This window comes from Schistocerca piceifrons, chromosome 6 (genome assembly GCF_021461385.2).
Source record: "Schistocerca piceifrons isolate TAMUIC-IGC-003096 chromosome 6, iqSchPice1.1, whole genome shotgun sequence".
In the NCBI taxonomy this organism is placed as follows: domain Eukaryota; kingdom Metazoa; phylum Arthropoda; class Insecta; order Orthoptera; family Acrididae; genus Schistocerca; species Schistocerca piceifrons.
Window position 1 is genome coordinate 116,185,829 of NC_060143.1, and position 144,179 is coordinate 116,330,007.

At 38.6% G+C, this 144,179-nt stretch overlaps 1 protein-coding gene across 1 annotated transcript; it reads right to left on the reverse strand.

Moving 5' to 3' along the window:
• Positions 1-1,488: 1,488 nt before the first annotated feature.
• On the reverse strand, positions 1,489-117,176 carry LOC124802454 (longitudinals lacking protein-like). Its single transcript, XM_047263239.1, has 4 exons — positions 117,055-117,176; positions 116,079-116,912; positions 114,468-114,563; positions 1,489-2,994 (listed from the first exon to the last, which is right to left on the reverse strand). The coding sequence occupies exons 2-4, from the start codon at positions 116,895-116,897 to the stop codon at positions 1,489-1,491; spliced, it is 2,421 nt and encodes an 806-aa protein (XP_047119195.1). The 5' UTR covers positions 116,898-116,912; positions 117,055-117,176.
• Between the last annotated feature and the right edge of the window lie 27,003 nt (positions 117,177-144,179).

Sequence of the window (144,179 nt, forward strand, 5' to 3'; positions counted from 1 at the left end):
AATATGTTTTCCAGCATATGCTAAATAAATAACTTGAACATGAGATATATATCATAAAAACGTCAGCTACAACAGAAAAAATGACTTTTATTACTACATTTTTCCTATTCTTCAATGCATCATTTGTATGAACACATCCTATCATTTATCAAGTATTCAGTGGTGAGACTATAAAGACTGACCTTTGTGAAAAAGGTACACTTGCCATTTTTTCCTCTCTCTCTCTCTCCATCATGCTCCTGATCAGGAGCAAGCAAAGTATTTCCAGATACTGGATTAAAAAAGAGACACAAGGTACACTAGATAATTCAGAACTAACAATGGATTCAATTCTTCATTTCTTCTTCTATTCCCTAAAGAAACTATATTATTAATTGAAAAGTTATAAATTTTGCTCCTTTTTTAAATGTTCATGTTCACTAAATATCACATTTCAATCTAGGCAACCTTATTACATGAATAACATACAGCATGTAGCAAGATTCAGGAAAAGAATGTGGGATAGAAATAATCATTATTTTCATAAGCTGCACATCATTTAGTTTATCACATGGATTTGCATACACTATCTGACCCTGAAGTCACAATTGTGATATATGGAGCAATTTAACCTGGCACACTTGGAAATAAAGAGGATTTTCACTAGAATATAAAGCAGAGACCTTTTTTCTTTTTAATTTAAAGAATGGATAACTGCAATACTGTTTCATGTACAACATCTATTGTTATTGTTAACATCTGTATTGCACCACAAGGACCCATTTAAATGTTTGCACAATAAACACTATGACACCCACTAAGTAGAATTCATTGCAGCATTCAGTGAATTTAATCTTATAGATTTGGTTAACAGCCTCCTGACAAAAAGAGTATATATAACAATAAATCTACACATCTTTTTACATTGTATTAAACACACTAGAGTTAAAATCATTCTGTAGAGAAAATTACATTGACATTATTGGTAAAATTACATCACAGTAACATGTATGACATCAAAACACTTGAGTATTGCTTCTAGAATGGCAGCTGTTGCAGTATACTGCAACAAAATGGCAAAATTTTCCAACATGAAATGATATACTTACTGCAGTAACAAAATAATCAGCCCAGAAAAGTATTTGGGCACATTCTGGAAAAGTATTTTGTTACTTATTATTCCCACAATTTATGATAGTTGTACAATTAAAATGTATTATTATTAATTTTGGCAGTTGAAGTTTTTTATGCTTATGTTATTTAACACACTTCTACGAATATGCTATTTATCTCTAACACTTGCCCCACATTTAACTGTGAATTAAGAAGTATAAAAATAAATTCAAGAGAGATCAAAATAACAGAAATATGCTGAGAAAATTAATACAGTACAATACAGTGAAAAAACTATATGAAGAAATGCATGCATTTCATACAGAACCAGTACATATGTACTTAAAATAAATAAATATTGTAAAACCTGCACAAAACACTTTGAAATACATATATTCATCGCTGGGAGTTATGTATATGTGTGGTCAGATGCTTAGATAAATAGTCAGCTCTCGCAAAACATTTGCCGCACATTTCACAATGGTAGGGGCGTTCACCTGTGTGTATGCGAAGGTGACGAGTTAAATCACTCTTTCCCCCAAATGCCCGTCCACAAAATAGACACACAAATGGCCGCTCTCCAGTATGTTTCCGGACATGCAACTTCAGGTTTTCCTTTGATCGTACACACTTGCCACAAAATGGGCAAGCAAACCTACGTTCTCGTTGTCTTTCAGCAGCATCCATGCGAAGTAAATTGATAAGTGAAGCTTCGTGTGCTGAACGGAAAGTATTACTTCCACTGGATGTCATAGACAGTGCAAATGTCATAGAATCTATCGTTTCATCTTGTTCTGCCTCAGATGTCTTTTCTGTTTTAAACACTTTCTTTTCTTCTACTGAGCTTCCTTCTGTTGTGCTGGCACTACTACCATAATAATAATCACTGAGGGGAAATCTGTACAAGTTTTGACCCCCCAGTTTAGATAATGATCCACTAGGTATGCGCTCATAACTGGGATTCAAGACCGGTTTTTCTTCAGACATGTTTCGAACAACAGCCTCATTTGAGCTTGAAACTTGTTCACTGCTGCTTTCTGGGGTTGGAACAGTTGCAGTAGGTGTTGCAGCAGATTTTTCCATATCTTTATCTGACGATGTCACAGTTGTATTCAAAGTACTGTCACTGTTTGATTCACTTCCTTTATGCATGAATGGAAATATCTTTCCACTGTAATCTGTCGCAGATTCAGGTACACTGCTATTTCGAAGTGCTCGCTCTCCGAGAAGATCCCCAAGCATTCCATTATTTCTGATAGTACGTGTAAATATGTCAAATTCTGATGGAGACTTAGAGTGTAACTTTTCCAGAGCATGATTAAGACGATGCTTCTTGAAAGACTTCAAGTATCGAAACTGCATTCCACAGACATCACAAGTGAAGAGCTTGTCTGCCGGTAAGCGAGCTCTGTGGTTTTGTTCTCTATGCTTCAAATAAGCGGATCGATATCTGTAGCTCTGTCCACACTGATCACATTTGAAAGGTTTCTCTTCACTTTCTGTATCTTCAGCTTGAGATGGTACAGAGTGCTGCAAGTCAGAATGTTGTTCCAGGAGCCAAGATGAAGGGAAGGAAGCCAAACAGACTGAGCATCTGAAAATACCAGAGCCAACTGTTCCAAATGGGGATCGTCCACCATCTTCCGATACTGGTGAAGCCAGCAAGCTCTGTTGGTGGAGGAGATTCAGTATTGAGCAGTTTTGCCGACTTAAAGCATCTATGCCCATATCAGGGAAGCCAGCACCAAAACTACTTGGAAAGCCAGCAGCAAATGGAGAAAATGGGAACTGGAAGGGTGTAGAGGATCTTGTGTGGTTACTTATCTGAATATCAGATCCCAGTTGCCGTGACCCTGTTATCACACAAGGAGATCCATATCTCGCATCTAAGGGAGAAAGATCCTGCAACAGAAAAGATAAGCTTTCTCTATACATATTTCTAGGGTACATCATTGTCACAGAAGCAATGATTGATTGTAAGTTTATCGTTAATGGAAGCAGCTACACAAAATATCTCACACAACAGTTTCTTCAGGTCTTAAAAAGCAGACACAGGTTTAGATTTAACAGAAATGAAAATCTTCAGATATGTGAATTAAATAAAGATATTACACTGTATTTTAAAGTACAGAATTAGACACAATAAATTGTTTCTTTCCAATAGATGTGTTAAAATTAAATATTATCAGTGATTCTCATCTACATGGTACTCTATCAGTGTTTAAATGATTATAAATGAAGAAGTTACTGATACAATGTTAATTTCCAAATTTTGGTTTATAAACTACACAGTATAAGAACAATGATCAAGATAGAATGATCATTGTTGCAGGTTTTGCTAACAACAGGAATTTACAATTGACAAAATGTAGATAATCAGATAATTTATACAATCAGTGACTTATTAGAGACATGTTTCATGTGCTTGATAATTTCCTGGCATTACTAACTATATTTTATTGTGTGTGGTTATGGTTGACTTCTGACTGACTGGTTCATTCATCATGTTCTGTTGACCCCATCAAGAAGCAGATGTGGAACAACCCAAGGTATACATTAACAAAGACAAGGAAATCAGAAACCTAATCTGCATATTACATTAACAATTCACTATCATAATATTACTTAATGATATTCATGTTTAACACCAGATAAATTTAATCAAGCAAATTAGAAAAAAACAGCTGCTGCCTCCTCAGTTATACTATTGCTGTTTTTCTGTACAGTCTCATTTACAGTACATAACTAATTGTAATGCAGCTTCACAACAAACACTGCTACTCACCGTGAAGTTAATGAGATATGTTTGTAATTCTCTTTTGAACTGGATGGGGGGGGGGGGGGGGGGTTACTGAAGGTATGTGGTTACAGTTGCCTGAGACTTCAGTTGTGTGTGAGAGTTGCGTTTGTGTGTGTTTGTGTGTGTGTGTGTGTGTGTGTGCGCTTATGTGTGCCTATTGTGCCTATATGCAACTCAGCATCTCCCCTCATAATACTGTTACATTCCATCCTGGATTTTCTATTGTTTGATCATTTTTCTTTACTGTATTGAGATTGTGTAGACCAGAGATGGCTTGTTCTTATAGCAGATGCTACAGCCTCTGTGCTGCAAAGTGTATCGTTGAGTAATTTTCGTATATCTGTTGTGCCAAATGACGACTTGCATGGGTTAGGGAGGTTGGGGGGGGAGGGGGGGGGGAATAAGAATTGATGTAAAACAGTTGTATGTAAATTCTTCCTGAAAAGAATAACTGACTTTTGGTTCAGAGGAATTGCTGGAAAATAGCCTGGAAACCTAGAGCTCGCACTTTAGATCACAGTTTAGGAAAATTTCCTTCAATTCAAATACAGTATGACAGCTGCAAATCGTTAGCCAACAACAGCACTGTGCATTGCACTTTGTGTGGTCTTTTTTCCAGCTCTGACTACATAATGTCTGTCTATTGAAGAGTGAGCTTAATATTCAGAGAGACTCTTGAGTTTAATTTTTTGGGGGAACTAAATGCAAAAATTTTACATGAGTCATACCCTGAAATAAAACTGACATAATAATATCTATATATATTTGAAAGATTTATTTGCCTGATTCCCAATTCAGAAAGATGCAGTTTTGAGGAATAGCTTTTTGGATATCGTATATATCAAACTGAATTCAGTACTGCAAAAGAAAGTAATTCAACATAAATCCATATTAACCTCTCTAATCGTTTTAACAGCACAGACTAACAATAAAGTGGTTCAGTAATAAGAGTCAGATACATATAATGTATAATACCAAAAATATTACTTTTCAATCTCTTTACAATACACTGCTGCCTGTGACAGGACGTATTGTATTACATTGTTGTATTTCTTATCATTTTATTGTGTTTCTGTTATGTGCTTTGGTGAGTTTTGGGTGGACAAGCATGTGCCACTGAAGCCAAGTCCTGGTCCATCACATATGAATTTCATGTTGTAACACGAAAAAAAGTCAAATTACTTTTGTGCTTATTCAGATACCTAGCCACTTCTCTTGTACCAAACATTCAACTCCAACAGGTTGGAAACGAAGTATTATCATGAAAATATCCAAAAAAGGTGTTACTAACTGCAACAACTGATGGAGCCTTACCCTATTGTCAGTACCAAGTAAGGTACTTTTGAGGATCATTTTAAACTGCATTAAGGGTTCTGTGGAAGCACAACCAAGGAGAGAGCAGGCAAGTTTTAGAAAACATTGAAGCTATGTGGACCTTACCAATACTCTCAGAATTATTCTGGAACAAAGTGTGGAGTGGCAACATACCTTACCTTCATTGATTTTGAAAAGGTTTTTGCCTCTGTCAATCAAAGAGTCATGTGGGATACATTTGCAAAACATGGCATCCCAACGAAGATTACTGACATCATCAAGGAAATGTATGAAGACTATGAATGCCAAGTACTACATAATGGAGACTAACACAGCCTTTCCAAGTTAATTCAGGAGTGTGACAAGGGTGTATTCTTTCACCAACACTATTTCTTTTGGTGTTGGACCATGTGATGAAGAGAGTGATGAGGAGATGGAAGAGAGGTGTGCAATGGGGGACGCAGGATAGGCTCGAAGATCTAGATTTCACAGTCAACATCTGCTTAATGGCACAACGATATCAAAGAGAAACTGGCCAGGTTACAGAGAGTGGCAGAAGTTGCAGGCCTCAAGATAAATGTTTGCAAAACACAGAGAAATATGGATAAATTCAACCATCATGACTAGGCTGCCATTAATGGAGAGGACTTAGAACAGGTCTAATCCTTCCTCTATCTTGGAAGCATAGTCACGGCTACAGGAGCTGTTGTGGAGGACGTCCATAGTCGCATCCGCAAAGCAAATGCTGCGTTTGTACAACTGTGCCCTGTTTGGAGAAATAGGAACATCTCAAAGAAGACCAAACTCCGGCTTTTCAATAGCAATGTGAAGGCTGTCCTGTTGTATGGTTGCAAAACTTGGAAGGTGACTAACCACATCAAAAACCAGCTCCAAGTTTTTAATCAACAACTGTCTCCGGCATATTTTAAATGTGAGATGGCCAGATATAATAAAAAAATTAAGATCTTTGGAGGCAGACAATTCAGCAACCAATCAATATACAAATCAAGGAAAGAAAATGGAACTGGATTGGGCTTACATCAAGGAAACCAGATGGAGCTGTTGAAAGGGTGGTGCTGGACAGGAACCCTCATGGAGATGGAGACCATGGTCATCCCAAACAAACCTGGAAAAGGACGATCGAGAGAGAAGCTGCAGAGGATGGGAAAACCTAGAGCGAAGTGAAGGGACTTGCTAGAAATCATACCAGGTGGAGGAATTTCATCACAGCCCTGTGTTCCAGAGGGAACGAAAGGAACTAAGCCAAGCCAAGTCAAACATTCAACTGTTGCTTGAAGTCCATTGTACTGAATTGTTGATGCAGATCTTCTAGCAATATTTGGAGCCAAAAGTAGGATTTCTGTCTCTTGAAAAGATAGTGGGATGCATTGTTGTAATGGAAGACAATGTTAGTTGTCTACTCTTTGCAAGTGAAAACTGCTTTTCTGTTTCCAGCGTCTATTAGTAAATATTGTGTGTGTGTGTGTGTGTGTGTGTGTGTGTGTGTGTGTGTGTGTGTTTGCTTGCACGTTAGTTGGGAATAAAGGGTTCTTATCAGAGTTAATATTTTTGTTGTCATTTGAACTTACCATCAGTAGAAAATGGGAAAGTAAAATCTAGATAATGTTCAGCCAGCTGAGGAGATAATTGAATCAAGTGTGTCATTGCAACAGATTTAGGATCCTTTGGTCGAGATTTTGCATCAGTTGAAAATTGTAGCCAAAAATCAAGATGAGATGCCAACCAGGCAGGATATGTCTTTGATGCTTACTTAGCTTCTTAGCCACCTAGGTACATCATTAGCAAATGAAATCTCAGAATTGTGAAAGGTACAAGCACAAGAGCTAATTTCTGAGACTATTCAAAATCTAGCCAAAGAAGTAAATGACATTAAAGAGAGTCAGCAATCTTTGACCAAAACAATGAGTAATCTATCCAAACAAGTGATTAATTTGTCACTAGAACAGCACCAAAAGAACCAGCAACAGTTTACTGTGAACAGATTGGCCAGTGCATTAGCAAGCAAGTGCAAGCTGCAGTTTGCAACTTGTCAACTGACAAAGATCCTAATGAGGATATACTTAAATAAGACTTGTTAGAACTAAAATAACAAATGAGGATTGACTTTTCACAGTTAAAAAGTATTGAACAGAAATGGGTGAATTGGTTAATGAAGAGTTAACTGACGTCCAGGTGGGTGGAGGGTGAGGGTGAGGGAGACAGTGCAAGATTGCCAACAAAAAATATATGTTTCAGAGAGAGTTCAGACATTGAGTCTCATCTCAGAATACAATCATCACAATTCATCTGTACCACTTAGGAACATTTTGCCCTATGGTGTAGTACCAGAGACACCAATGTATGCGGTAATGCTTATGGAAGAAAAACAGCTCAAACATAGGAAATTCCAAGCACACTCCCCTGACGAGAACACCATCCACCTAATCATGTTTATTCGCAGATGCAGACTAGTATTGACACACTCATGGACATGGTTCCAGAACATCAGCTATGTAGGTGAATACCCACATTGATGTAATGTAGCCTTATGGGTATGAGATATTTTGGAAAGTATCTTAATAAAACATGTTACTGGGATGATCCAATGTCTCATAAGGACATTCTTATGATTCAGAATGCAAAACTGCTGATAGAAATTACAGAGAAATTAATACATGTTTCTGAAGATAACCTGGAGAACTCCATGGGAGTGTTAAATACCATCAATTTGATCCAAGAATACATAAAGTCAAGACAAGACTTAGTTGGGCCTTGTACAAGCAATGGCTGGGGCTCAGAACAAACCCATGATCAAAATGCTGTGTTTCCTAATCATAACACCCATTAGAATGGATATCAAAATCAGAATAAGAGAAATTATAATGGAAACAACTTCTGCCATAATAGGAACAAGCAAGAAAGATGAGAAAGGTTTAATTCTGGTGACACAAACTAATAATAGTTATTGGCAAAATAACCACCAGTAGCCATAGAAAAATACACATTGGAAATACCACTACTGGTAATTACACACAGTAACTGCCCAACAGAACAAGGGTTGGAAAACAACCTGGCATGTGTACTCCCAGAATGTTGGTAACAAGATGGGATAGTGGTTGTGACAAAGGTATTATGACCCTACCATATAACGATGGAACTGATATAACAGACGAACTTTGCTCAGATGTGATTATGTGCAACAGAGTCCCTCCGATGCCGCAATCAGCAATAAGGGCTAGCATTTAGGATGTTCCTATAACAATTGTTCTGGACACTGGCACCACTATGAATGTGATCTCAAGAAGTTTTTTTTTTTTCTGAAGGTGTCAGAGATACAAGACACTTACATTTCTGGTTCACAATTTCTAAGTTCTGGGGCCACTGTCACTCAATCAAAGAATGTTAGATTATGGGCACATCTGGAGATAAAACCAGAAAATGTAGCAATATTATGCATCTTTCTAGTTATCAAGGGATTAATTTTGGTATCCACACCTGGTGATAAAGACAAGGAGATGAAGGACATGGAATCAGCAATGCTGGCAGCCAGTGAACTGGTCACAGCTGCTGCCTACAGTGTGCACCCATGCTGTTTGTGTTGGAAAGAACCTCTGCCAATGGAGGCATTAAGGTAAGGTCGTCACAGACTCAATTCACTTGTGTGTTCACTAATTTAATAGCCAGACCAACTAAAATCTGCCATACTTGGACAGTTGCTTGTTTACAGTTATCTCTTTCTCTTTCAGTTTGCTCTCTTGACAATTACAGGTGCTGTTGACCTTTCTGGCATGTATACTGTTTCATCGGGTTTAGCTCTTGACATTGCAACACTCGCTGTTGACAGGTTGGTCTGGCCAGGCAGAGTTCAGTGTATTTCCCCAGTTTGCAAGTTTTATTCTTTTAAACCTGTATAGCAGGAGTGAGTTGTAAAATTAATCACTGACTGCATCTTGGTTCTTGATTTTGTATGAAATAAAGACCTGCATATTGACTTTTCTTTGGACAGGGTCTCATTTTTGGTCAATGATGTGAAGGTTCAACTTAAGTTGTTATGGAGAGATGGTAACATTGGGATGTACTGCCAAGGATAATGGTAAGAATTGCTAAGGATAGTAGTAAGACAACAGTGTAGCTGAGGATATCTACACAAGTTCTTGATGTTAAAACAGAAGTATAATTAAAGATAGAAGAGACAGAAAATCTGTCAGGAGCTCAGAAAAAATAATTGTTTGACCTACTGCACGAATATGTCATGTGTTTGAAGAGAACCCAGAGTAATCTGTGGTTAACCTCTCATATTGAGGTAGTTCTGCATAAGACATTTTGCTCTAGTTTTTACCTCAACCTATGGTCACAGAGACAAGCAGTGGGCAAAAATAAGAAAAATGCTTGAGTGGAACCTGATAGAGCCTTCCAATGGTCTACATTGTAGTCCACTCTTGGCAGTTCCAGAATCAGAAGGAAATGTAACGTTGGTTCTGGACATATGGGTCATCAATCAAATAATTGTACCCACACAAACTTATCCCAAGAATGTTGATGAGCTAATACAGAGATTCCATGGTGTAAAATCTCTCACAAGCATAGACCTATGAGCTTCTTAAAAACATGTAAGTTATTACATGTGAGACTGGCTTATTGCTTAATAGATCTTCAAGAATATGATTTCCAGATAGTGCATATAGATGAAAAGGACAACATTTTTGCAGATACACTATCCTACCCTCAGAAATGATTAGAACCAGACATGGAAACAGTACAAAAATGTCATAGTTTTTGGTATTTTTGATGCAGGATGATTTGCATAAAAGATACTATCTGGACCTATGTAGAAATATGTCCACATTGCACGATGCAGATGCTAGATGGAGAACAGTAAAACAACTGCAACAGAATGAATACTATCAAGTAGTTAAAGGTGTGGTGCTTCATCATATAAACCCCGACTCAAGAGTATTGGTGTATTGATGTGTGTGTGTGTGTGTGTGTGTGTGTGTGTGTGTCAGTCAGTCATTCATCGACTATGTTGATGTTCCATAAGAAAGAGAGAAAAATCAGTGGGTCAATGAGATACCGTACATTCCAACAGAAGTACAACAATGAGAGTAGAAGGTAAGAAAGGCTTTGGTCAATGTAAGAGTGACAAAGCCTGTAAATGGAAACTAAATTATGAGAAGTTAGCAAGAAAGTGCTACTGGAAATCATCCTAGCTAGTAACTCCTAAACAACAGAAACAGAAAATGGAAACTTTTGCACACAGGTCCTTTTGTAATTTTAAGTATGCCAAATCCAGATGCATATTTGTTAAGGTATCCTGCAAATAATACAATTAAAGGTCTGTATCTGCATCAGGATCTGAGAAAGTACTTCTCTGAGCAAAATTAGTTGAGCCAACCTTGAGAGGTAAGGACACTTGAACTTGATTCTTGCAGTAAATATTTATTTTGTTGGAATATGTAAAAAGTTTTTCCTTGACTATTCAGCATTATCTGTTGTGTTTAGATATTAAACTACATATGTAATTATTATGTATTTCTGTGTTTTACTGTGATTAATTACGTGTCGTAATGGTTTAGGTTGTGTCCTGTGCAGTAGTTGTAGTTGTGGTCTTCAGTCTGAAGACTGGTTTGATGCAGCTCTCCATGCTACTATATCCTGTGTAAGTCTTCATATCTGAATAACTACTGCAACTTACATCCCTCAGAATCTGCTTACTGTATTCATCTCTTGGTCTCCCTCAATGATTTTTACACCCACACTCTCCTCCAACACTAAACTGGTGGTCCCTTAATATCTCAGAATGTGTCCTATCAACCAATCCCTTCTTCTAGTCTTGTTGTGCCTTGAATTTATTTTCTCACCAGTTCTATTCAATATCTCTTTGTTAGATATGTGCTCTATTCATCTAATGTCCAGACTTCTCCTGTACAACCATATTTCAAAAGCTTTTATTCTTTTCTTGTCTTGTCATCCATGTTTCACTTCCACACATGGCTACACTCCATACAAATACCTTCAGAAAAGACTTCCTAATATTTAAACCTATATTTGATGTTAACAAATTTAAATTCTTCAGAACCGCTTTTTTTGCCATTGACAGTCTACATTTTATGACCCCTCTACTTTGGTCATCATCAGTTACTTTGCTGCCCACACAGCAAAATTCATCTACTAATTTAAGTGTCTCGTTTCCTAATCTAATTCCCTCAGCATCACCTGATTTAGTCTGAGTACATTCCATTATCCTTGTTTCACTTTTGTTGTTGTTCATCTTATATTCCTCTTTCAAGACACTGTCAACTGCCCTTTCAAGTCCTTTGCTGTCTCTGACAGAACTACAGTCATCAGCAAACTTCAAAGTTTTTATTCCTTTTCCCTGAACTTTAATTCCCACTCCAAATTTTTCTTTGGCTTCCTTTACTGCTTTCTCAGTGTACAGACGCAATAACACAGAGGATAGGCTACAACCCTATCTCATTCCCTTCTCAACTACTGCTTCCCTTTTATGCTCCTCAACTTTTATGACTTCTGTATCAGCTGTAGATAGCATTTCACTCCCCGTATGTTACCCCTGCTATCTTCAGTATTTCAGAGAGAGTATTTCAGTCAATACTGTCGAAAGCTTTCTCCAAGATTACAAATAAACGTAGGTTTGTCTTTCCTTAATCTATCTTCCAAGATAAGTTGTAGAGTCAATATTACCTCAAGTGTTGCAACATTCCTCCGGAATCCAAACCAATCTTCCCTGAGGTCAGCTTTCACCAGTCTTTCCATTCTTCTGTACAGAATTCTTGTTAGTATTTTGCAAACAAGGCTTATTAAACTGATATTTCAGTAATATTCCCACTTGTCAGCACCTAATTTCTTTGGAATTGGAATTATTACATTCTTCTTGAAATCTGAGAGTATTTTGCCTGTCTTGTACATCTCTCACACCAGATGGAATAGTTTTTTCATGGTTGGCTCTCCGATGGCTATCAGAATGTCATCTACCCCTGGGGCCTTTTTTCAACTTAAGTCTTTCATTGATCTACCAAATTCTTCTTGCAGTATCATATCTCCAAACTCATCTTCATCTACATCTTCTTCCACTTCTATAATATTGCCTTCAAGTTCATCTATCTTGTATAGGCTCTCTATATACTCCTCCCAACTTTGATCTTTTCCTTCTTTGCTTAGTACTGGTTTTCCATATGTGCTCTTGATAGGCATACAGTTGCTTCTCTTTTCTCCAAAGGCCCTATTAAATTTCCTGTATGCAGTATGTATCTTTCCCCTAGTGATGTATGCTTCTAAATCCTTACATTAACCATTGCTTGGGCATTTTGCATTTCCTGTTAGTCTCATGCTTTTAGACATTCGTATTCCCTTTTGCCAGCTTCATTTGCTACATTTCTGTATTTTCTCCTTCCATAAATTAAACTCAATATCTCCTGTGTTATCCAAGGATTTCTACTAAATTTTGTCTTTTTACCTATTCGATCCTCTGCCACCTTCACTACTTTATCTCTCAGAGCTACCCTCCATCTTCTACTGATGCCTCAGCGACATTTTGAACACTGTTTTAAAGAATTATTGTTTAAACAAATTATTTAATTATCTTCCAATATCGTGGTGTTGGTATCTATTCTCCATCCAATATAAACTGAATGAAATATTTGTGTAATATACACTCCTGGAAATGGAAAAAAGAACACATTGACACCGGTGTGTCAGACCCACCATACTTGCTCCGGACACTGTGAGAGGGCTGTACAAGCAATGATCACACGCACGGCACAGCGGACACACCAGGAACCGCGGTGTTGGCCGTCGAATGGCGCTAGCTGCGCAGCATTTGTGCACCGCCGCCGTCAGTGTCAGCCAGTTTGCCGTGGCATACGGAGCTCCATCGCAGTCTTTAACACTGGTAGCATGCCATGACGGTGTGGACGTGAACCGTATGTGCAGTTGACAGACTTTGAGCGAGGGCGTATAGTGGGCATGCGGGAGGCCGGGTGGACGTACCGCCGAATTGCTCAACACGTGGGGCATGAGGTCTCCACAGTACATCAATGTTGTCGCCAGTGGTCGGCGGAAGGTGCACGTGCCCGTCGACCTGGGACTGGACCGCAGCGACGCACGGATGCACGCCAAGACCGTAGGATCCTACGCAGTGCCATAGGGGACCGCACCGCCACTTCCCAGCAAATTAGGGACACTGTTGCTCCTGGGGTATCGGTGAGGACCATTCGCAACCGTCTCCATGAAGCTGGGCTACGGTCCCGCACACCGTTAGGCCGTCTTCCGCTCACGCCCCAACATCATGCAGCCCGCCTCCAGTGGTGTCGCGACAGGCGTGAATGGAGGGACGAATGGAGACGTGTCGTCTTCAGCGATGAGAGTCGCTTCTGCCTTGGTGCCAATGATGGTCGTATGCGTGTTTGGCGCCGTGCAGGTGAGCGCCACAATCAGGACTGCATACGACCGAGGCACACAGGGCCAACACCCGGCATAATGGTGTGGGGAGCGATCTCCTACACTGGCCGTACACCACTGGTGATCGTCGAGGGGACACTGAATAGTGCACGGTACATCCAAACCGTCATCGAACCCATCGTTCTACCATTCCTAGACCGGCAAGGGAACTTGCTGTTCCAACAGGACAATGCACGTCCGCATGTATCCCGTGCCACCCAACATGCTCTAGAAGGTGTAAGTCAACTACCCTGGCCAGCAAGATCTCCGGATCTGTCCCCCATTGAGGATGTTTGGGACTGGATGAAGCGTCGTCTCACGCGGTCTGCACGTCCAGCACGAACGCTGGTCCAACTGAGGCGCCAGGTGGAAATGGCATGGCAAGCCGTTCCACAGGACTACATCCAGCATCTCTACGATCGTCTCCATGGGAGAATAGCAGCCTGCATTGCTGCGAAAGGTGGATATACACTGTACTAGTGCCGACATTGTGCATGCTCTGTTGCCTGTGTCCATGTGCCTGTGGTTCTGTCAGTGTGATCATGTGATGTATCTGACCCCAGGAATGTGTCAATAAAGTTTCCCCTTCCTGGGACAATGAATTCACGGTGTTCTTATTTCAATTTCCAGGAGTGTAGATAACATTAATATAAACAGCCATTCATAATATGACAAATGAAATTTTTTACATAACATCTCCAGACAATTATACATACAAAATGAACTTGCTGAGATTAGCCCAAATGGGGAAGCTTGAGTTATGTATGACCAATTGTACCACTAGTAGCTAGAGAGACAAAGAAAGTAATAGTTACATATGATAGTCAATCTTGGGAGACTCAAGATAGCGAGCCAATGTCAGCTACCATCACTGGAAGGTGCCATGCTAACAAGCTGCAAATGAAACTTCCTGGCAGATTAAAACTGTGTACTGGACCAAGACTCAAACTCAGGTCATGAGTCATGCTTGGGTAGCTCAGTCAGTAGAGCACTTGCCCGCAAAAGGCAAAGGTCCCGAGATCAAGTCTCGGTCCGGCACACAGTTTTAATCTGCCAGCAAGTTTCATATCAGCGCACACTCCACTGCAGAGTGAAAATCTCATTCTGGAAACATCCCCCAGGCTGTGGCTAAGCCATGTCTCCACAATATCCTTTCTTGCAGAAGTACTAGTTCTGCAAGTTTCGCAGAAGAGCTTCTGTGAGGTTTGGAAGGTAGGAGATGAGGTACTGGCAGAACTGAAGCTGTGGGAATGGGTCGTAAGTCATGCTTGGGTAGCTCAGTCGGTAGAGCACTTGCCCGTGAAAGGCAAAGATCCCGAGTTCAAGTCTTGGTGCGGCACACAGTTTTAATCTGCCAGGAAGTTTCATGTCAGCACACAATCCGCTGCAGAATGAAAATCTCATTCTGGAGGCTACAAATGTAACTCATGAGCAGCAGTCATTATGTAATGAGCTTTAAGAGAAATTCCATGAACAAGCATCGAAGTTCAATTTTAAATGTGGCTCTATACGAAGAAAACGTTTTACGAACTACACAGTTCACATAAACAGTTTTTGTTCAACAATGATTTAATCCAAGTTGTCTTATGAGAAGTTCTTAATTATTGAATGAAAGCCTTTAAAAATACAAAAACACTGAAAACATTTTTTATGTAACACAAACAGCTGAGATGATGTGAACCAAATATTTTTATTTATTTATTTATTTATTTACATTTTCTTTGTGTGGAGCCATCATAATTATGGCTTTTGCAAACATCAGACTTAATACTATGGTTATATTTACACTTATAAAATACACTATATTCTGTAGCTGTTGCTTCTTATGTCTATTTTTTACATTTATCACATTACAATTTCTATCTTAAAATTCGTTGAAAGAATATAAACATTTTTCAATTAGAAAAGATTTTAATTTTGTTTTAAAAACATTTCCCGTGTACATTCTTAGAGTATTTGGTAGCTTGTTATACCAAATCACACCACTGATATATGGACTTCTATAAGTCATTTTTAATGTTCTTCTAATACAGAAATAGTTACAATTTGTTTTAGTGTTGTGATCATGTACATCACTGCCCTTGATAGCTTCTGTTGGTTGACATATAAAAAATACAACTATTTTGAAGATGTACAGAGAATATATTGTCAGATATTTGTGCTGCACAAACATTTCATGACAAGAATCTCTATGTCCCATCCCATGCATATGTCTTATTGCTCTTTTCTGTAGTAGTAGTAGTAGTAGTAGTAGTAGTAGTATTTTTACCCTTACTGAGAAGAATACATAACTTATGGTCCACGAGAATTGTTTGGAAGTGGTTCAGCAACTTAAGAGCCTCCACTTTGGATCCAGATTTGGGGAAAAGTTCTTTGTTCTTTCTATTCAAATTATAATATGCCAGCTGCAGCACATTAGCCAACAACAGTCCTGTGTCTTGCACTATGTGTAGTCTTCTTCCCATGATGTGCTGATTGTGCTGCACTCCAAATTTATATTTTCAAATGTTTTAACAGTATATTAGTTGTGATACTAATTTATTAAAGCACATTTAATGGATTATAAATTAACAAAAAGTTTTTCGTACATGTTATATTCCATGCTGGTCCATTTTGCATTATTATGACCTTACAGTGCTGTTGGAATAGTTGATTGAGCAACCAAATGTAGTGATTCTTAACTTGTGTACCAGGTTTTTTTTTGCAGTTACTCTCAGTTTCACCTTATCTGTGGCTGTTTATGAATGTATATTGACGTTGCTAAAAACAAAAATTTGTACACTTCTATTCTGTGTATGTTATTTTATGTAGTGTGTAAGCCTTACCCAAATAATTAGTGACCCTGACAATGAAGAAACAAGTATAATTCAGACAATTTATTTTGTGAACAGTTAAATACACCATCATGACAATGAAAGATACACACTCGCCAGCAATTGTGTGCCATCAACAATGAGATTTGAGTAATCTGCAGTGAAATAATCCAGGATTTGGAGCCCTCTCTTCCTGCAACGCAAAAAGGTGGACACAGTGCAGTGTGAGGAACCAAACTCAAAAACAGTGCACAACCTCGCATCAGTTCAACAAATGCAAACAAGAATGTCAACTACACACCATTGAGCACTTGATCTTTCAGCTGTGCCAGGAGATGATGTTAAGGCAGATTTGAAGATGATGACAGCTCCTGTGATTTCTTCCACGTTGTGACCACACTCAGGTGCAGTGAATTGTCTGTCTGTCGGTTCAAGCAGTTCTTCTGTACAGTGTTTGCAGCTATGGATTTCATCATTTATTCCCAGCCAACCAGAAATTTGATTCATAGTCGTAGAAAATATTTTTGTGCTCCTAGAAGCTACCAATGACCACGAACAATTTATGTGGTGGTCAGCAATTTAGACCAGCGGGCGACAGCACTGGTATCAGACATTGTTGCGCACCTGCCACACGATCAAGATTATCTTGCTTTAAAAGCTGAAGTACTTGCTTGCTGCACCAAATCTCCATAACAAAGGCTCAGACAAGTGTGTTATAAAGAAAGAAGGCATGACGAAACCTCTCATAACTTTGGAAGAACCTGCGAGGTATGACAGACCCAATTACAGTTTTGGAAAATTTGGCAACAGCAGCTACCATCACAAGTACAAAAAGCATTGGTAGTGCACAGTAATTAATCAAACAAGTTACTAAATGTGGCCAATAGAACAAACACAGCACTGGAGTCGCCAGCACCAGTTGCCATTACATACAAGGAGTGACCATAAAATATGGTGAATTATTTTATTAGAAACAAATCAATAAGCTTACAAGGAATATGATTTAATCTCCTCCAAAGTACTGTCCTTGGCTATAAATGCACTTATCCCAACTTTGAATCAACGACTGGAAACCTTTCTGGAAGACTTCTTTTGGAAGGGCATTTGACAGATCTGTCGTGGCGCTCCCAATGTAAAGAATGGTGTCAAAACGTTTTCCTTTAAGCACAGCTTTAATTTTTTGCAAGAGCCAGAAATTGCATGGTGCTAGATATCGTGAGTAATATGGATGTGGACAGACAGGAAAAGTTTTTTGGCCAAAACCTCATGAATCAAAAGAGAGGTGTGGCACAATGGATCATTTTTCTGGTCTCTTTTTTTATAGCATTTTGCAAACTTTGCAATATGCTCTTGTGAATGCAGTTGTTCCCCTTGGAATGAACTGTGATCGCACTAAGCTTCCTATATGACTGACATGCCTTTTTAGGTGAGGAGATTCACTGGTTTTCCATTTGGAACTCTCAGTTTTCATCTCAGGTTCATACCCATTGTCCCAAGTTTCATCTGCAGTTACAGTTTTGGACATGAAGTCCAGGTATTAATAAAGATGATGCTTCAACTCCATGCAAACTGATGCAGAACTCAATTGTTGCTCATCTTCAATCGACTCATTTCCACTTTTAAATCGCTCATACCATTTGTAAACAGTCTTCAGAGTTACAGCATTATTGTCATAAACCAATTTCAACATTTCATGAGTTTCTTTGCCACTTTTTTGCAGCTTAAAACAGAACTTAACGCCCATACATTGTCTGAAATACATCATGTGCGACTTCCATGGTAAACAGAGTCTTATTCAACATTCTCTCAAAGCTGACTGATGAGTCAGAATGTGTACCAACTTGATGCTGCCCATCCCAACGGACCAGGCTACTGGACAAATTACATCAAATGGTTGTAGCATCAACAGTTGCTGCTATAAAAAATTAATTCACCATTATTTTTTGATCAGCTTGCCAGCCTACTTCACACAGTGGATGCAGAACTCGACCAAAGAGACAACAGTGGACTGCGCCACTATCACATCCCACAGCCATCAAACATTTCTGAAGAGTTCTGGAGTTCACAAGGCACAGCTGGACACTGGCCAGACAGGTTTGAACACAGGAGCAATGGGGAGGACCTAGCGAAAAACTATGATCGTGATACACTACAGCGCCACACAGCCAAAGTTAGTACAAACCTGAGGACAACTTTGTTAGTGTTTGCTCGTACCACAAGAATTTTTGTTGACAAGCATCAAAATGCACTAACCCAAACAATGGTCACAATCTGGTTTAGGCGTGACAAACTGCAGTGTATGTATGCATCAGACAGACATATGGGCATGACCTTTCTGGCTGACATTGGCTCAGATGTTAGCTTGCTTCCAGCCCGCACACACGACAAAAAACCAGATAAGCATTTGCACCAAAAAGTGAGAAACAACTTGAAGATCACCACATCTATATCAGTACTTTGCAAGACAACTGATAGCAGCAAAGAAAATGGCAAATACTAAATTTATCAACAAGCACAGAAATAAATCCAAGCAGTATGGACAGTTGTCAGATCTGAACTTGGAATCAATCATAGTCACCAGGAAATTTCTAAAATAAAGATACAACATAAAATAATTGTAAATCCTGCTCAAATATCAGAAAATTTTAACAAATTTTTTATAAAAGTAGCAAAATCTGATGTTGATGTAGGTGTAGACCCCTATCAAGATAATTTACATTTATTTGGTTAAATTCAGAGAAAGAATCAGAGTCTAATTAAATTTGACAAAGTAACAGTAAAAGATGCAGAAAAAACTATATTAGACCTGAAAAAATTCTGTGGGATGGGATGAAATACCTGCCAAAGTCATCAAAGCAGCCTTGCTGTCTGAAATAACTAATAAATCACTTGAAGAAGGTTACTTTCCAGATGTTCTAAAATATGCAGAAGTGAAACCATTATTTAAAATTAAAGAAGATACAGAAAATTACCATCCAGTTTCCCCTTCTTCCAGTGTTTTCCAAAATATTTGAAATGATTATTCTGAGCCAAATTCAAAATTTTTGTCACAAGTTTAACATAATCTCAAAAAATCAATTTGGCTTCCAAAAAGGTAAAGGTACAATTTATGCAATTAACAAATTCATAAGTAAAGTTAGTTCCACCTTAGATAAATCACAAAAAGCTGCAGGAATCTTCTGTGACTTATCCAAAGCATTCGACTGTGTGAACCACTCACTATTATTATATAAAATGCAAAAATATGGAATTACAGGCAGTGCCTTACAGTGGTGTAAGTCACATCTCACAAAGAGACAGTAAACGGTAGTCGTAACATGAGACAAAGGAAAATACTCCTCAAAATGGGCAACTATCTCAAAGGATCAATTCTAGCCCCTATGCGTTTTTCTTTTTCACATAAATGACTTACTCATAAATATAAATCATCATTCAGTTTTATTCGCTGATGACACATCAGTACTGATAGAAAATGAAAATGCAGAAGAAATTCCCAAAAATGTCATAAAAACTCTAGAAAATCTAGATATGTGGTTCTATTTAAATGGCCTAAAACTAAATATTTCAAAACCATAGCTTATGCAGTTCAAGACAAAACAGTCAAAAAAATGATATTCAAATTATGCAAGGAAGTCTGAAACTAAATGAAACAAAATGTGTTAAATTCTTAGGAATGCAGTTGGACAGAAATCTGTCATGGTCCTCACATATTGACTATTTAAAACATAAACTGAATAGCCTGGTATTTGCTATGTCAATCTTAACCAATATCACTGCCATAGGTGTGAAAAATGTAGCATACCATAGCTAATTTGAGGCAATAGTGACATATGGCATTGTCTTTTGGGGAAATGCTAGCAATTTGACAAAAATATCGACTTTACAGGAAAAAATTATAAGGAACATGTGTTGTGCAAATCAAGAGAATCTTGTCACCCACTTTTAAGAGACCTACACATACGAAATAATTCTTTTCACAAATAATAATCCAGAATTGTTTGCTCAGAATGACTTCCGGCACAGATATGAAACTAGGAACAAAGAAAGTTTCATGCTTCCTACATATAGACTCAACCTTTTTGCACAGACCCCACAATATATGGGAATGAAAATATACAATAAATTTAAAAAAAAATTCAAAAGATTGAAACTCATTCAGTAAAAAGAAAATTATATAGCAATCTGGTACAAAAATGCTATTACTCTACTGATGAATTTTTAAATGATGATCTGACCATTTGAGGAGGATAAAAGTTAATAGTATCTGTATTCAGATATTTTATAGTTCTAGTAAATGTTGTATTCCATGTACAATGTATTATAGTTATAAGCTTTAAGAGTCCCTGCACAATAAATCAATGATTTGACATATATGTTATGAGACAATAAAATTCTGATTCTGATTCTGCAAAAGTAATGTAGTACCCGTTTTCTAGGGGCAGCTCACTCTAGAGCCAGAGGGGCCTGGCCCCACCAAAAATTTTTGTGATATTTTATTTCCTCAGCTTTATATCAAACAGTTCGAGTATGACACGATTGTGGCATAATATGACTGGCAGAAACTCGATGTAATCAGACCCAGTTCTAGCTGTTGCATACATACACAAAGTGCATCACTCTGCAGTGCCAAATCAGTTTTTCTTTCCCCACGCCATCCATCCAAAGTCGAGGGCCAGCAGCAAATGGACTGCAGCTCCTCATTCTCTCCACACTCCTGACCTACAGTCTATAATGGTGTCATCCTCCTCTAACAATACCTTTTTCATATAGAAATAACCGATACCATGTATACTATTGATTTTTGTATAGATGAACATTACATCAGCTGTCTAACTGAATGAACTTCATGTTATTTTGTATACAACATGTTATGTTTTAGCCTAAAATGTGTAAAGAGAAATTAATTTGTTACAATCAATATGTACTAATGGTTAAATTACTCTTCTTTTAAAAACATTTGAAATTACAAAAATATCTGGCATATTTAAAATTCATATTATTAATTGCACAATCAAATGCTAATTATTAAATTTAATTTTGGGCTCATTTATACAATAATGATATAACTTGGTGATAATTCTTTTCCCATCGAGAAAGTTTGTATACATTTTTTCTATGTAAACTCTTTGGAAATTGTGAGTATGGCAGAATGTAGTTGTATTGAGCATGCCTCTGATGGAATCAGGCGTGTTTTTGATTGTGTCACGAATAATGTAATTTGTGGTGTGATAGAAGTGAAAATCGTAAAGTCAGCGTGATTTAGAAGAATGGGATAAAATAAAAAGATTTTCATAGCAACAGGCAAATCTTCATCAGTTATTTCATCTTCAGGAACCCAGAACATTATAAAAGTTACAGCCTCAAGAATGTATCACTAGACACAACAAGAATTAGAGCAACCATCAACAACAACAAGATAATGAAGATAAGTAAAAAGTTTTTCTTTTGTATCTCTTATGCCTCTCGCAGCTTTCAAAATTTGTGCAAGGACAGAGAATTTTAATAGTCACCACTCACTGAATGTAGCTGCAGGCCAGCAAGCATGGCCCGGTGGATGGGCCACTGCATGCACGTATATCTCTCTTTCTCTGCACCCCAACCATACCGTGGGGCCAGCGGCAGATAACCCTTACTCCTCCCACACCTTGACTCCTAAAAATGCAGTCGGAGTGATGTGCTCAAGCTGTTGCCCTTTCTCCACGTCAGCCCTCGCTGCAGCTTAGGGCCAGCTTGAGTGGCCCCAGCGGATGGACCATCTCATGCATACACCCCATTCCCCACACCCCAGTGAACTCCACTGTAACTGCCGTGTTCCCACTCTCCTCCCCTTGGCCACTTGCCCACAAGTCTTCACAGTGTTTGAGGCCAGCCACCTTGGGCCTGCAGCACATAACTGTAGTTGCTGTCACATGCCTTACTGCATTCCTTTCCCTACTGCTAGTCATCAATGGGAAATGTGAAAAACAGTGAATGAGCCCACCTCTCAATAGTGTCCCTTATTCTGGAGCTGTGTGGTTGAAACTCAAATATTTGTACAGTTATTTTATAAAGAATAAAGTAAACTGTTTGACTAAAAGCCCTTTCATTTACTACATATGGAACAGAAGCTGGAAATCAAGCAGTTAGGTGCACATCCTCAAAAAGATTTCTTGATGTCTCAACTTGACAGAAAGAAGAAGAGAACTTTCTGCAACACATGGTTCTGCAAAAAGTCTCGGTTAACAATGAGTGAAGAGAAACAAAAATTAATTTGATTCTGCTATGTATCATTTGGTGGTGAAGGATTTTGGACAACAGTCAGCTGTAAGAATCTAAGGCATTTAAGTGAATGAACTAAGAAACATGAAGAAAATGAACTACATTTAGAAAATGCTTGTAACTATAAAATTTTTGTCACAATTAACATTGCTCCTCACAGTTATTCAGTTTATAAAATGTCAATTCAGAAACATAATGAATTAGTTACAAAGAACAGACATATATTGAACAGAATAGTAGAGTGCTTAACATTTTGTGGAATTCAAGGGTTAGCGGTAAGGGCTCAAAATGAAAAACGGTAGTCGGCAAACTGTGGCAAATTCCTAGATTTGTTATCTCTACTAGAAAATCTTGACAGGTTGTTAGGTGACCACTTACGCAGTCCTAGTACTTCCATACGTAAATATACATCACACAAAATAAAAAATGAACTTTTTGACCATATGTATCAATATCACATTGAAGAAATGATTAATACTGCCACTTTTGTTTCTGTGTTGGCAGATGAAACAACTGACATCATGTCCAGAAGTCAATGTGTCATTATACTGAGGTATATTAAGGTGAAGAAACCTGTTGAAAGAGTCACTTCCTTTGAAAGTGTTAATGATTGGAAAGTATGTGGGCTAAGTGAGGTTCTAAAATGAAGTATGGAATCTTTCAACATTCAAGAGAAACTCACTGCTCAGGCATACAATAGCGTCCCAGTAATGAGCCAGCAGTCGTGATGGTGTACAGACTCTGATGCAAAGTACTTTCCCAAATGCCAAGTATGTTCACCGTCACGCACACCACATGAATTTTGTTATTCAGAATGTGTGTAGTAGAAACATAAAGTCTGTTAGGTTGTTATTCACAAATATTTCTGGATTTACAATGTTTTTCTCTTCAACGCCTAAGTGAAGTGATTTGTTACAGGCACTCTGCAACAAGAGAATTCCTTCAGTCTCTTCAACTAGATGGCACTTCCAGTCTCGCATAATGTCAAGAAGACAGTTACACTTATTGGAATGTTTTGATAAGACTGAGGGAGAAAATTCTTGGGATGATATTACAATAGGATAAGAATTTACATTAACAGATTTACTTCACACTCCAGACTTTTTGTTCCATTTAAATTTTTTCTGTGAGATTATGAAACATGTTGATATTTCCTATAACACAGTTCAGATGCAGAGTGCAGATAGCATTACTATATCCAATAATGCATTGGTCGTTTTGGGTCAGCTGTTTCTGAAATATAAGAGAACATTGAAAGGTATCAAGTTTCTGAAGATGAAAGTTTTGCTCCTTCAAGAAAATGTTCCATATATAGCACTGAACCTAATCTGACATCAGATGCCAAAGAAGTGTGTGACATTGTGGCCAACCAACTGAAAGGAAGATTTCAAAACTCTCACATATTCAGTAACTTCAAAATTATTGATCCAAAACAGTTTGCTTCTTTCAAAGAACATTTCCTGGCTACTTTAGTCAATACTCTTTCATTAAGTTACAGTCCCTTTATTTTCCATGATAAATTGAAAAATGATCAGTGATTTATGGCAATGATATGTTTAAAGGTATTACATCAGTTTGTGAGATGTTCCCCTTTCTTGTGGAGTATTCCTTTGAAGAATCATTGACTGAAGTGCACAAAACATTGCAAATTGCACTAATTACACCTGTTTCAACAGCAGAGACAGAGAACAGTTTCAGAACTTTGAAAAGAATTAAAGCCTTCCTCAGGGACAGTATGAGTCAAGAAAGTCTGAACTCACTGGCTGTTTGATCCATTCATAAAGGGGAAATCAGTAAAATTCCAGACTTCAACAACAGAGCAATTGATATATTTGCTAGTCTGAAGAAGACATGCATAACTACTGTATAAGGAACCTGCCAGGACGCAGACTTCATGAGTTAACATGCTAGTTGGGTAAAACACATGTGAAACCACTCCTAGCCAAGGTTTTTTCCTAAGTTTTTGTCCTTGGCTGTAAGACAAAAGCCAGAAGGTCCCCATATTTGCTCTCTCATGCATTCCCAATGAGGAAGAAGTTACATGCTTCCTCCCACAGTTACACCATTTTTTCTTTTTATATCACAATCAGACTACAGGAACACAAGTAGAATAAGTATGAACATCAGCAGAAAGAGTGCTGGCAAACTTCAGTTTCAACCCATACATCCCCAAAACTCCAAAAGTTAGTCAATAAAATGTTTCACCGCAGAATTACCTCATACACCTACAAAATCACACGGAAAACCAGTGAAGCTGGTGGATCAGACCGACTACAATATATTACACACACACACACACACACACACACACACACACACACACACACACACACACACACACACACGGGGGGGGGGGGGGGGGGGGGGGGGGGAGAGAGAGAGAGAGAGAGAGAGAGAGAGAGAGAGAGAGAGTGTGGGTGTTATTATGTACTTAATATATTTACTGTCTTTACAATATGTTTAAGCAGTATAACATAAGTGAAGGCTATACAATGATCACTTCAGAACAGTTCTGTTATAAAGTCTACTAACTTTTATCTGGGCCCACCAATGAAAGTAGCCTGAGCTGCCACTGCTGCTTTCTCTTTAAAATAAAATGTTGCTCCAGTCATAATAATACAATCTATTGATTTACATTGTCACTGCAACTGTACAAACATACAAATGTAGTGTTTGGTCCACATCCCTCATTGCAATATTTTTACTATTCATTAAAATAGTAGTCACACCTACTCCCATTCAGTCAGTGCATTTGACCTTCTTTGCAGATTCTGCTTTCTCACATGATAAATAAAATATTATGATGTGAGTAAATATGGAAACTGTCATATGGTGTACACGTTAACTTGTCATCTATGCTTTTTTCTGACTGGCCAAGAACTGCAGTCCCCATTGTATTTTAATTTGACAGCTGGGTTATAAGTGCTTGGTGTTGATCTGTTTACAGTATTAGGCAAGCTGCACTGGTTGGGCACATCAGTGTATTTCAAGCAACTCAGTGCATTTCTGGCACGCACTTATTAACCAACACTGTGGAAATTATATACTTGTGGGAATCTTATTTAATGTCAGAGAATGATGTTTCTCTAATTTTCTTGGTCTTGGTTTCTGCATGCAAGTAAAGGAACAGGCAAGCATATGAGTGCAGTTTTGTTGATTTTAAATTGGACAGTAAATTTAATTTCATTATTTAGGCTCAGAACCCTGCACATAGAATTAATCACTGTTAACTAACATTCAGTGTAACATAATGAGATTAGATCACCATCTGATTACACAGTTATATACACTATTTAAATTTAGGTCAGTCATTCCTATTGTACTGTGACAATTTACACCAATGACAAACTGAAAGTTTCCATTTTCCAGAACACTGGTGACAAGTGTTTCCCCTGGCAGTTCAGCAATATAGAGTTTGTCAGCCAGTTTATGACAGATGTGTGCCACATATAAGGAGCAGAAATCATCATGACTGATTACTTTTTGCACATTTGTTGTTTGGCAAGTACCATGGACTACAAAGAACTTGCTACAGGTCAGAAAGCAAATACACAACTACAGCACTCACTGGAACACTAATCTACCAAACTGTAGCCTGCTCAAATCCCACTGCCAAGCAACAAGTTAACACTATGGTGCGACATCTCTCAGCGGAAGCCAAAATCCTATATTTTTCCAAAACTCGGCAAAGCTGCTTTTGACAGTATTCATGATTTTTCACACCCAGGAATAAACACAGCCAACAAGTTACTGATCAATTGTTTTGTGTGGCTATCAATTAAAAGAATGCCCATGCATGGGCATGTTTGTGTTTTCAATGCCAGCAACACGAAGTGGGACAACATGTAAATGTTGACATAAGGCTGTTTCAAGGCTCTCCAGCAAGATTCCCTCACATCCACATCAATCTCATAGGGCCCCTTCCATCTGCAAATGTCTACAGACATCTTTTTGCACTGGTTGACTCGTGTACTCAGTGCCCAGAAGCTACTCCCATTGCACTGGACTCCTCACCACAGAAGCTACTTCTGTTCTGCTGGGACAACAGCAAAGACCTTTGTAGCCAAATGGAGAGCAATATTTTGTGGCACCCTCCCTATCGCTACATACCACTGCCAGCTATTTGAATATATATTTTGTTGCAAGAATTGTCTAACCAGCATCCAGTGTCATCATACAACAAGTTTCCATCCCACCAGAAATGGGATAAGATGATATGAGATCCTAAAGTCAGCTCTCATATGTAGGGAGGTGCTTCCCTTGGTCCTTCTCGGCCTTTGCACAGAATGTGAGCCAGACGTTGGAGCATCATTAGCAGTAATGTTGTACACACAGCCATTACACATTCTGGCTGGCTCTCTCACACCTGCACTGCTGCTATCTGCAGCAAAACTGCCACAATTGGTACAATGGATCTGAGACCACAAAGCCACGATCCACTACCCATTTGCTTTGCACCATAGCAAACACACCACATTTGTGTATAAAGTTGTGAACAACTGTGCTCACATCATGTTCCACAAAGATATCATCAAACTGATGCTCCAGCCACCATAAACCAGTCCCATCCCCACATTGCCACAAGGAGACTGCACCATTCAGATTTTGCACAACATCAAGACTTGAAAGGTTTGTAACAAGTGAGTCAAGCCTTCACCCCTACAAGATGCCATGCCAACAGTGTAAGGCTCACTGTGCCCAGAGAAACCGATGCAGACATCATTTGTGATAACCAAACCCCTCCATCAGCCAATAGCCATACCATCGCCATATCCAGCAGCTGCACTGGCATCTTGGCCAGCAGTTCACATAAGAGCCAACCAGCCAATTAAGTTTAAATTCCCTTATGTTCCAGGCCCTCCACACACTAAGGAGTGGGTGGAACTATGTGGGAATAATTAAATGTACTGTGTGGCACCTCTGGTACAAGAATTATCTTTGAAGCTACTCTCTTTATCTTTGTTTGTTTATGAATGCATATTTGTGTAGCTATAAATAAAAAAAATTCTGTATGCTTCAGTTCTATGTATGCTACATTATATGGCATGTAAGCCTTACTAACAGTTCAATATTGTTGACAGAGATTATTCACATTGCACTATTGCACTCACATGAAAAGTTTTTTTTTTTTTTTTTTTTTTTTTTTACACCAAATGATATAGGTTACTAAGTTAGCTCATTCAGATTAACGTTACTGGTAATGTAGCTCATTCAGTGCTGTTTCTTGTGGTTTTGTTTTATGTTCCTTTCACAAATTTTAAAGCCAACTAGTGAGCTTTTATACTAAGTAAATGTTCTGATGCATTTCTGTAAAGTTTCCCGCATATTTTATTGTTCAGCCTATTTAGATACGGCAGTGTCCCACAAAGTTTTACAGTGTTAGATTTCCAGATTTCACTGCTAAATACACTGTCATTATATTTTCCAAACTGGTGTGCCAAACGTTTTTATGTGTAATGTAGTCTTGCAGAATGTGTAGCAAAATTTTGTTTATTTCAATGTCCAATTTTTTAAGTTCATAATAGAATACATATACTTTTTAACATCAGCTGTATTACTTGATTTCAACAACCAGAAATGCAACAGTGAGAAACTGTTTGTTCTTCTTGCTAGTAATTCAAGTGATGGCAAAAGCCCGTACTAGATGATACCTTACTTTTCCCAGTAAACAAAAACAAAACAACACTGTGGTCACTTAACAGTTTCAGCATATAAATGGTCAAAGTACATAGAGGTCCAAAAATTTTATGTTAGGGATAGTTACTATTATAGACTGAAGGCTTTCAAAACTGGATGTGATAGGTGCTGGACTGTATGGCTGTGGCCAAAGAAATTTTTCAGTTCCTGATGTTTCATCCAGAGCTGCACTGGACATCTCTGGAGGTGTTCCTGGCTTAGCTGAGTCTGGCCGACCGATAGACTCAGCATTGCCAGGAACACCTAAGGAGATATCCAGTGCAGCTCCAGATGAAACATCAGGAACTGAAAAGTTCCTTCAACCACAGCCATACAGCCCGGAAGACTCATCAGCAACTAAGACTTATTATTCATGAAAGGTCCACAAGTGCTCACTGTATATTATTGAAATACTGTTTTATGAAGTGTTGCTTCCACATTTCCTATAGAATTAATTTTATAAAATATTAGTGTCTAATGCAAAGTTCAAGTGCCAAAGTTTACTGCAGGTTCTATCTTAGCTCAAACCTATCCTGATATAGATTACAGTTCAGCTGAAACTAATTTTTATGGTCAACAACAAAAACATTTAAGGAGTATATGTATTGGGAGTGAATGTAAGAAATTCAGGATCTTTAATGGGGCCTCTTTAAGTTGTATCATTATCTAAACTAAACTCTGTCCACAGACTCTGGCAAGCCCATCAGCACCAACCGTCGTGTCATCATCTTCCAATGGCGGTATCAGATGCATTATGGAGGGGCAGGGTATCAGAGCACTACTCACCCGACTGTTGTCAGTTTTTGTGACCTGGAGCTGAAGTTCCACATGAGGCTGAGTGCAGTTATAGAGGCGGAGGCATGGTTATCTACTTCACACAATATACTTACTGTTCAGACAACTTACAGGAATAACAGGCACACTGTTTTTGTTCTGCTGATTTTTGTTTATTTCAACTAGTTTTTGGCTTATTGGGCCACTTTCAGGAACCAAAAACAGTGCTGTTCAATCTTAAATATGGAATTGCTCTACCAAAAAGTGACAGAAGAATCCATAAATAAATAAATAACTTAAAGGAATACAGACAGATGATGTCTCTGAACAATGCTGGTATTATGAGAGCTGAACAGTCCATCCTTTTCAAGTTGCAAATTAAAGTAGAAAGCAATATGTGAGGAAATGTAAACACTCAGTAGGCAGGGCTACAGTGTATTGTGCACATGCAGAGAAAGCCACCATCCAACCATAGAAGACCAACATCAGGAGTTATCGACAGTGACTATTAATTACCAATGGGTGAGCAAGTACTGTTAGTTCTATGACATTACAGGCAGGTGGTTTGGCTGACAGGATGGACTGACAGGTCAGCTGTCAGCCAGTGTGAATGTTTGTTGGGGCAGACAGTTGTCAGACAGCTGTGACAGGCAAGCTGAGCAGAAGTAAAGGTGGCTAGCAAGTCATGAGGCCCACTGGTCATCGGGGTTTTTCCAGGCAGGAAGAGAGACGTTTTCCGGCAACCTGGTTGTGGGATGAGGGATCTATGACTTAAAATGTCATCACTATTATGATTTTAATGTAAATACATTAAAACTCATTACAAGTGTGCTAGAGAAAAACCAACGACAGTTTTGGAACCACTGCAGTGGGATGAGCTAATTGAACACAAATCCAGTCTGAAGCTTTAATGGTTAAAAAGTTATTGATATTATTACCATTATTGTTTATAGTAAATTGTAACAACTGAATGCATTGTGAAAGTCACACTCTTGAAATTCCAGATGAAAGAGGATAATATCTGCACTATACTGGACAGATTTTTTTTCTAATGAAACAACTACAAAAAATGTTATAAACAATTTATTTATGTTAATTGTGCCATTACTGTGGTGTCACCGCCAGACACCACACTTGCTAGGTGGTAACCTTTAAATCAGCCGCGGTTCGTTAGTATACGTCGGACCCGCGTGTCGCCACTATCAGTGATTGCAGACCGAGCGCCGCCACACGGCAGATCTAGTCTAGAGAGACTCCCTAGCACTCGCCACAGTCATACAGCCAACTTTGCTAGTGATGGTTCACTGTCTACATACGTTCTCATTTGCAGAGACGACAGTTTAGCATAGCCTTCAGCTACGTCATTTGCTACGACCTAGCAAGGCGCCATATTCAGTTACTATAAGTACTATCTTCAAGAATGTATTCTGAACAGATAATATTGTGAATCATGTACCGTCAAGAGCGACGTTCATCATTAATGGATAAAGTTAAGTATCAAACTAAGTACGTCCACTTTCTGAATTCTCATTCCATGTCAAGTTCCAGACCTCACGTCAGTATAGTCCTTCCCTCCGCATGCCAGCCTGCATAAGCTAAAACGCGTGCATTTCAGCCTCCACTCATAACATGGTGTTGGCTCTTCTGCTAACACAAAATTGGCGATGAGGAGTATAAACGGTGTTCTTACCTATACTGACATATGTCATTGAGACTGCCCTGGTTTAATTGTGTAATGGCTTCACCACAATCTCCAGATGTACTGTCCAAATTTTATCGCTTACAGAATCAGCAGAAACAGGCATTACTGGATGCCCTTGGACAGCTCGTCCAGGGTCAACGTGCAATGCAAAACGATGCGGCAGCTGCCTCTCCACTGCTAACGCAGCCACAACGCGCAGTTGCACCGAACTTCAGACCTTTTGATGCTGCACTGGAAAGCTGGACGGAGTGGTCACAACAATTTGGATTCCATCTCGCCGCATACAGAATTCAAGGTAATGAGCGGCAGCCTTTTCTTTTGTCGTCTGTCAGTGTGCATACCTACTGTGTGATAGTCAAATTATTTCCCCGACGCGACGTAGCAACTCTGTCCTATGAAGAAATTTTGTCTGCATTAGATGCATATTTCAAACAATCAGTCAAAGTAGTTGCGAAATGGTATACCTTCTTTCGTACAAAACGTACAGCAGGTCAGACTAATCGGGCGTGGGTTGCGATCTTGCAAGGCCTTACTGGGGATTGTGCTTTTGAGTGTCAATGTTGACTCCCATATTCAGATACTATGGTATGTGATGCAATTGCACAGAATGTTTCTGACGTTCGTATAAGGGAACAGATTTTGAAACTAGTCAATCTCTCCCTTCAACAAGTGATGGACATATTGGATCGGCAGGACACACTTGACTTTGCTCAGGAATCATTTGAAACTTCGCCAGTCGTGTGTCAGGTTAACCGGCCCGCCGGGCGATCTGCACGGAGCAGTAAACAGCCCTCGCGCCCAGCCACGCCACTGCCACCAGGCTCGCAACCATGTGTGCTGCGCCGGCAAGCAAATGCACTGCTTAAATCATGCCCGCGGTGCGCTACTAAACATTTGCAATAGAATTGCCCGTCACGCCAAGACATTTGCTTTTACTGTAATAAAAAAGAACATGTTCAGAGTGTTTGCTAGAAAAAGCTCAGATCGGAAACTCCAAACCATTCCAGGCCCTTTGCTTCGTGCCGGAATCGGAATCGAACCAAGGATACTCAGGCTCGCGAAACTTTTCCCATGGAAATTCATGTCGTTCATTCCACTCCGCCCAGTGCCACTCTCTCTAACAGTGGCTGTGTTCATCCCACAAATAGTATGCATCAATATCGCTGGAACTCCCATCAAGTCGCAAGTGATTTTGTACCAGTGTCAGTTCACGTTGCACGAGACAGTCACTCTTGTCATCAGCAGGACAATAAACTTTTTGTAGACTTGGACATTAACGGCAAGTGATACCATTCCAGCTTGATACCAGAACTGCAGTTTCACTGACCAATCAAGACACTTATAAACTGATGGGCACACCTCCATTGTGTGCTGCAAATATGGTGTTAGCTCAACCTTAGCTTTGATGAAAGCTTCCACTATCACAGGCATACGTTCAGTCAGGTGCTGGAAGGTTTCTTGGGGAATGGCAGCCCATTCTTCATGGAGTGCTGCACTGAGGAGAGGTATCGATGTTGGTCAGTGAGGCATGGCATGAAGTCTGCATTCAAAAACATCCCAAAGTGTTCTATAGAATTCAGGTCAGGACTCTGTGCTGGCCAGCCCATTACAGGGATGTTATTGTTTTATTGTTGTATAACCACTCTGCCACAGGCCGTGCATTATGAACATGTGCTCGATTGTGTTGAAAGATTCAATCACCATCTCTGAATTGGTCTTCAACAGTGGGAAGCAATAAGGTGCTTAAAACATCAATTAGGTCTGTGTTGTGATAGTGTGCCACACAAGCAACAAGAGGTGCAAGCCCCCTCCATGAAAAACAGGACCACATCATAACACCAACGCCTCTGAATTTTACTGTTGGCACTACACACGCTGGCAGATGATGTTCACCGGGCATTCGCCATACCCACACCCTGCCGTCGGATCACCACATTATTTACCATGATTTGTCGCTCCACACAATGTTTTCCACTGTTCAATCATCCAATGTTTATGCTCCTTACACCAATCAAGGCATCATTTGGCATTTACCAGTGCAATCTGTGGCTTATGAGCAACTGCTCGACCAACTGCACATACACTACGTGATCAAAAGTATCCGGACATCCCCAAAAAGCATGCATTTTTCGCATTAGGTGCATTGTGCTGCCACCTACTGCCAGGTACTCCATATCAGCGACCTCAGTAGTCATTAGACATCATGAGAGAGCAGAATGGGGCACTCCGGAGAACTCAATGATTTCGAAAATGGTCAGGTGATTGAGTGTCACTTGTGTCATACGATTGTACATGAGATTTCCACACCCCTAAACATCCCTAGGTCCATTGTTTTCGATGTGATAGTGAAGCGGAAATGTGACAGGACACGTACAGCACAAAAGCATACAGGCCAACCTCATCTGTTGACTGACAGAGACCATCGACAGTTGAAGAGGGTATTTTTACATTGCATGCTGGGTTTTCCACTGTTTGTTATTAGCAGTAAATGTATTCTCTAAAGATGTCTCAAATTGTACCCTCTAAAAACAGTCATAACTGAATAAACTTACATAGTGAATGTCAAATTGCCTGAAAAGATCCTATATGACAATGGAGCACAGTTTACTTCCAGAGTGTGGGACAGACTTGTAGAAAGGGCAAGCATTACACAAATAAGGATATCAGTGTACCATCCTGCAAGCAGTGCTGCTGAGAGGTACATGCAGGAACTAGGTAGGTTGTGCTGGACCTACTCCAGCAAAAAACATACTACTTGGGTGGGACATGTGACTGTATTTGAAGATCTTATGATACAGTTAAAAGTAGTGTCACTGTTTCCCTCCATAAGAAGTGATGATAGGAAGAAAACCTGATAATTTGATAACAGAGAACACAGAGTTTTATTAAATTTTAACTGGGAGATAAAATCTTAGAACTAATGAAAAATCCAGTGAAATTGGTGTGGAAACCAAAAAAATATTTGAATTGTATCATGAGCCATTTGAAGTAACAGAGTGTCCACATCTCAATGCCTACAGACTTGTGTGTTGAGTATCAAAGAAACTTCTGGATCTGTGAAATATAACTGAGCTGAGGAGGTATATCAACAAGTCAAGTGTTTATAAAGTGTATATTTATTACCATCTGGTATAGTTGTAAGTAATTTTATGGGTTTCTCGTTGTTAAGTGTTTCTGGATGGTATATATACAATGAAGAGCCAAAGAAACTGGTACACCAGACTAAGATCATATAGGGCCCCCGTGAGCATGCGTAAGTGCTGCAACACAATGTGGCATGGACTTGACTAATGTCTGAAGTAGTGCTGGAGTGAAGTGACATCATGAATCCTGCAGAGCTGTCCATAAATCCATAAGAGTACAAAGAGGGTGGATATCTCTTCTAAACAGCACATTGCAAGGCATCCCACATATGCTCAATAATGTTCATGTCTGGGCAGTTTGGTGGGCAACAGACGTGTTTAAACGCACAAGAGTGTTCCTGGAGCCACTCTGGAGCAATTCAGGATGTGTGGGCTGTCAAAGTATCCTGCTGGAATTAGCCAAGTGTGAGAGAATGCACGATGTACATGAATGGATGCAGGTAATCAGAGAGGATGCTTACATATGTGTCACCTGTCACAATCATATCTAGTCGTATCAGGGATCCCATATCACTCCAACTGCACACACCCCACACCATTACAGAATTTCCACCAGCTTGAACAGTCCCCTGCTGACATGTAGGGTCCTCCATAGATTAATGAGGTTGTCTCCATACCCCCCCACATCCATCCACTCAGTACAATTTGAAATGAGACTTGTCCAACCAGGCAACCAAGCAACATGTTTCCAGTCATCAACAATCCAGTGTCAGAGTTGACTGGCATAGGCGAGGCATAAAGCTTTGTGTTGTGCAGTCATCAAAGGTACACAAGATGGCCTTTGGCTCCAAAAGCCCATTTTAATGATGTTTTGTTGAATGGTTACCATGCTGACACTTGTTGATGGCCCAGCACTGAAATCTGCAGCAATTTTTGGAAGGGTTGCAATTCTGTCACATTGAACGATTCTCTTCAGTCATTGTTGGTCCTGTTCTTGCAAGATCTTTTTCCGACCACAGCAATGTCAGAGATTTGATGTTTTATCAGATTCCTGATATTCACAGTACACTTGTGAAATGGTAGTAAAGAAAAATACCCACCTCATCACTACCTCGGAGATGCTGTGTCCCATCACTTATGTGCTGACTATAACACCACATTCAAACTCACTTAAATCTTGAAAACATGCCACTGTGGCAGCAGTAACTGATCTAACAACAGTGTCAGACACTTTTTGTCGTATATAGGCATTGCTAACCGCAGCACCGTATTCTGCCTGTTTACATAGCTCTGTATATGAATGCGCATGCCTACACCAGTTTCTTTGGTGCTTCAGTGTATGTTGTGTAATATGATTTGCACACCTGATACTGGTTTAATTGGTGTCAAAAGTTTCATTTAAACGAGGATTATTGGAATTTAACTGTTCATAGAAGATATTAAAAAATTAACTGATTTGTTATTGGTATATGTTTGGACATACAGGGAACCATGGACCTTGCTGTTGGTGGGAAGGCTTGCGTGCCTCAGTGATACAGAAAGCCGTACCTTGGGTGCAAACACAATGCAGGGCTATCTGTTGAGAATTCAACAAACTTATGGTTCCCACAGCAGTCTTTTCAGTAGTTTCAGGGGCAACAGTCTGGATGATTGACTGATCTGGCCTTGTAACATCAACCAAATTGGCCTTGCTGTGCTGGTAATGTGAACGGATGAAAGCAAAGTAAACTACAGACATAATTTTTCCCAAGGACATGCAGCTCTACTATATGGTTAAATGATGATGGCATTCTCTTAGGTAAAACATTTTGGAGGTAAAATAGCCCCCCCCCCCCCTCCCCCCACGTGGGGACAACTCAGGATGATGTATTATCAGGAGAAACAAAATTACCATTCTACGGATTGGAGTGTGGAATGTTAGATCTGTTAATCAGGCAGGTAGGTTAGAAAATTTAAAAAAGGAAAATGGATAGGTTAAAGTTAGATATAGCGGGAATCACAGAACTTTGGTGGCAGGGGGAACAGGACTCCTGTGAATACGGGGTTCCAAGCACAAAATCAAACAGGGGTAATACAGGAGTAGGTTTCATAATAAATAAAAAATAGAAACACAGATAAGCTACTATGAACAGTATAGTGAACACATTATTGCAGCCAAGATAAACATGAAAAGCCCACAGGCACCACAGTAGTACAAGTTTATATGCCAACTAATTCTGCAGCTGATTAAGAGAGTGAAGAAATGTACAACAATATAAAATAAATTATTCAGATAGTTAATGGAGACAAAAGTTTAAAAATCATGGAGGACTTGAGTTCGATACTAGAAAAAGGAAGAGAAGGAAAAATAGTAGGTGAATGTGGACTGGGGGAAAGGAATGAAAGAGGAAGCTGCCTGGTATAATTTTGCACAAAGCATAATATAATCGCAGCTACCAGTCAGTTTAGAATCATGAAAGAAAGTTTTTATATGTGGAATAGACCTGGAGACACCGGAATGTTTCAGGTTGATTATATAATGGTTAGACAGAGATTTTGGAACCAGATTTTAAATTTTAAGACATTTCCAGGGGCAGATGTGGACTCTGACCACAATTTATTGGTTATGAAATGTAGATTAAAACTGAAGAAACTGCAAAAATGTAGGAACTGAAGGAGATGGTAACTGGATAGACGGAAAGAATCAGAGGTTGCAGAGAGTTTCAGAGGGAGCATTCAGGAATGTTTGAAAAGAACAAGGAAAAGGAGTACAGTAGAAGAAGAAGAAGAAGAAGAAGAAGAATGGATAGCTTTGGGAGATGATGATGATGATTATATGATGAGGACAACACAAACACCCAGTCCCCAGGCAGAGAAAATCCCCAACCCGGCCAGCAATCGAACCAAGGACCCAGTGATCCAGAGACTGCATCACTGGTCACTAGACCACGGGCTGCGGACACTTTGAGAGATGAAATAGTGAATGCAGCAGAGGGTCAAGTAGGTAAAAAGATGATGGCTAGGAGAAATCCTTGGGTAATACAAGAGATATTGAATTTAACTGATGAAAGGAGAAAATATAAAAATGCATGAAATGAAATATGTGAAAGGAAATACAAATGTCTAAAAAGTAAGATTGACAGGAATTGCAAAATGGCTAAGCAGGAATGGATACAGGACAAATGTAAGGATTTAGAAGTGTATATCACAAGGGAAAAGATATATACTGCCTAAAGAAGCTGTTGGAGGAAAGAGAACCACCACCTGCCTGAATATCAAGAGCTCAGATGTAAAAATAGTCCTAAGCAAAGAAGGGAAAGCATAAAGGTGGAAGGAGTGTATAGAGGGTCTACATAAGGGAGATGTACTTGAGGGCAATATTATGGAAATGTAAAAGGATGACAATGAGATGGGAGGTATGATACCACGTGAAGAATTTGACAGCTTACTGAAAGACCTAAGTTGAAACAAGGATCCAGGAGTAGATAACATTTTGTTAGAACTACTGATAGAGTAGGGAGAGACAGCCAAGATAAAACTCTTCCATCTGGGGAGCAAGATGTATGAGATGGACAAAATACCTGCACACTTCAAGAAGAATGTAGTAACTCCAATTACAAAGAAAGCAGTTGCTCAAAGATGTGAAAATTACTGAACTATCAGTTTAATAAGCCATGGTTGAAAAATGCTAAGATGAATTCGTTTCATAAAAATGGAAAGACTGGTGGAAGCCGACCTCAGGGAAGATCAGTTTGGATTCTGGACAAATGTAGGAAAGGCAAAGCAATACTGACCCTATGACTTATCTTACAAGACAGGTAAAAGAAAGACAAACCTATGTTTATAGCATTCGTAGACTTTGAGAAAGCTTTTAACAATGTTGACTAGAATACTGTCTTTGAAATTTTGAAGGTAGGAATAGTAAAATACAGGGAGCAAAAGGCTATTTGCAACTTGTAAAGAAACCAGACTGCAGTTATAAGAGTCAAGAGGCATGAAAAGGAAGCAGTGGTTGAGAATGGAGTGAGGCAGGGCTGCAGTCCATCCTCAATGTTATTCAATCTGTGCACTGAACAAGCAGTAAAAGAGAAATCAAAGAAAAATTTGGAGCAGCAATTAAAGCTCATGGAGAAGTAATAAATACTTAATGGTTTGCTGATTACATTGTAATTTTGTCAGATACAGAAAAGGATTGGACGAGCAGTTGAACAGATTGCACAGTGTCTTGAAAGGAAAATATGAGATGAACACCAACAAAGACAAAACAAGGATAATGGAATGTAGTTTGAATTACATCAGGTGATGCTGAGGTAATTAGATTAGGAAATGAGACACTTAAAGTAGCAGATGAATTCTGCTATTTGGGTAGCAAAATAACTGATGATGGTCAAAGTAGACAGGATATAAAATGTAGACTGGCAATGGTAAGAAAAGTGTTTCTGAAGAAGAGAAATTTGTTCACATCGAGTATAGGTTTAATTGTCAGGAAGTCTTTTCTGAAAGTATGAGTATGGAGTGTAGCCATGTATGGAAATGAAACACAGATGTGAAACAGTGTAGACAAGAAGATAAAAATCATAGATGGTGACCAAGAGATGAATACAGTAAGCAGATTCAAAAGGATGTAGATTGCAGTAGTTAATCAGAGATGAGGTGGCTTGCACAGGACAGAGTAGCATGGAGAGCTGCATCAAACCAACCTTCAGACTGAAGACCACAAAAATGACAAACATAATGATATGGTTGTGAGACGTAAAGGAAGAGTTATGAGGGATATATATATGGCATGGGAAATAACTCATGTGGGTTAACTTTGGTGCATTGCGGTGAGGTGATTAAAGGATTGTTCTGTCTCGTGTCAGTATGTAAATATAATGTTCAGATTTAGAGTCATAGAAATCAATGGATTTGTGTTTCGGTTAATCTAGTTCCATGATTATTTGTACAGATGGGGAAGCCAGAATTAACATCATGAGCAACTTGCGAGATGCAAAGGGATTTTCTAAAACTTTAAAATGCTTTATTTATTATCAATTATTATATGGGAATATCTGGCTGTTTTAATAAATATTTAAGCATTTGTATTGTTGCCTTGATAAGTCTCACTTGAGATCTAAACACAGTGGACACATGGTGAACCAGCAAAGCATTTCTACAGCCTGATCACTGGAGAGTCATGGGTACAAAATATTGAGCATTCACTCATTGGGACTTTTGTCTGAATATTTTGATAGGATATGGCTTGGCTGGAAGAATGGATAGCTTTGAGAGATTATGATGATGATGGTGATGATGAGGAGGATGAGGGATGATGAAATGATGAGGACAACACAAATTCCCAGTTCCCAAGCAGAGAAATCCCCCAACCCGACCGGGAATCGAACCCAGCAGTCCGTGATCCAGAGGCAGCAATGCTAGCCACTAGACCATGAGCTGCAGATGTGTATCCTAGAGATAATGCTCATGCTAATTGATTCGTCACTCACAAAATTATTACATGAGTTTTGACATTGTTAAACCTCTGAAAAAATTGTTATTGTGTAACATTATGTGAATGGTGAGGTATGGTGCTATTTCATATACCACTCAGCCAGTGAGTGATATATGAAGCAGGGGTGTGTGACATTACAAGCAGCTAGTTGACTGCCTCAGGACAGACCAAATCTGACAAGTTAGCTGTGGGCCTGCTGTCAGATTGCTGTGACAGGCAAGCTGAGCAGAAGGAAAGGCAGCTAGCAAGCTATGAGGCCCACCAGTTATTGGGGTTTTGCCAGGCATGGAGTGAGGTGTGTTCCAGCAACACGGTCACGGGACAAGCTAACATGGAGGGACCAGTGACTTAAAATGTCATCACTAATATAATTTTAAAGTAAATATGTTAAAACTCGTTACAAGCATGCTAGAGAAAAACCAATGACAATTTTGGAACCATAACAGTGGGGCGAGCTCACTAAACATAAATCCTTGCCTGAAACTTTGATGGTTAAAAAGTTATTGACATTTTTACCATTATTGTTTACAGTAAATTGTCACAACTGAATCCATCATGAAAGTCATATTTTTGAAACTCCAGATGAAAGAGGACAATGTCTGCAATATACTGAACAGATTATTTTTCTAATTAAACAACTATAAAAGATGCTATAAACAAAAATTGCAAACGGTGGTCAGATGAAAGTATCTGTACTGAATCAAGGAGTGGCCATGTGGCTGAACTTTTAAATATGTGTGCGTGACAGAGATCGAGGACTTTTGCCTGCAGTCTTGTATCTGGAGTGTTGGTGAAGTATTTAGTATGGAGTCAGTAATACTACTGGTAGTGTGTATGTTGTGAATGCTATTTTTATGTACTGGGACATGTATGTTGCAATTTAGTGCATTCTGCTGGATATAATGCTATGTCTGCACAAAGCAATACCAAAATTTGCACTGTTCAGTTGTTGAATGAGTAATTTGTTTGTGGCCATGTTTTGGATATGTTGTGCTTCTGAAAAAATAATTAAAAGGGATTTATATGAAACTTAAAATCGATCTGTTTTGTGCAGTGTTGTTATCCTTCAGGATTTCGACCAACTGATCCAACCACAGTATATCTTTTATTAAATTATTCACTAATGCACTAATGTTTCACTGCTAATATAATGCTTTGGTGTTAACATTATTATATTGTGCTGTTGGCTTAATGACTGATCGTGTATGGCCACCCCCTACTGATGTTAGCAAGCCACACTCAGAGTTAGTGGCCGAACATTGCCTACACCATGGGGAGTAGGTGAAACATTGTAGCTCTCTCCTCCTATTGTTTCACCAGAGAGAGAGTAGGATTTCCAGCAGACTTTAAGTCAAACACTCCCTCTATTTATGACGTCACTTGATGATTTAATTTGGCTGCTTCCTTAATAACACTATCTCGTTAGATGGAAGTGCATGCCATAGTCCCTGTACTGTTATACTGCAGCATATTAGCAGTATCAAGGCAATGTCCTACAGTGGTAGATTTACTCAGCTGTTGCATGCATGTGTGATGCTTATGTACACCAGTTACCTGCTGACCTGCGGCCTGACCAATGCATGATATGCCACAACTGCATGGTAAAGATCCATCTTACACAAACCAATATCATTCTTTACAGACCTTAAAAGAGTTCCAATCTTAGAAAATGATCAAAAAACACTCTTCACACCAGGTTTCCACAGAATACAACCAATCTGCTGCAAATTTATCTGGATAAGGTAGGCTGGACTTAGGTGCCACTTGTTATTTATCGTGATTCACCTGATTGACTGTTGGTTGATAGCACAATAAGCATCTGATCTTTCTTTCATTTCAAGTTTTCTCATGAAAGGTGGCTTCAAGGTGGTGAAACTCAGCTGACAAACTTTCAGGGTCTGAGACAATTTGCGTCTTGTGAACCAAAGTATGAAGTACTCCTTTACCCTCAGCAAAATGTTGACAACTATCAGCATTAACAGTGTGAGCTGACTTCCTATAAATGGCATGTCCCAATCATCAGCTTTTCTCCCAATCAGCACATCAAGAAAGGGAAGGTAGCCAACTTTTTAATCTCCATACTGAAGTGAATATTCAAGTAGGCTGAATTCAGATAGTTTAAAAAGCTGTGCAATTTCTCATTGCCATGAGGCCAAACAACAAAGCTATAATTTACAAATATAAAAACAGACTGCAGGTTCAATGCTGCCAACTCCAGGGCATATTGCTCAAAATCTTCCATATGCAGATTTGTAGTAACAGGTGACAAAATGATCCCCATTGTAACTTTGCATAGACCTGGTCACTGAATGAAGTGTAAATGGAAGTAAATGCATATTGAAATAGTTTAGTTAATTCAACACAAAACCTAACCTCAATTAACTATAACAAATCAGAGGAAAACAAACAAACAGAGAGACCACATAAAAACTTATGAAGATACCAGAGTCAGTTAAATCCCCGTAATCAATGTAACTAATCTTCTGAGTTCCTAATGTGATGCATATACCATCTTAAGCAACAGGCTTGTCTAGCTCTTAATTGTGAAAATATCAGTTATGTTAACGACCAACTGGACTGTATTTCTAAGGAATTACTTTGGCTTTATTTGTGAGTGCTTCCACAATTTTGGCACTTTCTTGGGACTGGCTGGGAGTGATTCTTCATCAGTCTCATGGAGAAATCTTTGGAAGCAGCAGATTAATCTCTGCTGTTGAAAGGTCTGAACTTTGTGCTGATGCACAAGTATTTGCTAGTTTTTGATTTTATAACTTCTGTCAAACAGGCTCTTTTTAAACTTCCTCCATACACTGTAGAGGAGTTTAGGAGAGAAACACGTCACATGCTGATGGGACACATTTGCCTCAGAGTGTTTCTTTGCCTTCATTCAAGGTGGATTTTGATATTGCTATCTTATTCCACACAAGTACAATGCTGTGGCTGTTTTAGATAAGATGGATTACATTCAAAAGATGTAGTATTTACTGTCTGATCCAGCATACTGCAGACTTCATCCCTCGTTGATTATGTGGCCATCCAAGATCCACAAGGAAGGGGCTCCTCTGAGACATAGAGTCAGTAACATTGGTGCTCCAACATACTGTGTAGCAGAACATTTTGTTCGTCTCTTGTAATAGGTCAGTGTTTACATGAGATTAAGAACTTGGTGGGTTTCTCACATCAGTAAGAAGGATTGCATCTGAATCTCTGATATTTTAATAAGATTTGCTGTGGTCTCTCTCTTCACTCTCAGGCATTGAAATCATCATTGCCTTCCCTTTCTTGATGTGTCGACATGACAAAGTTTGACGGCATGTGGAGACATGCCATTTATAAACAGCCAACTCACATTCATTTGTATCTTCAGACTGACAATTGTCGACATGCAGCTCAGTGTGAAGGGGTACTTTGTACCTTGGTTCTAAGGGCCTTTGTCATCCTACACCCTGAAAGTTTATTAGCTGAGATAGCCCAACTTGAAGTCATCTTTCAGTAGAATGGTTACAGTGAAAGACAGATCAGACATGCATTGAGCTATCAACCAACCGGGAATCGCAGGAGTGATGAAAATAACGAGGCAGCACCACAGCCTATAGTCTTTTTCTTTCATGCAGGTACCATTTTCAATTGAACTGGTTATATCCTGCAGAAACATCATGTGAAATGTGCTTTTTGACTATCATCTAAGATTAGGGCCCTTTTAGGTTACATAAAGGATGATCTTGGTTTGTGTGACACAGTTATATACCTTATCCCATGCAGCTGATGCATGTCATACATTGGTCAGACCATAAAGATGATGGAGGATCAGTGTGTAGAGTGTAAGTATCACATATGCTTACAATAGCCAAGCATAACCTCTGTTGCATAATATTGACTTGGTATCAATCATACTATGGGATATAACAACACAGGGATTTTGGCATGAATTTCCAGCTACTGGAAAAGTATTTCTGAGGGAGCAGTTGGAGTTTAATTAGTAAGCAACCTCATAAATAGAGATGGAGCATTTTGCTTATATTCTGCTTGGAGTTCAGCTCTTTCTCCTGGTCAAACAACAGAGGAAGAGCTAATGTTAACTGCTAATCCACTGATAGTTAATATTTACTATCCAAAGCATCTAAAATTGGTGCTCTTTATTGTGTGGTGACACTAGTTGCTCACTGTGTGTGTGTGTGTGTGTGTGTGTGTGTGTGTGTGTGTGTGTGAGTGAGTGAGTGAGAGATTCTTCCCGCATATCCCATATTATTAATTGCTGGTCAGTGGAGCTCTGCCTACTAAGCATTCAAATTTCCTTGCACAGCACATTCTGGTACACTTATGTCATCAGGAAACATTGCAGTTCTTAACTACCCTTTAAAGTCACTGGAAGATCATTTCTGTAGGTTTACAAAAGGAATGAGCCAAGTACTGATCCTTCTGGGACTCCACATGCTATGTCATCCATTCTGTAGTTAGTTTCATGCCTGTAATACAGTCTATCAATAATAATGTCTACTTGCTCTTAAGAAAGTAAGATTCCATCCCTGCAAGAGAAATGCAATTAATGGTGTAATACACTTAGTTTCATAAGTAGAATTCTGTGTGCCACACAATGAATGGTTGTGGCAAGGACACAAAATTTTACAACAGGATAACATTTATTGTTTAACTTTTCCACATCATCATTTGTTATGTCTCTTATTGCTTTCTCCATGGGGAAAACTTTACAAAAGCAAAAATAAGAAGCAGTTACCAAGTTATGCTAAGATATATGAGTCACTATTCTTTCATAGGTTCAAAAAATGGCTCTGAGCACTATGTGACTTAACTTCTGAGGTCATCAGTTGCCTAGAACTTAGAACTAATTAAACCTAACTAACCTAAGGACATCACACACATCCATGCCCGAGGCAGGATTCGAACCTGCGACCGTAGCGGTCGCTCAGTTCCAGACTGTAGTGCCTAGAACCGCACAGCCACTCCGGCCGGCTCTGTCATAGGCCACTTTTTCAGACTGGAAGGAGTAAAACAGGTCTCTAATTATAGGTGGTTTGATTGTCTCAAGTTATACAGTGGTGTGTTACTACAGCATGTTTAAGTCAGTCAGAAAATATGCCACGATTCATTGATTACAAAGAGAACTTAATGCTAATCCTATCAAGAAAGTACAAGATTTTAATATACAGCTCAAAGCACCTTCATAACCACCAAAATTACTATATTTTAAAGAATTGATGAACTGATGAATTTTATGATTTCTTTCTTGTATTTTTGAAACTATTGAACTGTTGGTAGTGCATGCAGTGACTGAACAGGTAAATCAGTCCATCTGCATTTGGTTTTTTATTAATGACTGCAATTTTTGCTGCCACTGTGAAGAAATAATCATTGAATTTGGTGCCAATGATCTGAAAGTTCTGCCAGAAGTATTTTTTGGGGAGGCAATTTTATCTGCATTACAAATTTTATTTCTTTCTCATTAAATAATGTATCAAGTCGTTTCTACCTTATTTTTGGAGCTCTTTACTTTTTTTTTAGGCAACAGTCTTGCCGCAGTGGATACACCAGTTCCCGTGAGATCACCAAAGTTAAGCACTGTCGGGCGTGGCCGGCACTTGGATGGGTGACCATAAATCCGCCATGTGCTGTTGCCATTTTTCGGGGTGCCCTCAGCCACATGATGCCAATTGAGGTGCTACTCGACCGAATAGTAGCGGCTCCGGTCAAAGAAAACCATCATAACAACCGGGAGAGCGGTGTGATGACCACACGCCCCCCCCTCCCACCCCGCCCGCCGCCCCCCCCCCCCCCCCCCCATGCGAATCCTCACCTGAGGATACCACGGCGGTCGGATGGTCCCGATGGGCCACTTGTGGTCTGATGACGGAGTGCTTTTTACTTTTTTTTAAGCATGGCTCACATGTTTTTCTTTTTAATAACAGACTGGAGGATCACCACTCTTTGGCGAGTACACGCTTGGCTACTACAGGACCTCAACCATTGCAGCATTGCTTCCTCTTTCTGTGCTACAAACCTACACTTTGACCTCCTCTGACCTTCCACTGAATGATCCTTTTGGTGCAGATGCTGCTTGGACTTGGTTCATGATTTCGGTCTTGATTTCTAGTTTCACTCCTGGTGCTGTCTTCACCATCCATCAACGATTATATGGCCCCATTATTGGGTTTGACCTGCCAACTTTCCAAATTTTACATAAGTGCATATCGTGCAAGGAAGGTTGCCCTTCTACCCTGGCACACTCCCTTCCTGTTGTTGTTGTATACCTGAAACTCAACAAGGAAGCCATCCTATTGTGGGGGTGGTCATCAGGTACCTGCATGATGGTAGCCCCCTGTCCATGCAGGGATCGCACTGTCGGTGCCTACACTGCACACTCCCCATGTATGCCATGGAGTATGTGCCCATCACAACTGGGGCACGGGGACTGCCTGCCATGGATTATGCACCAGGCAGCCATTATTCTGTCTGGATAGCACCCATGGGAAGAGAACCCATTCAGAATGGGTATCACCACGAGTATAGTTCACATATGAAGTGTAAAACTTTCTTCCGCTGGTAGACACATGGCTCCAGCAATCTCTTCCAATGGAAAGGCCTCATACAATGCAACAAAATATGATCCCAATGTGTTCCCTTCCCTTCCCACACCACGGGGGGAATACAGAACTGGATGACAAGGAGCAAAATCCTCTCACAATTACCTGGTCTGTACCAAGACTGATGGAGACACGTTTTTGGCCGCAAAGCCTTTATTTTTTTGTAGAAAATGTCGAGGACAAATACAGGTAAGTTGCAGCCATCTCTAAGATGAAGAGTGGTTCCCTCCTCTCCTGCCCAGTCTCAGGTGCTCCTCTCTTGTGAGAAGTATGTTGACATTCCCGTGACTGTCAGTCCCCACAAGTGTCTGAATATGGTCCAGGAGATCATTTTTCACTTTAATCTTCTTCTGCAATCTGACAGTGAGCTGCAGGCCAATTTAGACCAATGGGTTGTGCACTTCATCCGTCTTGTCCATAAGGGACCATTCATCTTGGCTTTTGAAGATGATATGTTGCCTGAGAAGGTTGAGGTGATGGTCTACCGGTGTGATGTGAAATCCTACATTCCTCCTCATATGAAATGCTTCAGATACATGAAGTTCCTTCATATGTCTTCCCATTGCACTGTTACCTTGGTCTCTTGGTCTGCAGGGATTCTGGACATCTGCTGCACAGGGAGGATCCTTGTCCCCCCCCCCATCTGTGTAAACTGTGGTGAGCTTCACTCTACCTGCTCACCAGATTGCTCTGTTTTTAAGCATGAGAAGAAAATCCAGGAGTATAATACCCTGGACAAGCTCACATATCAAGGGGCCAGAAAAAAGTATGAGCATCTTAATCACAGACAAACAACAGAATGTCATGCCACAGCTGCAACATCTTCACCTTCTTTGTCAATGTTGCATTCCCCTGTTGTGCCTCTTACATTGGGCCCTCAGACCCATCCATCGATACCTGCCCCCTAGGCAGTTGGGGACCCTTCTGGTGCTTTCAGCACACCCACTTCAGGAGCATTGGCTCCCCACCTGCCGCCGACACCAGTCCCCATCCCCCAGCCGGAGGCACTTCATCATCCTCTGGCTTCTCTAGTTAGGAAGAGGTCCCTTGGGACTCTTCTTCCCATGATTCTCGCAGGTCCACAGCCAGATGCCAGCCAGTGGCTGAAGGAACCACAGGCTGCTGGCCGTCACACATCTCGTTCTTCCTCTGTCCCTGAAACCAATTCAGGGAAACCTTCTCAGTCCTCATCTTGTAAGGAGGAAATGGACAAGAAGGACAAAAAGAAGATGACGGAAACTCCGGTGGCCCCCTCGCTGCCAGACTCTGCGTGTACTCCTTCTGTGTCCAATGTGGAGGTCTGAGCTTTTAAGTAGGTAGCCTGCTTTCTATATTGCCATCCAAGAGGCATGATTTACAGCAACTTGGACCCCTGCCCTTCTTGGCTACCGAGATTATTTTAATAATCGTACAGACTATGAGAGGGTATTGCGTGGAGCTTGTACATATGTGCTGGACTCTATGTACAGTGATCATGTGCCTCTTGATACACCGTTGGAGGCTGTGGTTGTTCGGACACCAGCAAATCAGGATTTTACCATCTGTAATGTTTATCTCCCTCCCAATGATGTCATGTTCCACGATGTACTGTCTCCATTACTCTCTCAGCTGCCCCCGCCTTTCGTAGTCATCAGTGACTTCAGCACTGATAACCCTTTGTGGGATGAAACAATGGTCACTGGCCATAGTAAAGACACCAAAACTTCACTGGCAGTGCTCAATCTTTCCTCTGGAACACTGGTGTCCCACACACTTATCTCTCCTTTTGCAGTCCTGGTCTTCTGCCATCTATCCACTGCAGTGTCCACGATGATCTGTGTGATAGTGACCACATCCAATCTTCCTGTACCTCCGTCAGCACTGCTCCCTTAGACACCTGCCCAGATGGTTCTCCATAATGCTGACTGGGATGGGTTCACCTCTGCTGTCATCCTTAGCTCCCCATTGTGAGGTAGTATTGCTGTGGCTGTTCAGCATGCAACAGGAGTTTTGGCAGCCAGCCAAGCGGTCCCCTCTTCCTGCAGTTGCCCCCATCAAAAGAAGGTAGGGCACCCTCCACTGGAGCACCTCATTGCCATTAAATGGCTCCATTACCCATGTCCATTACCTCATAAAACTATAAAAGCAAGAATCATGAGAATGGTACATTTCCACAATTGGATTACATACCTCTCCATCACAGGCATGGGCAAAGATCAGATGACCCTAAGGCTTCCAGTCCCCTGCAAGTGTACCAAGTATTTCCTTAGATGATGCCATTTATACTGATCGAGACACTGTCGGCAAACATTTTACTGAGCATTATGCTTGTGCATCTGCGTCTGCAAACTAGCACACTGCCTTTCAGCTCATAAAATATTGGGTGGAGCGAATTTGCTTATCTTTTACTACCCGCCACCTGAAGCCATATAATGCTTCATTCAGTGAATGGGAACTCTCCCATACCCTAGACCCTTACCCTGATATGGCCCCAGGGCCAGACTGCATCCACAACCAAATGCTGAAACCTCTCTCAATGGATTATCAGCATCACATCCTTGTCATCTTTAATCAGATCTGGAATGAAGGTGAGTTCCCATCCCATTGGTGAGAAAGCATGATAATTCCAGTACTGAGACTCCTGTGTAAGATGCTCAAATGCATGGTGAGCAGTGGCTGCGCTGGTTCCTTGGGTCTCAGGGCCTTTTGGCTGCATCTCAAGGTGTTTTCACAATGTCTGCTCCACTGCTGATAATTTGGTTCACCTGGAGTCCACTGTCCAGATGGCCTCTGCACATTGTCAGCAGCTCATGACTGCCTTTTTCGGCTTACAGAAGGCTTATGACATGACAAGGCCTCACCACATCTTACTACGTTACAAGAGTGAGGTCTCCAGGGTCCACTCTTGATTTTTGTCAAGAACTTTCTGTCGCACCGTACATTCTGGGTCCAAGTGGGTGAATCACACAGTACCTCTGATAACCAAGAGAACAGGGCCCCACAGGGCTCTGTACTGTGTGTTCTCCTCTTTCTGGTGGCCATAAATGATCTAGTGAAGGCCGAGGGGTCTTCGGTATTGCCCTCCTTATATGCCAATGATTTTTGCTCTTATTGTTGCTCCTCTCATATGGTTGTTGCTGAGTGTCACCTACAGGTTGCCATACAAAAGGCTCAGTCTTGGGCTCTCACCTCTGGCTTTCGGTTTTCAGCCACCAAGACTCATGTCATGTACTTCTTTCGTCACTGTACTGCCCACTTGCACCTAGAGCTTTACCTAGATGATCAGTTACTTCTTGTAGTTGAGACGCACCACTTTCTAACACATTTCCCAGCTGATGTGGCTTACCCAACTTTGCCAACTTAAGCAAAAGCGCTGGCAACACCTCAGAACACTTTGCTGCCTCAGTAACACTAGCTGGGGTGCATATTGCTTTACCCTTTTGCTGCTCGATACAGCACTGATTCAATCACATCTGTTCATCACTGTGGGATCTGACTTGCAACGGAAGCCTTCTGAACCACCCCTGTGAACAGCCTACTAGTCGAGGCTGGAGTCCCTCCATTATCTGTCAGGTGCCACCAACATCTGCTGATTATGCTATTCATGTTTGTAGTTTCCCTGAACATCCCAACTATCATGTCCTTTTCCCTGGAAGGGAGCTTCACCTACCACAGCACCGACCCAGAACTGTGTTTACAATTGCTACATGCCTCCAGTGTCTCTGTGTAGAACTGCAACTTCCTCCACTGTTGCCTCTGGTCAGGTAGACATTGCATCTGCCCCCATAGCTTGTGTACCCAAACGTTGGATTTGCCTCAAAGTCTCCTTTGGTCCAAATGATTCTGTTGACCCCCAAGTTTTTGCCATCTGTTCCTGTCTGTCCTTGAGTAGTAATTGGATTCAGAAGTCATATTCACTGATGGTTCAACAGTCAGTGGACGAACAGGCTTTGCATATGCACAAGCACAGTACAGTGAACTTCACTCTGTCACATGGGTGCAGTGTCTTCACTGCTGAATTGATGGCCTTTAAATTATTCCTTAGCCATGTTTATTCTTGCACTGGCAAGAGTATCCTAATCTTTAGTGACTCCCTTAGCAGCCTTCAGGGTATAGATCAGTGCACCCCTCCTCAACCACTGGTTATGGCTATCCAGGATCTTGTCTCTGACCTCTATCAAACTGGACAGCCAGCCATTCTTTTTTTTTTTTGGATCCCTGGTGATGTTGGTATTTTGGAAAATGAACAAAATGAGCTGACCAGTTGAACAAGCTGGCCATCAATTAGGGTGCCGGTTCTGGAAATGAGGGTCCCAGAACCAGACATTCGGTCACTTATATGCAACAGACTGCTGGAAATCTGGAACTCAGATTGGTATGCCCTGATTTCTCCAAACAAACTGAGGGTGATTAAGGAGACCATGACCACATGGCAGACTTCGCCGCATGCTTCTTGCAGGGAATCCACCGTTCTCTGTAGACTCTGCATTGGCAACACTTGGCTGACCCATAGCCACATTCTCAAATGTGAGGACCCTCTCAGTGCCAATGCGGAGCCCACCTAATGGTGGCCCATTTACTCACAGATGCCTTATTTGGCTGCTTTAAGGTGACATCTCAATCTTCCTGACATGCTACCTCTAGAGCTAGCAATACCAATATATGTGCGGATGGATATGTGTGTGTGTGTGTGTGTGTGTGTGTGTGTGTGTGTGTGTGTGTGTGTGTGTGTGTGTGTACCTGTCCCTTTTTCCCACTAAGGTAAGTCTTTCCACTCCCAGGATTGGAATGACTCCTTACCATCTCCCTTAAAACCCACATCCTTTCGTCTTTCCCTCTCCTTCCCTCTTTCCTGATGAAGCAACTGTGGGTTGCGAAAGCTTGAATTTTATGTGTGTGTGTGTTTGTTAGTGTCTCTATCAACATACCAACGCTTTCGTTTGGTAAGTTACATCATCTTTGTTTTTAGATATATTTTTCCCATGTGGAATGTTTCCCTCTATTATATTCATATCATTAATTTTTTTTATTGTCACATAGGCTTTCCAGTATTTGCCTTTTGCCGCCTCCTTTTGACGGCTATTCCTGGTTTGCCACTTAACGGATGATGGGACTGATGACCTTGCAGTTTAGTTCCTTTCACTCCAAACCAACCAACCATCAGGAGTTATCAATCCCTTATCTTTGCTTCTGTTTGATTTTACCCTTATTTCTTTTAGGATAAAGCAAGACTCAACCAGAAAATCTAGATAATTCTGAAACCTACATGCAAAAAAGTCTAGGTGGAATTTTTTGTGTCTTCTGTTATGGTTAATTATACCATAGCGAATTTTTTTTCCCACCAACGATGTTTTTGGGCATACTTAAGGGGTAAAAATATGAGATTCTGAAGTATTAAAAAACTTTTTTTAAAGTGTTACCATTCGCTTTACATGTATAGAACAAAATGGCTAAAACTATTCCATCATTTGAGACATTTTTGCATTTTGTGGAAAATGTTACTATCTACTAAGCAAACCTTGTGGTTTGCCTTGCAAATTCAGTCTGTCAATATCTCTACGAAAATTAACAACTTTCTCAGAAGTTCTCCTGTATACCTTGCTTCCCTAGTAATTCTGGGAGGTAAGCACGAGTGTGGGTTTACATCTTTGTCTAACGTACAATTTTATTCATTCAGGAAGCTTCGTAACAGTGTATACTCGACTGCAGAGTGAAAGATTCATTCTACTGTATGCTTATACATTCATCACTGAATGCAGATTCCATCTTAGTAATTCTGACAGTAGCCGATATACGGATGTAGCAGATCATGTACATGAAAGGATGGTGGTGGTGGTTGTTGTTGTTGTTGGTGATGGTCCAACCCCTTCACACACACACACACACACACACACACACACACACACACACACACACTCTCTCTCTCTCTCTCTCTCTCTCTCTCTCTCTCTCTCTCTCTCTCTCTCTCTCTCTCTGACCAATTACCTTCATAAAACTTAAGAAGAAAGTGTTGTATCAAGTGACTAAAATATGACAGCATGTATGTGTGGGAGGCCGATCACTGAACTAAATACAAATTTTCCAGTCACTCTTCAATGGACTAAAATCTCCAGACTAAAAGTTCAGACTTGAGCCCAAAAATTGCACAGAATGATGAAATGTATCCCATATTAGTACCTCTAACAGCTGAAATGCTGCTCTCATCCACAGATAAAACACACACTGTTAAAAATGTGACTTGGTGATGTGCATATGCCACAGGCATCACACAGACAAATGGTCTCTTTCTGTAGAAGAAATTCACAAGACAGAGGATAATATCCCAGATGGAAAAGGCTCATGCCACTTTATTTTGTGTTTCTTGCTGGAGAGATGACTGCCATTGCCACATTCATTAACATGTGACATCACTTCTGAGCATGAGATATTGAAGCAATTCATTATTCATTCCTCTCTGAACAATTATGATCCAAGTATTGTGGTACTCACAATACACTAAGAAACAGACAATGTTGTACCCTTGGTACAAACAAGGATGCAGGGAGACCAACAGATAAAAAATTTTTTGCGGTTTAAACATTTTAAAGATGCGAAATGCATACCATGGTTTTGACAGACAGGTGTTAGCAAAACATCTTTCAAGAAGACAGAATGAAGACTGGCGTTAGCATTCTCCCACTAATGGGTGAGCATGAACTTGGGTTGGACAGGGATGGGGCTGGATGTCACCATGTCAAAGTCTGTGTAGTGCTGTGTAAATAATACAACTGAAAAACAATGACTATGTTTTCTGAAGTGACTTGTGCACTAGGATTAATCCCATGGATGAAAATAACTCTACACAACAACCCTCAATATGTTACAAACAATCACTAAAGGATGTATACCTCTGATGATCATTCGCTACGTGTCTTGAAATTGGTAATAATACAAAACTAATACCGTCACAAAAGGTGACTGGCTGCAATCATCTCTGAAAACCCGATTCTGCTGTGACAGTTCTAGTCAATGGTCAGATCATGCATTGCTAGTTGGAGTTGACTTTAACCTATCAAGTATGGACTGGTATGTCTATGGATTCACTGCAGGGTGTGCAGACAGACAGTCATGCAAAGTACTTTTGAACATGTTTCCTGGAAACTATCTTGGGCAGCTAGTTGGGCAGCCCACATACAATGAAAATATCTTACATCTTGTAGCTAGAAATAGGATGGACCTTATCGACAACATCAGTATAGAAACGGGATTAGCAATCATGATCTCATTATAGTAACTACGGTTACAAAAGTTAATAAATAAGTTATAGAACCTAGTATATGTCGTCAATAGTGAGTGTTCATACGAGACAAGAGTAACTTCAGGAGTGCTCCAGTGAAGTGTGATAGGACTGCTATTGTTCTCCATATACATAAATGATTTTGAAGTTGAGTGACTGTAGGAGGATGACTCAAACAAAATTTCTAATTGGTGTGATGAATGGTAGCTAGTTCTAAATATAGAAAAATTTAAGTTAATGTGGATGAGTAGGAAAAACAAACCTGTAATGTTCAGATATAGCATTAGCAGTGTCCTGCTTGACACAGTCATGTTATTTAAATACCTGGGCATAACGTTGGAAAGCAATATGAAACAGAATGAGCATGTGAGGATTGAGGCAGGGAAGATGAATGTTTGACTTCGGTTTATTGGGAGAATTGTAGGAAAGCGTGGTTCATCTGTAAAGAAGATCGCATATAGGACACTAGTGCAACCTATTCTTGAGTACTACTCGAGGGTTTGGGATCCGTACCAGATCAAATTAAAGGATGACATCAAAACAATTCAGAGGCAGGCTGCTAGGATTTTTACTGGCAGGTTTGAGCAACACACAAGTATTATGAGAATGCTTGAAGAACACAAATGGGAATCCCTGGATGGAAGACAATGTTCCTTTTGAGCAACACTACTGAGGAAATTTAGAGAACCAGCATTTGAAGCTGACTGCAGAACGATTCTGTTATCTCCAACATATATTGCACATAAGAACCACAAAGATAAGATATGAGTCTCATACAGAGCCATATAGACACTTATTCTATTTGCGAATGGAACAGGAATGGAAATGACTAGTAGTGGTACAAGGTACCCTCCGCCACATACTGTAAGGTGGATTGCGGAGTATCGGTATAGATATAGAGCCTTTTCTCATCACATTCAGAGTGTTCCACATCCATAATGAGTAAAGATTTTAATGTGAATACTGTTGGCTGATAGTACTTGGGAATACTCTTCTTCAAAATCCGAGAAGATTTTTCAGCATATCCAACAAACTCTGGTCAGATGGATATGTAATTATATGGTGAGATGATTCTGCTCAGTCAGTTCTCCATGAGTAAGGAGGTTGCCAGAACAGGAGAAAAGAAACATACAATATTAATTGCAGAAATATTCTGGCATGCTATTACTATTTGACTATCACACAAACTTAGTAATGGGTGACAGGGAAATAAGCACCACTGCTATTGAGAGGCAAGTGAAATTGTCACAATTGGATAAAGTATTAGGCTTTAATGGAACCTGTAAGTGATTTTAATCATGCATATTGTGTGATTAACCTCTTTATCATGAATATCCCACTCAGGAAGCAGTTACAAGCGGTCAGAAGCAAAATGTGGGTTACTCCTATTTAGAAGAACAGCAAAATGAAGAATGTACAGATTTATAGACAAACATCTCTAACAATTGGTAGTCTCAACAGAATTGCTGCCAGATCATGAAATCAGGATGACTTGTTATCTGGGTGATCCATTTGTCCACCATCTTCAAGACAGCTGAGCCCACATCAGTCCTTGTTTAAACAATGTTCCTCTAGCATCAATTTTTTAGGCTGTTGTGGACTCGTGTGGTGGTGATGTTCCATGTATCTGTCCTGAAATGTGCAGATCAAATGGCTATAATGGATTTTTTGTATATTCCAGGCTTCCTAAACCCCAAAATGTCTATGACAGGGCTGAGTAGTGCCCTAATCTCACAAGGTGGACGAAACATGCACTTAGTTGAAAACTCCTTAAAATTCTTCCAGTTTTAAAAGATATGCCCCCAGCATAAAAAATAAAGACCACAGATTTAAGCTCCATTTCACACAACTCCAAGGATGGTCTGAACCTCATAGCCTGAGGAATACATTTCTCAGAATACCCGTTTTCTTTAAACACAGACATCAAATGTGCAAGTATTTGAGTTAAATTGTCCACATCAAAAATGATGCAATGGCATCCTTAGGGCCTTGGTACACAGAGCTTATGCTATTTCTGATGCAGTCAGTTTAACCCAGGAACTTTCACATTTCATGTCTGTGTTTATGGAAAATGTATAATCTGAGCACATTTTTCGGGCTATGGAGTTTGAACTATCTACGGATGTGGATGAATAGGAGCATAGATATTAGGCCTTTTTTCCTTATGCTGGGGACATATCTTTTAAGACTGGAAGAAATTTAAGAAAATTTAACATTAAGAATGTGTTCTGTCTAACTTCCAAGATTTGGCCTCTACTCGGCTCTGTCAAAGATGATTTGGAACTTTGGAAGCCTGGCATGTACAAAATTCCATGTCAGTGTGGGAAGGCTTACATCAACCATCTGTTCTGCCATCATACAAGGCTACAATAACCTGGAAAACCAGTGGTACTGGAACATCATTTATACAAGGAACATAAGATGAAATTTGATGAGACTCTGATAGTTGCCTGCACTTCCCGGTTTTGGAACAGCAGTCATAAAGAGGTGACTGAGATTACGTTGGCAGATGATACAATTGATAAAGACGCGGATTTTCCACTAAGCATGATGTGGAAGTGTGTACTAACTTGCATCAAAACACAGTGTTCTTTGGTGCAGTCAGGCCAAGTGTTTGGAGATAGATCCTGAGTATGATGTATCGTTGGCACTGGTGTTCTTCTAAAGGCACCTCCACCAGCCCAGTCTTGGAGGCAGCAACTGTGGTGGGCAGTGAATGCACCATACATGGTATGGTGGCTTTTATAGGATGACAATTTGCAGCCTCTGTATTAGTTTTCATCGGGACACAGCAGTAGCAGTGTTGTCCTGAAATTTGAGGACAGAACGAGTCATGTTGATTTCAGGATCCAGTAGCAAACCCCAGATGTTTACCAGAAATTATTATGCTGGGAAAGCCTGCAAAGTCATACCTCTAACAACTGTCTGCTGCAGAACACTTCAGTATAACAATACTAGTGACCCATCCTGGCTTCACAAGTGTAGCACTAAGTATCTACAGCTGGCTGACATGTCTGCTGCAATGGTACTTCTATTTAGGGCTGCACTAGATTACTGAATACAATTTAAGCAGCACACAACAGGAAAGTTGCCAGGAGGCACAGATGTTATCTGTTCCATAGTTAATTTGCATCTGCAGTGAAATTTCACAGCAGTAATGTGAACTGCCATGAAATTTCACAGCAGTGATATGAACTGTGAGCAAATGTGCTGCCCAGCCCGCCCAACTTCAGCACCAGGCTGGTGAGCCACATTTTCTGTCTAGTATAGGGTCCACTCAGCCTTGTGAAGCCAAATGAGGAGCTGTTTGAATAAAGAAGTATCAGGATTCACCTAACTAGCAGTAATAGCTGGAGGGATTGCCAACATGCTGAGCAAATGTCTCACAATCATAGGTCACTCCTGGTACTGCCTTGTAGGTAGCAGTCAACCACTTGGAGCAGGCCTATCCATGAGTGGTGTTTTTACTTTACATTTCAAAATCTAGGAAGATGGAATCTACCTGTTCACCCTGCATCCTCTTCACAGGATACTGTGCACAAAAAAAAAGAAGGATGCAAGTGTTTTTTTTAATCCACACAGAGTCTTTGAGGAAGCTCCTTTTCCCCTACGAATGTCATACCAGTAATGTTTGAGTTTGGAGCATGCTACAGGATCTTCCAGCATATGGGTGTCAGCTATATTGGTCTGTAATTCTGTGTATTCATTCTTTTACTCTTTTTACATTTTAAGCTATGTCAACACTCATTTTATTATCATCTGAGTACTAGCTCAGTTGTACATAATGAGGAAGGGTTAAGCCCCGTTGTTATTGATGGACCTAGCCTGCAATTCATACTAAGGTATTTAAGAAAAGTGTGGTGTAATGGTACAGATAAAGTCATGGCTGGAGGTCAGACGATGTTGGATGATACATGCCCATGTGCCATGAGAAGTTAAGTAAATCCACTAAATGTTGCAGTGTTCGTGAACAAGATTGAGAACTCACTAATATTATAAGCAAGTCATTAGCAAAGATAGGTGGAAGCAATGGTTATCCCAGAAAGGTACAAAACAAGCTGATATAGGAGTGAACGTCATTACGTGTGCTTACAAATATTAGGAACATGTACCATGGCTTGCACTATAGACAATAAACCTTTCAGTTCTATGAAGTCAGTGTCTCCTTTCAATTCTTTTCATTTCTATTATAATTAAATTAAATGTGAAGAAGTTTAATGGCAAGTGTGGTGATTTTGATAGGGCATTTACCAATAGGCATACAGTCCCATTTTTAGTCTTCAGGTGCATGTTCCTTGGGAGCAAGATGCACGCTCTAAGCAGTGCAGTATACACATTGGACTGATTGTCATAGTTACATCAGGGAGAAACTTGGCCATGATAGATACAAATAAGTGAGTAGGCATCTTACAGTGGTAAACCTAAATCATAATAAAAGGCCCTTGTTCTTTTGCTGAGAGAACACTGTTTACATAGAAATATCAGTAATGAGTAGCAACAATTCAGAACAACCATGACAAAATTTTGACTTGATTTAATTAATTGCAGCTTGCCATAATTGTGAATTAATGTAAGATAACAGAAAAGAACATGTGAAAAAAGTCTAATAGCATTTGCAAAAATTAGCTTTATGCCATTGAACTAAGTGTTATTAACTGGAACTAATATAGGAATTTAGTTAAAGGGAAAGGAGATGGAGGACTCTGCTTTATTGGGTGACTTCTGATAAGCAATAAGGCATCTGTGAAGAAGAACTCATACAAGGTTTTTATGGAATTTACTAAGCAATAATGCTTTGGTATTTGAAGGAATTTGCCAGTGTAATGAACATCCAGTTTAGTCAGCATCAGTCAAAGAAAGAAGATAAACTTCTAATAAAAGGCACATTTAGATATTCAGTATATAGTACTGACTGTAAAATAATTGTAAGGTCCCATTGTAAAGACTGTGACAAAAACAAAATGTATACGTATTTTGAACTGTCATGTAAAATTTGTTTTCTTACTCACAAGGATAAATTTTTGAAAAAGAGTAATTTTGTGTTTTCTCAACAGATGGTAGCTGAACTGTCAAACCAGCTGCAAAACCCAGTCAATGATATGAGGATAAAGTCAAACTGGCAGAGACACATTTGAGTGCTGAAGGGCAGAAGCTGTCATCAAGTTCTAGTGGAAGTTTCAGAACATTACTGCAGTTTAGTGACAGTGAGACCTGGGTATGGGGCTGATCCACTATCAAAATTAACAATTACATCTGCATCTATATCTCAAAATGTAACAGACTGAAGCCCAAATATTGAAATATATGATGCATCTCATAACTAATCAATACAATATACAGCTTTAATGTATTGTGTGACATGTGGTTCTCAGTATTGTAATATCTTGTAACCACATTTTACATTTATTATTTGTTATTTAATATTGTATGGAGGTATTGTAAACTATGGATTTTGACAATAAATACATAGTGTCACTAACCAAAGCACTAATTGCAATGCTTTGTGATTATATTTACAAGTTAATAATTGACTAAAAGTTGTCAGTTTTTAAAGAATATTATCTCCATCCTATAGTGCAACTATTTTAATGAAAACTTATTGCTTTGAAAGTTGTAGCCAAACAACAAAGCACATATTAGATTTGTTTAGTAGTATATACCATAACATACTACAAAACCAAATGAATAAAATGTACAACTCCTGAGCGAGATGCTGTGTAAATGTCAGTAACTGAAATAATTATGTAATAAATTGTAAAAAGGAATCTGAAGTTTTTTTTTAGAACTAATTGTTTATGGGTCATATTTTACAAAGGTTTTGCATAGTTAATCAACTCTTACTAAAATGTAGTTTATGTCAATCATATTATTCCTTTTGTAAAGTACAGTGTACTGTAACACTTAAATATTTGTGAACACACAATTTTTCAATAAAAGTTAACTAAAATAAATGTTTTAGTAATACACTTGTAATCTTTTACTGTTACATCTTTATATATATACAGTGGCACCTTTGGTCACAGTTGGCTGTTAGTGGTTGTTGAAGATATAATGTGGTGGTAGTTCTATGAGGTACAAGTTATGAGTTGTTGATTTGTAATATCCAGATCTGAAATTAGTTTCACAGAAAAATGAAACTGAAGTTTCTTAAAATTTGCGAATTTATCTGTTGCACCTGACGAAAATAAATGGGAAGCCATACACAAAAGTTGTCGGCTATTATTTACATGGAAGAAATCGAATCTCTTTATTCAGCATCAAAGTTAAGTATTGACATTATTTTACTCAAGCTACTGTCCTACCAAATACTGACTCTTTGTGATACATACTGGGTTAACAGTCCAACTAAATCATCTGAAAAGTAAAAAAAAAGCATTATGCAAAAATCAAACAATAATTTTTTAAGTTTGGATAACTGGAGAGTAACATTAGGATTTTATACATATTGCACCTGCTGTATGGTGCATGGCAAAGAGTACCTTGTACTAGTGCTGGTCATTCCCTTTCCTGTTACACGTACAAATGAAGCGAGGTCAAATGACTGTCTATATGCTTCTGTACAAGCCCCGATTTTTGTTATCATTTCTTCATGGGCCATACATATGATGTGGCACTAAGAGTGTTCCACAAAATGTCATAAATGAAAAATTCTTCACTCCAGGAATCTCCATTTGAATTCATGGAGCATTTCCATGACACACATTGATCAAAGATAATGGTAACAAATCTAACAATACATCTGTGAATTTCTTTGATATTTTCATTTAATCTGAGCTGGTGGGTCCCTTAATACTCAAGCACTTCTCAAAAATGTGTCACACAAGTGTTCAGTATGCAATCTCCTTTATAGATGAGCCATTCTTCCCTAGAATTCTCCCAATAAACCAAAATCAGCCACCTGCATTTCCTAAAACTGATTTTATGTGCTTGGTCCATTTCATGTCAGTTTGCAAATTCATGCCTAGGTATTTAATCTATGTGACTGTGTCAAGCAGGACACCACTAATCAGTAGTTTGACATTACAGGATTGTGTTTTGTATTCATCTGCATTAATTTTTATTTTTCTTCACTTACTGCAAGTTGCCACTCATCACACCAACTAGAAATCCTCTCCAAGTGATTCTTTACCCACCTACAGCCACTCAATAATGACTCTTTCTGATACACTACAGCACCATCAGCAAATAGCTGCAGATGGCGGCTCACCCTATATCATATCATTTATGTATATAGAGAATAAGAACAGTTTTATCGTACTTCTCTGGGGCACTCCTGACAATACCTTTTTCTCTCTGTCCAGGACAACATACAGTGTCCTTGTTAACTGAGTCTTCTGTCACTTCTTGGAAGAAGAACATAATAATAAATGAAAAGCACTATACTGCATTTCTTCTACAGGTGTACTTAAAAAGTCTTGCTGCTCACAAGTTCCAGAACCTATTCGGTATGCTTTGACCTTTGATGACAGTCTGCAGTGTGGCTCTGTGTCAAACATTATCTAGGAATATGGAATTTGCCTGTTGACATTCATTGATGGTTCACAGGATTTGATGTTGGAAAAATTTGTAAGCTGTGTTTCGTGCAAACAATTCTTTCAAAATCTACATTGTGTATAGAAGATTTTCTCTCTGAAGGGAATTCATTGTATTCAAACTTAGATTATTCTCAAGACGTTTGCAGCACACCAGCATTAATGATATTGATCTGTAATTTTGCAAGGCCATTGTTTGTGTGTGTGTGTGTGTGTGTGTGTGTGTGTGTGTGTGAGAGAGAGAGAGAGAGAGAGAGAGAGAATTCTTAAGGGACTAAACTGCTGAGGTCATCGGTCCTTAGACTTACACCCTACTTAAACTAATTTATGTTAAGAACAACACACACACCCATGCCTGAGGGAAGACTAGAACCTCCGGCGGGAGAGGGTGCGCAATCCATGACATGGTGCCTCGAACAGCACAGCTACACTGCACAGTGCAGGGCCATTCTTTTACCCTTCTTATATCTGGGAGACCCTATAGTTTTTTCCAACCACTTTGGATTTTCTGCTTGGCGAGAGATTCACAATAAATTAAAGCTAAGTAAGGGGCCACTGTCAAACAGTTCCCTCTATTAAACTGAATTGGGTTTCTATTTAATCTGGTGACATGTTTGTTTTCAACTCTTTCAGCAGGTTTTCAATGCCAGGGATGTCTATTTCTATGTTCTCTATGGAAGTTTGTGCGGTGGTCAAATGACGATATGTCTGTACGATCATTAACAATATTTGTAATGGAAAATTTAAAATTTCAGCTTTCCTTTTTGTCTTCTATTGCCACACCAGACTGGTCAATGAGTGAGTGTACAGAACTTTTTGATTCGCTTAGCAGTTTTACACATGGCCAGAATTTTCTAGTATTCTTGGCAAGATATTTCATTAACATATGGTGGGAAAATTTGTATGCTTTCTACATTGATCTTCCTATAGATGCAAGAATTTCTATCAACTTTTCCCTGTCATAATTTCTACATTATTTTTTAACTAGGAGTGCAACAATATATGTTCATTTCCTGAATTTTGTTATTAAACCATACTCCATCTGAACAGATCTCAGAAGGACCAATGATACTGACTGACTGCCACGTCATACTCAGCGAACAGGCATCACTGGATGCATGTGGTCAGCACACTGCTCTCCCCGCCGCTGTCAATTTTCGTGACCGGAGCTGCCACTTTTCACTCAAGTAGCTCCTCAGTTGGCCTCACAAAGGCTGAGTGCACCCCTCTTGCCAAAAGCACTAGGCAGAGCCAGACAGTCACCCATCCTAGTCCTAGCCAAGCTCGACACCACTTAACTTTGGTGATCTGATAGGAACCAGTGTTACCATTACAGCAATGCTGCTGGCTAAAAACACAGGACAGATAGTTCTCCAGAGTGTGATTTACAATCAGTTTAAACTATACTGATAATTCTTCTGTATCCATCTTGTTGCTGTTGTTGTGGTCTTCAGTCCAGAGACTGGTCTGATGCAGCTTTCCATGCTACTCTATCCTGTGCAAGCATCTTCATCTCTCTTTCAAAAAAGACTTCCTGACACTTAAATCTACACTCGATGTTCCCAAATTTCTCTTCTTCAGAAACACTTTCCTTGCCATAGCCAGTCTACATTTTATATCCTCTCTACTTTGACCTCACCAGTTATTTTGCTCCACAAATAGCAAAATCATTTACTATTTTAAGTGTCATTTCCTAATCTATACCCTCAGCATCACCCGATTTCATTCGACTACACTCCATTATCGTCATTTTGCTTTTGTTGATGTTGATCTTATATCCTTCCTTCAAGACACCATCCATTCCATTAAGCTGCTCTCCCAGGTCCTTTGCTGTCTCTGACAGAATTACAATTTCATTGGCAAACCAAAAACTTTTTATTTCTTCCCCATGGATTTTAATTCCTACTCCACATTTTTCTTTTGTTTCTTTTACTGCTTGCTCAATATACAGATTGAATAACATTGTAGATAGGCTACAATCTTGTCTCACTCTCTTCTCAACCACTGCTTCTGTTTCATGCCCCTCGACTTTTATAACTGCCATCTGGTTTCAGTACAAATTGTAAATTGCCTTTTGCTCCCTGTATTTTACACCGGCCACCTTCTGAATTTGAAAGAGAGTACTCTGGCCAACATTGCCAAAAGCTTTTTCTAAGTCTACAAATGCTAGAAATGTAGGTTTGCCATTCCTTAAACTATCTTCTAAGATAAGTCATCGGGTCAGTATTGCCTTGTGTGATTCAACATTTCTGTGGAATCCAAACTGACCTTCCTTGAGGTCAGCTTCTACCAGTTTTTCCATTCATTCGTAAGGAATTCGTGTTAGTATTTTGCAACCATGACTTATTAAACTGATAGTTTGGTAATTTTCACGCCAATCAGCATCTGCTTTCTTTGGCATTGGGATTATTATATTCTTCTTGAAGTCTGAAGGTATTTCACCTGTCTCATACATCTTACTCACCAGATGGAAGAGTTTTGTCATGATTGGCTCTCCCAAGGCTATCAGACGTTCTAATGGAATGTTGTCTACTCCTGGGTCCTTGTTTCAACTTAGGTCTTTCAGTGTTGTGTCAAATTCTTCACACAGTATATCTCCCATTTCACCCTCATCTACATCCTCTTCCATTTCCATAATATTGCCCTCAAGTACATTGCCATTGTAATAGACTCTCTAGATACTGCTTCCACCATTGAGCTTTCCCTTCTTCGCTTAGGACTGGTTTTCTATCCGAGTTCTTGATATCATACAGGTGGTTCTCTTTTCTTCAAAGGTATCTTTAATTTTCCTGTAGGCAGTATCTGTCTTACCCCTAGTGATACATGCTTCTATATCCTTACATTTGTCCTCTAGCTATCCCTGCTTCGCCATGTAGCAGTTCCTGTCGATCTCATTTTTAAGACTTTTGTATTCATTTTTGCCTGCTTCTTTTACTGAATTTTTATGTTTTCTTCTTTCATCAATTAAATTCAATATCTTTTCTGTTACCCAAAGATTTCTGCTAGCCCTCATCAGTTTACCTACTTTATCCTCTGCTGCCTTCACTATTTCATCTCTTAAAGCTACCCATTCTTCTTCTACTGTATTTCTTTCCTCTGTTCTTGTCAACCATTTCCTAATGCTCTCTCTGAAACTCACTACATACAGCCTGTGGTTGTTTCAGTTTATCCAGGTCCCATCACCTTAAATTCCTACCTTTTTGCAGTTTCTTCAGTTTTAAACTACAGTTCATAACCAATAAATTGTGGCCAGAGTCCACATTACATGTCTTACAATTTTAAACCTGGTTCCTAAATCTCTGTCTAACCATTATATAATCTATCTGAAACCTTCCAGTGTCTCCAGGCCTCTTCCACGTATACAACCTTCTTTCAAGATTCTTAAGCCAATTGTTAGCTATGATTAAGTTATGCCCTGTGCGCCATTCTATCAGGCGGCTTCCTCTTTCATTCCTTACCCCCAGTCCATATTCACCCATTACTTTTCCTTCTTTTCCTTTTCCTACTATCAAATTCCAGCCCCATGACTATTAAATTTTTGCTTCACTTAACTACTGTATCTGAATAATTCCTTTTATCGCATCATACATTTCTGTGGAGCTAGTTGGCATATAAACTTGTGCTATTGTGGTAGGTGTGGGTTTCATTTCTATCTTGGCTACAATAATGCGATCACTATGCTATTCATAATAGTTTATCTGCATCCCTATTTTTTTCATTCATTATTAAACCTGCTCCTGCATACCATTGTTTGATTTTGTATTTATAGCCCTGTATTCACCTGACCAGAAGGCTTGTTCTTTCTGCCACCAAACTTCACTAATTCCCACTACATCTAACTTTAACCTATCAATTTCCCTTTTTAAATTTTCTAACCTACCTGTCCGATTAAGGGATCTGACATTCCACACTTCGATCCGTAAAACGCCAGTTTTGTTTCTCCTGATAACAATGTTCTCCTGAGTAGCCCCCACCCAGAGATCCAAATGGGGGACTATTTTACCTCTGGCATATTTTACCCAAGAGGATGCCTCATCATTTCACCATACAGTAAAACTGTATGCCCTTGGGAAAAATTATGGCTGTAGTTTCCCCTTGCTTTCAGCCGTTTGCAGTACCAGCACAGCAAGGCTGTTTTGGTTGACATTATAAGGCCAGATCAGTCAATTATCCAGACTGTTGCCCCTGCAGCTACTGAGAAGGCTGCTGCCCCTCTTCAGGAGCCACATGTTTGTCTGGCCTCCCAAAAGATAACCCTCCATTATGGTTGCACCTACGGTACACGGCTGTCTGTATCGCTGAGGCATGCAAGCTTCCCAAAATTCCATCATACTGGAACCAAATTGCCTGTGTATGACGCTAACAACTGCTTATTTGTTCTTTCCAGCATAAAAACTCTCCTATAGGTTACAGGACAAATTTGAGATCCATGGATCAGTATGTGATGCATAGAAAGGTCAACCAGGGTGATCTAACATGGCTACAAGTGATGAATCCTTAAGGAATGGTGCTGAAACTGTTTAGCATTAACCGCAAAAAAACTCAAGAAAACTGCTGGTGCAAGTGCTAATAGAGAGCAGCATATTACAAAGAGAAGCAGATTGTGTAAATGTGGTGTCACCGCCAGACACCACACTTGCTAGGTGGTAGCCTTTAAATCGGCCGCGGTCCATTAGTATACGTCGGACCCGCGTGTCGCCACTGTCAGGATTGCAGACCGAGCGCCACCACACGACAGGTCTAGCGAGACTCACTAGCGCTCGCCCCAGTTGTACAGACGACTTTGCCAGAAGGGGATCACTGACAATTACGCTCTCATTAGCTGAGACGATTGTTAGCATAGCCTTCAGCTACGTCATTTGCTACGACCTAGCAAGGCGCCATTATCCTTTGTTATTATTGCTATTATACTTCTGTATCATCAAGAGCGATGTTCTACAAATGTGGATTAAAGTTAAGTATTACAAGATTTTCGTACTTTATTGCAATTCTCAAGACATTGTCCTGTTCCAGACCTCACACCAGTCTGTGTGTATTTAAACGCGTGCATTTCGGCCTCCTCTAGAAATACAGCAGTAATTTCATTCCAAGATTGGTGCAACTACTAAGGGATGAGGACCCATATATCAGGGTATAATTTTGTAAATGGCCTCAGGGGATGTTTACACATGAACTAGTACTTATAGGTTGTATAGATTGGTCATACCTGGAGAAAAGTACATTACACCACTTGCTGAGTACATTTTCCCTCCCATTCTTGCTATGTATGATGGTGACACGTATTACTGATAACAGGACAGAGCCTGATTGCACTATCACAGAGATGTGTGAACATGCATGGAACAAATCATACCAGACCAGTTGTTGTAACACTAGTGTGTACAGGTCACCAGTTGTTTGGGAGAATTATGGGAGTACTTTATTGCTAATGTCTTGGAAATTAAAATTTTCTTCTTTTCTTTCATGTTTGGGAACAGAAGTACTGTATATTCATATGTCATGTGGTTCCCGAGGTTGCGGTCAGAGTGCAGATTCCAGACTTGGCTCACTCTTTGCTATCAGCCTCTGGCCCAATGACATGCACTCACTTCCTTTATCCCTCTATCCCACTTTCTGCATTTAGGTCCATTTTATTTAAGCCAAAATGGCCTCTCCAGGTAGTTGGTGGCATGTTCGCTGTCCCTAGTTTTGTCTCGTGTATGGTGATGTGTTTGCTGTCCTTAGCTATGTCCTGTGCATCCTGAATCACAAATATACTTTTCATGTTTATTTCTCAAACCTCCTGTTCTCATTATACCCCCTATCAGATGCCCACTCCCTCTCCCAACCTGGCACCTATACACTGAGCACCCATCAATTTTTAATTATGGGGCATAGTAAAAGAGGAAGTGTACCATTTTAAATCACATCACCAGGATACACTTTGGGACCTTCGGAGCATGCTGTGAAATCTGTCATGAAGCATATTCAAAAATATACTGGTGCTGAAGGTCAATAACTTGAACATTTCCTTTAGCAACCATCTGGAACATATAGTTTAACTATGCAGTACAGTTGCAGATGTAAAAGTAAGTGTTCTATGACAGATGAAAGTGTGTTTAATGTTTTGACACTCCTTGCATATTATCCATAAGTACTGAAAGAACAAAATTAAAAAAGAATAGGGCATTTACAATTGCACAGAGTGTCAGTTTTGTAATACTGCATTTCATAAAAGGAGTAAGAAGGGGACTGGCTAGCAACAGTATGTAGTTTCATCATTAATGGAATGTGCAGCAGGATTCCTGAGTAAGTACCTGAGTATACAGGATGTAAACAATAATAGTATACAACATTTCACAGTGGTGTACAGGAAGTAGAGACAATTAATTTTGTACAGTACACTAGTGGTATTTCAAGTTGCAAAAGTATCTCAAATTGACCTACAAAAACCAGCTTACCTACATTGCATACATGCCACGTGAGATTTTCATATTCTCTTATCCTCCAGGCAGTCATAGAGAAAAAATAAACATGACCTTTTCCATATGAAATATAATGAATTTTAATTGTGTGTCGGGATACATTTTTGCTAGAAGCGACAGTTTTCAAGTTATTAATGAAGAATGTACAGAGTGACCTTCAGACACACCCTCTCCCCCACTGGTCAGGATTTTGAATATGATGTTCATGGCATTCCCTCCTATCACTATACAAAAATTTCTGATTACCCAAATTGTTTCTCATATTTGACCTTCTTTGGTCTTCATTTTCTTGGTAATTATTATGCCATCAGCTTAGTCACACACATACAAATTGTAATGTTGATGTTTGTTTAAATTTTACCTTTGTGAATTTTAGCAGCATAAAATTAACAGTTAAATCATTTTGTTTGTCTGGTCTTCTGACTGCTAAACTACTGTGTTTGTAAGGGTTAAATTTGGTTTGAATTTCCAATGTATTTAGTTTTTACATAATGCTTACAAAAGTCATTTTTGTTTCATTACCCTCAAGGGTATGTTTAAATTAGTAACAATAATGGAATACTGGATGAAACTTGGCATAAGAGACCACTCAATGAAGACGAGAAAAGGTTGAACATGGAAAGTAATGCATGTAGTTACAAATTTTTGTACTGTGGTAGAAGGGAGTGCCATAAACAAAATACTAACAGTTCTGACCAGTGGGTGGTGGGAGTGTGCCTGAAGGTCATTTCTGCACATTTTTCTTGAATTACTTGAAAACGGTGGCCCCCAGTGGAAGCATATTCCACTTATACTTTTATAAACTAAACTACATTAAATTCCCTACATAAAAGCCTATTCATTTCTTCTCTGGTACTAAAAGTTTGCTTGTAGAGAATGACAGAACATGAAAAATCTCGTGCAATGTGCACACACTGTAACTTAAGTGGTTTTTGTAGGCCGATTTCTGGTACTTTTTTGACTTGATAGACCACAGGTTTCCCTGATCATACTGTTCGGCTTGTCCTCCTCTACTCCATTGTGGTACATTGTAAATAATCATCATTTACAACCTATATGTGAATGTGAATAATGAGGTAATGAGGTTTCGAATCACTTAAACTATTTTCAGTAGTTCTAGAGGAAGTTTTCATATCTACAAACTGCAAAAATAATGTGTGCTAATTGAAAATATCTGGTCTTGCTTCATTTTGTCGATGAGGTTGTACTGTTTATCTCTAGTGCAGATAAGTTTCAACATCAAATTGGAGAACTCAACACAGCAAGTGTGAAAGTAGCCCTCAAAGTCAGTTATTAATAAGACTATAATAATGTTCAAGAAATGAAGTGAAAAGGAAGCAGTATAAGATCACTATGAAGTTATAGATTAGTTAATAAGAGTCTGTGTTTGAGACAGTTGAAGACAGTGACTGGATGATAGCAAGAGAAATAAACAAAAGAATAAAAATGACATGAAGTCTGTTTGGTAGACTAAGTAGGGCTTTCAAAACAAATCTTCTGATATGACATTTATTCATTCAATGACTTACACATCATGTAGTGTGACTCTTACAAGGAAGGGCTCAATAAGGAACTGGAACAAGTCAAGCTATGGACTAACAGGCAGAGGCAGCCACTGCAGGCTACTTCTGTAAACTATACTAATAAAAAAATTATTATAATTATAGTCTATGCACACAGATTACCAGAGGACTTATTTTTAGTTTATTATACATACCATGGGTAGTCATATAATTTTAATTACCATCTCAAAAAAAAAAAAATAAATAAAGTTAAGTAACTGATCTTTTGTTTGAATCCAGATACAAGTCCACAGTACCTGTGCACATTGAATTCTCCACAACACAGAATCACACTGTGTCACTAGAGGAACTAAACCAAAATAGTGCTTAAACTTACCCATTATGTATTTTTTAGAACCTGTGATTATTTAATGTAAATACATAAAACTGCAACCAGTCACTTGTTTCGAAATATTATTTATTACTCCATGAGCCAGTTTTCAAACCTTTTCAGGCTCATCTTCAGACAGTTTTCCATTCTTTAATGCATCACCATCACCACTTTGGATCCAAATAGACAGAAAAACAACACTCATGGCAATGCATGTTCCATCATCATCTCACAGAGCCAGCACACAGCATTATGCTTGAAATAGCTACATAACTTCCAGAAAACCATCAGAAGATGAATCTGAAAAGGTTCAATAACTGGTTCATGGAGTAATAAATAACCATTTCTTTAAAAAAGTGACTTGTTGTAGCTTTATTTATTTACAAAATAGTGGTGTTCATTGATAAAATGGAATATCATGAAGTAACAATATTAGAGAAGGAAAGTTGCTACTCACCATATAGTGGAGATGCTGAGTCGGGATAGGCACAACAAAAAGATTCACACGATTATAGCTTTTGGCTTCTTTGTCAACAATAGGCACACACACACACACAAATGCAACTTGCTCACACGACTGCAGTCTCAGACATCTGAAACTGTGGTGAGTAACAACTTTCCTTCTCAAATATTGTTACATTCCCTCCTGGATTTTCCATTGTTTGAATATCATGAGGTAATTTGTTTCAGTAGCAGCAGAAATGCCATTCCAAATGGCTCAAGAAGTTATCTAGATTGGCCTGACACAAACTGCAACATTTCTGCTCCTGCTAAAACCAAATTGTCACACAGTACTACACCCTATCTAGAAGCTGCATCATTTTGTTTTGGTCTCTGCTGTCGTACTGTGATATGGGGATTTCAGTGTGTACTGGGACTGCAAGTATGTGTCTGCACACAAGTAAAAAAAGTAACTGCGTAACTTTATTTTTTCAAGGTGAGGATTAAAATTTTATGGCTTTTCCTCATGTGGGTATGCATATTGGGATAAAAACAGCCACTATGGAATAAAAAGGCACTGCTCCTCATCTTATACTAATCACTTGCTTTTTTCCTATTACTTCAAACAAAGCATTTCTGTAATTTTACACACAACACTACCAAACTAGTTTGGTCCCTTAGGAATTCAACACATTTGAACACTATCAACAGTATATCTAGTGTAAATTCAAGATCTGTTTAATATTATCATTCAGTTTATGGTCAATTTACTCTCCTGTGTTCGAATGTTTTGATAAATTGAAGAAGGAATGGCTAATAATGTATTCTTTTATTTTGTTTTTGAATATCTGAAACTTCTTTGTGACCACAGATATGTATTCGTAGTCCATATGGAAGTTATTTTTAGTTCTAGTAATGTGGTCGGTAATTGCAGATTCATCACAGACTCACTCTTGTTATAACCCACAAGTACCATCAGGTAGTATACATATTGGGCATGTAAATGTAAGAATCCCTAAGATCCGTGATGAGGGTTCGGCAATAAATTTGGTTGTCAGCTTAACACATCATTCTTACTTCACATGTCTGCTATATAAATACTTTTCTCACCTGAACTGTGTTATGCCATGTGGCAGTACTGATTGAAACTATCCAAAATGTGCCAGCAACTCTTGAATTGAATTGAATTTTATTTGATCCTGTAAGATTACATCATGTACAGTAAATGTACGTGTAATATAGGACATGTCAAAGTATTAAAATTCTTTATCAATTATTTTTCTACACCTTTAGCTTACATTTTTACATCACTGATAATGAGTAACAATATATACAAATTTAATGGCATAAGTATTCTGCAACACTGTAAAACTCTTTTTCAATGAGATAGTCTTTAAGTTTCTTTGTAAATTCATTGTGAAGTACACTATCTTGCAAGGTTTTGGGCAGACTTCTTAGTAGTCTGATACCAGAGTACTGGGGTCCTTTTTCTAGCATTGCCAGTCGGTGGGGTATGCTCCGTACTTCATTCTTCTTTCTTGTATTGTGGGTGTGTACACTAGCATTTGTAATCCAGTCCTCACTACCTTTTGTGATGTACATTATTGTTTTGTATATATATAATGATGAAAAAGTTAAGATACCTAAATTCTTGAAACAGTTTCTGCATGTTTCAGAGGTCTTTCTTCTTAAAATGGTCCTAATTGCTTTTTTTTGTAATGTGAACACTCGTTTTGTCTCTTGTTTGTTTGAGTTTCCCCACACCGTCACTCCATACTGTAAGTATGGTTCGAAAAGTCCATGATACACTGTACACAGAAGGTTCTTGTCTGAATACTGTGATAGCTGCATCATTAAGAATATGACAGAGCTCAGTTTCTTACAGACATTATTAATATGTTTTTTCCATTTCAGTTCATTATCCACAAGAATACCTAAGAATCTAGCAGATTCTACTTCTTCCAGCCTTGTTCCGTCAACCTCTAAATCCATGTCTACAGCCTTTTCCTTGTTTTTAAACACTGCATACATAGTCTTTTTTAGATTTATAACCAGTTCATTTTCCAACAGCCATTGAGCTGTGACATTTGCAGATATGTATGCTCTTCTCTTAAGCTGTTCCATATTTTGGGCACTATTTAGTATTGTCATGTCATCAGCATACAATATTTTCTTTTCTTCCTCCTCAACACCTATATCATTAACAAATACATTAAATAACAATGGCCCCATTACCGAACCCTGCGGCACTCCATATTTGATGGATTGGGTTTCTGATTGGTATGAGTTTCCTAATGATACATACTGCTTGCGGTTGCACAAGTATGATTTTATCCATTCACCTGGTTGCCCCCGAATGCCATAGTTGCTTAATTTTTGTATCAGCATTTCATGGTCAATGGTGTCAAATGCCTTTGAAAGATCCAGAAACATTGCAGAGACAACCTTTTTCTCATCTAAGGACTGTAAAATGTATTCTGTTAGACTGACAATTGCTGATTCTGTAGATTTACCCTTTCTGAAACCATGTTGTGAGGTCATGAGAATGTTATGTTTGTCCAAATAGTTAACTAATCTGGTATACATAAGCATTTCTAGGATTTTTGAGAAACCTGATATCAGTGAAACTGGTCTGTAGTTGTTGGGATCATCCTTACACCCTTTCTTGTACACTGGCACTACCTTCGTTATCTTCAGTTTTTCTGGAAAAATTGCATCTCTGAAAGAACAGTTTGCTATGTTCAGCAGTGGTGTTATTATCTCCTCACATACCAGCTTTATTACATGATTTGATATTTCATCATCACCAGCTGATTTCTTGGACTTCAGTTTCTGTATAGTTTTCCGCAATTCATCTTCCGTGACTGGTCTTAAGAACATAGTACTGCATGATCTTCTTGGTACCTTAATACCCTTCTGTTTTTGACTATTTCTTTCCAATTTTAGGTTTTCTACTACACTGATATAGTTATTATTCAGTATGTTTGCTATTTCCATACCATCTGTGACCACTGTGTTGTCTACTTTAATTGACCTAATACCTTCTTCTTTGTTTGACCCATCTTTTTCCTTTCTTTCAGCATTGATTGCCTTCCAAGCTGCCTTTGCCTTGTTTTTTGAGTTCGCTATAGTGGTGTCAATTGCTCTTGCTTTCGCTTCTCTTATTGTTTTTCTATACTTCTTTTTTAACACTTTATAGTTTTCAGCTTCGCCCATCCGTCTCACATCCTGAAGCTTCCTTCGCTGTTCTAGTATTTCACTCGTAATCCACTGTGTTTGATCTTGATGCCTTTCTTGTCTCTTTACTTTGGGAAATGCTACGTTAAAATGGTACTTAATTGTTGAAATAAATGCATCATATTTTTCATTTACACTCTGGGCCTGTAGGATTTCATTCCAGGTTTCCTTACTTAACATTGTTCTAAAGATGTTGATATTTTGTTCACTGATGATCCTAATTTCTTTGGTTGTTTGTTTTGGTTCTGATACTGTGTCATTACTTCTGCAAAAGCTGATTAGTTGTCCATGATGATCAGATATTTCTGTCTGAACTACATGTGACTCATAGTTACACATATTAGTAATTATGTTGTCAATAATTGTCTCACTTTGTGAAGTCACTCTTGTTGGTGCAGTTATTGTCACTTTCATGTTATGCTGTATTAACAATTCTTCAAAATCCTGTCTTATTTTTGTGTCTTTTCCCATGTCAATGTTGAAGTCTCCACATATAATAAGATTTCTCTTCATATTCATTCTCAATAAGCTAGCAACTTTTTTTAGAAAGATGCTAATATTGCCACATGGTGACCTGTACACACAAAACACTCTAAAATCTTCTGCCACTATACCAGTAACTTCAAAGTCTTTTTCTCTAGCTATGGGAAATGTAGCAGCTTCACTGTTTACATTCTTTGAAAGAGTACCTGTTTTAATATATATACAAACGCCACCACCCTTATATTTAGATCTGCAGAAGTAGCTAGCTAGTTTGTAGTCCTTTACTGCCACATTATGTATTTTACTTTCAGTTAGTCCATGTTCACTTATGCATAATATGTCTGGTCTTACTTCACTCAGGAGTACTTCTGCTTCTAATTTTTTGTTACCAAAGTATTGAATATTTTGATGAAGTACTTTTATGTAATTTTTATTTTGTTGGTTTACATGTTGTGAGCTGTATTCTGGGGCAAATTCTTTAGTATCGTCTTTTTTTGTATGGTGCTTATATTTTTCTTTTCCAGCTGAAGTGTATGATTTTTCATCCCCTTCAGGCCATATTAGTTTCCCTTGCATCTAATGATTTTGCAGACATCTGCAAACATTCTGCTGAACGTTACAGACCCCAGTCTATTTAAATGCAAGCCATCCTTCGCTAGTGAGTTTTTACATAGGAATTTGTTTGGGTCTATAAAAATTGCCCCAAGACGATCACATTGTTCTTTAAGAGCACAGTTTATTTTGGCGATATATTTTTCACTCACCGACCTTCTGTTTATGATTCCGCTAAGTATCAGACGAGATCCTGCATACATATTTCTTGCAGTACGGATCATGTTTCTTGTTTCGCTTGCCATTTCTTCCTCACTGCTGCTCCTTAACGAATTCGTCCCAACATGTATAAACACCCCATTATAGTTATGTCTGGTTTCAGAATCTGGTTCTGTAGTATCTTGTCTTGCATTTACCATATTTTTAAAATGTTTACCGAGTTGATGCGTTCTAATGCCAGGTCGTACATCGATCTTGCAATTGGGGACAGCGATATTCTTCAGCAGCGAATCGCCAATTATTAAAAAGTCATTTTCCTTTTGTTGCGTATCTGTCGCCTTGTTTTTCCTTTTGCTGTATGTCACCACCTTCCATTTATATTTATCTTCCGGTTTTTGGCTTACTGAGTTTACCGAGACATCAACGGGAACACTTGAAATGTTGTTTTTAAAGTACGATCGGTCATTCGTATTTTCGCGATCTTCTTGCTTTTCCGTTTGATGGCTTTTACACACACAGGACTTCTTTTCTTGTATTAATGTATCGTTTTCTTTCTTGATGGTTGAAAGTTCGGTTTTTAATGCCTCAATGTCACTTCGTAGTAACTTTATAATTTCGTTTTTTGTATCAACTGCACTTACAAGATCGGCCGTTTCGTCACGTAAACAACCGTGACATGTCCACGGAAAATCATCGCTGACGAACTTTAGATTTACTTTCGCGCACTTTTCGTGTAACCAGAAGTTGCATTTGATACACAGAATACCCTTCATCACACGGTTTTTACATTCTCTACACGAAGAACTGTTCATTTTTTGCCTTTTTAACGAGAGAGAAGCGTCACTACACTTTCCTATCGGCGCCATCTTAAATGCAGGTCAACAAAATGAAAGAGATTTCTGAGTTTAAAGCAAATTTAACTGAGTGTTTTGGTTAACTTATCCATCTGCTGTTTCCACTTAAGTTAATTATCCTTTTAGATGCCTAGGAATGTCACAAATGGAACCTCATCCACCATATGCCCACTGACTTCTACTGCTGGTACCTGTATGTCATTTTTATTTGTGTAGGACTGTGCAATGTGAGACTTTGTTACAGGTTACACTGTTTGCTGTGAACCTGTTGTAAGCCTATTCCATCATTCTCATGTTTGGGTCGTTTATCAGTATTCTTGACTCTTCAGCAAACTCACAGTTTCTTAAGAGCCTGCCAATATACCAGGTAAATCATTTATGTATGATAAGAACATGAGTGAGTCAAGCACCAAATCTCTGTTGAACACTATATGTAATGATCCACCAGTCCAAATTCAGTCTTACTCCTGTTACAAAAGTTGTCAATGCAACCCTCTGTTTTCTGTTGCAAAATAAGGCTCCATTGATGCAAGAAATGCCTTTAAAACCACATCTTTTCCGTTTTATTGACCTATACAATTGAAGGCTTTGACAAGATCACAGGAAATTTCAAGAGGATAATTGACCTTGGTTTGGTTCTACCAGAAATGAATTAGTGTGTTCACATTTTGCTTTCTCAGTAAACAAGCCTTTATGGAACACAATAACCGGTGATCAGTTGTCAAAAATGTCATTAAGATCAGAATATGCAACAATATACTTAACTGGAACTGCATCATAAAATAAGTGGTATTTGAAAGCAGGGACTTGATGTTAAGAGACTACAGAGAAATTCAGCAAGCTGTTTAAACCCGACAAAGGCAGTTGTGACACCACCACTCCCCTATCACAGATGTTGACATTATATCTGGCAACATGATGTCTTAATTGTGTAGGTCAACAAACTACAAGATGATTATACTTTATAAAGAGCCCATCACAGCCAGGGCCAGTTTAAGGCTGAAACAATACAAGCTGCCGCTTGCGGTGCCCAGCTGAGAGGGGCACCAGAGGCACAATTAGTAACAGCCACTTGGGATGCAATGCCGGACAGAATGCCAGGGGTATACATCTGCAAGATTTGTATACTGTGAGTATCACAATTAGTAGTGACAACTGACAAGTAAAAGTGTACAAGGGAAAAGGACAAAGGACACGTGGACAGGATTGGGGGGAGGGGTGGGGGGGGGGGGGGCGCTTAGTGTGCTAAATGATAAGTTGCTCGTGCGGAAATCATGCAGGAAGAATGCAGCTATACTGCAAATTAATATCAGTGCTGCAAAATTGCTTAATTGGTCACTAATTAAAACGCCATTAGTTAAAAAACCAATGACTTCATTTGAAGCATTTCAAGAAATACCCATCAGCATTTGTTGTGTTTTCTGACATCCTTTATAAGTAAAATTTTTTTGCTTATTTATTACACTATTGTGTTCTGTTAACTCTTTAGCATTTCCAAGGCATTACTACACCCTCCATACTGCTATGTATTTCTGGGGCTTTGCTACATTATTTTATGTATTTCACCTTTCTATTGATTTATTTTACTGTCTTTCAATGGTACTAGTTCCATTCCCTGATCCTGTGAGTGCTTGTATTCGTGTTGTATGCCACGACAATTTTTTTCTTGTTTTTTAACATTGGAATTTCATATATTTTTATTGTATATCACTATGCACTTTTTGTCAATATGTCATTTTTTATAATTGGTTTGTACATTTTCTGCATATTATTTTATTTGCCTATTCTACTAATGGCATTTTATACCAACGTAAAAATTGTTTTTTCATTTGTAGTTCAACATTCTGGCTTTGTCCATCTTTTTGAAAGTCATATTCTATATTCAACAATTTTTATGTAAATAAATTAAAATTTATCATCCTGTTTTCATCAGTGTGTGACACCACCTATGTATGCTTCACTACTCTCTGGTGGTGTAAATTGCCTACCTAGAAAGCATGATGTAGTTTTGAAATTAGTCAGCCATGACAGCTGTATCAGCTAAAACATCTCTTTATGCATTTGAATTGCTGTATGATCATGGTGTGTGTGTCAGCTCTAAATGTGATGAAACTTTGGACTGCTTGTACTCTTGTCATGTTGCTCTGTATACCTTTATATACTTTCTGTCATTTGTATTTTGCTTTCCAGTCTATCTGATGATGGGTATCTCCCAAAACACATCAAACAGGGTTATTGGTTTTTTAACTAGCAGCATTTCATTCAGTGACCAATTCAGCAGTTTTTCAGCACTGATATTTATCTGTTGTAACAAAGATGACAGTGGTAATCATTTGATGTGACAAAAAAGAAGGGCATCTTATATAAATTTGTAAGTTGCAGTGATTTAGTGTAGTGCTTTCATGATTAAACATTAAGTATGGATAAACAGAATCTCTACACCAGCAACATAAATCTGCAGCAGAACCTACTTTGAACTGTAAACACTTGATACTGCCTTCACAATGTTAGATATCCAGAAATGTTTTCCTATAATACCAGACAAAAATGCCACGGACTGTTCACAATTCCTGAATAACAGTAGCCTGTTTTAATTTATACTATTGTCCAGTTATTCTATAACTTCCTCTTTCTGACTGTCTACCTACCCCCCCCCCCCCTCCCCCCCCCCCTCTCTCTCTCTCTCTCTCTCTCTCTCTCTCTCTCTCTCGGCCAGTTATTCTTGTATGCTTTGGAGTAAGGGATACAATTGCCCCCCCACACACACACACACACACACGCACACACGCACACACACACACACACACACACACACACACACACACACACACACACAGATATACAGAGGTTTAACTTATGCAAGCTTTTGGAGCCAGTGGCTATTTCTTCTTGCAGAAGAGTTAAAGGGGAAGGAAGAGGGGTGAAGTAAAAGGAATGAAGAGGTTTTGGAAAAGGGGTAGAGTTTGGAAATGTCACTCAGAACCCCAGGTCAGGGGAGACTTACTGAAAGGGATGAGAAGGAAAGACTGATTATTGGGGACTGCACTGGATGAGATTTGAAAACCTGAGAGCTTATAGGTGGAAGACAGGGGGTGTGTGTGTGTGTGTGTGTGTGTGTGTGTGTGTGTGTGTGTGTGTGTGTGTGTGTGTGTGTGTGTGCGCGCGCGCGCGCGCACGCGAGTGTATACCGGTCCCTTTTTCCCCCTAAGGTAAGTCTTTCCACTCCTGGGATTGGAATGACTTCTTACCCTCTACCTTAAAACCCACATCCTTTCGTCTTTCCCTCTCCTTCCCTCTTTCCTGATGAAGCAACCGTGGGTTGCGAAAGCTTGAATTTTGTGTTTGTGTTTGTTATTGTCTCTATCAACGTACCAACGCTTTCGTTTGGTAAGTTACATCATCTTTGTTTTTAGACAGGGTAATATGCATGACAGAGATCACTAGTAAAACATAGTGCATGAATTAATAAGAGAAAAAAGCTGAGTGCATTGTATGCAACAGAGCCGGGAGGCGTGATGATGAAAAATAGACAGGTCAGAAAATGAAAGATGTAAAAAACTAAATGTTACCGTGAAGAAATGCTGAGACGGAAGGAATTAACGTAAAATGAAGGCCAGGAGGATGGCGAGAATCAGGGACATGTTGTAGTGCTAGTTCCCACCTGCGGAGTTCTGGGAAAATGGTGTCTGGGGGAAGAATTACAGGCACCGAGGTTATGACTGTAATGTTGTAGACCATCCTCTGCAACAGGATATTGTGTGTTGCCAGTATATATTCTCTGCCTATACCTATTCATCCTGACTGACAACTGGGTGGTAGTCATGCCAATGTAAAAGGCCAAACAATGTTAACATAATGGCTGTTATATGACATGGGTAGATCACATAACTAATGAACATGTTCTGAGGCATCAAGGGATCATAAATTTAGCGTGGAGTGTAAAAATCGTAGAGGGAGACCAAGAGATGAATACACTAAGCAGATTCAGAAGGATGTAGGTTGCAGTAAGTACTGGGAGATGAAGAAGCTTGCACAGGATAGAGTAGCATGGAGAGCTGCATCAAACCAGTCTCAGGACTGAAGACAACAACAACAATGGCGTGTTATTTCATTGGTGGCTCTCCCTTTGATAACATACGTTTTGCCAGTTAAAGGGCTGGTATAGATGGTGGTATGAAGGCACATATGGTTAGTCTCGTAGTGAGGATGGTCACAGGGGTAGGAGCCATAGGGCAGGGAGAGGGGTGCAGAAGGAGCATAGTGTCTGGCAAGGATGTTGTGGAGATTGGGAGGATGATGAAGAGCTATTCTATGTGTGGTGGGCAAAATTTCAGACATTGCAGGGCATGATTTTGGGAAGTCATGGCCTTGTTGAAGTAGTTGATTAGTACATTCAAGACTATGATAATACTAAGTGACAAGTGACATGCTCCAAAGTTGTTTTTTTAGAGGGATCTGCAGTATCATGACTGGATGTGATGGCCCAGGAAATCTGGTTTTAAAATAGGCTGGTGGGATAATTATGCCCAGTTAGTTGGTTACGTGTTCCATTGATCAATCTCATGGTAACCATTATGTGGTGGAACATGTCAAGAGCACAACAAATACACACATGAATCAAGGTCTTTTATTTTTTTACCTTAAAATTTTTATTATCTACCCCACTCCATTAAATGGCAAAAAATGCATATATTATACCTACACATTTATTTATTCCTATTCAAGAATTCATCTGTGGTATAGAATGAGTTGTCAAGAAGATATGATTTCAATTTATTTTTGGAACTATTACTGCTGTCTGTCAGATATTTTATTTCATCTGATAATTTATCAGAAAGTTTTACAGCAGCCTATTTTACCCCTTTCTGTGCCAAAGATAGGTTAAGTCTTTCTTTCTTCTGGCATTATACTCAAGAAAGTCACTGTTGTTTCTAAACTGGTCCATGTTGTTGACAACAAATTTCATTACTGATTAAAAGTACTGTGAGGCTGTAGTAAGAAGTCCTAAGCTTTTAAACAGACACCTACAAGATGTGCGACTACAAGCCCCACACGTTATTCTAACCACTTTCTTCTGAGCAGTGAATACTTTTTGCCTAAGTGTTGAGTTACCACAAAATATTATTCTGTATGACATCAGAGAGCGAAAGTTTGCAAAGTATGTTAGCTTGCTAATTTCTGTATCCTCAAAGTTCAGAACAAGCCCATTCGCAGAAAACCAATCAATAACTTTTCCAAAGACATCATTTGTATCGTTTTCTATTGGAGTCTCTTTTACTTGATTAATGATGATGCTTGTATAATCAGCAAACAGTGTCAGATTAGCTTCTTGTTTCAGATAAGAAGGGAGATCATTCACATATATCAAAAACAGAAGGGAACCCATGGTCGAACCCTGTGGAACACCTAATGTAACATGATGGCTGTGGTGAGAATGGTGGTGTATTGCTGTACAGAGTCTGCATTGGAATACATTTACCTCGAATGCCAAGGCTGTGTAGGAGGAAATGTTTGACATGGAAAGGATGGCAACTGTCAAAATGTAAGTACTAATCAAACAATGGAAAATCCAGGATGGAATGTAACAATATTATGAAAAGGGAAGTTACTACTCACCTTATAGCACAGATGGTGAGTCGCAGATAGGCACAACAAAATGCCTGTCACAAATAAAGTTTCCAGCCAGTAAGGCCTTCGTCAATGATAGAAAACACACACACACACACACACACACACACACACACACACACACACACACACACACACGACTGAAGTTGGTGTGTGTGTGTGGGGGGGGGGTCTATTGTTGACGAAGACCTTACTAGCCGAAAGCTTTTTTTGTGACAATCTTTTTGTTGTGCCTATCTGCATCTCAGCATGTTCGCTATGTGGTGAGTAGCAATTTTCCTTTTCATAAAAATGTAAGTACTGTTTTCTGTTAGTAGGTTTAATGTGGACAGAAGTGTGCAGCTGGGCTTCAGTGAGGATCAGATCAACATCAAAGGGAGTGGCACGGTATTAGGAATAGGACCATGTGAAATTTAACTGGGAGAAGATATTTAGAGATTCCAGGAATGTTAAGAGGTCAGGCTCACCATGAGTCCATGTCATCAACGTATCTAAACAAAACCAGAGGCTGAAGGCTTATGGGTACTTTCAAGTGACCCATGAAAAGGTTGGCATAGAAAGGGGCCATTATGGTTCCCATGGCCAAACCCCTGATCTGTTTGTATGTCTGCCCCTCAAAGATGAAGCAGTTGTTGGTAAGTACAAAGTCAATTAAGATGAACAAGAAGGATGACATAGGTTTGGAATCAGGTGGACACTGACTGAGTAAATGTTCAGCAGCAGAAAGACCATGTTCGTGGGGGATTTTGGTATAGATGGAGATGGAATCAATGGTGACAAGCAAGGTGTGTGGTGGGAGTTGGATGACCATGGATTTCAGACAATCCACAAAATGGTTGGTATCTTTGATGTAGGAGGGAAGTCTTTGTACTATGGATTATAGGTGTTGATCAACTCAGGCAGATACACATTCAGTGGGTGCTTTGAAGCCAGCAATTATAGGATGGCCAGGATGATTGGATTTATGGATCTTAGGAAGAAGGTAAATGTGGGGTGCAAGTCCTTGTGAGGGGCCTAAGGCTTTTAGGAGAGACTACAGGTCAGTTTGAATCACAGAGACGGATTCTTGATGGTAGAAGGTAATAGGGAGGACACAGCATGATATCATAGATGGAGAGACATCAACAATTCTACATTTACATCTATAGTCTGTAAACCACTGCAAAATGCATGGAAGTGGATAATTCTCATTGTATAACATACTGAAGTCACTTCTCAACCTATTCACATATGAAGTGCTTGGAAAATGACTGCTTAAATGATTGTTTGCACATTACGTCCTTGCTGTCTAACAAGAGCAGTGTATATGGTGTTTCAGTTTATTCCAAGATTCTTCACTCATTACTGGTTCTTGAAACTACATAATTAGGCTTTCTCAGGACAGCTGGTGTCTACCTTAAGTGTTTGCCAGTTCAAGTACTTCAACATTTCCACGATGCTCCCTTGATGATCAAACAAAGCAGTGAACGCTTGCGTTGCCTCTCTTTCTGTACAGTCAATAACCCCCAATCATTTATTCAAGGATAGGTGGCATGATTGTTTCAGTGTCCTTTGTATAGACTGAATGCTTGCTCCCCAGTATCTTACAAATGAACTTAAGTGTGGCACATGTTTTACCTACAACTGAGCCAATATGATCATCCCACTTAATATCCCTTCAGTTTGGTACACTGAGGTATTTGTATGTATTAACTATTCTAATTGTGACTCTTTTATATAGTGGTCACAGGATACTAAGTTTTTTCCATTTTTGAAGTGCATAATTGTTCATTTCTGAACATTTAAAATTGATTGTCAGTCTTTGCATGATTTTGGATTCTTATCAAGATCTGACTGATTTGTGCAGCCTTTTCAGGGAGTACTTTACTATAGGTAACTTCATTGTCTGCAAAATGTCTGAGGTAACTATTAACACTGTCTGCCAGATTATTAATAGACAGCAAATATCTCAACAAGCTTCCCTACAGCATGACACTCCATCCAAGATAACACAGTGCATCCAACCTACCAAGAATCCCTCAATCTCGTGTCAAATTTTTTTTTGATGCCCCATACAGTTGTACTTTCTTTATTAACCAATGGGGTGGTGTTAAATCACATGCTTTTGGAGCTCAAGGCATACAGGAAGATTCACTATATCTATTCATTTAGAAAAGTGCAAATTGGTTTCACATGCACAATGTTTTCAGAATCCATGTTGGAAGAGGTCATTCCATTTGAGATATCACATTATGTTTGAGCTCATATCACATTATGTTTGAGCTCATAATATGCTTTAAGATTATACAATAAATGAGTGTCAAAAATATTGGTCTGTAGTTTTGTGGATTACCTCTGCTACTCTTCTTGTAGATGGGTGTAACTTGTGCTTTCTTCCAACCACTAGGCCCTGTTTATTGTCAGAAGGATCTAGGGGATACTGCAGTAACAGGAGGGGCTTACTCAGCCACAAATTCTGTACAAACTCAGACAAATTCCAATGGACAATAGGACCTTGTTCAGCTTTAATGATTTCAGCTGTTTCTCTGAGCCACAGACATTAATATTTACAGGATGATCAGGAGCCATATCACATCATTTGTATGTGGTTCTACATGTGAAAATAAATTGAAAAAGTCCTACGAACATGCGCCTGATTTTTGATCATTATGAAACAGGAACGGATTGAAGATTCTGAACATCCACAAATGAATATGAAGGCAAGTATGAATATTACTTACTGAAATGCTGTGTAGGCACTGTGGTGTACAGAATAATGGAGTGACAAATGACAGATCCAGCCTACAAGAAGTGTTCAAGAAGTCCCCCACCCCTCTCAATGCATTTGTCAATGCAGTGGAGGGTGTGTTGTGTCACCTCGGTACGTTTTAATGCAGGCAACAGTATTGGTAATGCAAGCAATGAGTTCTTCATGTGTATGCACCTTTGTAGCATACACATATTCCTTTAACCAGCCCAGTAAACAGAATTTTAATTGAGTTAGGTTGGGTGATCTGGCAGGCCAGTAAATGGGTCCAACATAGTCAATCCACCATAGAGGAAACATGTTATTCAGGTACAGAGATACTTGTCTGGTACAGTAAATCGATGATCCATCATGTTGGAGATACATTTGCCATCATTGCTCTAATTTCGTGTCTTCCAAAAGTGCGCGTAGGACTTCTTTCAGGAAATTTGTGTATGCTGTGGCCATCATGCAATTTGGCAGGAACACAGACCCTGCCACCAGGTCATCAATCATACCACACTAGACGTTCACTGAGAACCTCACTGGGAATCTTATTTCCCTAGTGTCATGTGGGTTCTTTGTCACCCGTGTATGGGGACCGTGGGTGTCCATGATACCATAGTGAGTAAAATTAGCTTCATCTGTAAATAAAGTGTGTTTCATGTTGTCTCTGTGTACAGCCAACTATTCACAAAATTGTTGTCTGCTTAGTGAGTCACCTGAATGCACAGGTTGCACATGGAATGGATATAAGACCTTGGAATGTAATGTAAGCCACACTCGTGTTTCTGGAATATGAGCTGATGGGTAATGCACCATGTACTGGTGGTGGGACTGTGTTGTGCAACTGCAACAATGTCTTCCCTTTCTCCAACTGAGTAGACAGCCTCACGTTCTGATGTTACTTGTACACTGGGTAGTGTTCTGGATTTATGTGTTGTTTGAAAAACCCTGGGAAATATCCTAACACAGGGTGTTCATCGATCACGGAAACATCTACGGTATTCAGTTACAGCCACACGTGCATTGCTATTACAGCACCCATACACAAACAACATGTCTGTGTATTCTGCATGGATGAACATATGCAACGTGTTGGTATTCACAGACCGATGGACTCACTCACTTAAATAAAACTCAAGTATGACACACACATGGTCTCACGAATGTTCACTGAACCAACACAATTGCACACTGGGTAGGCTTGCAATTGTTGCCTTGATGCAACGTCACAGTGCTGCCATCTGTTGGAGAATCCCCTCATCTCTTGTAGGACGGATCAGTCATCTGTTTCCACCATTATTCTGTTCACCACAGCGTCTGCACAGCATTTCGGTAAATAATATTCACACTTGTCTTCAAATTCATTCACGGATGCAACCCACTCCAGTTTCGTAATGATCAAAAATTGGACACATGTTCATGGACATTTTTGATTTATGTTTACTGGTAGAATCACATCACAAATTATGCGACACTCCTCCTGAATCATCCTGATACCACACATCTGTGCAGTTGTGTAAGAATTGAATCATGCAAGTACTCCCTGGACCTCCACAGTAAAGAAACTTAGAAGGAACTCCAGGTGTGTGCAAAGATTGAGAATTCTTGTTGTTCATGTTGTACATTAATGTGCAGGCTGACAGTATTAGTGATAACTTCAGAATTTTCAAAGACAGAGTAGTTATCTGTAATGGAGTACCAACTGAAAAAAAGTTGCACAAATATCCAGCAATCCTTTTCAGTTGCTATGTTAACCCCAACAACCAACATGTTAGTTACACATGTTTGCCACATGTGAATTTAGTGAGTAGTTACTCCAATGTTATGTTACTGCACTCTAACAATATTGCAGTGCGTGGCTGTCTGGTTATCTTTATGGTAACTACAATAGGTTAGATTCAATCTGGCCATAAACAGTAATCTAAGTGCATTTAAAGTATCTGAAATGCAAATCCAGTGCAGACCACATTATTATTGGTATACGGTCCCCACCACCAAATTTTCTGCCAGACTGAATGGAGGTGCAGCTACCAAGGGCATGCTTGTGCAGGTAATGGTTATGCTACACAGTCAGATATTGATAAGATTTTTAAGTGGTTCGAAATCTGCCATCTGACGCTAAATGTTCAGAGACGTGAAACTGTGCATTTCGCCAAATTAAAAAAAAAAAAAAAAAAAAAAAAAAAAGTAGTGGTATGACTACAATATAAATGAAACACAGTTAAAATCACTCAACTCATACAAATACCTGGGTGTAATAATATGTGTGGATATTTAATGAAATGATCACATAGGCTCAGCGGTAGGTAAAGGAAGTGACAGACTTCGTTCATTGGTAGAATACAGGGAAAATGAAATCTATCTACAAACAAGATTGCTTACAAAACACTCATGCAACCCACACTAGAATATTCCTTATGTGTGTGGGACCTGTGCCAGACAGGGGTAACGGGGAATACTGAATGTGTACAAAGGATAGCATGAATAGTCGCAGGAGAGCATTGTGGAAAAGACGAAAAATCAGAACTGGCAGGTGCGCAAGGGCAGATGTTGACCATCCTGCAAACACCTGATCACAAAATTCCAGGAATCAATATCGAGTGATTAAGCCAGGACTAGTCCATGGCCCCTGTGTATTACTTCCATGGGACCAGATTAGACTAATTACAGTGGCCACAGATGCCTTCAGGCAGTCATTCTTCCACACTTCATACATGAACAGAACTGGAAGAAACCTTAATACAGAATATTCTACTGCGAGAAGTATGCTCCACCATGCAATTCACTCTGGTTTGCGGAGTATGGATATAAATGTAGGAGGAGGCCTTAGAGATGGAATCTCAGCTGAGTTATAGAAGGGGGAGTCTGGGAATTGGCTATGGTCTTAGCTAAGCACCCAAATGAAATGAGCTGCTCTAGAACACAAATGAAAAAGTCTGGGATAAAACAATACTTTAAAAGTGGACAAAAATAAGAGTTTTGTAACATATAGCTCACATTTACCCAAGAAAGGCTCTGAATCTGATAAAACATAAAAGGACACTTCAGAACAAAATAGTGTAACAGTAGTAGATATGGAACAACGCCCTAAACATATACAAAAGGTAGCCAGTGAAAAGCCTACATCTGAAAATGTAAAAAACAGCACTGCTGTCTTAAAAATCATGTGTAAAAGTGGACTGTCAAAAACAGACACAAAATCTGCAAAGAACAGTTCTCGAGGGATGCAAAAATGAATACAACTTGGAGTCAAACCCAAAAATTTGGAGACAGCTACGACACAATATTTCCAACCTTGTGTCAAACTCTGCCAAAGAGCTCAATATTGTGAAGGCTGTCATTAAGCGTTGGGTGAAGCTCAGAAAGGTGCCCAGCAATACTGAATAACAATGTGCCAATTCTACTAAAAGGGACTCCAGTGTTCTTATATCAGGATTACATGACATTTGCTGCAATGAGGTCAGTGCATTTATAAACAAATTGGTTGTTAGCCTGTATTTGCTATCAACCACAACTGTGATACTGATGAATCTACTGGTGAGATTTTGAGATTTGATCCGGCAGACTGGTCTGCCCTGAATAGTGAAATTTGGCAAAGAATCAAAAATTAAAACACTTCTGTTCAAAGTTCAAAAATGTAAGACTTTTTGCCATCAACAGTTGTGACAAAGCTATTTTTACAACATATGAAGAACACTTAACCATTCTGGTAAAATATATTTTTATGGATATGACATGTCCGAAAGAATGGACACCACTGATGACCTGCAGCCATCTAGAACAAAATTAGAAATATATTAATACCTTCAGTTGCTGACAGGCGTTGATATATATCAATGGGGACAGGTGAAAATGTGTGCCCCGACCGGGACTTGAACCCGGGATCTCCTGCTTACATGGCAGACGCTCTGTCCATCTGAGCCGCCAAGGGCACAGAGGATAGTGTGACTGCAGGGACTATCTCATGCACGCCTCCCATGAGACCCACATTCTCACCTTGTATGTCCACACACTACATTCGTAGTGTCCCACCAAAACACACTCATTACTCATGGAAGACATTCTTACCAAGTCCCGCAAGAGTTTGGGGAATGTGTGTGCACCTGCAGAGAAGAAGGAGGTAATGGGCGGCATTGCCAGAACTATATATTTATATGGATATAGTGTCTGTTCTTTCAAACATGTCCGAACGAGAGACTTGCATAAGATATAAAAAAAGCTGTGGACAAAATAATGCAAAAAGCAGCTGAAACGTCAGACAAGCCATCACCCTAAATTCTCAGTGCAGGAAAACTACAGAAAGTCATCAATTCTAAGGCAAATTCAGCCTAACATTAACAATCCAGAACAAGTATTCAATACATAGGTGGAAGTTCCTTTGCCTTATAATTAAATTAGTTTTAAAAATGTTTTGCCTGATAATATACAAAGTGGTAATTTTGTTATTCATTTAAACATTGGAGGTCCCTCTGAAGGAATGATCAGGAAGCTTTACAAGATACATATTCTGTTAAGAAGTATGAAACAATCAGTAGAAGTTATATGTCTAAATGAACAGTGTCTTAAAACTGAAAACATTAATCTCATCAGTAATCTTACAAGCCACAAACTGATTGCCAGTTTTTGTTACAGCTAATGGGTATGGAGGCTCTTCCATACTAGTTCCATAATCGGTAATCTATGAAACCAGAGAGCATTTTAGCCATCTAAATGACGCACTTACATTCAAAAGTCATTGTATAGAACTTGAAGTGTATCAGTATATATTGCACCCTTTGGGACTGTATCATATAATCTCTCTAATCCCAGGTAAATTTGAAACTGCTACAAAAAGTTAAAAAATTAAAAACTGTATAAGAAACTAATTATATACGCTGACTTCAATACAGATGAGAAATTTGCTTCACATTTAAAGAATCTAATATCCTTAAATAGGCTAAATCTAAATTTTGATCAATGTACAAGAGTTACAGCAACAACTACTTCAATATGCATTTATAGTATTGTAAGTAGTTATAATTATAGTGTAAAAAATAATTCTAGATTTAGGAGTATCAGACCAAGCTGCACACACTGTATCATTACGAAAATTAAATGCAGCCTGCACAAGCAAAATACACACATCAAAAAAAGGTTTTGCATCACCTCAGTTCTGAGAGTTCCGGAACCGGTACAGAAAATTGGAATAGAGATCAACATAAACATCATTTCCACCCTTTTTATTGTTCATGAAAACCACACATGGCATGTTACACCACCATTCAGCGAGACCTTCAGAGGTGGTGGTCCAGACTGCTGTACACACTGGTACCTCTGATACCCAGTAGCACGTCCTCTTGCATCGATGCACGCCTGTATTCATCGTGGCATACTATCCAGAAGTTCATCAAGGCACTTTTGATCCAGATTGTTCCACTCAATGGCGATGCGGCATAGATCCCTCAGAGTGGTTGGTGGGTCATGTCATCCATAAACAGCCCTTTTCAATCTATCCATGGCATGTCCGATAGGGTTCATGCCTGAAGAACATGCTGGCCACTCTAGTCGAGCAATGTCATTATCCTGAAGGCAGTTATTTACAAGATATGCACAATGGGGGCACGAATTGTCATCCACAAAGACGAATGCCTTGCCAAAATGCTTCCGATATGGTTATCAGTCTGAGGATGGCATTCACATATTGTACAGCCATTACGGCCCATTCCATGACCACCAGTGGTGTACCACCCCAAAACAGCAGGGAACCTCCATCTTGATGCACTCGCTGGACAGTGTGTCTAAGGCATTCAGCCTGATCAGGTTGCCTCCAAACACGTCTCCGATGATTGGTTGAAGGCATATGCGACACTCATTGGTGAAGAGAACATGATGCCAATCCTGAGCAGTCCATTCGACATGTTGTTGAGCCCATCTGTATCATGCTACATGGTGTCGTGGTTGCAAATATGGGCCTTGCCATGGATGTCAGGAGTGAAGTTGTGCATCATGCAGCCTATTGCACACAGTTGGAGTCTTAACACAATGTCCTGTGGCTGCATAAAAAGCATTATTAAACATGGTGGTGTTGCGGCCAGGGTTCTTCCGAGCCACAATCCGTAGGTGGCGGTCATCCACTACAGTAGTAGCCCTTGGGCGGCCTAAGCAAGGCATGTCATTGACAGTTCCTGTCTCTCTGTATCTCCTCCATGTCCGAACAACATCGCTTTGGCTCACTCCGAGACGCCTAGACACTTCCCTTGTTGAGAGCCCTTCCTGGCACAAAGTAATAATGCGGACGTCTAGGCATGGTTGAACTACAGACAACATGAGCCGTGTACCTCCTTCCTGATGGAATGTCTGGAACTGATCGGCTGTCGGACCCCTTCCATCTAATAGGCGCTGCTCATGCACGGTTGTTTACATCTTTGGGCGGGTTTAGTGACATCTCTGAACAGTCAAAGGGACTGTGATACAATATCCACAGTCAGTGTCTATCTTCAGGAGTTCTGGGAACTGCGGTGATGCAAAACTTTTTTTGATGTGTGTATGTAGGAACTTCAGTCAAGAAAATGTGAAAATATTAATAAAAACACAAGCTTCACCATGTGACCAGTCAGGAAACATACTTCAACAAATGACAACTACTAGCACTTTTCAATTGAATTCATGAGTATATTCAACGAATGCTTCCATTTTGTACTGGTAACAGAACAGACTGAGTCCCATAAAAGTAAATAACAATCAGGAATTAGTGTCTACTTCTATAAAGAGTAAACTACAAATGGAGGCAAAAGCTAACTCATACCCCAAATCTGCCTTTTTTTTATTAAGCTGTTTGGTTTAAGAAGGAAAGTTGGCAATGAATTGGAGAGAAAAAACTCTCTACGCTAATGATAAATGGTAGAGATGTTACAGATCCCAGTGTCATATGTGAATACTTCAATGACTTCTTCATAAATTGTAATAAAATCACCGACTGCTCTCCACCAAGTACAAATCCTGGTACGACAGAGAGAAATTGCTCAGATTTTAAGTTTTCCCATGTTTCGAGTGCAGATATGAAAATCACAATGGCCCTAAAAGATTTAATCTCTGTGGGATGTGATAAGGTCAGCATTAGAATAATAAAAATAGCCTACAATAGCACTGCATATTCATTCTTCCTCATAATAATAAAAATAGTGTACGATAGCACTGCATATTCATTCTTTCTCATATTCAGTCAGTCTTTTGATGAGGTATGTCTCCTAGATCAACTAAAATACGCTAAAATTCAGCCAATTCATAAAAGGGGTGAACAATATGAAATAGGGACTATAGACTCATCTCATTGTTACCAATTTTCTCAAAAATATTTGAAAGAGCTGCAGTTGATCAGATATAAAATTATAATTCATTCCACAGCACTGTTCTTACACAATCTATTTGGTTTCAGGAAAGGCTGCAGCACAACCCAAACAATAAGTAAGTCACATAAGTTAGCAGACATTTTGATAATAGAATGTATGTATCTGGTCTCTCTTGTGAACTCACAAAAGCTTTTAATACCGTAAATTAAGATCTACTTCTCAAGGTATGGTCTTCAAGAAAAGTATTTAGTTGGATGTCATTGTACTTCGCAAACAGAAAATAAAGAGTACTTGTTCATAACAGCAGCAGGAAATTTCGCTCTGGCTGGAAACACAAAAAATTAGGCATTCCAAAAGGTTCCGTATTGGAGCTACTACCAATTATGTATTAGATCAATGATACACCATTCCAGGCTGAGACCAGTACCATGTTCTATGTAGATGATTCAACAGTGACTGTATACTGTAAAACAGATGAAGAGTTAATCTGCATATTGAACAGACGCTTGGGGAAGCAGAGACATGTGCCAGACATAATGATATGAAATTAAATTTTGCAAAAACAGAAGTGGTTAATCTCACAACAAAACAATCTGCACAATGTATAAGCGAAATACACTATGACAGCAAAAATCTGAACATTGCAAACTGTGTCAAATGTCTTGATGTAATAGTAAATAAAAATATGCTGTGGAGTAATCAAGTGGACAGCATACTGAGTCAATTGAAAAGTCTCGTTTATGTCATGAATGTCATTATATAATATCACTGATGTAGCTGTTAAAAAGACTGTATACAATGCATATTTTGTTCCAGTCATAGGTGTAGTATAATTTTCTGAGGTTCTAAATGAACTAATCTACTCAAAGCTTCTAGACTACAGGTTATCAGAGCTACTGCAGGAGCTAAGCAGACCATCACAAATCTTCATTTGAAAAGTTAAATCTAATGTCTACTCCAAGCATGTACACCTAGATATGACTCATTTTAACAGAGAGAAACTCCCAATTTTTTTAAGGCAATTGCTTCTTGCATCAGTAGGAGACTAGGCATAGAGCAAGTTACATGTCACCTACCCACAGATTACAACTACATAAAAAAAACTATACATTCTATGGGCATGAAAAAAAACCTGAAGAGACCTGAAAACTATCTGAAAAGTAAATGCTATCACAATGCAGAATATTTCATGAATGATAACCATGTGAAACAGTACATGCATAAAGAAGTAACAACATGTGTATTTTACTTACAACCTTAGATTAATTTTATTTGTCTGCATATATAGTGTCACAATTGACATGTTACAATCTCCGAGTGTATGAGGCATGTTAGATGATAATAAAAATATGATTTTATTTGATTTGATCCAAAATTCACATGAGGAATAACACCCAAATAAGGAAGTCTCACGGAGGATTAGATCAGGATTAGCCATAGAAAATCTTCATCACTGTTATTATTATGGACATTTTAGAGCTTGAAGCCTTTAGAATGAAACTTTTATTCTGCAGCAGAAGGTACACTGTACCAAACTTCCTGATCAATTAAAACTGTGTATCAGGGCTCTAATCTAGATCCTTGTCTTCAGTAAAAGAGACGATGCTGACGGATTAAAGCTTTGACTTGCACCTTGAAATGCATCTGCAAAGGTCATTCAGTAAGAAATCTGTGCATGAAAGATAATGGTCTGTGTTTGAGTCTCGGTACACAGATGACTTTAACTGCCTGGTAGGTGTAAGGTATCCTTGCCTTACTGTTCTATCTTTGTCTTACTGTAATCTCTGAAGAGTAGGGTTGAGTGGTGGCCAGAGAACCAAGTGGTTGTTAAGGCTGCACGCATAGTAAAGTGATCCATTTAAGAGAATGATCAAAGTAGGCAGAGTGCTAAGTAGATAGAGTATTAAGCAGAATAACAGAAAGCATACGTATAGGTAAAAAGACAAGGCATAATCCTGAGATATCACAGAAGATGTCAAATTTAACTGATGAAAGGATGAAATAAAGCAGGCAAAAGGGGATCCTTTGATGGGCACACTGAATCTGTTGGCAGACCATTTTTGTCCTGAAATGATAAAGTTGTTCCAACATGCTATGATGACCATGTACTTCTTATATGGCAGTAAACTTTACAAAATGATTGACGGAATGGCTATGGGTTCTCTGTTGTCTCCAGCAATTGGCAACTTTTTTATGGAACATTTTGAGAGATGCACATTAAATTCAGTTCTCCTCTGTCCATCTTCATTTCATAATTATGTTGACAACACATTTATGGTCTGCCCTCACACTGCAGAGGCTCTTCAGCACTTCCAGGGAACTTATGAACAGCATGCACACAAACATCCAGTCCATTGTTGAGACAGCAAAAGAGGGAAGGCTGCTAATTTGATGTCTTCTGATACAATGAAAGTCAGATGGACGTCTCAGCTACTCAGTGTACCAGAAGCAACACACACTGATTTATACCTTAGTGCCCAGGATTTTCACCATCCGGTCCAGATGAGAGCAGCTTTAAATACACTGGTACAGAGAACGAAAACTTTTCTGACAAGCCCCTTGGATTCCAAAAATTAATGATCTGAAGTATGTGTTCCGAAAGAATGGCTATCAGTCACATGACATCAAGTCAGTATTCTCCAAGAATAGGAAATGTGAAAATATTGAACATTCATGTGATGAGCCACTGATTGCATTCCTTCCCTTCTGAGATGCTACATCCAGCAAAATAAGCAGAGTCCTAGGAAGATGAGGCAGCAGATCTATTTTCCAACCTACTAAGAAGATAAAACAGATGCTACACTCTGTTAAGGGTGTCTTGGCCTCTGGATTCCTGGGATTTACAACATCCCATGAGGGTGCAGAAGAAACTACACCTGTCCATTTGCACCATTTCTGACTGTTGTGCGGAATATCAAAGATATATTAAAAATCAAAAACTGGAGAAACCTGCAGTTGCCGAGCACAGGCTCACAGACAAACATAAAATACTGTTTGATGAAACAGATGTTTTGTCTCAGACTCCCACTTACTGGTACTCTATAATTAAAGAGGTTGTAGAAATATGAATGTGTGAGAAAAACTTCATCTGTGATGGCAGATATAATCTTAGCTGTGCATGGAAGTGAGCTCTTGATGTAGAGAAGGGCCAGAGATATTCGATGCAATGTTTACAGTATGGCAGGAGTGGTGGTGCCACGAGCACAGACATTGACATCATCTGTGACAGTATGACATGACTACCGACCAATCAGAACCCAAATTTGGGGTATATAAGGCCACCAAAGGAGCAATTTTGACAGTCAGTTGCCCCTGATGAAGAAAATGGTGGAAATCATCGAAAGCTCAAGGTTTTACCCTGAATTGTATGGATATTCTCCAAGCACATTAAAGAACAGTGCAACAAACAAGAAGTGGTACTCATTTAACCCACCAAATTTTTAAGAGAAAGTGTCTTGAAAAGATACACTATGAGCAAAATGTTCACAGATATGCCAAGTTACAAAAATACAGGAAACTGATAAGAATTGGTAGAGATGATAAACGTATGGTAATGGAAAAGACAAAGCTAGGCCATTTCCTGTTAAAAAAAAAGATGAATTTTGTAAGTTGAAGTCAAGAGTACAAATATTATGCATTGGAATATAAATCATTTAAATATTGATGCATCAAATAACAAAAGCTCTAAAATAGGCAAATCCAAAGTCATTCTGTTTTATTGAGAACACAATTAAAATTTTAAACAAAACTGGAAATTTCAACTTAGCAAGCAACTTTTTCAAAAGAAACAAGTCATATGGAGGCTCATGTATACTCCTCCACAGTGATACAAATCATGAAATTCCTTTGATAATTTAAACGGAGAATGTGTACTTGAGAGCTTCTGTGTAAAAATAACGGACTCACCAGTAAATATTAGTTAATTTTGACATGAAAAATCACAGAGAGATCAACAACAGAACTCTTCAGTGCATGCCAGATCTTCATACAGAGAAAAGAAACGTAATTGTTGCTGATATCACAGGTGAACAGAGTTGTGTTTTAAAATTCACTGATTTAGTAAATAAACAAGGTTTCAAAGTGAATTTCGTTGAATTTACCAAAGAAAATGCACAGTCAGAAGTCCCCACCGACAATGTATTAAATAATTTTGTATATGAAGATGTGTGTAAACTATCATCATGTTTGTATAGCTCTGATCATTGTGCATTGTTCACCGATCTGCCACAGACATATAGGAATATTTCAGGCATGTGAAACCACATGAAAATGAACTTGGCAAAGAAAACGTGTTCATATTTAGCAATACGCGGAAAGAGAGAAAATGGTGTTTTGATAACTGTATGTCAAATAATTCAAATATTGATAAATTTCTGAATAGTTTTTTTTTTTTTAGATGTCTTCATTGAAGCATTTCCACCTAGGTCCTGGGGTAATAAAGTAACAAAAAAATTAAAGTGTATCATCAACAGTGTAAGCATTTCTACCCCAAGAAAAAAACAACCACACAGAGGATTAAAACACAACAGAAATACTGATTCCATTGAATATGTTAGACTTTATAAAATTATATTATAAGGTTATAAAAGCAGCTAGACAAATGCCAAATACAAGCATAATTTTAAACCACAAAAGTAAGCCAAAGATTATGTGGCCAGTCATTAAATCTGAATTAGACATTAAAGTCTGTAAACAAGAAATTTCAAAAATTAATCTTCAAGGAAACTCAATAATGCTTCAATGAATTCTTTATAAATGTAACAAAATCTGAAATCAGTATAACGGACTATCGCAACAAAGGAAATACCTCTCACTTGGATAAAAAGTCTTAACATTTTACAAAATATTCAAAATTTTCCACAAAGATTTTGTGAGTATTTTGCAATTTATCTCATGTCTGTAGTATGCTTTTATCAATAAATATGTAGTTTTGAAATTAGGTCATTCTTTTTGGAATAGCCTGTATATGCAAATTCTTAGGATTACATTTGGATAAAAATTTGTGCTTGAAGACAAACATTGAGTAACTATCAAACAAACTAAGCAATTTTGCATTTTCAGTGCAAATATTATAAATTGTAACTAACATGGACACACAAAAAGTAGCATATATGAGTTATTTCGACTCTTAGTTGACTCGGTGCTGCTTTTTGGGAAAACTCAGCTAAAATAATGCGGTACTAAAGATACAGAGAAAATCATTAAGAATATGTGCAAATTAAGAGCCATGTCATCCATTATTTAGAAACCTACAAATATTTACTATCCCTTATCTATATATTCATGAAATTATTACCTTTTTGTGTACCAATCGCAAATAATTTGAAGCAAACCATTTTTGTCACACGTGTGAACAAGAAACAAATATAAACTTTATGCTTCCCACCCACTGCATTCAAGTGTCTGTCAAGACTCATTAATACATGAGAATGAACATTTACCATAAATTAAAAGGAGATAAGTTAGTGCAGATAAAGTTAAGTCAATTGAAAAGAAAGGTCTATGAGGCATTGATACTGAAATGCTTATACTCAGTGTATGAAATTGTTAAGGACAAACTGGTAATTTGAGCTGGATACAATTTGTTACCTATCCTACCAAATAGACATATCTATTTATAGAAATATCATTTTAGTATTCTATTTTTATTTATTAGTATGAAAATGACAGACACTGTAATACATATTTATGACATGTCTCATGTACACAAAACCAAATTGATTGCAAATGTACATCATGGGATGAATAAAGCACAATTCACACAGGGGGTTCTTCAAGAACTGCCCAGCTGACATGTGGAATTGGGTTAATTGAGAAAATTGATAAAATTATTTGTAATGTAAAGCATAAATAGCATGAAAAAACAGCAAGGTAAAAAATATTTAAACTGGATCCAGCAAATCAAAATATACCATACTGTTCTAATGAAAGTTATTCTGGGAGGATAACAACAAAATATTACAGTGGGCAATTTCTGCTCTCTGTACTGTTCACCATCTAAAGTTGTGTGTATTTATTGCACTATGACTTTATGGTAGTTAAACCAATAATCTATTACACATGTCTGTGACAATGGCAAAGGTCAGCAGTTAGATCATTAGCAATAAAAATAGTTTATGCTGTTTTATTTTCCAAAACTGTTACATCTATGATATGCATTTTCTGTCTCAAAACACAACAAAAATGAAAGTAAATGGATGGGAAACAAATAAATATCTGTTACAATTACAGAAATGTAATGGTGCACAATAAAATAATTTTTAAACAAAAATAATAAAGCATGTCAATTATTTACATAGAATTACAAAAGATAGCAAAAACATCAGTGTACACACTAACTTAATAATGTGCTACAACAGATGTAAGCCAAAAGGAACATGATTGTTAACTAGTTTATCATACATCACTTGTGTGTATAATTCTATTCATTTAAAGAAAATTTAAACAAAACTTTACTTATTTTACCTAAATAATGACCAAAAACATTCATAAAGTTGACTTCCATCAACATGTTCTTCCAGATAAACATGTTTATTTCACATTAAAAGGTGGAGAATATACCACATTCTGACAATATAAAAAGTAACGTTCACAAATGGAGGCCTACCAGTTGTCTTGAAGACTTTTTTTAATAACACTCAAAAGCATTCAAAGCTTTCCAAAGCTCTCAACATAAATACTGTCAAAACAAAAGATAAAAACAATATCATCATTTGCTGGGACAGGTAAACAGAAAATTATGTAATAGGTTGTTCACAAGTATGTTACAGAGATAACAGCTAAGGAAAAAATAATTTCTTTTCCTACGTAATCATTGCGATACACACAAGATAGAAACTAAAGGAAAGTCAGTGATATAAACTTCAATAAAAATTACAATAAAATTTTTTATGAGGACCATCTGGTTTGTAAAACAATGTGGATTTCACATGACTGCTTGACATTAAAATTTATGTTCAGGAACTTTGATTCAGGTAGTTATAGTAATGAAGTAGGGTATTTTCACTGCTTTAATTACAAGTCAGTCCCGTATAAAGCAATATCTCCTGCATGTACACACTTCAAACGTTCAGGTTCTTTGAACAATCTCCACAAATACAACTATTTTTGTGAATGACAAGTGCCAATTTCAAACATAATCAAATATAGCTTTCTTAATAATAAAGTCACCAACCAGTTCATAATGGGAAATATGTACTGTTCAATACCTTAGGATTATTATTGTACACCATCAACCTCATACTGTCCTAAGAACATTATACCCACAGCCCTTACAAAATGAATACAATCTCTCAAACACTAAGGTACAGTTCAAAACACTCATATTTGTGTGTCCCAGAATGACGTCTAAGAGTGGTTACAAACTAATTTTTATACTGACAAATGTCATATGATTTAAAATAAGCCAACTTAATCCTGATAGCCAACAGAGTTTCTGTGACAACAGAAAAAGGAACTATACATGAATTAAAGGTCAAAGTGGCATGTTTCCTTGCAAGTTTATTCTCCACTATGGTATTTTTTTGTGGAAGTCCAGTGCTATGTGTAGACCTCAAATTAAAGTGTTTCATCTCAGCAAAAAATTGCCCTGGACAAAATTGTTTTTAATTATTGCACTCTCAGGGAGAGCTTATAGCACATGTCCTTAAGATGAAAGCAATGGAAATCTCTGCTAGTGATATTACATCATTTTGTGTAAGTTTCACAATTTAGATCTCTTGTCTCATCCAATGAGTTAATAAAAATATTTGTCCTAGTACATACACAAATGCCGTGAAGCAGTTTTCTGAATTTATAAATTCAAAATTAAAAGAAAGCACAACAGATTTACTGGTGGCATAGAAATTCTGAACATAGCAGAAAAGCCAAAGAGATCATGTAAAACAGGTGAGCAATCAGCATTTATGTGCACATACATGAAAATGTAAGGGTTCATAATGGATGTAGTGTGATTATATAGAAAATAATGTACAAGATAAATCATATGATGTAAATGTAGTTATGACATAGATAACTGAGAAAACTGTGCCATGGAAATAGTATACAAATGTACACACAGGCAATGAATGCCTATGAAATGGTAAGGCACCAAATGAAGAATAATGTGCTGAAATATCTTTATTAAAAAAAAACAATAAATAAATAAATAAAAGCAATGCTGCTAAGATACGCTGAGGAGAAATATGGATATAGATAATAACTGGATAAAGAGAAGTTAGTATAGTTAGGAACAAAAATAGAAAGAATGAATCATGATAACAACAAAAAAATAAAATAACTGTAAATGAGTAGCGACCAAAGATAAAATTACAGATAAATCTAGGATCTGTAGCTTTTAATGCCAAATATAACTTATCCGAGGAAAATGATAAGATGATTAAGATGGGGACTATTTAGAGTACATAACATAAAACCTCACAAGAGAAGAAAGGATTTAAAGGGAATGTCCCTCCTCCAACTTGGTGTACTTTTGTTGTAGCTGCTTCTAAATTACAAAGATTCTTCTTGTCCCAAAAATGCTGCTTTAATTTTCAACACGAAAAATAAAGAAAGGGCAAGCACTCACCTACAGCAGATCGATGCATGGAACACAAAAACAGAAAACAACACTCATATTTACTTTCGAGCACTAGCACTTTTTCTAGAAATAATACACACAACCACACAGACACCCAAACACACAGAGTGTGCTTTGGTGCCTGTGTGTGTGAATTTGTATGCTACTACTAGAAAAAAAGCTAGTCTTCAATAGCTAAGGTGGGGCTGCTGTTTTCTGGTATGTGTTTCTGTTCTCTACACATCAATCCACTACAGGTGATTGGTTCCGTTTCCCTCATTTTATATATTTCTCCATCCAGGAATATCCATTATTGTTATACATCACTATAATTTTCGGATAGAGATGGTTAGAATACCATATCTTTGAAAACATTTTTTTCTATTCAAAGTCATATTTGGCACTGCCATCAAATATATATTTAAGCTGTTTTCTGACTACTATGCCTATCCTTCATCAGATTTTACAGCTTCTCAGCAGCCTCCAGATAGCAAACTACAATTGCTGCATAGTAATTCTAATGTTGTCCTTTGTGCTGCACACATTTTTTGAACTGTACAATTTTAATTTTATATTTAATTTTCATCTCAGACTCTGGGCCAAACATTAATCTCATTTGTCAGTTTTCAAGCTAAGTGGCTCCTTGGGGCTGTTAATATCAAATCTGTCACTTTCATCTTCAGGAAAAAGGTTGGAGCAGAAAGGAGATGGGTCAAGTTTATCTGTCCAGAATTCTCCATGCTGCATCTGATCCTTAATTTGCACAAAAATTATGGTGTTTCAACCATATTTAATATTTGTTTAAAATGTGCTGCCACCTTCAGTATGATTTGTAAGTCAGTTAAACAAAACTATAAATATTTATACAGCTTTAGAAAAACATTCCAGTTTGCCCAATTTAAAAATAAATTTGACCAAATTAGTTCCTCATAAAAGCAAAAGAATTTACCATTTACAAGAACAGGAGACAACAATTGTTTTTTCTCTGTATTTCTGAGAGTTCAATATTTTTCTCTCTCAGAGTTTCAGAATGTCTGGTGTAGCAAAAACAATACGTACTATGAAAATTTTTTAATGCGTTCCTTTTATCTACTTGCATAAAATTGCCACCTATCACCTAGTTTGTTACAACAGTGTTTAAAATAAACTACACCCATTATCCTTTGACTATATCTGATAAAAACACTATCACAGGTACTGTTACAGTTTCTTGCTGACATTCCATGTAACACATTGGCAACAATACTTTCGAACAAACAGTTGTCCTCATTCATAGAAAAATATCACTTCAATTAAGGAAAACTCCTCGTTAAAGGCAAACCACAGCCTTCAGCACATACTAAGAAGTATCTGCAGCTAACATGTGACAATACTGTTTGAAGAATGCAGAAAGATGACAAAAAATAACTTCTTAAAGAGTCATGGGTTATTTACAGTCACTTAAAAACAGTTCAATCAAGTTTGCTGATCTTCATTATCATACTTAAAAATGCATAGTTCTTCGAAACAACTGATTTTCACCATTATTACAATCACCATCCGTTTCACGTGAAATTCACTACAAAAAAAACTTCTACAGTCTTTGTGAATGGTCACATATGAGAATAAGGTTATGTGATTTAAGAAATAATTTTAAAAAATCACTTAGAAGTACCATTTGGGAAAATATTGACTATGGGGAGTTGTAAGGTACATGTTTAACTAAGGAACTGATAGAAATAATCATACAGTCGTCCATGCATTTTGTAGTAACATAAGACATTCAAAGCTAGAGCTACATAAAACTGAAAAATGCTTGATTTCTACAATTGCATCTGTGTCACAGGAGAAAGATACTGTTGCATTGCATGATTGTCCATGCATTGTGCGACAATACATTAACTACAAGATGTCTACCATCTGAGATGACAAAGACTGGACAAAGGAAAACTATCTACTGCACATTTCAACAAATTAACAGGTCATATTTACACATTTACAGCATATTAAGGCAGCATGCTTTTTCCTGTTCCATCGTGACACTTCAAACAACGTAATATTTGTTGAAAATCAATTAGTGAGAGTGCATTAAATAGTGTGACTTATTTAAAAAAATTTCAATATTTATTTCATTTAACACAACTTTCACAGAACTCTCCAGATTTACAAAATCCATAAAGCTTGGCAAGAGAAATTCAGAATCAAGAAATGAGCATTAAAGCTACCTGCTTGCAGTTTGACACACAAAAGGAATATAAAAGTGAGAGTCACCATTTCCTTGACCTTTCAAGTGCAAAGTTTCTGAATATGACACGCAAATAAGTGGATGGAAAATAAATAGATGCTTAGATAGCTCACATACATTTGAACAATGTAACAAAAAGATAGCTTGCATTTATCGTAAAGATGATACATTAAGTTGCAGACAGGCACAACTAAAAGACACTTACACTTTCCTACTATGATTGTAGCTGAAAGCTAATACGTAAGAGTATCTTAGTTGCACCTGTCTGCCACTTAATGTGTCACATTTATGATAGGTAGTAATCTCTTTTCCTTAAATTTTTGATGTTCTAACCTGGAGTTTCCACTGCTCAAATACATTTGAAGTATACAAAATCTGTGGAATTAATAAGCAGTTTGGAGTGCCAGAACACCCATTCAAACATTTCCCTTGTCATGCATACAAAGTGTTATTTTATTTCTGGCATTTAAACTACATTTACATCTCAGTCATGATTGGTCTTCCATTGTGCTTTATTTGGAGAGTGAAAGTTAAAAACATATATCACTTAAGAGTTTGTGTGAATTTAATAATCATTGTAATGAGGATGGAGATTACAAGTTTGTGGTCTTGTAACTCAAACATTGAAAAACTAAAAAATTTACATATGGTCTTCAGACTAAAGTAGCAATCAATTTCCTTTCTTTGGAAAGGGAAAGCAGGTGAGTAAACACGTCGCCCTACTACAATTACACAACTGAATAAAAGATTCATATTAATTATGGAGTTAATGAAGATAAAAAAGTATTTACATGTCAGGAAAACAATTCAAATTCATGCCGATTACAACTGCTGGCTGAAAATAGCAATGTCCAAATGAAAAAAAAGACTGTTTAAATGATGTGAATTGTGAGATAGTAGTGGGGAGCTGTATGCTGTTACATGTGGATAAACAATTCCACTTTGGAGCCAGAGACAGTTCTCTAATGTTTGCAAAACAGATACTTGTTTTCTGTGGTATCAGAATGTCAACAACAGATGAAAGTCTGATGATAAATGTGCTAATTTAGAAGTGTTCTTAAATGACTGCTTAAAATATTAATTCCTCCAACAATAGTTTCCTCCTTGGGTAGTTATTGCAGAAACAGAGCTCTAAAGACAGTTGTATTATATTAAGAAGTTTATTAAATTTCTTAGGATTCCCGTTCACAAGAAGCATGACAAGTATAGCTGACAACTGGATAAAACGGTTAGCAGCATAATAATCATGATGCACCCTATGTATCTGATCTCATAACACATTTTTGTTGCTTTAAATTAGAACTCATATTGTCAGTGTACATTTTTCCCTTTTTCTGTTTATTACTTATATTGTAAATTATTGGAAATTTATTCATTTGTCCATGAATCTTAAAGTGCATGTTAAATCTCAAGAAATCAGTGGTTTTGTCAACTTTTCATAAGCAATAAATAGGAATATACAACTAAGCAGAAACATACAGCCAGAAATTTATTGACTGATCACTTTGGTATATTAGCTCAGCAGTTATTTGGAGTACTTAAGATAACTGATAGGGCTTGTTATTGTACACTAGCTTGTATCTGTCTGTTTCAAGCAAATAGAATTTTCTTTCTGCATTCCCATACCTGAAGTGAAGTAAAGAGAGAGGTAAAAGGAGGGAGGGAGAGGGAGGGGGAAAGGGAAATTGTTGCAAAATTAATTGACATCTCATGAAAGAAATTTACTTAACACTTTGATTCTCGCCTAATAGACTAGTGTGGAAATTTTGCTTTACCTTCCACAGCACTGTGACAGTGGCCTACCACTGAATATGGATTTAATAATTTTTTTTCAATTTGAAGAGCCTGTACAAGACCAAATAGTGAACACTGCTCATGACATTTTACAAGAATGCAATATTCCAAACTGATCACAAGGCACCACTGAAAGTTTAACTTTGTTACTGCTGTTCTCATTTGTCATCCATATACTGTTGATTCTTCACATGCTACAGAGCTACAAATGGATGAATATAAATGGTGTGACATAAGGAACTGGTATAAACAAACTGATGAACAATGCACTGCACAAGATATGAATATTGATTTCCTTTTTGTGGGGCAAGGTAGGGCACACAACATCGAAAAAATTCCTGGTTAAATTAATTTTTGCTTTGAAGAGTATCCACTTAATCCCATTTACTACCAAACATCATAAGAGATCTACATTTTTACCGTTTATCTTCTGTGAAACACCGAAAAACTGAATGAAAAAAATATTTCTCTGGGGTTTTTTGTTTACACACAGCCAACAGTTATTAATCCTATTTTTGGACTTCCACTGTGTGAATGACTCCTAACTTAATTTGTTTAATGGATGTTTGGAAGAGGTGCGCTGATATCACTGTTATTAACTTCCAGATGCTTTGACAAATACTGCAATTGTATTTTATCACCGAGTCAACAGAAAATGCAATTCACAAATGTAACAAAGCTTCACTGTAACTGCAGTTGTTCTTCAGTCACTTTTGTGGGAACTCAAGTGAATTATTTTGCTGGGTATCTTTGGGAAATATCAGGAAACTTGACAGTGTACTAAATGTTAATTGTCTAAGAAATATGTATGTTATGCTTGCAGTGTGGCAAAAGTGAACCAACTATATTAATGGCTATGATTTTCTTGCCTACATCCACAATTGCAAGCAAGTACATTCGGAACAAAATAGTACATACAGCTTCACTCACTTCCAACAGGTTTGTGCAGATAACTGCCAGTTTAAACAATATATATGTAAGGCCATTGTGGTGACAGTACAAATGCCAACTCTGAAAGCTATCTCATTATTTAGTTATTTGGGACAGAGCCTGACTAATAACTATGGCTTTAGCAGTAGAAAAATATAAGGAGCATCATAGCCATTCAGAAATGAGGGTAAAGTTATGTCTGTCAAAACTGATTCTTACCCTGACATATGAATTAGATTAGTATTCTTTCAGTTGTAGTCAACATGAAACCAGAGGTCGATGTGGCCATCAAAGCATGGGCCCACAGCCTTCATATGCAATCACTTTTGCTATAAAGGTGAGGCTAAGTATGTTAGCCGCATTAAATATACAGTGCTGCTTTTAATAATAGGTACCACCATAGTTCAAATAAATGAGAAACAAGGAAAAAGAGACATCCATGCACTAATTCTCAGTTATCACAACCATTTATTATTCATATTTTAACTCCAGGTCACCAAACAGTGAAATGATACATATAAAACTGAAACCATCTCTTTCTTTGTCAAACTGTTAGCAGGTGCAGATATGCAACCAATAATTGGAGCATATTAACAAACACAATAGTTCAACAAAATGTGCAATTGTGAAAGTTAACATAGGAATGCAACTGTGTTCAAATATGAAACAAATTTTAGACAAAAACTGAAAAGCATGAAAGCATGCAAACTTAAACTTCCCATGTAAAGAAGATTTACATTAGATTAAAAAAGAAAGTAAGCTTATCACCTTATAAATACTAAAGCACAGTGCTGAAGCAAAAGAAATATGAAGAATAAAACTAATACATTTACTTCTCGAAAACAGTTATCAATTTGTACTTCACAGAACTCTTCCACTGTGGGAAAAATAGGAACACTATACATAACAGTATAAGTACTATCACAAAATGTTGAAGCACAAGAACCCAATGTGGACCCTCAAGCAAAAGCATAATTTAGTTTAAAACTGTCTTTAACTGAACAGAATTGTCATTAGTTATTTATACATTTAAAACATACCAACAATACAAACATATCACAAAATTTCATCATCAAAATGCAACACACAAATGTATACTAGTCTGCCAGTCCTTACAACAACTACTCCAGGAGATTGCAATTTTGTGTGACAAACATTAATTATATGTATATAAGAAAACCATAAATCAGTTTGATACTTCTTTACATCTCTTAAAAATGCTCATAAAGCCACTCAAATCGAAGTAAAGCAATGGCATATAAGAATTTCACTCCTGGCTTGGATTTACTTTCAACACTGTACATTAACAACTGCCTTGTATAAATGTGTAGTTATGTATATATATAACATAGCAACTAAAAATATATAGCCTTGCAATAATCAAAAAGAATATGGATGGGACGAAATTGGAAGTAAGAATACAATAGGTCTGTAAAGACCACATGATAAGAGTAAAAGAGTATAAGCTCATGTCCAGGTATACTTGAATGTGATGTTATCTGATATGTGACTTCTCAAAGCATCAAATCTTAAAAACTATTCTGCCTAGACTTTCACAGTCAAATCACAGTTTACTGTAATCAGTGTCAATCTCTCCACCTAAAAAAGAAGCAGCAGCTTCATCACCATTTTTGTAATATATATAAATTAATCACTGATCACATTATTTAATGGGTTATATTCTTAATATAGTGTGATGTGTAATCTTCGCATGTAGCACAATTACGACCCCTAAACATACACTTTCACAGTAAATTTGCAACAGAGCTTTCACTTGTGCATAACTGAGAGAGAGAGAAGATGAATTAATGGGACTTGCAACTAAACTCCTAAGAATCACATGAAAGTGTTCCAATACTTTCAGTCACTTATTCCCATACATGGGAGAAACATGGTGCTCACAATGGAACCTTAGCATGTACAGAATACAGTGGATCCTGAATAAGAAATATTATTTTCTAGCAGAAATCAAATGTTTTGAATAATTCCACAATTTAGTTTACAATTTGGTTTCAAGTATGCTTTCAGTTATTTATTAATCAAAAAAAGTGTCTACAACATCCTAAAATGAGATACAGATTACTGACTGCAATGTGCACATTTTCTTTAAATAGTAACTGGGTGAAGCTTTGATAATTGTGTTTCACACTGGGAATATTACCCAGTCATGCACAGCTTTATACGTTCAGGGAAAATTTAACCAACAATCTCAATAAGCAATAGCCACATTTCTTAAAAATATGAATGAGATGCACCCTCTACAGCAGTTTTCATAGAACTGTTACCCATGTAAATTATCGAAATCCATATGTGCAAAAGTTGAGAACAAGCTTCCAATGCTTGTAGGATAGTGAGAAGAATGGAAACAGCACAGTTGGTACCACTTTGATCATTGCTGTTATTACATGTAGACAGTAAATGAATAGTAGAAGAGTCTTCTTCAGAATGTAGCTCAAAATTAAATTTTGAATTAAAATTTCAAAAACAAATAGAAAATGCCATAGATAATAAGTGTGTGTAATCCTGTACACAGAGTGAAGCATGTTGCAAATACTTGCCCAACAACAATCTTTTTTGTTTATGCATGCACAAACACATAAACATGTAATCTTGATGTACACAAATCTTGAGTGTTGTTTTAGATATGAACTGGTGAATTAAGTCACAACAACCAACCATGAGAACATGCTAAAAAGAGACAGCAGGAGGGAGATGAAGTAGGTAATGAAAGCCTATCTTACATAAGTAAATCAAACCTACAATACTCATCACTTTCACAGTGCAATCTAGACAAGCACCACAATATCTGCTACAACAAATCTCAGGAACTTTTTCTGTAAGTTGACTAGTCACAAACAGTTATGAAACTAGCTGTCTGTGACACTGATGGCCATCACCAGTAAACCATCACATACATCCCCACTTTAAAATCAAATAAAGCAAGGCTAGCTAAATCTACATTCTGCAATAGTGAACTAACAGTACCTTAATTAATATAGTAGTATCACATTCAACTGCAGTGACAGTAATGTAAACTTTCCAATTGCAGTTGTTTCACTTTTTCACTCCACTAACAACAATAGTTAATAATACTGTGAAATAATCTCTACAATGCAAAATATACATAACAGGATGACAGCTTTAGATAACTATCACAATGGAATTACTTCTCACTTCTATAAATTTTTGTTCATTTCACTTTATAAAAATGTCTTTAGCAGAAGTGGAATGCTTCTGTTTGTCTGAATAGTTCTCATATTCCTCAGTGGTTTATGAAAATGCAATATTTACCATTATATGTATATGGAAGATCAGTTCTGTTTGATATTTATATTTTATCTACATGAGTGTTTGTGTGTGTAAATGTGTGTGTATATATATATATACACACACACATATATATATGGTGCACTGTATTTACTCATTTACAAGACTGTTATATAATTATGCCTGATATTGCAACATGGTTGCTCAGAAGGTTGGAGGCATAAGATAAAAACAGCTATCAGATATTTTAATACCATCCAGTGGTACCAGAAATATCTCTCATTTTCATTTGTCAGATTTTAAAAATATAGCTTTTGTATAATTTCATCTTTCATTTCAACTTTTGTAGTGCTATAAATTTTTAAACCAAATAGGAATCATGCCTCCCAGGTATTAATATAAATTGAGACACATATGCAATAATAATATCCGGAGCACGTGTTTCCTAACAATATGTAGGTATATAAGAAAATAAAAAAAAAAAAAAAAAATCAAGTTGTCTTGAACCAAATTGCCTATTATATCATGTAGAATTTAGAAAATTATTTTTCCCATTAAGTTGAGTATAGAAACAGTGCAGACAAAATCCATACAATTTATCTGCTTAACAATAATCTACCAGAAAAACACCATTCAAATGAAGGGGGTTTCTCTATACAGCTCTTCCCTATCACTATAGGTTCATTAATTACACTGCATTATACAATATGCACAGGAGGGAGTGAAACTACCGCGCGCGCACACGCACACACGCACACACACACACACACACACACACACACACACACACACACACACACACAAATGAATCCACTGAGCCCATTGTTGGATCACAAATCATTGATTTCAGAGTGTTAAACAAAGCTTATTAGAAATGTAGAAAGACCAATTGAACTAAGTCTTTACATACTCAATTTCTACAACCTGATATCTTTACAGCCAATCTTGGTTGAAACAAGCACACCCCCTGTACACCATAGACTAATTTCTTTACAAACAGCTACCAGGAGAAACACAATGACAGAGGAACTAATAAACAAAAAGAAAAAACTCCCCATATCATAACAAAATGTGTAAAGGCACTTCTACCACCGATACAGGAATGGCATGCGCTAAAGGGTAGAATGAGATCTAGATTCTGATCACTAAACTTTAATAATGCATATTAAAGCTTCGAACTCATTATTAATACCAAAGACAGGCTACTTTTTGCAGACTATCACTCTTCATTGAAATTATAACATCTATTAACTTTAACAATAACATTCTATCACAGCTCTTTGTAGTTGCCTTTAATCAAGAGAAAATATCCCTTGTAGGAAAAATAGTATTGTATTTCTTAGCTCATTTTATCAAACAATAAAAAGAAACCTGACAATTGTCAGCATTAAATATCTGCTCTTACATTAAAACATGAGATTGCTATTTAAGAGTATAAAAATTAGCATTTTCCTACTGTTGAAAAAACAGTATACATATATATAGTCATTAGTTATTTAGTTAAAAAAAATACCCTCTTCTGAAAATGAGTAAATACAGCTGCCTACTTTCTAAAAGTGATCACTATGCAACATTTAATGTTTGGTTGCTCAAGACCATCAATTTTTTACAGTTTATAACAAATGAGGTCTTAACAATTATAAAGCACAATGCTTTGGAAATTATTTTTTCATATATATATAACATTTGTATATACATATATCATCACATAAAGCACTTTATTTTCTTAATTCACATTGTGAATACTAAATATGCAGTTACTGTCACATAAGGTGGTGGTGATCAAGCAACCTATAGTGAAATTTTGCATGACAACTATCTGGGCCACAATACTGAAATTCCTATCATTACACCTGCCTACATCATTTTTAATAATCTGCATATTTTGACCAAGATACACATGTAATTTCTAAAACACTCATCTATTACAATTTTCTGGCAAGTGTTCTTATGTAACATGTAAGCAATAAAATAAACAATTTTCTTAGTTACAATAAATTTTCATTTTGCTATGCAATGTAACTAACAATATTAATCAGTAATTACAACAAAATGCCTTAATTTCATTTTTATAACTCATAGTTCAGCTGAGGAAACAGACTGCTTTTCTAGAAAAATGATCTGTTAACCACAAGCACCAACTGGGCAGCAAAAACATGTTTACTTACAACAGCTATTTTGTTTTAAAGCACTCTTGATGAACAAGTTTTAGAGTGTTTTCATCAAACACTATTTATGGCTTTTATCCTTCAAGAGCTTGCCTCAGGAGGAGCCTGTACAATTCCGTGGATATTTAACCATATGTATTTACACATGTGTGTATATATAGATATATATATCATCTTTATTATATGCCTTTTAAAATTCTATCAAAATAACCAATTATCTAATGCTATGTTGTGTAAATAACACATTTCCCTGTATCAAGGTTAAACTACACGGAACAGCACAAGGGGCACTTTGGAATTATTAAATAGCCTATTCATTATTGCTGCGGAGATTCCTCTTCTGTATCAACTGGGCTGGGCGAAAGGAACTTCCTCACATATTTTGGATAGTGAGTCTTTTCATGAGCTTTCAGAATAGTAGATCTTGAAAACGTCTTGCCACATAGAGAACAACGGAATGGACGTTCACCAGTATGGACACGGCAGTGATCCTTCATGTGGTGACGTAGCTTGAAAGCTTTGCCACAAAACTCACACTTAAATGGACGATCACCAGTATGCACAGGCAAATGAGTTATAAGAGAACTGACGTCTGGGAATGACTTGCCACAAAATTTACAAAGAACAACATTTGAAGAAGTTCCAACTTCACCTAAACCAGTTGCAGAAAAATCCAGCTCCATGGCTGAATTCTCTTGGGAATAAGTTGGTTCCAATTTCTCGTGAGGTGGAGGACGGCCTCCGAAGTGGCTTTCCATAAGGTTTAGAGGTTCCACCATACCTGCCGCTGCCATGGTTACAAGTGAATGCTGCTGATGCAAATGTATCTGTTCACGATATTTGAGTGTTTCCAAACTATGTGACAATATATGACGTGTGAGCTTACTCTGGTATGGAAATGATGCCCCACAGTACATACATGAGAACAATCTTGGGGAGTGACTCTCAGGGGGGTCAGATGCCCCCATAGACTCCTGCAACAAAACAAAAGAACATCAACTTCTTTTTGCTTGGATTGTTTTACTGCTAAATTTTCATTGACTGCTAATTCTCAAATATTAATATTCAAAATTAACAGAGCACAAGAAGTTGACGCTCATTTTGTTTGGCAGCGAAGTTTCTGGGGTAGTCAAATGATGCAGGAAATTCAGTACATTTAATTAAAAATGTCCATATAAAATTTATATCAACAAAACACTATGGAAAAAAACAATGACAGCCAAAACTGAAGGTCAACTTCTTGACAACTAGATAACTTTATCAAAACAAATACAAAAAAACTACAGCCAAATAAACACATACTAGGAAGCAAATAGCAACAGAAAAATCATAAACTACAGGAAGATGAAGTATGAAGTACTAAGAATACATCTTCAGTTCTCTCTTAACATCCACAAATATAACTTAACTTGTTATCCTACCCCAGTAGTTACGAAATTCTTGAGCCAGCAATCATAACAACTTTTATGACTCAGGTTATCTAGTACAACCTTTTAAACATAAGACATTTTAAATACAGAACCAGTATTATTTATTTATTTTTCACTTTAGAAGTTACAGCAGCATTATAACACAATACTCTTTCATATGATGCTATAGAATCAGAAAGCACGATCCACCCAGAATAACTTTGTTAATTTGAAACCATTTGCTCATTTCCTTTTCTCCGGTTATTACGAAATATGTTGTCACTTATTTATGATCATATGGAACCTCTCTTTAAAGGCAGAAGGAAATGCACCTGATCTTCAACAACAGAAAATTTACATAACTGTCCCAATGTTTTTCAAAGTTTGGATAGGTTTCATTAAAAATGTTGCTTGCAGTTTTCTGACACAAAGTAACTGGCTAATTCTGTTCTCTGGTGGAATATTTCAGAGTACACAAATTATTTGAGAAATAACCTCTATCCAAATTACAAAGCAATGAAGGAAAAATATAACATGGTATGCCCTTCTCCCTTAATTCATTTGATGGACATTTCATTTCATCAACATTAACTGGAAAATTGTCCTTGAGAATATTCTGATAATAAAACCTGGTAACTACAACACATTTCATTCACTTTCAGCCATAGCAACAGTCTCATTGAAATGATCACGCAAGTCCAGATTACTATTTTTAACACTGACATTGTCTGCTAATACAGTAAAAAATTTAATTTTAATGTACACCAGAATGATATCTACAACTCACCACTCTCACCCCCTTGTAAAAATAAGCTTTTGTCAATTTGCAGTGACAGAGGTTATGAAAACTGGCACAAACTGCTGCAGAAAAAAGGTGTCATCTGAAATCTGTGTGCAAAAATGGCTGATGGAAAAATTAAAATTTCATCATAGTCCATTACTAAATGGATATCTGATCACCACACAGAGAAGAAGACCCCAAATTCTTCCTAAATGGTAAAAGTAGGTCCATAAACCCTAGATTCGAGTAATATGTGTTACTTTTCCCTGTAGACTGAAATGTTCCATATTACCAGTTAACCGGATATCCTTCATGGAACATATGTCCGAATAGATTGTAAAAGAACATGATTCAACATAATTTACAATGAAGGCATGTAATTCGTTTTAAATGAAGAAAAGTGTCATTCTGATAAATGAAAAATGCAATTACATTTGAATATATGAATAATGAGGTAAACATTACTGTACTACAAATATCTTGAGAACCTGTGACCAATGAAGCAACAATGTGCTGGCTGAAATAGTCGCATAAAAACAACAATATTAAATATATAGATTACTATTCACAACACAGAGGCAGCACTGAGTCACAGACAAGCACAATGAAAGACTGCTTCACATACTTCGGATTTCTGACAAAGTTTTTCTTTGGAGGTAGAAAACACACATGCAGATGGCCACTGTCGCTGGGTGGTAAGGCCCGACTGTAGAGGTCTTAACACCCAGTGACAGGGGCCGTGTGTGTGTGTGTGTGTGTGAGAATTATTGTTGTGTGAACATGTGTGTCTTCTACTTCTGAAGAAGGACTTCGCCCAAATAAGAAATATTTCTAGCTTCTTTTTCATTGCGCCTGTCGGCGACTCGAACCTTCCTTTATCTTATGAGTAGCAGTCTATCCTATCCACACTGTCGTTACTCTATCCTGGACTGTCCAGTGCTTGATGCCACACATATAAAAAGCATGGCAGCAGCTTAACATTTAGAATTGTTCAGCACAAAACAGAAATAAGTCAACATTCCAACATCCTGACCTTGTGGATGGGAAGAGAAGAGTCACTTTAAAAAAGTAAAAGTGAGTAACAATTTCCTTCTCAATGACATAAAACTGAAGTAAGTGTAGGGAACACAACAAACAAAATTATTATCAAAAGAAATGTGACCACTATCAATTATTCATAACTATTGGTGTACTGTAATGTTAAAATGCTGTCTTTCATTTCAGATGACTTAGATGTGAGAATTTGGTGACGTATATTAGTAAGTACACAAATTCATTCTTTTCTGTAGTGTATATACCACAAATATTTCATTTTTTTCAGCATAAGTTTTGGATTATTAGTGTATCCCTTCTTACAACAACTTTACAAGCAAGGATGTTAATACATCACTTTTACACCCATGAACTTAAGACATCACCAATAAAAGCAGAGTTGATTCCCTGATGGCACTGGACATAAATAAATAAATATATTCGTGCTTAGTTATCTATTCTTTGTTTTTATACAGGACACAGCATCCTATTACCAGCTCTGATTATAAAGTTACATCATTAGAAAATTAGTTAATAATGTAAAACCTCTTTCATTAAAAGAAAATATGGAACAAATGCCAGGGTAACAATATGTTTATGCCATCTCTGGAACTCAAAATCAAAAGCTAAAGATGACAGTGATGGTGTGATAAGACAACCGTATTACATGGCTACATGGTGTGAATTTAACCTTCCAGTTAGTCTACAAATTCTGTATGTAGCTAAATGTGAAATATAGTCAGGCAAAAAGAAGTCCAAACCAAAGACGTGGTGGGACAGAAACAGCATCTGAGAAATTAAAAAGCTCATTTTGATCATATTTCAAACACCTACCAACATTTTTGTTTGATCAGGTAGTCTTGTCTTTCTGCACATGCAGAAATTAAGTCCATAACATGAATTTTATTCCATATTATAACAGAAACACACTTTGCCTTGCTTCCTGATGAAGTTAATATGGTAATTTTACAGAGTGTTGTAAGAAACCTAAGCTAATTACCTCATTAAATAATCATCCAGTCTTGGGAGGAAAAAAAGAAGAAAAGACTTAATAGCAGATCTAAACCAAGATGGTCTGAACAGAGATGAATTACAACAAGATCCACAAATGAAAGAGAATTTGGAAAACAATGGATGAAAAGACAGATGTCACCATCCCACTCACACCAATTCATGAAATTATGTGGATCTCTGAGGTGCATTTTAAGAAGTTATTTTGTTTTTGTGGAGAAATGTTTTGCAACAAAAAGTCAGAACTAATTCAAGTACATTGATCCCAAGATTTTCAAGTTCCTATGGAGTACATTTCACGATGTAGATATTTCAAAATATTGTAGTGACCAAACAAATTTGTCTTGAAAATACATTCAAAATTAGGAAGATAAATACCGAATTAAAGTGAAAACAGGAAAAGGAACTATCATTTATTGACAGTATTAATTCTGTCAATAACAAAGTCCCAAATACAATTTCAGTGTAAGATTTAACATTTACATCATGTACATTTTAAGCCTTATTTTCCAACCTCAGTTTCATTGTAACAAATCCTTCAGTACTGCGATGTATATATTTTACATTACTAAAGGGAAGATATAAAGAAGCATACTTAAGTTTGAAAAATTAGGAAACAAATTTTAGTTTTGTACTCACCAAATCTTGCGGATGTCTATAGTCAGAGGAACTTTCTCCTGTGGTACTCTTATCATCAGCAACACTTCGATCCCAATCTACTTCCTTCTTTAAAGACTGTGATATATATATATAGAGAGAGAGAAAAAAAAAACATCATATCATAAAAGTTAGTGAACAGCAGATTAAAACTGTATGGTAACAGTTGATATTTAATAGAAGCAACAGTAGAATAAATTATTTGGTGGAAGAGAAGTAACTAAAGAAGAGAGATGAGAGGAAAAAAGGGAAGAATTTAAAGTTTGCTGGGTACAGTATCATTAAAAGTTAGGTCAACATTACTTTATGCTGAGGAGCAAACGAACTATTTATTCTATTATTACAGTGACCATTCTTGAAACATTATAAAACACAGTATCATCATACAAAAGCCACTATAAATTTCAATTGTGAACTGGACAGTGACTAATGCCTGAACATGTTTCATATAATTTCTTCCACTTACTTAGTTATTTTATATTATATATTTTCTTATATAGTATGTTAGATTATCAATCCATTTTTAGTATTTACTATAAGTACAGCCCATAAATATAATGGTTTTCACTGAGAAATTATTCTCCCACTCAACACAAAAAGCCTCAGAGTCCTAGTTACAACAGGAAATACTCCTTTAAAAAGACTGCAAGTGTTTAACTATACAATTTGTCAGCAACACTACAATACAGCACCCTGGAAACATTTCCTATTGAAATGTCATTCACACAGGAATGCCAGTTTTCATATACACCATTTCATCTTGAAGAATATGAACTCATGTATGCACAAACCTATTTCTTTTCCTTCTGGCAAAAGCCTCTGTGACAAAACAGAATGCATATAAGCTGGTAAGTCACACAAAAATTACAAACAGCTTTCAGTACTGTAATATGTCTGTTCGTCAATAATTATGCACAGGTAATTAAATCATTATCAGCAGCGTTAAAAACTTGCAGTCATATATAGCCCTCAAAATTAGCTTAAATTCTCTTGTAAATACCAAATGTCATTTGTGATTTTAAATGCAAATACACGTTTTCTCAGTGTACAGACCACACTGCTTTTGGGCTTTCCTTGTGTGAGCTGCTCTACGAGAGAAATGTCTTCTCAAAGCCAACTGCATTTAGAGTTTGCTAGGTAATTTGAATTTACAGATTATCTTTGACCATTTTACATTTCTTCTGTATGAACAGATAAATAAACATGCATGTTTTAATTATGTATAGTCTTAGTGAGAGAAATTACATGCAAATTACTATGTGAAAACTTTACCCATGCAGCCACTGAGCAGTGAAGAGTAAAATTTTTTAATGGAAACAAAGTAATTCTACTGTGGGTGTGACATATACAATACCTTCTCTACCAGCTTAAAGTTTCACAATAATGAGTTTCACCCAGCGCCTGAAACCTTTGCCAGGAAAATAATCCATTCTTAAGTAAAGTAACAGCAATAAACACACTACTGCCAGAGTGCAACACCACTGTGACACCACAGTTACCCCTGTACATGAGACACGGACCGAAATGAACTAGGAACTGTGTATTTTTGTCCTGCTGACAAAAGAGTAAGGCGTTTGGTTTACTCTTACTTACCAAGGGTACTTGTTGAACTGGTAGCATACATGAAGGCCCAGGGATTGGTTCACTACTGTGGGGAGATGGTAGCCTGCAAACAGCTGTCGAAGACGTCGCAGTAACTGCGGCTGCTGTAGGTGGATGAGATGACACTGCACTGCTACCCACTGTCATATCACTAGGCCCAGCACAATTGCCACGAATGGATAGGTCATCAACTTCAGGTGTATCTGCTCGCCTCGCTCCTTCGTCACAACTTTCGTTTTCATCACAACCGGAATTATCTTTATCACCAAACTGCTGTCTCTCAACACGAACAGGCGGGGAAACACTTTCGGCTGGAAGCGGCGTTCTTGCACCTCCATCACTGAGCCTCTTGGCAGCAGAATCCGAAGAGGGAGGAACGTCAGCTCCACTGGCGTTGCTCGAATGCTTTGCGTTAGGCACTTCACTATGTTCATCTCTTCCCGAATTTAAGTTTGTCATCTCTGCGAGACCTTTCACTTTGAGACTTTCCGCTGTTTTCAGTAGAGCTGACAGCTGACAGTACTCGACGTTCACTTCACCCTTGTACATGAATTCCACTAGAGTTCTTAATTCTGCAAACCGTACGTCCTTAAGGATAACAATTGGGTGCCGGCTTGGATGGTCAACAAAAAGTGTCTGAAAATAAGATGAACAAGCTGAGAGGACCACTTTGTGAGCACGTATTGAATGTCCTTCAGCACAGGCAAGGGTAACGTCTACAAGGCTCTCGTCTTGAAGAAGCTGACTGAATACACCGAGTAAGTTGCTCTGATGATTATTCCACCTGAGGCAGTAATGCTCACTTCCCATGTCTGTTATCTCGCCCTGTAAATAGACACAGTCTTTCATTAGTTCATACGTTCCTTACACATACACGAAGGACAAATCTTTTTAATAATATGTTATCCAATAATTAAGCTAAAAATCAAGTGAACAGCAAGTAACATCATCTACTATCAAGGCATACCCTTTGAAGTAGTCTGCACTTCTAGGCTAGTAGGCAGTTATGAGTCCGTCGCACAGCAAATACAGCTGACTGAGGAGACCAAGTTACACATCATACAAATCTCAGCATCTCTTGAATTAAAAGGATAACTACTTAGGAACATCGCTTCCATCTGTGTGCAACAAATGCCACCGCGTTCCTAAAGATGCGCACGGTACAGAGACCGACGAGGCAGTTCTTTAACGCGTAAGTCACGGGCACCTCTCTCGAGGCAGCATATGCCACCAAGCTGAAGAAAACTATTTTTTCCAAGGAAAATAATCTTTTGCACTATTTGTATGATCAACTCTTCAAAATGGCGGAAATTTTATGCAATGATTTTTACGAACCCTTCATCATGTTTGGCAGATTGACCATTCACCTTAGGAATAAGAACACCGCTAACAGAAGAGTCTTCCTCTCACGTCACTGATATAAAATTGCTTGTTGGTTCACTATAACTGTAAATCACTAACGTAAAACCACTGCCAATTCGGAAAAACACAAATATTTACCTTGCTACATGAAACGGAATAAGGCCTGCCACTTCAGCAACGGCGGCTCACCCGGCCTACAGTGACGTCGCCGGCCTACTGTCAACCGCGCAGTTGGAGGGTCAAGTCAGTGCCTGCATACATCAACAATAATTTTGTAAGATGAAAGCGGCAGTAGATTAAAAAATACGATACGTTGTGAGACATTAAAAATCAAAACTAAATTTTATATCGTATTAAACTTTTAAAACAAATGCGGAGTAAATATTTGTATTCGTGTTTCAATCTCTCGCTTGACTAGTGCGCAGTCTCGGCGCGAGGAGTGGGGGTGGGAACAGCCGGCAGATCACGCACTCTAGCGCTGCTGCCCAGCTGCCGGCGTGAATTGAAGCACATTGCACATTTAGCCATCGTTAGTGTGTCTTTTGATCACATACAACAAGAAATATAAATACGTGCAGTACGTATTTTTGTACTGTATTGAATAAGACGCTTTCCGGCACGCGGAACGCTTGGAACCTCGAAAATAGCCAATTTTTATACCACTGTTGGCTTAAAACGGGTACCTACGCAGTTGACGTAACTGCGTGTGACGACTGCAACTGCAGTAAACGTATGTTGAAAACATGTATGCATTATTTAAATTCTACTCTCAGCAAAATTGTGTTATTGAGATTCAAGCCAATGTTGTAAGTTAGTTCGCTAAGTAGGTTCCACGCGCGTAGCATTATTTAATTACAGTTTGACAGAAAGTACTTATATGTGGCCGAAAGTACACACATACGGGAACAGCTATGAAACCATTCACTGAATATGGATAACAGTGCTTGCAACATATCAGTATGGAGTCACAAACATTGAGGTAATCGTAGGATCTGAGATGATAGTGCAACAATACTATTTTCATTTCTGCCTAACGTGTTTTCTTTTAATGCTAATGACTTCAATATGATGACCTTTTCACTCAGTGTAAGACTGCTCATTCAATCGTACTTTGTGATCGTATTTAACATAGAAATGACGCACTGTCACAGGTGAAACTGCTGTTATTATTTGTACAATTAAAAATAAATTATACAGCAGCTTCACATGTTACACTATGTCATTTGTTGCGTTTGTCAAAGCTGTGGAACACAACCAACAAAAACTGGTTTGGTTATACACATAATTTAGCTGCGGTAACAGTTATTATTATTATTTAGTGATGGTGACAATGGAAGTCAACATGCCTCGAGACGACAGGATCATGGAATGCCTCCTAACATACATACACTTCATCAGTATAATGATCAGTTCATGCCTTATAAAAACTGTTTTCTTGTTAAGCCGTTTATTCGTTGGCAATATCTTGTGGAGACTTTCATCCTACGTTTTATACAAACATCAACCGTTGAAGAAATTCATGGACGCATAATTGTTCAGTGTTTGCTAGCGGATGTGGCCTAGTCCGATTTCCATGTGGATTATTGTGCATTATAGGCATAAATGTGCTGGAATACTACCTTTACATGTAATTAAATCCCGTTTTACTGGGACGATGAAACCGTTACCTACTTCCCTTTCGGTATTACATGGAAAGCATTTACCGTAACCTACTGATTGGTATATTGTTTGGAGAAATAAAAAATTCGCGTACACTCTTATTAATTATTAAAGGCTTGTTTTGGGAGCTTCTTTCTATCATTTAAGACAGAATTTTTGTAAAAAACTTTTGATTTGATATCAAATGGTCAAGTGACGTTTCTTCTTTCATTTGCTACATGTTTTGCTGTGGATGTATCGTTGAAACGTTGGATTTTAAACATCAATATAACTACACCTCGTTATAACTTGTGTAATACGTTGCAAGTGAAGTGCTATTTATTCAAAACACTTTGTTTAATGATAAAAATTATTGAGAACGTAATACATCTCGCTAACTTTAGTGTGCCCCAAAACGAAACGAAACCAAAGTAAAAGCCAGTAAATTTTTTTTTTGGATATGGTAACTAAAAAGAAGTAGTATTTTTAACACTTCGTATGATTTATATTGCAAATTGCTGAAACGTTTTACAGGTCGTGATTTCCAAATGTTTTCTTCGCTGTTGATTCATTTAAGACTAAGAATTTATATTCAGTCGCAGACGAGATAAGCTTGATTTCAAGTGGTACCAAAGATAAATGCCTGACACTAGCGTAATTAACAACTCAGTTATGCCACGGCAAAAGTAGTATAGAAAGAAACTTCTTCAGTGTTCGATCTTATGATTTGGCTATCCACTTCCTCTTTTGAGTATTGTTTCCCAAAAAATATCTTTTGGGGAGGATAATAATTAAATATGATATTATACATTATCGGTGTCGTATAAAATTCTTCGAGAATTCAAAATTTCATGCTTTACGGTACTGTTGTAGTCTCGCAACAAACGCCCACACAATATTTTACTTACATCCATAACAGCAGACGGAGAAATCTGTCTAGCAAAATTCCTTATTGATTGAACCTTCGCAGAATTTGGGACCCACGATTATTTGACTATATCTCTACTGCATTCGTAACTATCTGACCAATTTTTTCATGTGATATTGTCAAGGATACGTAAAACGTTATACTGAGGATCGAAACGACCGAATAATGCGGAGTAAAGTCGTATGACTGCGCGCCGAATAAGGAAAGTAATTGGTACAACGCATTCAGCAAGTTCTTTAGTGTCAGCTTGCAACGAGAACCTGAATTGTCAAATAAAGGAAAAAAGAGATATTTCTCAGAAACTAAGAACAGGTCCTCTCTACCAACAATCATAACAGTATTTTGTGAAATTAGAATGTTATTTGTTTTGTCAGTCATTGCTCAAATTTGCATTAGGATGGAGTTTACGAAAGAAAATGATAACAGCTTTTGCAGTCTGTTGCAGCACCAAAGAAAAAGTAAGTGATCTGCAGCTGCCTGTTCAAATTAACTCACGAAATTATTATTTAACGATTGTGGAAGACGTAACTGTCAGGCGCAGTAAACAAGAGAGACATGGAAAGGGCCACTAAGATCAAAAATGGGTGTATAAAAGACCTTAATATCAAATAAAATATTAATTGTGAACAAAGTGGCTGTTTCCTCTACACTATTTAATTATTAATTTTATTGCATTTTCTCTAATGCAAACCTGGTCTGAAGAGAATGTTATTCCATCTGTAACTTTACCCAATATGCAATAAGGATTTCATAATCAGGAGTTTCCGTCTCACAATTTCATGAATGTTTACAGCTACCGCAGCTGCGAAAAACGATGTTGTAGAGGCAGAAATTATCCGGCATATGTGTAGTATCCTGTAGTAAAAACTTTTCCTGTCTAATAAAAAAAATGATACTTCAAGTCATAGGGGAAAAGTGGGAGATTTTTTTATGCAATTTAACAGGAAATAAACCGAAAAATAAAGCCCAAAAACTTTAGTAGGCCCGTATATGTAATATAAAACAAAAGCTTATTCTCACTGCACAGAAACATAACGCGCTTAACAGCTCACACATACACACTGACGTCTTTCGTAGTTTCGTTTAGCTTAATGTTTCATTTAGATTAATCGCGCGACACTTATATTACGATGACACACTTATATTACGATGAAACGCTTACGTCATAGTCTCTACACCCTCAGCATTAGAAATAAAAAAAGAAAAAATCAACCAACATGGCTGGTTATGTTGTTTCACTGACGTCGCGTGATGTATGGAACACGTAGTTACTAGAAGTGACGGAAGCGATTGTTTCAGCTCTGTCACAAAATGAGCAGACTTATTGCGGAAAGTAATAAATACTGACACGGGTAATAGGCTTCGTGACTCTAACTAAAATTCCGACTCTAACTGAAAATCCGTATCGAGTTGATAACTCGTTTCTAGGAAAGAAACGTTTGAACGGCGTACTGCGAGCTTCGGTTGGCGTCTGCTCGCCACGTGTATTATTGTGGCCTGCTATCTGCTTTAACGGGCGACTTGCCCCTTTAAACGGCGGCTTTAAAAGCCAGCTGATTCCAGCGCTCGCTCGCATGCACATGTGTGGCGCAGGTCGGCAACAGCGTCGCGCGCAAGAGAAACCATTCGACTGTTTTCAGTTACAACTGCCCCAAGTAACAGACTATTTTAATCTGGCCCTTCTTTAATACCTGTAATTTATTGTGGATGATGTCTAACAACTGTACACGCCGCAGACAGCAACATGGAAAGGAAGTGATGTTATTAATAATGTTTCGTTTGAGAGCACTGCGGTAGAATACAGCCCTTAGCTTAAAAAAATTACGCAAATAAATACGGCGCACTCACAAGGAACTCGCTTGTTCTTTCGAAGTACATACAGTAGCTGTGGACATACGTAGAGATTTTATTAAGAACATGTCAGTTTGCATTTTTACATTATACTTTGCTGTTGGCCGGAACAGCCTGCAGTAGGGGCTATAGCTGGAGATATCAATAGTCCCTTGAACATTTTTTTTTTAACCCTAAAACACTAAAAGGGGGGGGGGGGGGGAGGAGTTACATTGCCAGCAAGCGATCGTAAATTTTACTACTCAATACTTTATGCAAAGGATGTCATGCACTAGTTAATTACAATTATGTCTCCTGTGCCTTGAAAATAGTTGTAATTATTTTTTATACATATATTTAATTTCGTGTTACTTTTAGCATGCATACTTTCATTCAGTTAGGCAATATCTACACTTTTTACTTTCTTACATAGAAGTCAACGCTGACATACGAGGTCTGTTCAAAAAATTCCGGAACATTCGTAATTTCGCGCCAATGGTGTGTTGGAGCAAAATGCGGTTGGCATCCGGGCACACACACCTGTGTTTTGTGTAACTGCCGCAGGTTTCATTGTTATATGTCTGTTAGTTATTGTTCAGTGCTGTATTGAGTGGAACGTTGTGTCGCACAGTTAGCGGATTTCGAGATGACAGAGTTAGAGGAGCAACGCGTCTGCATTAAAATTTGCGTGTAACTCGAGAAAATCGTTACAGAGACACATCGAATGATGTAGGAAGTCTATGGCGATGAGTGCTTAAGCTCTATTCGAGGTTACGAACGGTTCACACGGTTTAAAAATGGCCTGGCGGAACTTAAAAAGATGACCCTTCGACGTCTACCAACGACGCTCGTGTCACACACGTCAGCGAAACTGTGCGTGCCAGTCGAAGACTGACTGTCCGAGAGATTGCAGATTAACGTTTCAGGAGAAGGAAACGGTCTGAAATATGGCGAGATAATTCGTGGCCCCTGCATCATGATAACGCATCCGCACATTCATCCCTGTTGGTGTGTGACTACTGCACAGAAAACAAAATCACTGTGTTGCCTCATCCTCCGTACTCTCCGGATGTGGCCCTTGCGGACTTTTTTTATTTTCAAAGTTGAAAACCCCGTTGAAAAGATGAAATTTGCAACGATAGACGAGATAAAAGAAAATCAGCAGACGACGCTTCGCCCGATCCAGAGAGAAGCGTACCGAAACTGCTTCCAGAAATGGAAACGGCTTTGGGCGCGGTGTATCAGTTGTGGAGGAGAGTATTTCGATGGAGACCATGCACGATAAGTAAAAGGTAACGCAGAAACATGTTGGGGACAACGTTCCGGAATTTTTGGACAGACCTCGTAAACTCGACTGTTGGTTTACTATGTTTCCTCCGACTTTCGAACTAATTTGTAGGGGGTCTACAATTTAACGTGAACTTCGAACCACGCTGCAAATCGGCATTTTGACATCAACAAAGGTCGCCAGTGGTGAAACAAATGATAAGCGACAGATAAAGATCGCAGATGACTGGCTGCAGATATGTGGTCTGGACTTAACCTCGCAGCCGTCGAGCCACAATTTTTTTTTTGTTGTAAAAATGTATTATTTCGGAGAAAACTACGAAACTATTGCTTAATAGTTATAAAGAGTATTTTTGTGTATTTGTAGCTGGAGTCATATTAACCGATGTGTGCCTATCTAACTAAACACTAATTAATGAGAAGATACGGTGCAACGAAGATCAATGAAGACTAAATTTTGCTTTAAGAGTAATTTGTTGCTGCTGCCGTGGCCTTCAGTTCGAAGACTGGTTTGATGCAGCTCTCCACGCTACTCTATCCTGTGCGAGCCTCTTGACCTCCGAATAACTATTGCAACCCACATCCTTCTGAATCTGCTTACTGTATTAATCTTTTGCTTTCCCTCTACTATTTTTACCTCCCACCCTTCCCTACAGTACGAAACTGGTGATCCCATGATGTCTCAGAATGTGTCCCATCAACCGATCCCATCTTTTAGTCAAATTGTGTCACAAATTTCTTGTCTCCCCAGTTCTATTCAGTATCTCGTCATTAGTTACGTGATCTGCCCGTCTAATCTTCAAATTTCTTCTGTAGCACCACATTTCGAAAACTTCTTTTCTTGTCTAAACTGTCTATCAATTCACGACTGATTGGCAATTTTTGAGTGGGTCTAGTGTCAACAAAATTGCTATTGCCTTTAATTTATTCGAGAAAATTTTTACAAGTGTTTTATCCTCTTGTATCAAGCATAAACTAACCTAATCTTGTCTGGAGCTCGTGGTCTAGTAGCTAGCCTTGCTGCCTCTGGATCAGGGGGTCTCGGGTTCGATTCCCGGCCGGGTTGGGGATGATTTTCTCTGCCCGGGGACTAGGTGTTTTTGTTGTCCTCCTCATTTCGTCCCCATCATCATTCGTGATAATGGCTAGATTGTACTGTGTAAAAATGGGCTTTGTACAGGCGTTGATGACTGCGCAGTTGAATGCCCCACAAACCAAACATCATCATCATCATAACCTAATCTTAATTAGCTCCAGCAATAGCTAAAATAAGTAATGTTCATCTTTTGTTGGATAATTTTCATTGATCAAAATAACTAGGTAAAATAAAGCACATTTACAAATCACAAACAAAGTATTTTAGGAATAAGCGATTTTCACCAAACAATCCAGGATCTAAAAGCAGCCATTGTCGATTTTATATACAGCCAAATAACATTTACCGGAAAAATAAACAGTCTGGAACCGCAAGACCGCTACGGTCGCAGGTTCGAATCCTGCCTCGGGCATGGATGTTTGTGATGTCCTTAGGTTAGTTAGGTTTAACTAGTTCTAAGTTCTAGGGGACTAATGACCTCAGCAGTTGAGTCCCATAGTGCTCAGAGCCATTTAAACCATTTTTAAACCGGAAAAATAAACATTATTTAGAAAATATGTACACTGCATCTTTAATTAAGTAATTAACTTTAACTGAACAAATTGAACCAACATCTGTATTAGCAGAATAGATAAATGTGAAGTAGTTGTTAATTAGACAGACATGTCAAGGTGTTTTTAATTTTAGGATGTGGCACCGTTAATGTGGTAGGGAGAGTATGCAAGCCATTTTTGCTAATACTAAGATGACACTATTGGAGCAGCTAATCTTAGAGCGCCACTTTGGCAGATGTCCATTGAAAAGAATTAGAACTGCTTGTTTGCAAAAATAATATTAGGATCTGGTGATACGTAAGTTAAAATCAAAATTTCAGATCACAAAGAATTTTTAGGAGATTCTGCAAATCATATAGTTGTTCTCTAGACGTATCTAGCAGATTCATTATGGACGCAGTGATTGGAAGCTCACAGACGACCCAATGACATCAGAAACGGTTATACACTTTGTAACTAAGAGTGCACATTAAATACAACTCGATGAGTATGAAGAAAATTACTTGGTGCTGTTTGCATTAGGGCAGTCGTCGGAACCATTGTAGATGTTCTCGGTGAGTGAACATCGGATAGTCACTACTTTTCCAGCCGAATGCAGCAGTCAGCTATTGCACTTATTACGTAGGTTCTCTTCTCCACGAAATTCATTGGTAAAGGAGATCAGTTATTGTCACTGCGGATGTTGACGATAGTTTAGACCACAACCTCAATTATACAAATGAGAACAACATGAGAAATGTTCCTCAGAGTAACATGCCGATCATTTGACGAGACTTGGCTGAAACGTAGAAGCTAGGAAGTCATTCAGGACAAAGGGGAGATATGTGCATAGTTGGTCTCTGACTTCTTATTGCGAGAGGCTAATTGTCAGTACACATCCGATTAAAGAAGTATCCATCAACTGTGAGAATTTTCCAACGTCTCCAATCAGTATTATCTTAGGGAACATCCCTGTAGTTTACAGTTCTAGAAAAACATTACGACTTCAGCAGATCTGCAAGTCTGAACCTATGTAATTTAATAATCCAATAAAAAAGTAAGAATACGATAGGATTCTTAAACAAAAAGTATTCACAACTAATGTCATAATAACCATAGATAAAAATGAGTAAACAAACGGAATGCTAATACCAGTGACTTGCTTAAACTGTGAAGTTACGTATCCTGTTCGTCGTGATACAACAAGTAATTTATTACATTATTTACAACTTAAAAATTTCAAATGGAAACTGATAAAACAGAAATAGTGCCCTTCGATTATGAGTCCCGCATCATAATCAAGTCCAACGGAGCTGCAACGACAGAAGGAGCAATAAATGAAATATTAAAAAGTGTCATTGATCGGTTCTTGCTAAATTGTACGTCACCTACAAAAAGCACTGTTCATTCAGTTGTGTACAGCGCATGATCATCAAAGGAAATGTATAAAACTGAATGTTCAAAGTTCCTTTGTGTGCAAACTGATTAGTACTTGAATTGGATATCATATGAAAACAGTTATCCCCAAATGCCTCAGTTCCGCAACATGAAATTGCTGATTTTGATGAAGCAAGCATTAGAAAATTAGCTTACTTTGCATACTTCCCTTCATCGGTGTCATATTCGTTGCATAGAGACGTGCTGGTGTCCGTCCTTCGGCGTGATACAGGGAATTGTTTAAAAAACTAGACATACCAACAAACTCAAAGTATATCTTCTCTCTTACGAAGTTCATTATGAAGAATCGGCGCAATTTGAAAATAACAGTAGCACACATAAACATAACACTAGGAACAAAAATAGCCTCCACCACCCACAACTTAACTTACTCTTGTACAGAAGGAAGAAAGTATGCACCCACAAAAATATTTGACGACGTCCCTTGTGAATTAAAAGTGTTGGCAGGTAAGTTTTAAATACAAATTAAAATAATTTCTCCTTCGAAACTCATTCTACTGCCGATATGTTCTTCTGAGTACACATTACATGTTTGGTTGTGTTACATTATCAAATTTTGTTGAAGATTAAGATTTAAAAAATCCATGTATAACTTGTTTCCACAGAGAAACTGGGCCTTATTTGTAAACCTACTGGCAGGAATGACATCACTCGAGCTGTCGCAAATGTGATCCACTGAACATGCGTAAAACTAAACTAAAGCAATTAAGATAGAAAAATTCAAACAAAAAAATATGTCCTTCATGGTAAGTGTAACACGTCACAACTTACGTGTCTCACAGATTTCTGTGTTAAACACTAAATACCTGCACCACTCTTTAAATTTACGTCCGTCAGCGTACTTATGAGTAAAATCTGTTGCAGCGTTACTGTTGAGTGAATTAAGTGACGATATTCACAAGAAACGATGCGCTACTCATTAATTGAATATAGATAGCATTTTTCATGGATAGAAGTGCCAAGCTGTAGCACTTTCGTGAGCCGGCGTTTTTACGCTTTCTAAGTTCTTTCTATAGAAGTTCTTGTACATTTTACAGTTGAAATTAGCATTACGACCTCATAGAGTCCAGGCAGAGTTCTGTCTAAATTTCTGTTCAACATTACCTTACCAAAGAAGAGGAATAGAGGAATGCGAGAAGATGTGAAGATCACAGACTCGTTAGGAGCCATTCTCTGAAAATATTTCTGAGAGTCATCCATCAAAGGCTATATGAAAAACGCGAGAAATTCATTAGTGAGACACAGTTTGGATTTAGGAAAGGTTAAGGTACAAGAGAAACAATAGTCGCACTACAAGTTCTAGTACAAAACTGCTATGATCAGGGTAAAAATGTACACCTGTGTTTTATTGACTACGGAAAAGCATTCGATGAGTACAACATAAACTCATGGAAATTCTCAAAAGAATTGATATATATGAGAAAGATATCCGCTGTATAAGGAATTTATATTGGAATCAGACAGCGTAGGTTAAATTTGATAATGAGGTCACAGATTTGGTCAATATATGTAGAGGAGTCCGACAAGGATGCATACTGTCACCACCGTTATTTAACTTATACTCTGAGAGTATTTTCAAGGGGGCACTTGATAATGTAGAAAAAGACATAAAGGTTGACCGAGTGTATATCAATAACATTCGCTATGCTGGTGACACGGTATTGATAGCTGATAATTTAGATGACCTCTAACAACTCATCAGCGTAGTAGGAGATTACAGCAGTACTCTAGGCCTGAATATTAACATCAAAAAGACTAATTTTATGATTGTCACACGAGAATCCGACTCATCTGAAGATGCAAATCTACGATTTCAATGGTCTGTAATACAAAGAGTCAACAGGTGTAAATACCTCGGAACCTGGCTTTGTGAAGACTGGCAAACAGACTTGGAAATAACATGTCGAATAGAGAATGCCCGAAACGCATTAATAAAATTTAAGAATATTCTTACAAGCACAGACCTAGACCTAAACCTTAGAGTCCTTTTTGTAAAATGCTACATCTGGTCTGTGCTTCTGTATGGCTCTGAAGGATGGACACTAAATATGACAACAATGAAGATGTTAGAGGCCTTTGAAATGTGTGTTTACGGCAGAATGCTTAAAATACCGTGGACTGCAAGAATAACCAAACACTGAAGTGTTAGAACGAATGAACAAGCAGCGAGAAATGTTGATAGTGCTTAAAAGAAGAAAAACTGCACACCTATGACATATACGAGAGTGAGTCAAATGAAAACCTCAAATATTTTTATATATTATTTATTGTGTATAAGTGGTACAAAACTGTATCACTTTTCAACATAATCTCCCCCACGCTCAATGCAAGTCCGCCAGCGCTTACAAAGTGCATAAATTCCCTTAGAAAAAAATTCTATTGGTAGTCTGCGCAACCACTCATGCACCGCGTGGCGTACCTCTTCATCAGAACGGAACTTCTTTCCTTCCATTGTGTCTTTGAGTGGTCCAAACAAATGGAAATCACTTGGGGTAAGGTATGGTGAGTATAGTGGATGAGGAAGACACTCAAAATGCAGGTCTGTGATCGTTGCAACTGTTGTACGAGCAGTGTGGAGCCTTGTATTGTCATGTTTCAAAAGGACACCTGCTGACAGCAATCCACGTCGCTTTGATTTGATTGCAGGCTGCAGATGATTTTTTAGAAGATCTGTGTATGATGCACTGGTGACAGTGGTCCCTCTAGGCATGTAATGCTCCAAAATGACGCCTTTTTCGTCCTAAAAGAGAGTCAGGATAACCTTCCCTGCTGATGGTTCTGTTCGAAACTTCTTTGGTTTTGGTGATGAGGAATGGCGCAATTCGTTGCTCGCTCTCTTCGTTTCCGGTTGGTGGAAGTGAACACAGGTTTAGTCCCCAGTAATGATTCTTGCAAGGAAGCCATCACCTTCTCGTTCAAAGCGCCGAAGAAGTTTTTCACAAGCATCAACACGTAGTTCTCTCATTTCAGGATTCAGCTGCCGTGGCATCAATCTTGCAGACACTTTGTGAAACTGGAGCACGTCATGCACAATGTGGTGTGCTGACCCATGACTAATCTGTAAACATGCTCCAATGTCATTCAGCGTCGCTCGGCGGTTTTCCTTCGCTATGGCTTCAACTGCTGCAGTGTTCTGTGGAGTCACAACTCGTTGTGTCTGACATGGACAAGGAGCATCTTCCACTGAAGTCACACCATTTGCGAACTTCCTACTCCATTCGTAGACTTGCTGCTGTGACAAACATGCATCACCGTACTGAACCTTCATTCGTCGATGAATTTCAATAGGTTTCACACCTTCACTACGCAAAAACCGAATAACAGAACGCTGTTCTTCTCTGGTGCAAGTCGCAAGTGGGGCGGCCACCTTTATACTGATACTGCGACGGTATGTGTGCATCTGCACTAAGCTGCCAACTACAGGCCATTCTGCACGCTGTTTGTAGCGTGCTTACCAACTTACAGGATAACGGCGCGAAATTTCGATTTGTTGTTACAAATTTAAGGTTTTCTTTTGACTCACCCTCGTAGTACGGAACACCAAATATATGCTTCTGCTGTTAATAATAGAAGGGAAGACTGAAGGAAAAAGAGGACGAGGGCGAAGGAGAACTTCCTGGTTGGACAATATAAAGCAGTGGACAGGACTGCAAAGTGTAGACCAGCTATTACATACTGCGGTTCACATAATAGTGGAAAAGCAGCAGCAGAAGAAGAAGAATAAATATACCGCCTGATGGCGTTGCGGTCACGTGTCGCGGTAAGCGAATTAAGTCAAACGGAGACGAATGGAGAGCCATTCTAGTTGCTATACGGGCCACAAATGAGGAAATCCACAGACAGAAGCGACTTTGACAAAAGGCAGATTGTTGTGGCCCGATACCTGGGAAAGAGCATCTCGGAAGCGGCGAAGTTGGTCGACTATTCGCGTGCTGCGATCCTATGACTGTATGGAAAGCGGTTGAAGCGCGGCGAAACCATGATTAGGTGACCAGGTGCTGGACGTCCAGCGTCATCACGGAACGTGATCGGAGGCTTTGTAAGACAGGATGGGCGGCCACCTGTGGTCGGTTTGACGTCGGACTACAACGCTGGTGCAGACTCAAGTGTTTCGCAGCACATCGTTCGATGGGACACTGTTGAAATGGGTCTCCGCAGCAAATGAAGCGAACGTGTTCCCATGTTGACAACGACATCGCCATTACTCATTTAAATCTAACATTCTCCACGAGATGAATCGGTGAAATGGTTTCGGTTACCAACGTTTCCAGACCTTGTGCGTCATATTGTTAATGGTTGAAAGACGAAGTCTACAAAGAAAAAGTAAACACAAGAAGTGAATTGTTCGCTGGAGCTATGAGTAGTACTGCCCTCATAAAGCAACGCCAAGATAATCGAAGAAGAGCTACACGTCGTGCTGCCGAGATACGTTAAAAATTGCGTTGAAGTAGGAGGTAGAATGTGTGAAAATCAACTTTGAACTTGAACTATAACTTAACACATAAGCGGTGGTCTAACAAAACATATAGCCACCAGCAAAGGAGTCAGATAAGACTGCAGCATTCCACCCACACTTTTTTATTTTGATGATGCAGTGCGGAAATGGAAGGCGGTTCTCAACTCCAGAATTAAGATTAACAGAAATTCCCGCTTGACTTGTCTTTTACATGAAGACGACACTGCTGGCGGAGAATGAAGATAACGTACAAAGAGGAAACATTTATTGGGCAAGATCTGTGAACAATACCATTTGACTATTTCAGAAAAGAAGACAAAGTCAATGGCTTTTAAAGGAAAACATCCTGTACGGACAAAAATTTTGATTAACAACATAATAATAGAACGGGGCGAACACTTTAACTGTCTATTGTGCGACGTCACTTATGAATAGGACTAAGAAATTAGCAAAGTTCGCGAATATATGTGGAGCGTATTGACTAAGAACAGCTTGGCTGTTCATAAATAATTTACTTAACTGTCGGTTTAGTGGCTTGGAAGCCGCATTATCAGGTTACGTTATGTTAAATCAAGTTTAATGTCAGATTTGTTTAATCTGTGCGAGAGGGTCACAGAGATACTGAAGGAACGGAACTGGTAGACTCTTAAAGAAAAGCTGAAACTATCCCGAGAAAATCTATTAACGAAGTTTCAACAACCGGCTTTATGTGATTATTCTAGGGATATACTACAATCCCCTTCGTATGTCCTCATAGGGATTGTGAGGGTAAGATTAGAATAATTGCTGCACGCAGAGGGATTCAAACAACCTTTCTCCCCGTGAATGGAACAAGAGGAAACCCTAGTAACTGGCACAATGGGCGTACACTCTGCCATGCACCTAACAGTGGTTTGCAGAGTATAGATGTAGATGTAGATTTAACATATTTAAGCCCATTAATGTGACTTCTAAGCTAGGAAACCGGCCATTATATGCGTTATATGTTAATATGTTAAATCATATTTAATTTAATGATTTAACGTATCTAACACGATAATGTGGCTTCTAAGCTACGAAACCGGCCGTTAAATAAATTATTTACAGGAGCAGCTAAACAGTTATTATTCAACATATGTAGTTGTGGGTGCTATTGTCCCTCATGCGAGATTTATGTGGAACAATAAGCAGATGTCTAAAAATGAATCGAGGAAAGAAACGAGATTGGAATTTTAGAAGTCAATGGCAGTTCCAGTGCTAGCTTACGGACGTAAATTGTCGGTCATAAGTAAATGACAAGAAAGTCGCATACAAGCAACAGAGATGGAATTTCTGAGAGCAGTAAAGGATTGCGCAAGAGCCGAGAGATTTCGAAATTCGGAAATCGGCGAAGAATTGAATTTATTTAATGCCTTCATTAAAATGCAAGAAAGTAGGAGAAACTGAAATGAACATCTCGAAAGAATGAAGTGAGGGCGATTCTCTCTCCAGATAAGAGGATTTAAGCTAGTTGGGAGAAGAAATGATAGAAGACCGAGGAAGCGATAAGTACCGTAACAGAAAAAACTAAAAAGGTCTAACGCTTGAAGTGAATGATGATGATGAACCTTGAGCTTAATCATTAGCCTTAGTTTCATACCAACTGCATTTGTTCGGGTTACTTTCTAACAGCTGTATTTCTGTAACCACTAAAAGGTGGACACATATCATGTGGAATGGTTTATTCGAATTACTCTGTATACGATACCACTTCTTAAAATATTAAATGATTATATTATTAATTATTAATATTAAAATATTAAATATTTACTATTGTTACTGAAACATACTGTACGTCTACCTGGACAAACGTGCTGAAGGTGCTGGTTCTGGTCTTTCCATAAATTAACCGCCGATTTGCTATTAAAAATAAACGAATGCTTGTCTTCGGGGAGTTTGCATGGTTCGAAAAGGAGGCTTTGACTGTAGAATCATGTTGCATCAGTCAGCTGTCTGTTTTGTTCGTCAGCGAGTAAGCAGCAGGCGATTGAAATAGACGTTGTTATTGTGTCTCCCATCAGCTGGTAGATACGTTCTGTCATTCGCTTCCTGCAAGCTTCCGAAATTCGTGGTCAGTTTTGTCCTCTGCACTAGGGTAGGGTTACGAGTGATGGTACGGTGGGGTTGTGATCAGAAAATTCAAGGCTAGTCGCACAGATGTGCATGATGAAAGTGGTCGAGGGAGACACTCAGACGTGACTGACGAACTCGTGCAACACGTTGACGAAACTGTGCGTGCCAGACGTCGGTTCGCAATTTCCGAACTTTTCGAAGATGTGCCTCAGGTTACCGTAAGCTCTGCGCTCGGTGCGTGCAAAAATATCCAACCGATGATCGGAAAAGTGAAAGAATGCTTTCGGTTTTGACTTTCCTTCTGCGCCGGCATGAAGAGGGGAAGGAATTTTTGAACTGAATTCTTGACTGGGGACGAGAGATGCGTGCAGTACGCGTACTCTGAAACTAAGAAACAGTCCAAACAATAGAGTGCGCACTCGTTCTTCCAATGAGCTCAAAATCTGAGCAGACGCTGTTAAATCGCGCAAAATGACGGTTACAATTTTTTGAGCTCTCAAAGAAATTTAGAGAACAGATTTCAGGAGAGTTACGTGTGAGAGAACCGTCGCATGACAGGTGTATTCAAATGGTTCAAATGGCTCTGAGCACTGTGGGACTTAACTTCTGCGGTCATCAGTCTCCCGTAGAACTTAGAACTACTTAAACCTAACTATCCTAAGGACATCACACACATCCATCCCCTAGGCAGGATTCGAACCTGCGACCGTAGCGGTCGCGCGGTTCCAGACTGTAGCGCCTAGAACCGCTCGGCCACTCCGGCCGGCCACAGGTGTATTGTGAGACTTCTACGTCCGAAGGTCCGTCCAGTACAGACAACACGGGATGATTACCGGAGAATCATTCTCCTTCACGACGATGCGCCATCCCGTAATGCGAACCTAACGAAAGAAAAAGTCAGACTCTTGGCTGGGAGATTTTTCAACGTCCTCCCCGCAGTCACGGCTTGGCCCAAAGGATTCCCTGAGATGAGGGCCTGGCTGACTACTCACAACCGAGTCTGAGCTCAAAGATGTTGTTGACAACTGCTTGCAGCACGGGGTAGCATCATTCTTTCGTGAAGGAATAAATAAGCTGGTGTTACGGTGCGAAAAGTATTTCTGGCTGTGATGACTATCTGGGGAAGTAATCTCAACATCTAAGTACAGATTGTATATAAAGGAAAATTTATGTATTTTTTCTTTAAATTTTAACTGCTAATCGGAGGTTAATTTACGAGTAGCCCTGGTATGATTGGAGTTCCGCGCCTTGGCTAGATGGGACCGCATAGGCAGTTGTCTGACCTGTCGCTTGTGCAGCGTGCGTATTCTGCGAATGAGTAACAGCCTGCTAAGGGCTGGCCTCTAATTGTTTCCGATTTAGCACCCACCCGAGATCTAACCGGAGTTCTCAGGACGTCGCCTCGGGACGCAACTTTCTTCTTAATGCCACTGCAGTGTCATTTACGTTCGGGTTCGTAGTTCACCGTGAAGCCCATATTCAGAACAACAATGCAAAGGTCCTTGGAAGCTTAGTTTGTGATTTCACATTATTTTTATACTCCGTCCTCTCTGAAACATTATAATTAATTATTGATGGTGTAAAAAAAGCAATTTCTGTTTAGGTGTAAAACTACTCTTTTTGGTCTGTGCTGAGACTATTCAGTTCTTATTTTGGATGTCTTTTACAGTTCTGTTGGGTGTCTTTTACAGTTCTGTGGGTTTAAAGGTGATTTATATTGTTACTTAGTTGAGCATCCGATTCATCTTGCCGGAAGACTCTCGCGATATGTAAGCATTATCGAGATGCCTTAATTATCGATTCTCTTGGACATTCGCAAAGTTTACTTTTGGGCATGAGACTAGTGATAACATGAAACAGAGAAGTCTAAGAGTGGCCAGCAATGAAATTCAACATTACCTAAAATGGCTTCAATAGTCCAACAGGCAGGAAAGCAATTTAATTTGTATGTTTAGTGCAACTAATGGAACAACTTACTAAAGAAAAGTAGAAACTAGGCCACTAAATAAAATATAGTAAGAAAAATGTGACATGAACACACAGAATGAAAATAATACAAATATTCTGAAATTAATACCTCTTGTCCGCATCAATACCAAACGTACTCTTTACTCATACAGTGTTTAAATTAACATACATACATAATTTTTTCGTTAACCACTCATACACAAAAAAATCACAGATTTAAATTAATCCGTTGGAATTATTTTCTGTTACCGTCGATTTAGAAATTACTTAATATCTTTGGACTAGTGAACTTTGTTTTCTCTCAGCATCCCACTAACAAATGAAAGTTTCTCCAAAACATCAAGGTTCTTTCCGTTGTTTCGTGCGTGTAAAAGTTTTGATTCTCATTTGTGTCATTTACTGTATGTCCTGAAGTGGACGTACTGTCAGCTATTGGTAAGTAATCAAAACAGTCTAGACGAAATACATCTCTACATCTATATATACATGATTACTGTGCAATTCACAGATAAGCGCCTGGCAGAGGGATCATCGAACCGCCTTCTAGCTACTTCTCTACCGTTCCACTCTAGTGCAGAGTGCAGGAAATACAAACACTTAAATCTTTGCGTGAGAGCTCTGATTTCTGTTATTTTATTATGCTGACCATTTCTCCCTATGTAAATGGCCACCAACAAAATATTTTCACTCTCTGAGGAGAAAGCTGGTGACGGAAATTTCATGAGAAAGTCCTGCTGCAACGAAAAACGCCTTTGTTTTAATGACTGTCACCCCAGTTCGTGTATCACATTCCTGGCACTCTCTCCCTTACTTCGCGTTAATACAAAACGAGCTTCCCTTCTTTGAACTTTGTCGATGTCATCCGTCAATGATATCTGATGCGGATCCCGACCACACAGCAGTACTACAGAAGAAGGCGGACAAGCGTAGTGTATGCAGTCTCTTCGGTAGACCTGTTCCATTTTCTAAGTGTTCTGCCAATAAATCGCAGTTTTTGGATTGCTTTTCCCACAGCATTATCTATAGTATTTTTCGTAATTGTAATCTCTAAGTATTTAGTTGAGTGTACAAACTTTATATTTGTGTGATTACTAAAATTTTGCGGATTCTGCTTAGTACTCTCCTAAATGATTTATGTAGATCATGAATAGCAGAGGGGAACGCCAGATATTACTTCCGGTTTAGTCGATGGCTTTGCGTCAGTTATTACGGAATGTGACCTTTATGACAGGAACTCACGAATCCACTGGCATAACTGAGACGATATTCCATAGACAGGCAATTTCATTAAACTCGCTTCTGAGGAACAGTGTCAAAAGCCTTCTGGAAATCTAAAAATATGGTATCAATTTGACGTCCCTGTTGATGGTGCTCGTTACTTCGTGAGAATAAAGAGCTAGTTGTATTTCACAAGAAAGATTTTTTGTATCTGTGTTGGCTGTTTGACAATAAATATTTTCTTGGAGGTAATTCATAATGTTCGAGCGCAGTATATGTTCCAAAATCCCACTGCAAATCGACGTTAGTGATATGAGTCTGTAAATCAGCGGATACTCCTACCTCCTTTCTTGGGCGTTGATGTGACTTGAGCAACTTTCCAATCTCTGGGTACGGATCTTTTTACGAGCGAGAGCTTGTATATGACTGCTAAGTATGGAACTATTGTATCAGTATTCTCTGAGAGGAACCTGACTGGTATACAATCTGGACCGGAGGACTTGCCTTAATTCAGTGTTTTAAGCTGCTTCCCTACATCGAGGGTGTCTACTTTTCTGTTACTCAAGTTAACTGTTGTTCTTGATTCGAATTCTGAAATATTTACTTCGTCTTTTTTGTGAAGGAATTTCGGAGAGCCGTCATTAGTAACACTGCTTTAGTGGCACTGTCATCAATAACATCACCAATGTCATCGCGCAGTGAAGGTATTGATTGCGTCTGGCCAATGGTGTCCTTTGCATACGACCAGCATCTCATTGGGTTTTCTGCGAGATTTCGAGACAGAATTCTTTGGAACGTTCACGAAAGCTCTAGATGTTTGGCCAGTATAGCATGCAGAATAACTTTTGTAATTTAAATTCCATATCCTACAAATGTATTCTTTTCTGTTCTCTAATTTTATGTTGTGAGCCTTCGTTGTCCTAAGTTCACGTGAAAAGTAAATTTTGACAGAAGCCTTTTTGTATGAATTGAGTACTTTGTGGAAAATACTTCTTAGACATACTTACGCGTATAGTTTTTTTCTTTGCTTATGCTTATGCTTAATTTAGTACTTAAATTATCAGTCACTTTCTCTGTGTAACAGTTTTTTTGGTATTATACTGATATACATTGATGTTTGGCTTTCTGTGCTAGTTTTGAACTTGTTTCTAAAATCTTCAGTTATCAGTCAGTCTCTCTGGCTAACCAGGTGCTGTTATGTTTTTTTTATCGGTTTCTTTTCGGGATGATCTCTGAAAGATCTAGTAAAAATTCTGTCTGCTACGTTACTGTAAAATCGGCATGGCTGAGCTAGAGGAAGTTCAGAATTAATGTATTCAAACAATGAAATACATCAGACAGTACGTTTTTGAGCTTACGAATAACTCACACCTTCCTTGGAAAACCGACACCTTAGAATTAAAGTGCCTAAATTCAGCTACATTTCCAGTACGCATGATTATGGCTGTCGGTGATTTAAAAATGCAAGAACTAGTCTGTTCTGCATATTTACATTCACTAATGAGTTACAGAATATTTTTTTCTGGGATGGTGGTGGGGAGGTAAACTCAGCTTACAGGGACAATGTTTTCATAACACAGAAGAGTCTTATAAAGTGTGGTGCTAATTCTAAAACATCCTACAGTGATTTCTTCCAAGAAACTTGTTATTTTTGCAACAGTTTCGCAATACATATGTACAGTAACGCCTTTTTTCGTTTTTCATAGCTCTCTTTTCTTAAAAAAGCAATGCTAAGCATGAGTGTAATACCTAGACCAAAAATAAACTCTACAAAACTTTAAGGGCATAACATAAGTACAAAAAGGAGTCAGCGTACCAGAGAATATCAGTTGTCTTGTGGGTGATGTAGTGAAACTCAGGATTAAAACAAAAGAGTTTTCTGTTGGGAAATTGCTTCTGTTGCACTGAAGAATATTTTCACAAATACCGTTAAGAATTAATGTTTTACATGATACTAATAAACCCCTGGTTTTGTAAAGAATCAACCTCCCTTTTATAATACAGCTTCAATCTTCTGATTACTATGGAAATCAGTTAATGTGTTAACTGTTTGACGTTAATCGAGAAAAAGTTATTAGATAAGATCTGAAAATATGTTTAAAGTGTTTTGGAAGTCGCTAAGTGCTGTCATTATGAAACACTGGATGAATGTAGTCCAGTAACTTTGCTCTCCGTTGTAAGAAAAAGCTAATTTTTCGCGCATCTCAATCTGTATAACGTCATATCTTCTGAACTCCGTGTCGTACAAAGATATAATTTAGCAAGTACATTCAGTGGTATACGTGGATACTGCCTCCAAGATGTGTTGCGAATAGATTTAGTAGCAAAGAGGTAATCATGCCGGACGCTGAATTTTACTGGATGAACAGGGAAAATGTAATAAATGTAATAAGTGATAAACTTTAAATCGTTTCATCATTTTGTGTGGAGGGGGGGGGGGGGCAGCGAGAAAAAGTTTCAGAAGGGTTTGAAATTATATGTAAAGTTCATTGGAAGTAGCTAATAAGTATTGTCATTCTGAAATGGAAGAACATAATCTGGGTAATTTGCGTGTCCTGAGCTACTATGCTGCCTGAAGACGTATACACAGATTCTAGCTGTAATAATAGTCTTCCTGTGTTAAACATGCAACATAAGGTTATCCTTCTTAATGAACATATTAAGACAGCATATTAAACTCTTATATTCGGTCAGTAATCATATGAAATACTGAAAATCAAGTTCTAATTTCCCCCTGGAAGCCGTTATATTGGTAACCTAGAACTGCGATTCTGTGCCAAGAACTGGATTAGGGGTTTCTTGATATAAGTAGATCATAATAAATGTTATGCGACCAGAATTGCTGGTCAAGTGGCTAAATATTTAAATGGTTCTGAGCACTATGGGACTTAACTGCTGAGGTCATCAATCCCCTAGAACTTAGAACTACTTAAACCCAACTAACCTAAGGACATCACACACATCCATGCCCAAGGCAGGATTCGAACCTGCGACCGCAGCGGTCGCGCGGTTCCAGACTGTAGCGCCTAGAACCGCTCGGCCACTCTGGCTGGCGCTAAATATTTAGAAGACACGTATATAAGTACACGACACTACATTAGCTTTTAAAACAACTGGTTGTTTCCGCCGGTAGGAGAGAGGGATGGGTTGGGAAAGATTAAGAAGGAAGATTAGGTTACACAGGCCCCAGGAACAGGCGGGTGCCTTTCGTCCTTCGGCCTGAGTGACCTATCCGTCATTTTTAACTTTCTCCAACCTATCTCTTCTACCGGAGGAAAGAACCAACTGTTCCTAGAGTTAGGATAGTGTCGTGGACTTACATATGTCTGTCTAAAAGTTTCGCCTCCTGCCAGAAAGACAGGCGCCGTAATTTGATAGTTCTCTCGCGTACATTTTCCATTTCATAAATTAATATTAGCACTTATGCAATTACATTTCACAATGTTAAGTCGTTTCATTGTACTGCACTTAAATCACATCCCAGAGAGCCTTCTCCGCGAGATCCATGGAATATGACTAATGTTATGTACCGCTCTGGCGCAAACAAGTCTTGAAATCTACCTACACATCTTGACACTCTCCTCTAACAAAGTATTCCCGAGCACTCACCTATTTTACGTAGCTGTATACCGCGCAAGTCAATTTTTGCGTGTGGCTGAAAACATCACGGTGCGTAATTCCGGGTAATATCTTTGGTAACCGCTGATATTTCGAGAGGGGTGAACATACCGTCATATTCAAGTCACAAATGCCGCACTTGTGCCTCACCCGAGGGTGGCTGACGAAGACGTCACTCGGTTGCATTCCCGTAAGATATTTGGACGATTTATACATTGGGAGAAACTAAAGTTTTACAGTGTATAAACTTTAGAAAACAGACATATTTCCCATCTGTCGGTCGCTGTTTTTGTTCCTTCAAACTCACCTGTTTGGGCAGTGTCGCCCATCTTCAGATCATTTTTGTAGTCAGAGAGCAACCAGACTTAACAGTACTATCAGGTTCACTGTCGTTTACTCGCCAGTGCGTAGTGACTTCGGAACGTAAGTTACCCATGTGGTCCCACGCTAAGAGTACTGGCGCATTGTCAGGAGAGAGAGTACATGTTTCGGTTTCCCACAGACACAGTTGTCCTGCCGCACGGACAACAACGCGCAACAGTGTGCGAATGAAGTGGCGTGGCAATTCGAACCGTTGTCCAAAACTGAAGAACGCAGGACGGCACGATTCTAGCGGGCAGCATTTTAACTGCGCATAGATTCGCTGTGAAATTCTGGCGGTGTATAGACCAAAGGCAGCGTTGCGCCCAGCTGTAATGAAATGGTGCCGACAATTTGACTGAGGCTGCGCAGACGTGGGTGATATACTGTTCAGGAAAGAAGGCCTTCGACAGGGACCACAGAGGACACTCGAGGAACTGACTGGCAACAAAGGTATTATGAAAGCACTCACCATATAGCGGAGATGCTGAGTCGCGGATAGGCACAACAAAAAGACGACAGACGCGCGCGCGCACACACACACACACACACACACACACACACACACACACAAACGCAACTCACGCACACATGACTGCAGTCTCAGGCAACCGAAGCCGTCCTGGATTTTCCATTGTTTGGCAACAAAGGTGTTCTTCTCCTGAACGACAATACAACACCCCACACGGCGCGCACAACGCTAGACAGCTTTATACTTATATGGATTTGGTGTATGTTCTTTCGGACATGTCCGAAAGAACAGACACCATTAATAACCTGCAGCAGTCTAGAACGAAATTAGAATTATATTAATACCTTCAGCTGCTGACGGGCGTTGATATATATCAACGGGGACAGGTGAAAATGTGTGCCCCTACCGGGACTCGAACCTGGGATCTCCTGCTTACGTGGCAGACGTTCTATCCATCTGAGCCACCGAGGACACAGAGGATAGTACGTCTGCACGGACTATCTCGCGCACGCCTCCTGCGAGACCCACATTTTCACCTTATATGTCCACACACTACATTCGTAGTGTCCCACACCAATACATTCATTACTCGTGGAAGACATTCTTACCAAGTCCCGTAAGAGTTCGGGGAATATGTGTGCATCCGCACAGAAGAAGGTCATCGCCGGCATTGCCAAAACTATATATTTATACGAATATGGTGTCTGTTCTTTTGGACATGTCCGAAAGAACAGACACCATATCCATATTCGTTCTGTCAATACCGGCCATTACCTTCTTCTTCTGAGCGGATGCACACATATTCCCCAAACTCTTACGGGACTTGGTAAGAATGTCTTCCACGAGTAATGAATGTGTTGGGGTGGGACACTACGAATGCAGTGTGTGGATATACAAGGTGAAAATGTGAGTCTCGCGGGAGGCGTGCGCGAGATAGTCCCTGCAGACGTACTATCCTCTGTGCCCTCGGTGGCTCAGATGGATAGCGCGTCTGCCGTGTAAGCAGGAGATCACGGGTTCGAATCCAGCCGGCACGGTAGCTCAGCGTGTTCGGTCAGAGGGTTAACTGCCCTCTGTAATAAAAAGACTGAGTTAATGGATCAACGACGAACTTAAACGGATGTCTGACGACGTCCGCCCTGAGCAGATGCAACGAACGAAAACGAACAAAATGAGATTTAAAAAAAGTCCCGGTCTGGGCACACATTTTCACCTGTTCCCGTTGATAAATATCAACGCCCATCAGCAGCTGAAGGTAGTAATATAATTCTAATTTCGTTCTAGATAGCTTTGGTCAAATGTCGTCGGTGGTCGGTTTGGAAGCATTCGCCATACAATTTACATCTTGCACCGTGCGATTTCAATCTTTTAGGCAAGCCGAAAGGACAACTGGATAGAAAGAAATTTTTCAGCGATGAGGATGTTGACACTGCCGTGCTCGAATGGCTCGTGACTAAGGAGCGTATGTCTGTCGTCGGTGAGTTGGGTGATTGTTAGAACGCCCCGACCGTTGTTTACAGAGACTTCATGACTGCGTAAAAAATAGTTTCATGTATTTGTGTCACGATGGAGAGTAGGCATAATTATGTGTATCTTGCTGTGTGAAGTCGCTTGTTATATGGCAGTCAAGCTGATAGTTCCATCAAGACGGGTTACTGTGAAGTTAGAAGAAATGATATGAAGATGGGTGACACTGCCCGACACCTATCAGTTTGAAATAACAAACTCAGCGATCAGCAGAGGGAAAATAAGTCTCGTTTTTACAAACAAGGATCGTGGGTAACTCCGTGTGAAGGGTACGTCCAGTTCGGTTGGTACATTAACTGTTTTGAAATCATCTTGGCGACTATCAAACGCCGTTAGGCCTGTCAGTGACCTGTATGTGAAGGACGATCAGAACTTTGGGGAAGGCTATAGACGCTTCTCCAAGAGGATCATTAGCGACGGTGCAGTAACTGAGGAGAAGTAAACAAGTCGTGATGTTGTCAAAGAAGTCGCGCCGTCATTCATCTGAAATAGCTTAGAGGACTGTTATTCCCGTTGAGACCAACGCCTTGAGATGAGTATCCACTACATTGGTGAGCGGTTCCAAGCAGGAAATCCCCCCCCCCCCCTTTCCCCCCGCGCCGCAATCTGCTGGAAGCACGCTGCTCTACGATGAGTGAACATTTCGTCGGAATTAGGGGCAAGTGTGGCTATGTTCATGTTGTGCAGTTCTTTACGCCATCATTAAACTGAAAAATATAATGACTGTACTTTCCCTTTACTTTCATCTATTCGCAGTGACATAGTGAGGTCATTAATATTGACTAATATTGCAAGACCAGATCAGTCAATGGCTCAGACCGATGACTGTGCAACTACCGGTACTGAAAAGGGTGCTACCCCCCCTTCAGGAAGCACATGTGTGCCTGGCAGCTCTATAGAAACCCGTCCGATGCGTTTGTACAAAGCTGTTTTTATGGTAGGGGTGGGAGGGGGGAGGGTTAGTGTGATACTTTACCGAGAAGATCACGCAAGCATAGGCATATATGTACGATAATAGACGTAGAAGTACTTTACAGTCAGATCTCTAATCTCAACGAATAAATGGGAATTACAAAATTTTATGCCAATCTCTACTTAAAAATGTTTTGTGGTGCCATTAATTAAAAAAAAAAAAAACCGACACTGAGTTTCGGAACGTCGTATTACGTAGACACAATCTTGGATCACCGTTAAGATTATTAACCATAGAGAATAACTTTACAAGTCTTTACCTAAATAGGGATGGTCAGACTGGGATGCGAACTTCTCTCCTTCCAAATGCGAATCTCGTGTGTTACAGTTGCGCCATCTCCTGTGAAAGTAACAGATATTAATCGTAACGTACTTATAATCAGGAAATTATTTAACTTTATTCAATACTAACAACGAGGATCAAATCAAAATTTGGCAAAAACACTTATTTTTGGATAAAAGAATGTAAATTAAGACCTCAAAGACAAATCAAACTGTGCAGTGCAGTGATTTACACTACCGGCTATTAAATATGAAACTCTATGTAAGCGGCATGAAACAAACGTAAAAGTGGCTTGAAGTGTAACACACTCTCGAATTCGAAAGTGATTAGCATTGTAGCGCAGCCGAAAAAAGTAGATTGGAGGAACGCCAGGTGCATTCTCTATACCAGCTGTCCCAGGAGGAAACGTCATTATTCAGGGATATGACAGCAACGATCACTCGGAACAAAAAAAAGTCGAAATGCGTACCTCTAGAATTATGAGCACTTCTTTATCTTCGATATCGTGAAACAAATCTCTTCTTCTGCATGTCTTTGCTTAACATATTTTGAGAGGCGTAATATGCACAAGAAAAGGTCCAGTGAGCATGGGCTCTAAAATGCACACGTTTGGAGATATGTGCACTTCTTCATCTTCGCTACCGTCAAAAAGACCTCTTCTACTGAACAAATGCTCACACTCGTTCGTCCTCTGTTAGAATATTGCTGCGCGGTGTGGGATCCTTAGCAGGTGGGATTGACGGAGCACATCGAGAGGGTGCAAAAAAGGGCAGCTCATTTTGTATTATCACGTAATAGGGGAGAGAGTGTGGCAGATATGATACGCGAGTTGGGATGGAAGTCATTAAAGCAAAGACGTTTTTCGTCGCGGCGAGATCTATTTACGAAATTTCAGTCACCAACTTTCTCTTCCGAATGCGAAAATATTTTGTTGAGCCCAACCTACATAGGTAGGAATGATCGTCAAAATAAAATAAGAGAAATCAGAGCTCGAA

Coding starts and splice junctions, on each gene's coding strand:
- LOC124802454 (XM_047263239.1), bottom strand. CDS start 116,897: ATGGGAAGTGAGCATTACTGCCTCAGGTGGAATAATCATCAGAGCAAC. Junction 114,564..116,078: donor CAGTTCAACAAGTACCCTTG/GTAAGTAAGAGT, acceptor TATATATCACAG/TCTTTAAAGAAGGAAGTAGA. Junction 2,995..114,467: donor ATAGACATCCGCAAGATTTG/GTGAGTACAAAA, acceptor TTTCTGTTGCAG/GATCTTTCTCCCTTAGATGC.